The sequence below is a fragment of the Uloborus diversus genome, chromosome 1 (assembly GCF_026930045.1).
Source record: "Uloborus diversus isolate 005 chromosome 1, Udiv.v.3.1, whole genome shotgun sequence".
Classification (NCBI taxonomy): Eukaryota; Metazoa; Arthropoda; class Arachnida; order Araneae; family Uloboridae; genus Uloborus; species Uloborus diversus.
Window position 1 is genome coordinate 111042807 of NC_072731.1, and position 121781 is coordinate 111164587.

The 121781-nt window shown below is 34.8% G+C and overlaps 2 protein-coding genes across 2 annotated transcripts in view; both read right to left on the reverse strand.

Annotated features, from left to right (window-relative positions):
• Window positions 1–11490, reverse strand: part of LOC129232077 (catalase-like) — a 66731-nt gene extending 55241 nt beyond the window's left edge. The window contains exons 1-4 of the mRNA XM_054866343.1: window positions 11377–11490; window positions 9207–9244; window positions 6450–6583; window positions 5143–5294 (exon numbers count right to left, since the gene is read on the reverse strand). Coding sequence (XP_054722318.1) covers window positions 5143–5294; window positions 6450–6583; window positions 9207–9244; window positions 11377–11458 — 406 coding nt within the window. The 5' untranslated portion in view covers window positions 11459–11490. The remainder of the gene's footprint in view (window positions 1–5142; window positions 5295–6449; window positions 6584–9206; window positions 9245–11376) is intronic.
• An 18821-nt stretch (window positions 11491–30311) lies between these two features.
• Window positions 30312–114248, reverse strand: LOC129231363 (catalase-like). The gene is made up of 12 exons (XM_054865662.1): window positions 114097–114248; window positions 112300–112337; window positions 107116–107249; window positions 94149–94300; window positions 90821–91002; window positions 76676–76858; window positions 73938–74129; window positions 73267–73419; window positions 54974–55112; window positions 48163–48308; window positions 37195–37353; window positions 30312–30509 (listed from the first exon to the last, which is right to left on the reverse strand). Exons 1-12 carry the CDS (start codon window positions 114140–114142, stop codon window positions 30501–30503), a joined length of 1533 nt encoding a protein of 510 aa, XP_054721637.1. The 5' UTR covers window positions 114143–114248; the 3' UTR covers window positions 30312–30500.
• Between the last annotated feature and the right edge of the window lie 7533 nt (window positions 114249–121781).

The window sequence follows — 121781 nt, forward strand, 5'->3', positions numbered from 1 at the left end:
TTGTACTTTCTCTGCTATTAATGGGAAAAACACTGATCAAAAATTACACGCAATCCTTACTGTTGTAGATTTTATAAGTAAACAATATTTAAAAATTATAATTTAACGGTAGCATTCAAATTAAGTAGAACCATGAGTAGCATCAATGGACCCCTTGGGCTTCGTAGGTTGTAGTTCAAGAAACGATGTACAGCATCATTTCTTATATCTACGGCTTTCTCTTCAAACATGCTTTAACGCTCATCGCTAAGCGGCATTAACGGGCATCGTTCAGGATACGTTTTGTGTTGATTGTATTTGAAATAGCTCCTGGTGGTTATATGCTGATAACCGTTTTCATTTGGTTTGAACCAAGGTTCACAAACTTAACGATTAAAGTTAATCTTTGAAGAAACTTCATCTAGGGCAGTTTTTTACGAACTTTTCATTTAGACTAAATTCATAACTATACAAAAATTCGTTCGTGCAGAAACGAACAATTTTATGACTTAAAATATGAAATTAGACCTCTTTGGGACCTCTTTAAAATTCCAAAAACCCGCCTATATGAATTCCTGAGCAACAATTTACCTTTGTGCCAAATTTGGAAGAAATCTGACGAAAACTGTGGACTTGTATGAGGAACATACACACATACCCACACACCCAGAAACATACATCCATTTATATATATATAGATTTTGAGATCTACAACTTTGGTCTGAGGTACTTTTCGATAAAGCTTACCGTTTTTGAGAAAAATCCAAAAAAACTAAAATTTTGACCTTTTACCCCGAATAACTTTTTTAGCGCACATGGGATCGACGGGGACTTTTGGCACTTTATTTGTAATGCTTAGCCCAAGGTCTCTACAAAAATTTAGCTTTTCCGGAATTTTTGTTATTTCCATTGTCTAAATTGACCGGACTATGGTATTTACTGTAAAATAATGGGTTCGTTTCCAAAATTTTAAAAGTTTCTAAAAGAGCATGCTCAATAACATAGGATCTGACAATTTTTTAAATAATTTGTTTAAATTTAATATTTTTTAAAAATTAGTTTACTCGGTGCGCTTTCATTGTTTACGCTTCTGCCGATGACATCACAAATGATGAAATGCTATTCACTGTTGTCATTCAGCAAAATATTTAATTCGCATCTTTACTCACGTGTATTGGCAACGATATGGTTAAGTATTGGCAACGTAAGCGTGGAGCACAAAATATTTAATTCGCTACTTTTGACTGAGGGAAACGACACCATTATTGTTTATATGATTTGTTTTTATTTTCACTCTGAAGTTTTAATTAATGTATTCAGTTTTTTGCGGAGAATTCGAGTCCTTTATGTTTCTACTTAAAGATACGCGCAAACGATTTTTTTCGACAATGAAAATTATTTCTTTAGTTGACATTTTATTGTTTTTATTAATTTTTGAAATTACATTAATTCCTTTTTAAAATTATTTTTTGGCAACAAAGAAAAAATAAACGATTTTCTTAATTTTTTTTTTTTTTTTGATATGATGCATTTATTTTGTTGAGTTTGATAGTTTAATTTTTTTTTTCTTTTTGAAAGCGGCTCTTAATGGAACAAAATGTACTTGCTGCTTTGTTTAAAAATTGCTGCTACTTTATTTGTTCGTTTATTTATTTTTTACCCATCTAATTCTTTACATGAGCGAGACATATGTTTTTTCCAGAAATCGGCTTAAAATATTTAAAAAAATATGTAGTATAAATAATTTGCGATTTTAGCTAATTTTGAGGATTTTGATCAGATACTAGAAAGTCGATATTAGTATACGGGAAAGTAGGCTCGTTTACTCGTTTAGTTCTGGACGCACACTTCTTGTTATACTTTACCTCTGTTCTCTAACTTATCTAAACTTTACTTTTTAAGGCAAAGTTCATACGCTGGGTGAAAGATTAAGTCATCTTTCGTTATGGAAGAAGCAGTTTTCCTAGTGTCAATTTTTATGCATAAAGTGGTGGGCTGACGGCCTTTGTTCGATTTTGGAATTAGGTTCAAATATATATATATATATATATATATATATATATATATATATATATATATATATATATATATATATATATATATATATATATATATATATATATATATATATATATATATATATATATATATATATATATATATATATATATATATATATATTAGGGTGATCCTTATTTTTGAAGTTGCAGATATTTTACGTGACGCCCCCTCAATTTGTTCCATTGTACAAATATATGATCCTTGCAAAATTTAAAGTCAATCCATTAACACGTGCCCCTAGGGCCCCCTTCTTTAAGTTTCGAAGAAAAAATTGCGGATTTTCTCATTTTTATATAAAAATATTCTAACATTTTATATTTAAAGTAATTTTGAACCTCAATAGGTGCTGCTACTTCCAGACTGACCCTTCTCTCACTTTCATTCTGTAAAATTTAACATGTTACAGAGAATAAAATGCACACCTATGGCTTGGGTCAAGCGTACCGCTATTCTGCGCTTGTTCCAACCAAGCGGCAGGGGAACGTTTCTTCCCATCAAGATGGACACAAGGGATTCTATAGGCCAATAATGAATGACCTAGACCATTAATGAATGATCTCTGACAACAACAAATTGCCTCCTCCAGGCTTTGGGGGTATTGATTTACAAAATTCCCTGTGTATAATAATAGGTGTGGCAAATAGAGTCACAAGGTTTCAATGCTATAAATATAAGTAATTGCAATTATATTTTAATTCGCTGTTCTTTAGTTATAAACATACCTAAATGCTTATGCAATTTTTGGTTTTTAAAATATAAATTTTGAAAAATCCTGGATTACTCCTAACATAAAAATATACTGTATTAGCCATAGCTAAAATATAAATAAGAAATTTTTTTTCCAGATTTGAACAATGTAGAAATCTATACTTTAAATTTAATTTTCTTCTATTTCAGTACATAGTCCTTTATTATCATCAAATTCTTGCGATTCACAAGATTTAGAAACCGAAATTTTTTATCTATACTAACCTGTTGAACCTCTTTTCCATATCTGGTCTACCACGATGCAGAAAAGTTTGACAACTATTGATATCTGCTCGCCTTTCATCACTGTTTGACAAATGCATTATTAGGGACAAAGATGTTGTTCATTTATTTACATCCTATGTAGATGTAAATTTAAATCCAAATGACCTAGTGATCAATCGTGCATTCTTTAAGAGAGCAAAGGAAAATCTTCGAGAGGTAAAATTAAGTTTCATGAATTTAAATTTAGATTTTGTAGTTATTTACTTTAATACAAAGCTACATCCAGATGTAACTGGAAAAAGAACGCCGACAGGATTACCGCGATAGCTTCAGATCCTAATATTGAACAGCTACTCGGAATTCCTAAGATATTTCTTCAGTTGTATATGATAGCTCTTTATTGCTAACTGTTCTAGTTGTAGTGTTTGATACAACGACTTGCAATACCAACCGTATAAATTGTGCATGCAATTTTTTAGAGCAAAAACTGAACGGTGATATATTACTTTGGATTGCCATCATCATGCACTTGAAATCGTAGTGCAGAGTGTGTCCTTAAAGAAGTTCTTGCCTTTCTTAGTTCTAGATCGAATATTCAATTATTTAAGCACTTCAAAATTTTGTGGAAAGATCTTCATCATTCAGAACTTATAACATTTCAATCAAGTACACGTATCACTTAAATTCTAATAGACGAAGTTGATGACATATTATTGTTCGTAAAAAGCGGAATTGAGAAAGATTACAGAGAATTCTCATAACTTGTAATAATATTTCCTGATGAATTTTCTCCTGCAGGGATATGTTTTCGGCAACCTGGAGCTTAACCCTGAGCCACATGGGTGGCAAAAGGAATTTTTGTTTGAAAATTTTTATACTCAGGAAACAATTTAAATTGACCTTACATGAAAAGAAAGCCCTTCAATGCTGTTTTACAATTAAATGTTGTATGAAGATTGTTTCTCTCAGCAACCCAATCGAGGCTCCTTTGAATAATATAATGTCTGAAAAACTAGCAGCGTACAAAATGGCGACTAACATGCAGCAGAAGCAGTGATTGGAAAATTCATAAATCACTTTTAGTATTTAGGGGAACAACTAGTAGCTTTGTCCGTATTGGATGAAGGAATTAACTTTGAAGGTAGGAAAAGACTAGTCCAAAAAATTCTTGTGATACGGAAGACGTGTCTGATGACTGATTAATAAATTTCAGACAACAGTAGATGATTTGTAATCCTTTCTTAGTAAAGATCTTCCTCTTAATAGAATCAATTACGAGTCAATAAAACTATTTGATAAATTATGAATATTAAAAATTTTCTTCTTATTTGATCCTCATTCACGGCAAAATGAAGTAAGCTATTTAAAGGGAACAGAGATTGTTAAAATACTGAAAATTGTGAATGATACAACTGAAAGAGGAGCACAATTAATCGAAGAATTTCACAACTAATTTACCAAATATGAGTCACAAAGCAATTTATTTTACAGACCGTCCAAGACTATTGGAAAAAAAATACACGCTATTAAGAAAAGCGTACGATTAAGGAAAGCTTCTAAAGCATTATTTCATTCTTATTTAACGTAAAATCTTTAGATTTAAAATTAGTAATTAAAAAGATTAATTTTAGTGCTACCTCACTGTAAAAATATTTTGCAAACCTAGGAGAAACGATGTACTGGGTCTGAAGTAAAAACTAGAAGATTTGTGAGAAAATTATCAAAAGTGTTAAAGTTCAACGGCCTTAGGGGCACGTGTTATTATTGACCGGTCGAGTTAAAATTTTGCACTCGTTACTTTTTATTATAATGTCACAAAACTAGGGGGCGTCACTTGTTGAATTCCGAAAAAAAAAATTTCCCATATAAGTAAGGACCACCCTAATATATATGGTCCAGGTTGCCCGGATGACTAAGAAATGGCGTCAAGTTCCTTCAGAGCAACAATTTTTCAAATGCCATGTTACACTAAGTTATACTCTAGACTCTAAAAGATAATTTGTCTGGTGCCTAGTTTCTGGCTCCTAAGACATTTTTTACAATTTTTATTGGTCGTTTTCATCTCTCTGTGTGTGTGTGTTTGCGTGTTTATGGTAAGATAACGTCAGACTATATCAGTTTACAACTTACATGTTTTAGAAAATCGAACAGCTACTGGCGTTTTCTTTCCAATTCTGTCAAAAACATTCGCTTTCGTATAACGTGTGATATCATCCATGACTTCGAAATAACCAAAAGCTGTGTTTCCTTTAGTGTGGACGACCCGTTCCAATGTTTTTCTCCTATTTTTGTGAGAGAAAAAAGGTACAATTCGTTTATATACCCCATGTAATGGGGGCTTATATTCTATCTATCGCCAACATGAAACATGAATGAATAAAGGGTTCGCTACAATCTATAAAAAAACTAGTTATGTAAGTTTGAACTTTTAATTGTCTGAAGCATCAATGTTGTGCGAAAAGAATAATCAGCGCCACCTACCAATATCAAAGGTACTTTCAAGCGCAAAAAGATAGAATTTGGTGTTGATTTTACGTGTTGATTAATTTAGTATCACAGGGAACATAATCGAATTGTACCAAATTTTGTTAAGACATCAAAATAATTAAAATCAAAAATTTTTATTAATTAAGACAATAACATTTTGTAAGTGAAAGGAGAAACTAAGCAAAAAAAAAGTATTTAAGACGATTTGAATGAATCGTGTACATAGTGTTTAAACCGAAAGGATAAGGATAGACTTCCTGGAGTTATGTAAAAATGAATTGAAGCACAAGTAAAAAATGATAATGCTGGTTTCCATCGAGAGAAACAGAGTAGAATCTTCTATCACCGCTTTTTTGCCACCTGAAAACCTGAAAATTACTACATAATGTATTCGTTGGCAATCGAAAGATTTATTGGCGTGAAATGCATATGTAAATGTAAAGCAAAAGGATTAAGTGGACATTTTCAAGTTTTTTGAGTAACACGTTAAAGTCCTAGGTTGGCTTTCAGTTAAAAGTTTTTTTTTAAAATCATGCTGTACAGCAACACCTACCAAAGCTACTAGTACCATCTCTTTCCCCAAAACACAGGAGAGGTTCACCTACCATTTGTACTGGTTATCTCAAAGCTTTTGATTTTGGCACTTACATCCCTTTGCTTCGCACTTCCTCATTTATCGAGTAAACCAGCTAACAGTATTTTAGTGAAAGATGACATTAATCAAAGGCAAAAATAAATTTGTGCATCAATTTTCTAAACTTAATTTTTGAGTTTTGTAAGGTGCAAAATTTTTATTGGTGGAGAACTGCCCATAAAGTGCTTTAATTAGTACTGACTAAAACTTTTGTTATTCTTCGTCGATGCACATTTTCTATTTCGATGATTTCTTGAAAATTATCACTGATCTTATGCGACCACGTAAACTAATGTGATTCAAGCGAAATATTTACCTGTTGAACTGAGCAGCTGAATCAATGTACTGCAGGTCCTCCAACAACATTGGTCCCCTTGGGCCTGCTGTTAAAGCATTCCAGAGGTCGCCAATGGGCTTGCCTGATGTAGTTCGCCAGATGTCCTCTGTTATCTGGGGGAGACCGGGGTTAGTTGTTACAATTTTTTTCAATACTTTTTTTACGCTAAACTATTTCAATTATTTACAAGCGTGAAACTTTAAAATGCATCTAGACTGTTTAACATTCATAATATATTTTTTGAAAAATGATTAGAAGCCACTACTCCAAAATATTTCAAGTTTTTTGAATAGATGTAGATTGTAACAACTTACCCCACCACGGGGCATATTGTTACAGTACATGGGGTTAGTTGTTACATGAGATATATTTTGGTAATGAAACGAATTTTACACATTTTCTGGATTATTCTGTTAAATTTTAAAAATTCTTAACTATGTTAAAAATCAAAAACTGTTTGGCGTTACATATTTATTTCATAAATGACTTTTTCTTATAAACTATCATCATCATTATCATTGTCCGAATTAAAATTTTACAAGCACATAATTTATCAAACTTAGCACATCGGTCATGTGCCCATTTGTCACAAAAACGACATTGAAGCCCTTTAGTTGTTTTTTTTTTTTTTTTTTTTTTGGATTCTGAGCTCGGTTTAGAGCACTCTATACAGAACCAGTCTTCATCATCTTCATCCGAAGGATGCACTGTTTGGACACATCTTTTTGCATTTTTTTTCCTTTGTGTCTGTTGATTTCTTCTCTGTTAGACACAATTTCCTTTTCACAGATTTTGGTATCCCAGCTTCGGTTTGCAAACCATTTTTTACTGGTGTATCTGTTGAAGTGACGCTGACCTAAGGTTTCCACTTACGAACCGTCTTCACTTCTGCACTGCCCGCAGCGTTGGAGAAAGACCTATATACATTCGAATAATTCATTATTTATTACTATTATCATTGTTGTAATTATTATTATTATTTATTCAACCATACATATGAACAATAAATTAAATCATAGAATGAAAGAGATCAGAATTATTGTTATTATTATTATTATTATTATTATTATTATTACTATCGTCGTCCATATACAGTATTTTATATGAATTAAATCATGCAACAAAACAGGTCAGAAATACTACTTACCACCACTAGCACTTTACATCTTACTGCAGAATCTCTCTAGTGTCATGTAATTCATCGGCGTGCTTTCGTAATGAACTACCTGCAATTACTTCTTTAGTCACATCCAGGTATGTTTCTTTAGATGATTTGCCCCTGTCTGTCTTGTTTTTATAGTCCCCGACCATATCACATTTAAAAAGAAAACATAACGTATAAAGTAGCATTTAAAAAGTTAACAACTAACCCCAAAAAAATTGTAACAACTTGTCCCATACGACGCCATTTTAGCTCATGGCACATATTACTGGTATTGTATCTTTGTACAAAACTTTTAAATATGTTAGCACTTACATAAAAATGTAGGCTTTCACGTGGTATAGAAGTAAGATCGTTATCTGCAATGGCTTCGTCACAAATAGAAAAATATCAGCGGAAAGAAAAACTACTTCCAGACTCAAAAAACCGTTTTTCTTGAGCACTATCCGTGCTACTGACTGCAAGCACTCCAGTGATTGTCAGGGAATGCAGATGGGTGAGTGCTATCATTTACTGCAGGGAAAGTCAGTTTCTCCTAGCGGTTAATTTTAAATTCGAATGTAACAACTAACCCCGGTCTCCCCTACCTAATATAGTAATGATACGATTAAAAAAATGTTAAATGCGTGACACCTGGCACGCTTCGCCCTTCCACATCATTGCTTTAATTTTAAAAGTGATCTTTAGGATTCAACTTATAGTTACCAGCAGTGTTGTAGTTGCGGGGAACGTAAGGGGAAGGGGAGAAGGAATACCTACCCCGATTTTTTTTCCCCCGAGCAAACTTGGATAGCTTATTACTATCCTCACTTGACCAAATTTGATGATACCCTGATTTTTCAGATTACCATGACAACTGTTGTTTTTAACATTTCTTTAGAGGGAAATTTATGTCGTCATAGTTACAAATCGTCTGTGGTTATTCATGTTCTTTTCAGGGCTTAGCTCAAGCAGACTTCACATTAAAAAAAGTCGTTTTGTGTAAAATTACGTTTTTCAGAAGAAAAACAACTGAAAGGATGAACTCAAACAGCAAAACTTTGTTTGAAAACAAAATTTCCAAATTAATAATTTCCATCATTTAAGATTGATAAGAAATAAAAATACATGTAATGTTACACGCTGTAAATAATCTTTATGATAAGTGTACTGGTGGCAATCGGCCATAAAATCTTTATCTTTATTACCGCATCCTAATCAGTATTTCTTTTTTTATGGACATGCCTCGTATTAACTATTCTAGAAAATCACCAGTCATGATATGACGGGCGCAAATTTCTTGGCCATTTTCATTCCATTCCATCTGTAGAAACCAGAAACCCATCAATTAGGGTCCTATCACAATTCTTGATTACGAAAAACATAATCTGAATGCAAAACGTCGAAATTCAAACGACTTTTTTTTTTTTTAGTTTTGTAAAAATAGGGCAAATATAATATAGATCGGTTTTAAACCATTTTTTCTGTTAATAAGTTCCCCCAAACGCCAAGGTGAGTCATTCTTCCCCAAATATTTTATTACAATTACTGTTTTAGTTGCCCGTGATTAAGAAAATAAAAAGAAGTCTACTCACCAATAAGTCCTTAGCACTTGCATTGAGGCAAACGGATCCTGAAAACAAACGAGTAATTGCTTTTTTTTAGTTAAAGTTTCAACGTAGTAACTTTGAATCTCTCCCCCCGAGAAAAAAAACAACCTTTTTTGTGGAGAGGGACGAACGCTGCTGTCATGAAGCAATACAGCGATTAAAATTCCACAAATTAAACGAAATTATTTCACAGTCAAATAAGAGTTGTGAATTCCTCCGTTATGATGAAATATTATTTGCCGATGACACAAATTAATTTGAGTAGGTTAAGGAAAATAACATAATCAGTGGTAAAATTCATTTTGCTTGTTCTCTTACTTGTTGTATAGTTGTTTTTGTTTGTTAGCTGTGAAAAATATTTTTCAATGAATCTGGTGGAAATACTATTATAACGAAGAAACATACAAATTAATTAGCATGCATGTGTTTCAGTGTTACAGGAAACTCCTTCTCCAGGAGAAAAAAAAAAGTTAATTATAAATACCTAAATTATAAATACACTAGTAGTACCTGCACGGTTTTGCCCGTAATAGAAAAATTAAAAGGTCTTTTGGTTCGCCTGTATATTTACAAATAATGTATGGTGAATTTTCTCGCCAATTGGATTGTCCAAAGGTTACGGTTCCACGTTATGATAATTTCGTAATTTACTCGTCCATTTTATGATAATTTTGTTCTTAAAATTGGAATAGAAAAAGAACCACATCGAAATTTCAAAAAATCGCTTCGAGGTGCACACAGGTACAAACTAACTTTGTGCCAAATTTCATGAAAATCGGCCGAACGGTCTAGGCGCTATGCGCGTCACAGAGATCCTGACAGACAGAGGGACATTCAGCTTTATTATTAGTAAAGATTTCTGTTGTTGCGGCAGCCGTTGTGTCGGACTATTTCTTGAGTACGCGCATCAAACGCTCAATAATCAAAATCTATTCGATGGAAAATTGCGTGACGAACGCGCAAACTTCTTGGCTGGGGGGCAAAGTTACTCATTGACTAGAAAATGTTGTGTTTGTTTACAAGTTGGCCATGTTCATTTATAAGGTTTATTGCACCACTTTTTATATTTTTTATTTAGACTCTCGAAAAAAGCTGAAGCAGAACCATACAAATTCACCGAATTTTTCCCCAATAATAAAGTACACAAATCAACAAAATGCTTTTTTCCTCCTGTTATGCACCAAATTCTTCAGTTTTTAGCCATGAATTTATGAAAATGAAATGATTGTTTAGACTACCTTACTTTTGTAAGTATGGGATGGGGCTCGGAAAATAACCTTGTAGTAGTTTTAGGGTTTCCGTTACATTGAGAAAGTTTAATTATGGAAATACAGTGAAAGAAATGGCAAAAATGAAATTTCTGTCCAAAGGCCGGCGGACCGGCCCTGACCCGCAAAAAAAAAAAAAAAAAAAAATCAACGGTTTTCAGATATTTTTTCTTGTTCACGTTAAAAAATGTTCCTGACTCAAAAAAAGAAAAAAAAATCATAATAAAAATAACATTCTATGTGACATCTTTTCCGTCAAGTTTGTTATTAATTTTTGTATTTTTCTGTGATTTTTCAGCAATGTTTGTTGCTTCTGTATAATTATTACAATACTTACTTATCTTATCCTTTACATTTCAATATTGTTTATAATAGTTCTTTAACACCGAGTAAAGGTTTATTAATTCATTTGTTGATATTATTATGTTTCGTAAAAAAGGAAAAGAAACCGAGTCGCTCGCAAATGTTTTTCACAAGTATATAACGGTCCTCGATTTGACAATTTTTTCTTGCAAAAAAAAAAAAAAAAAAAGGAAGGAAGAAAAAAGCAAGGGAAACTCTCATCCGTTCGTAAACAAAATTCGCATGTTGTAAAGAGTCCGCAAATGTAAGAGGTTTTTTTTTTTGCTAAAATGAAAAGAAAAGAAAAAGGAAGACGAAAAAAGAAGGGAAAAAACATCGCATGTCCACGAAAATTCTTAAAAGCTCTTGCCGGTCTGTAGGAGATTGAGAAACGTTGCTCCAATTTTTTTAAGGATAGAATGAGGCCATTGAGGTCCCCGAAAACAACCGTATGGTTTTAAGTTTTCCGTCAGATTGAGAAAGTTTGAATGGAACTTAATTGTGCTAACTTTTGGGAGTCAAAGTATTGTTAAGGAATGTCTTACCTTCTGTATTTATAGAGCTGACAAACAAAATCATAGCAGATAGTGTTAAATATGATATCATTGCAGAGCAATGCGAGATCATCCCTGCAGATGTAAAACGATTTGAGAGATAATTTTGTTGAACGGAAGGTCACTGGGACTGTGGAGAAACAGCTGCTGTGCAAATGATAAAATCCCCGAAGTGTAATGTTTAAACAACTCAGGCGTTAAATCGAGTCCGTGTTTTAAATAGCACTTTCAAGTGAAATTTAAAACCAGCTATGCAATCGTTTTTGCTTAATAAGCATCGAAATGGCATGGAACAGTTTGTACGTTAGGCTGGGAAGAAAACGATTTCAGAACTAAAAATTGCTTTCATATAACGTTCATTTAATACTTGATGATTAAATATCATCCGAAACTCTGAAAGGCTTTGATTTAAGTAGAAATTTTTGCAGTTAAAGATCGTTTGATCGTGTGGAACATTGTCATTGGATGGCAAAAATTCTTTCAATTAGTAACTCGTATTGTTTTCAAAATAAAATAATATTTAGTGGAATTTCAGATGTACAATTTTTTATACGACTCTTCCATGATAAGTAAATATTCAGCACTTTCTTTTATTTTAGCTATTTAGCAATTTGTCTGCTTTCCCCTTGTTATCTTTCCATGTACTAAGATGATGTTGAATGTTTACGTCTAAGAGCTGATAATTGTATTGTAAGTTAAGTAATATTCCTCGTCAGAAAACCCCTTGAATTGTGCAATACGGAAGAAAAATAAAGAGGTAGCAATTTAAAGAGCACGATATGAAACATTTTTTGACAATTAAATTATTTACCCTAGTCTTCCCTTATCAAAGCATAAAATCTTTGAGTCTGCATAGTTAAGTCTGCCTTACACATCTTGAGAAGAGTTCTTCAAATTAAAACTTAATGATAAGTGGAAGGTACCACGCGACTTCACCGTCTGCATGTGGCAGGACATCCATCTGCGAAGCGTGAAAAAGATGTCTTCTGGCAGAAAATACCTAAATTTGTCGACTTTTCTTAAAACTTGTGGCAGACTTACAGAATTCATATTTCGGTAACGGAGAGATGATGGTAAATAATTTATGCGTCCAAAACGCATTTTATTTCGTTCGTTCAATTGCTGCTTATTTAGATTTTTTTTTTTTCAATATTGTACTATCGCAGCTTTCTAGTTAGATGAAGGAAAAAGTTTGCACAAAAATTGAGATGCTTCCTTCTTGCCAGGGCTGTGGAGACGAAATCGGACTGGTTCTGGGGTAAAGGAGCCGGTGTCCGTCATTTTCCCCTTAATAAGTCCGTAATAGTTTATGGGCCGAGCGCAAATATCGTTCAAGCTCGTTTACCAATCTTAGGGACTACGTGAACTTGCTTGAAATCTATTATGAATGATGAACTCAATAGAAAAATACAGTGTTCTTACGCTGGAACTGTCTCATTAAGTTTTAATTAGTAATTGAAATAGGAACTATGTTCCGTGAACTGTTAACACTTACACAAAAAAATTGTCTCTAAATGGCACTATTAAACAATATATTTATAATCTAAAAATTTAATAAACAGTTTTTCAACCGAAATTTTACTGTTTTACTCAATTTTTCGTTGCAAAATCTATTAATACGTTTTAAATTACTTACTTTTGTTTAGTAATTTTGTAACTAAAAGGAAATCAAAAATTGTATCAATTCGCAGCTCTGAATGATATTAATCTCAAGATTTCGTTTATTACACTAGAGCCAGAGCACATAGGCATTGTTAAGTATAAAATATTAGAAGGCTCTTTACTTCACAAAAAAGATATTAATGAATCATCAAATAGCAATAATTGACATTCAAAATCTTAAGAACATAAACAACTTTAACAGATGCCAATTCGCAACTCCAGAGCTCGAATACACTACCTTGCGATGATTTACAATACTACCGAAAAAGGTAAAATATTCAATTCCACGTGTTTTCTTTGGGGTAAATTACAGGCTTCAGACAGTTTATGGTGTAATGCAATTTCAGAAGAATAGAGAAAAAAAAAAGCTTTCCACAAACACGATGAAAAATTACTGTAATTCATTAAGCGTCAAAGCAAGTTATAAGTTACGGCATTTGTTTGTTTTACCTTTTTCATTCGCCATTAGACAGTGACTGCAGCGCACCCTATAGTTCATTGGAGTTGCAGATACATGTTTAAAAAATATTATAAAATTAAACATTAGCAGACGATAAATTAATTCGCAACTCCAACAAACTATAGGGGGCACTGCATGCACGGTCTAATGGCGGATGGAAAAGGTAAAACAAACGCACGCCGTAGCGTAGAAAATGCTAATAAGGCTAGTACTTTTTGTTTGTATGCATGAATTTTTTGTTTTGTTCTTCTTAAATTAATTTTTAAAGTCTTGTGGATATTCTGCTCTACGTAGAAAGAATTGAGAATTCAAGAAGCATTACTAAATGGAAGAAATTAATGCGAATTTCGTAATTTGTAGTTGTAAGTAGCCATTTCCACGATGTTGAATTCGATACTTATCAATTCTTGATGGAACTACATTTTCATTGTGACCATATTAAGAACACTATAAATATTTCATGTAACAAAACCTATGTTTACCAATGTTATCAAAAGAGGAAGATGATACTTCTTGGTCTTATTTGGCTAGTGCTAATTGTTTTACATTTGTAGCTGAGTTATTTCTCAAATTGCCGAATCGGTTAATTTTATTTTTTTCTTTTTCGTATGTTTCTAATTTCTGAATTAGGATCTAATTCTGTCATGCATCATTAATAAAATTCTCACGGATACATTGTGGTAGTTTTCTTTTTAATTGGTCTTCCATTATTTACAAATCGAATGGGGTTGTTTCCTTCAGTCAAAAGTAATACTTTTTGTCACTGAAATTGATAGAATAAGCAAAAAAAAAAAAAAAAACATAGACCCAGAAAATATTTTCATTTCCCCAACAGTTATTTTTAAATTAGTTTTTTAAAACGTCCGATTTTTCAAACAAGGTGTGGTCTTGATGACGTCACAAATGATGCTCTTTGGCGCATCTTTCTATCGCGTTGCACGTTATGATAATCAAGAAGCGAATTAAAATTGCGTTCTACGCTTGCTATCAACCATATCGTTGCCGATACACGTGAGTAAAGATGTGAATTAAATATTTTATTCTGTGAATGGCAACACTGAATGGCATTTCATCATTTGTGAAGTCATCGGCAGAATGTTTAAACGAAATACTTTAAATGTTGCAGTAAAATAAGGTTAGTTAAATTATTTATTTTGAAACTAGACGGAGATGTAAGTCCTAATTTTTCGTCTAATATTATCAAATCCTTCTTTTGAGCTTAAGATTTAAAAAAAAAAAAAAAAAAAAAAAAAAACATATATTCTTACAAATTTAGACAAAACAATAAAAACCTTTTACCTAATATAACTTTATACGCTTTCAAAAAAAAAAAAAAAAAACTTCAAATAGACGAGCATATTTGTTCATAATTTCATGCAAATGCGAAGTTTGTTAATCCAGAATTTACTTGTGTTTACGCTTTCGCCATTTACTACAACCAACTCACTTTTTAGAGGGAAATAATGAAAACTAACATTATTTTGAGAAGCTCGAAAATACCATTAAGAGACGAAACAATTTCAGTTGAAGAAAGCAATCTAAGACACATCGAATGCGTTAATTAGTACTCATAACAAACTGCCTATGTTTACCAATAGACACACGTGAAACGCAATGTTTTACCTTTTTCTTTAATTTTATAAATCACCGCAAGGTAGCGTATTCAAGCGCTTCAGTTGCGAATAATTAAAAAGTATATTTCACTAAGATATTAAATGTTTTATCTTTTCCTTTTTTAATAATATTGCTTTTCGATTATAGACGATATTTTGAGTTCATTTTTAGCCTACTTTCTCGTCAAAGTAAAAGAAAACAAATAAGGACACGAAAGGTGGTTTAATGGGCTAAGGTTAATGTATCGTAAAAATATTGCTTATTACAAAAGAAGTAAAAAAAAAATAGGTAAAATAATTAAAATAAATATCAAGTTCGAAAGTAGGGTTTTGAGATGGGGAAAATGTGTGTCTGTCGATCGACCTATGTGATACCCCTCCCACACCCTCCCCCGAAAAAAAGAAAATTTTTGAACAAATTTGTTTCAATTCAAACAAACTGTTTTTTTTTTTTTTCTTTTTGAAATGACACCTCATTCTGGTATTTCATTTTTTGATTTGAATAATTTTTCGTTCAACTTTGAATAGATCAAAACATTTAATATTAACGCGTGCAGGAAAAATTTAAGGCAAATATAAAATGCGAACTTAAAGGCGGATTTGTTTAAGAAAAACTTTGTTGGAAAAAAAATCTTGATGAACATTTTTACAAAAGATTTTTTTTAAATTAGCCATTTTAAGGGCATTTTTTCGTTAGTTTATTGTTTTTAACATTAACGACAACGCGAAAAGTTATTTTATGTCACCAAAAATTCAAAAAATGAAGTAGATCCTTAATACATTTTCTGTTTTTGGTGACAAGAAATATAAAAGAAAGTTATAAATACAGAAATACCATATCTCGTTGACTTGACATTGAAGAAAGTCAGAGGTAAATATGACTGAATCAAAATGAAATGAACTTAAAGCGCAAATGTTTTTACCAGGGCTTCGAAGCTGGAGGGAGAAAGAACCAATTCCAGATTCTGACTCCTACCATATACCCTCGTTTGTGCACTAACTATCAAGCAAATTAGCTATCCATAGGCGTCGGAAGCGGGGGAGCTGGGGGAGCTTGAGCTCCCTCTATAATATTTCAGACTGGCTCAGCTCCCCCGGAAAAATTCTAACCGTATTCGGAACTCCAGCGCTCGAATACGCTACCTTGCGGTGATTTACAAAACTGCAAATGAAGCGTTCCACGTGTGTCTGTTGACGTAAACACAGGCAGTTTGTTCTGAGTATTTATTAACGCAATCGATGTGTCTTAGTTTGCTTTCAGCTACAGAAATTAATTCGACCCTTAGTAGTATTCTCGAGCTCCTCAAAATAATGTAAGTTTTCATTATTTCCTTAATAATAGGTGAAAGCGAAAATACTGGATTAACAAACTTGGATAACGTTATACAAGGTAAAAAATTTTATTGTTTTGTATGAATTCGTAAGAATATGGGTTTTTTTTAAATCTTAAATTAATTAAACTTACCATATTTTACAGCAGCATTTAGTTGGAATGGACAGTATGCAAAATATTTTCTTGAATATATTATCGTAGAACAAAATGAATAACCGAGAAAGAATTTACTTTATTCCTTTTATTCTCAGCTGAAAGGTATCGCCAAATTTGTTTAGGGTTATATAGTTTTGGTATTGTGCGAGCAAAGTAGCCTTGGCGAGATTTCGCGTTTTTAGTTAAACCATTTTTAATTTTTATCATGAGTGGAATAAAATGGTAGTAAGATTACAGAATTCGATAAGTGAAAGGAAATAATGGTCAATCAACTGAAAAGAAAACTACAACCATATATCCGTGAGAATTTTGTTGATGATTTGCATAACATGACACAATTAAATCGTAACTCAGAAATTAGAAAAATCGAAACAGAAAATTTTTAAATTAACCGATTCGGGAATTCAAGAGAAATAACTCAGCTACAAATGGAAAACAAGTGCTAGCCAAAGCAAAGCAAAGAAGTATCATCTTCTTTTTGTAATAATTTGTAATGTCATATTAAATTTTCTAGCATTAATTGTTATTCTTGTCAGGCCACAATTATTATTTAGTTTTATCAAGAATTGATAAATATCGAATTCAACATCGTGAAAATGGCTGCTTAGAACTATGAACTACGTACTTTGCATTAATGTTTGACGTTTAGTAATGCTTCTTGAATTCTCATTTCTTTCTACGTGGGCCAGAATATCCACAAGACTTTGAAAATTAATTTAAAAAGAATAAAGCGAAAAAATCATACGTACGAACAAAAATCACAACACTTTTAGCATTTTCTTCGTTACCATGTGCGATTGTTTTAGTTTTCAATTCCGCCATTAGACAGTGACTTCAGTGCCCCCTATAGTTCGTTGGAGTTGCGAATAGCTTTTTTCAGACATTGTCTACCTCAAACCTGATTTCAAAAATGAGTTCTACCTTTTTTTAGGAATTTCCACATAATAACCAACAAAGAAAAGCGAGAGATGGAGTGGTCAGTACGGTCAGTACATTTGGGTTTCCCTCTTTTCAAACCTCTCGATTCCCGAAAGAAAAGTATTAAAGACAAGTTATCTACATAGGGGTGTTTTCCGCCCTCTCCACTTTGAGCTCGTCTTTCGCAAGTGTATTATACATTACACTGTAGCTCAGTTTATGTTCTTAGTTTTGCATGCCATTTGTATCTCACACTTTCACTAAAAAGAGATAATCGTGAGCCAGTTTTGTATTTAAATATGAAGGTGCTCCAGACACGTATCAAAAAGAAGGTTTCTAAGGTAAACAACTTACTCAGTTTTAGCTTTACAGAGACTTATCTCATTTTAAATAATCTGACCTTCCGGACGCTATCTAAAGAATCTCCGGCGAATCCTTTTAAATTCGTTGATTAAAACAAACTTGCAAAATATGAAACGAAAGTTAAATTAAAATACTGAGTGGTCATATAATATTTTTGTTTATTGCAATTATCAAAAAAAAGAAAAGAAAGAAAGAAAAAAAAAACAATGCTGAGGAAGAAAAGTCTTTTATTTTTTTCATTTCTTCGTAAAAAGTTCAGCCCCGACCAAAGAAAAATCTTTGGTCGAGGGGGGGGGGATTATGATCTTATGTTTCGGGTGTTAAATTACACGTTTCGATCAAAACATACGATCAGATTGCGAAAATATCATTATTCAATGGTCTATCGAAACCAAAAGTGATCTTCTGTCATGTGACATAGACTAAAAGCCTGATATACATATTCTTCGAACAAATTTTTAAAATTCTATAAAAATTATATTTATTATTTTTGATTAAAAATATTGTCAGGAGAAACAACCTAAATCAGCAACATACCCAGAAATTACTCTTGCGGATACATATCATTGCTGTGATAAAACACACACACACACACACACACACACACACACACACACACACACACACACACACACACACACACACACCTACACACACAATTTCCAGAACTATCCCACGGTAGAAACTAAAAAAAAAACCTTTTTATCCATTATTTTGTTATATTTAAACCGTGAGGGATTGATTTTTTCATGAAGTTAAAAATTTGCAAAGATAAATATAATTTTAAGAATTCTAAGGTACTACGACACAGAAACAAAAATTCTCACTAATCAAAATCGGTGAAATCTCCATTAGAATATTTATGAAAAAAAAAAAAAAAAAAAAACTTTAATAATTGTAAACACTGTTACGATGCGGTGCGAGTATATTGAAAACAATTTTTTTTTTAAACATTTAGACTTTATGAAGTTACATTTCTTCTTCTTTTTTTGTGTTCTCAAAATTAAGCGGTTTTTTTTTTTTGTCACAGATATGTTTTCAGGCTAAAAAATGCATGTGGAAGAGAGCACTCGAGCACCCCTCAAACTGTTTGAGGTTCTGGGAAACTTTTTCATATCCATTTTCACGATTAAAAATGTTCCTTTTCACTTATTATTCTTAGAAAAAAGCACCAACAATATTTCATAGTTTCTCTGAAGCACTTTTACTAACATTTATCTGAACTATACAACGAACGTTTTGTTTAAACACATTTCAGGCGCACTGTTTCTCTTCTCCTCTGTTTCTAGTTCTCATAAAAGAAAGTCTTCTAAATGCCACGCTGCAAAAGCCCTCCCCTACCTCCTAAATTATTAAGAAGCGTTGCAATGTTCGTTTTTAGAGAGCGATTTCCTGAAAATTCCCGGAAGAGAACCCATGACTGAACACCTTGCCCTCCACAACATGGTAGATTATATAATATTCCGTTCAATTTCAAAACATTGCTATGCCTCTAACATTAACAAATATGATCTATCTCGAATAATTTTCGGAGAGCGACACCCGAAACTCCTCTCTGATATCAAAAAAGAAGGATGAAAATTCAGTTTTTAAAACTACAATTTCTAAAACTTTAAGGAGAAGGAATCTTTTCCAATAACCTCATTGAGGAACGCTCTCTAAGACTTCAGTTTCTAAAAAATTCCAGAGAGCCCTAGAACCTCCCCCTTTCCCTGACATCATTCAAGACTGTCTTCAATTGCGTTTTTAGAACTTCAATTTTGAAATATTGGGAAAGAGATGTAAATCGATCGAGGACAATCCCTGAGTCATATCATTTTTCCTAACGTGATAAATATGGTCTGAATTCGCGTTTTAAAGACATAAATTCGAAAATTTTCCAGGGAGGGCATTCCAACTTTTTCTCTCCTTAGCACTACCAAAGACCGTCTAAAACTACGTTTTTAGAACTAAGATTTCAGAAATTTTCTGGGGCTAAAGCCCCAGGACCCCCCTATTGATATGTGCTCATCTTCGAGAACGGACCGACCGCCTTCCAAAAAAACCTGAAGTTTTATCACCTCATTATCTCCATATACTATTGAGGCGGTGAGAAGCAAGAGGATGTAAATAGCAAAATTAAAAATTTGGAGATAACCAGTACAAATAGTAGATGAACCTTTCCTCTGTCTTGGGGTGAGAGATAAAAACTAGTAGCGCTGGTTGGTGCTGCTGTACAGCATGATTTAGAAAAAATATTAATGAAGACTTACCTGAGACGTTATCTTTAAACGCGTTTTACTCAAAACTTGAAGATGTCCACTAACATCCCTTTTTGTTTCTCACTGCCTCAATTTATATATTAGATATGATTGAAAACATAACTGGGAAAAAGGGAGGAAGACGAAAGGATCGATAATCATTTCAAATAAGAAAAATTTTTCAAGTGATCCCCTCCCCCCCCCCGACCTTTCCCGCCAAAAAAAAAAAAAATCTGGTGGCGCTACTGCTACTGTGCCTTGAATCCCTATCATAAGCCCCAGCTCCCCCTACGTTTATATACTTCCTACGCCTCTGTAGCTATCATTGGTGATGTTTGAATAATTTACTCCAGTGGTGAATAACCTTTTTTTTTACCTGAGGGCCACAACTCACATCAATAGAAATCTCGAGGGCCAGAACAAACATCAAATTTATTTATATGATTTAAGTTTTTCTAGATAGCACTGGAAAACAAGGGAAACGAAAGAAAATTACAAACCAAAATTGCCGTCATTACTACATGCTTATTTTATTGCATCTGTATTTCAGAAATCAATTTAAGACTACTTAACTTCAAAATTCATAACACCGAAAGAAGATTACTAGAAGTTTTGGAAGATTTTAGAATATATTTTTCGTTTTTTAACACTGAATACAACGACGGGGCACATGGGCAGCTTGAAGGTGCAGATTTGATCCGCGAGCTGTAGGTTGAGCACCACTGATTAATTCAATGCTCCCAGTTCATCAGAACATTGGATATATTATAAATGCGGGCAGTATGGAAATACAATGGAGCGCTACCCCCATTGCATCAGATAATGTTCAGAAACTAGTCTCCTGTGCATGCCCGAAAACTCGGTGTTCTTCGAAGAGATGTAGTACATGTAAGACGTAAAGCTGTTCATGCACATAATTTTCCTCCTTGACTGATAAATTCTCATTAGGAAAATAACTCTATACGCAAAAACAGACATAGATGAATTCAGTGATTCTGATGATGAGATACTTCAGAATGAAGAGCTTGCTTCTTGAAAAATACTTTTTGATGTACATGCATAATGTTTTTAACGTACATGCATAATAGTACCTGGACGACCGAGCCTCGCTCGGCTTTAAAAAAATCATTTTTTGTCAACTCGTGTTTTTCTAACGTTCGATACTATTTCAAATATACTTGAAAAGCATCACGTTAACGAAATATTAAGGTTCTCGATGTTTCCGAGAAATGAGAGATATATATGTAAACACTTCATCAGCATTATAATCATGTCAGCTGTAAGAAGCCTACTACTGAATATTGACCTCCTCTCCCCCACAGTCATACACCTAGGGAAGCTCTGAGCTGGTTGCGCATAATATTGCCAAAAAAGTAGTTTCTAAGACAAACATGGCGACAATAAATATGAAAAAAAAAAAAAAAAGATTGAAAATGCGCCGCTTCCTTCTTATAACACTAAAGTACCAAACAAAGAAAATTCTGAATGCAATTAAATCAACATTTTGCTTTAAACTATCTGTTTGGGGAGTCTGTGGTAGTAAGAGACAAAAAGGATAATAAGAGACAGAAATAAAATAAAATAAAATAAAATGTATACTAACATTCCAAAAAACTTGAAACAACCATCTCATATAACTGCATTAAATAGACTCCTCTTGATTTTTTACCCGATTATTTAACTTAAATATTTTGGTTTTAAAAAAATGTTCAAAATTTTGAATAAATTCTTGTCTATAATAACTCTATGTGCGGTAATAAGAGACTAAGGTTGTCACTCTTCAAATATAGCAAAGTAAAATCCTGTGGAGTAATGAGAGACATCTGCAAGCAATTCTAAATCCGCCAATGTTTTTAAATTTTTGATATTTTCGTCCGTTAAAAAAATATTTTTTTCTCAAAAATTAATGTTTACAAATGTTTCTGTGAAATTCATTTCTTATAGTTCTAGGTCCTAAATAACATAATATTAGACTTAATGATAGTTCTAATTAATGAACATAACCTTATGGATCGATCAAAAACATCAATCTAGTTTAAAGTGACCAGAAAATATTTTAAAACTTCTTTAAAGTATAGTCGAAAATATGTAAAAAATGTATCTTTAAAGTATGTGTTATTAGAGGTTTTTGCTAGTCCCTAAGTATAAATGAACTTGGGCTATTTATTATCTAATGAAGTAGTAGTGATTTATTAGTAACTTACAGACATTCTACGCATAAAACCATACATTTATAACATTTAAATATGGTCTACTCTGATGAGTATAGCTGATTTTAGATTTCGGATATGTTGAAAAAAAAAAAAAAAACTATTCTATGAGCTTGCGAAACTTAGACTAACCATCAAACTCATCGTATTTTACCTAAAACAAATAAATTTGTTAGTATGGGGTAATAAGAGACACCTGTCTCTTATTACCCCATACTAACCCCTATACCCCATACTACAAAAAATAAAAATGGGGTAATAAGAGACTAGCCCACAACCTGTAAATAAAGAAGACTCAAGATTTCAAAAAATGGTCCTGGTCAGAAGTTTACACATTAATAACTCCCAAACACTTCACCTACAAAATATCGCGAACTTTTAAGGTAAGATCAACGAGAAGGTTTTTTTACTTGCATGAAAAAAAAAAAACCAAAACATGTTATAAACTTTTAAATAAGTGTATTTTAGTAAAGTATACATATGTTTCTTTATATTACATATTTTTAAAGTTGTCTAAGAATATTTTCTTTTTGTGATTTTTTGACTGCGTCTCTTATTACCAGTGTCTCCCCTACATTTTGTTTCCACTGTACAATTTTTCTGTCATTAATTAAAAGACTTTGAACTTGGAACCAATTTTACTGTGGGTAGAGGTTTTTAACCCAAAACTTCCTTCCATACTATGTCGCGATTCACGATTTTATCCCAATCGAGATTTTCATTTGGAATAAGTACTTTTAGTGTAGTTGGTCACTTTACTCCAGAAAATGCTACATACAGCACGCTATCCATAAAAACTGATGGTCCACAAGCCACTCCAGCAAATTATAACAACAAAATATAAACAGTCTCTAGACATATATTTTTTCGAAATAAAATTTAGATGCGTGATTTAAAAAACATATAAAACTATTTGAAGTGTAAAAAATAAAATAAAATAAAATAAGACGGTCAAGCAATAGTTCTGCTTTAAAAAAAAAGAAAAACAGCCTTACATCGACTTACGTAGTGCTTTTGAATTTGTTTTTAGCCAAGTGTGATTGAAACGAGCCAAAGTGGTTAATATCAGCTAAGTCTGACAACCCTAAGCAAGTTTAAAATTTTAAAGCGAGAAGAGACAAATTTTCATTGTTATGGTTGCAAATCGTCTGCCTTATGTGTCATTTCACAATTTTTTTCAAAGCTTAACTCAATTAGACAGTTTTTACAGAAGAAACACTGATGTAGATGAACTTAGAATGCTAAACTACAATTAAATCCAAAATTTCATCCAAATCGTTAGAGCCGTTTTTGAGATACGAAGTATAAATATATATACATACCCACAAGAATTTCTCGTTTAAAGATCTAGATGGACGACCGAGCCTCGCTCGGCTTTAAAAGTTTTTTTTCTTTTTTTGTCAACTCGTGTTTTTCTAAGGTTCGATACTTTTTCAAATATGCTTGAAAAGCATCACGTTAACGATATATTAAGGTTCTCACCAGTCGTTGGATATGCTTCCGAGAAACGAGTGAAACGAGAGATATACATGTAATCATTTCATCAGCATTATAATCATTTCAGCTATAAGAAGTCTACTATTGAATATAGGCCTCCTCTCCCCCACAGTCATCCACATAGGGAAGATCCGAGCTGGTTTCGTATACATATTTAACGCACGGTGTTGCCAAAACTAAGACCAAACATTGCAATAATAAATATGAAAAAATTGCTAGAATTGAAAATGTGCCGCGACCATCTTATAACACTAAAATACCAAACAAAGATTCTGAATGCAATTAAATCAACATTTTGCTTTAAACTATCTGTTACATTTTTGTTTCCGCTATACAATTTTAATGTCATTAATTAAAGGATTTTAAACTTGGTGCCAATTGTACTATGGTGAAATCGGTTTTAACCCAATACTTCTTTCCATACTATGTTGCGATTCACGATTTTATCCCAATCGAGATTTTCACTTGGACTAAGTACTTTTAGTGTAGTTGGTCACTTTACGCCAGAAAATGTTACATACAGCATGCTATCCATAAAAACTGATGATCCACAAACCACACCAACAAATTATAACAACAGTCTTAACAAAATATAAACAGTTTCAAGACATTTGTTTTTTCGAAATAAAATTTAGATGCGTGATTTAAAAAACATATAAAATTATTTGTAATGTTAAAAAGAAGATAAATAAATAAAATAAAATAAGACGGTCAAGCAATAGTTTTGCTTTAAAAAAAAACTTTACATCAACTTACATAATGCTTTTGAATTTGTTTTTAGCCAAGTGCGATTAAAATTAGCCTAAGTGGCTAATATCAGTCAAACTTGGCAACCCTAAGCAAGTCAAAAATTTTAAAGCGAGAAGGGACAAATCATTGAGAAGGAATAGATGGAGAGAGTGCAACCCTACTATCCCGATACGGCAACAGTACCATGTGACTTGTGGAGCAATTTCGAGTTGACCGTAACCGTTGAAGAAGTTTTCATTAGCTGAAGCCATGCATGATAACAACCTTTAACTGTAGAAGGGAAAAATTAGATTTATAGTAATAGTGCAGTATTCTATTATTATAAACCGTGAGGAAAAAGTCACACCAGGAGGTCCAGTAACTTTTCCCTAGCATGTACGAATGTTTTTTTACTTCTAAATAAAGAAAAAATAACATTTATACGCATTCAACGAGTACATATTCCGCAGCTGCCTATAATTTTGAAATTTTTGTGCTTATTTTACCTATAAAAGTTATAAAACATTGTATATCTTGAGGGCAAATAACATTTTAGTTCCATAAAAACACTTTATACTTAATTAGTAATTATTTTAACGACTCTTAAGCATTTTGTGTACATTTGCTTTGTTGGCGAGTATCTTCTCGCCAAGCTCCTGTGAACAGCAGCTGCGCAAGAATAAAGATTTGCTATTTTTATGCTTTAATTTAGATACTAGTGTGCCTGCGTATGAAATCATTTAAAAACATTGATTACAATACATATGAATCCATAAATTTTCAGTCAAAAACAGAACACTTGAAACTATTTGTACATATCTGTCATTTTAGGGACTAAACATCAAAATACATGAAAAATGCAATTACATTATATTTTAAAATCCGGAAAGAAGTGGGGAGAGGGAATTTGAATTATAGTCCTGTATTTGTATCCATTATTTATTTATTTATTTATTATTATGCGGTAAAGGAGTTGGAGCCAGAGTTGCTCTGATTTGTAGCCCCGGCTTCATAATAGGCGCCTTTGCGTTATCTGAAAAATATTTAATGCCAAAAGAGCGATTGCGCGCCAAAACGCGACAACTTCCTAGCCAAAAAAGTCACCTGACCTGGGAAATACTGGATCCCAAGCTTATTTCACTGAGACATTTGTTATGACTCCCTCCATTAGTATTCCTTCTCAATGGGACAAATGTTCATTGTTATGGTTGCAAATCGTCTGCCCTATGTGTCAATTTACAATTTTTTTCAGGGCTGAACTCAATTAGACTTTATATTAAAAAACTCGTTTTTGTAAAAAATCGCGTTTTTACAGAAAAAACGCTGATGTAAATGAACTTAGAATGCTAAACTACAATTAAATCCAAAATTTCATCCAAATCGTTAGAGCCGTTTCCGAGATACGAAACGCACAGGGTGCGGAGAAAGTTCCCACAATTTTGTTTAAAACGTTTTTTTGGCGTTAAAATCGTATGTTGGCAATTTATTTGGCACATATTGTTTATTAGCATTAAAAGTATTTGAGGTTTAATCATTTGTTCTTTGTTAGTTCATTGAGTTCTTGAGGTATGAATCGTGAAAATGTGCGTGTTACTGTCGTTGAATTACACAAGAAGGGAATGAAAACAGCCGATATTATTCGAACGACTGGATTCAAGAGTAAAACAGTCTATGACACTGTGAAACGCTACAAGGAGACTGGAGGGACTGCCGGCCGTCCACGGAGTGGTCGTCCAACCACTGCAACGACTCCAGCGAATGTGCAGAAGATCCGCTGTCGCATTCGTCGCAATCCAGAGCGCTCAATGCGAAAGATGGCCAAATAACTGGAGATCAACGAAAAAAGCGTCCGATCCATCGTGAAAAACAAGTTGGGACTTCGTTCTTACAAGCAATTGCCTCCACTTCCTCAATGACACAATGAAGCAGAAAAGATTGATAAAAGCTCGACGGATGCTTCGCTTGACCGCTGGTGCTCGCTTTTCGAAGGTTCTCTTTACCGATGAGAAGATCTTCACCATCGAGACCACACATAACCGTCAAAATCATCACAACTGCTTAAAAAAGGTCAGAAGAAGACCGCTGCTGCAGAAATCATCGGACACAGTCACTTTCCAGGCTTCGTAATGGTCTGGGCAGCATTTGTGCCACTGGGAAGACGCCGCTTGTTTTCATTGATAGAAATGTCAAAATTAATGCTGCGAGCTATCAGCAGCGGGTTCTATGCGATGTACTAAGGCCATGGGCAACAGAACACTTCGGCCAAGATGGATTCACATTCCAACAAGACTGGGCTCCTGCGCATTCGGCCCGATCGACGATTGCCATCTGCGAAGATCTGTTCCCAGGTTTTTGGGGCAAGGATGTTTGGCCCCCTAACTCGCCGTCCTCAATCCGATGGATTACTCGGTGTGGGCAATCTTGGAGGAAAAAATCTTGGAAAAAAGGTTCGCCACGGTCGACATGCTCAAAACGACTCTGAGGTGTGTCTGTAATGAGATAAAGGTGGATACGTGCGCGAGCATCGTCGGCAATTTCAGACTGAGGCTCCGTAAATGTATTGAAGCCTAAGGAGCCAATTTTGAACAATTGTTATAATTTTTTTGTTTAATGTTATTATTATTGTTTCAATAAAGAGTTTTTATTGCTTTAACCTATTCGCAACTCCAACGAACTATAGGGGGCACTGAAGTCACTGTCCCCCTAATGGTGGACTTGAAAACTAAAACAAACGCACATGGTAACGAAGAAAATGCTAAAAGTGTTGTGATTTTTGTTCGTACGTATCATTTTTTCGCTTTATTCTTTTTAAATTAATTTTCAAAGTCTTGTGGATATTCTGGCCCACGTAGAAAGAAATGAGAATTCAAGAAGCATTACTAAACGTCAAAGATTAATGCAAACTACGTAGTCCGTAGTTCTAAGCAGCTATTTCCACGATGTTGAATTCGATATTTATCAATTCTTGATAAAACTAAATAATAATTGTGGCCTGACAAGAATAAAAATTAATGCTAGAAAATTCAATATGACATTAGAAATTGTTATCGAAAGAAGATGATACTTTTTTGCCTTGCTTGGTTAGCGCTTATTGTTTTCCATTTGTAGCCGAGTTATTTCTCTCGAATTCCCGAATCGGTTCATTTAAAAATTTTCTGTTTCGATTTTTCTAATTTCTGAACTACGATTTAATTGTGTCATGTTATGCAAATCATCAACAAAATTCTCACGGATATTGTGGTAGTTTTCTTTTCAGTTGATTGACCATTATTTCCTTTCACTTATCGAATTCTGTGATCTTACTACCATTTTATTCCACTCATGATAAAAATTAAAAATGGTTTAACTAAAAACGCGAAATCTCGCCAAGGCTACTTTGCTCGCACTATACTAAAATTATAAACCTAAACAAATTTGACGAAACCTTTCAGCTGAGAATAAAAGGAATAAAGTAAATTCTTTCTCGATTATTCATTTTGTTCTACGATAATATATTCAAGAAAATATTTTGCATACTGTCCATTCTAACTAAATGCTGCTGTAAAATATGGTAAGTTTAATTAATTTAAGATTAAAAAAACTCCCATATTCTTACTAATTCATACAAAACGATAAAATTTTTTACCTTGTATAACGTTATCCAAGTTTGTTAATCCAGAATTTTCGCTTTCACCTATTATTAAGGAAATAATGAAAACTAACATTATTTTGAGGAGCTCGAGAATACTACTAAGGGACGAATTAATTTCTGTAGCTGAAAGCAAACTAAGACACATCGATTGCGTTAATAAATACTCAGAACAAACTGCCTGTGTTTACGTCAACAGACACACATGGAACGCAACGTGGCTAAGTTTTAGTTTCATTTGCAGTTTTGTAAATCACCGCAAGGTAGCGTATTCGAGCGCTGGAGTTCCGAATTGATTTGTTGAATTATGTGTTAGTTACAGCTTATTGAAATATCTAATAAAATTGTGGGATCTTTCTCCGCACCCTGTATACATACCCACAAGAATTGCTCGTTTAACGATATAAGATTTTAAATGTACATGCATAATATATTTTATATATTTAAAATTTGTCCGCTTGTCAGTTTCATTCCTTTTCATGTATCTTTAATGACCTGTAAAAAATTATGAGACACTATATTTTTGTGAACATTAAGTTTTTTTCATCTGTAGACACTAGGATTCAGAAGAATCTCAATTTTTGTAGTCCCCGAAGTTGACAAACGAAATCATGTTTTTAAGCATCTTTTATCCCTTCGTCCCACAGCCTATAAACCTTCAATTGGAAATTTATAGTTGATCACTGTCATTGTTGAACAAATTTTTATTAAAATGTTCTTCAACCTTTTAAAGCAATATAAGTATTGTTTCCGTTTTTGTAAACAAGTCTTTTTAAAAGGATTTTCAATTTTATCTTTTGATTCTGCTTTTGCGACTAGCCAATCTAAGTAGTTAGTGATTATCTCTCCTGTTCCGCGTTTTTACATGTTGGGGATAGTACCTTGGGACAAGGCTAATTTCTAAGAATCTATTTTTAGCAGCCATGTTTTTGTAATCTCTAATAGTAACCTTCACCACTAAATGGTGTCAGCATCAAATGAGTAAAATTAGCGGTTTTGCGAGAGAAAGAACATTTCATGACTCCAAAGTAAATATTTTCTTCATTTTTATTTGATTTTCTGTCTTTGCATTTATAAATTTAATCAACTGAATTTTATTTTGTTATGAAAAAGAAGTACTTTAAATGTTTTGCTTATGAGAAAATAATGATAGTGCATCCTGATTGACCATCGTTTTGGTTTTTCTTAAACCACGTGGGGATTTTACCTTGGGATAGCCAAACATTTTGTATCCTAGGACACTTTCCAAGGTACAACATATGCATGGTTCTTAATAATTAAGATATGTTTAGGAACACGAAACAATGTTCTAATGTTATGCAGTCTTTTAAGCACATTCAATGTTATATAATATTTCATAATTCGTTATTCATTATTCATGATTTAATTCATTACCATGATTTTTTTTTTTTTTTTTTGGTGCAAAATTGGTTTAAGTGTATGGCTGTTTATAAAATCATGAAGACTTTCCCATATTACAACAGGATGTGTCCCAAGGTACAATAGGACGTTGTTCGTTGGGACAGCTTGGAACTCTTACTTTAAATGACTGGCAATATTTTATTTTCAAACTCTCTGAATTTTTAAAAATATATTACATAGAAATATGTTGGGGTATTTTGATGTGATTCTTAGATTTTGAATTTGATTCAAATAATTGACGTTAAAAATTAAAATATGAAAAGTGCTCCAAGGTACAACACTCTCTCCTAATCTAGAAAAAGAATTCGTATTTAAATTTCATCTTACACCCACGACATGCATCTTAATATAAGGTCAACCCTTAGATTAACCAGGGTTTTTTTTTTTTTAATTTTAACTTTACATCAATTCTTGTTTTCATAAATAGTTTCGTAGTAGTCTAAGAGTAGTAAGTTCAATCACCGAGGGGTTTTGTTAAACATGTTTCAAACTGTTATTTAAACTTCAAAATACTGTTTAGTTTTCTTCAAATTCACCAAATATGATTCTTATTTTCCGCTTCAGATACGTAAGAATGCTACTTTTTCAATCTATTTAATTGAAAAAGAAAAAAAGAAAGGTGATTGTTTCAAACTAACTACACTGGAGAACCCTCCACTTTAGATATAATTTTAAAAGAAAACGAAGAAACAACGTACAAAATACAATTTTATTGCTTAAAAATAAAACAATATGGTAATAAATGACACTTCGATAATGAGAACATGAAAATACTTCACGAAGAATGTTTTTCCTTAAAAAAAAAAAAAAATGTGATTCTGATGAATGATCAATATTCTTCAACAGTAGGTAATTTGAAGATTTTTTTTCTTGTGACGTGTCTTCTACATCTCCTGAAAAAAAATGAGGCAGTGAGAAGCAAGGGATGGTAAGTGGGCTTTTTAAAGGTTTTGAAAAAGACGCGAGCAAAGTTCAAGCCCTAGGTAGGCTTTCGTTGAAACCTTTTCTAAATAGACTGCATAGCAACACCTACCAGGACTACTATAACCATATCTTTCCCCAAAATGTCTGATAGTTTCTTCTGAAATTCGTACTAGTTGTTTGCATTTTTAAAATTTTTGACACTCCTTTGCGTCTAGATGCTTCAAATGTCAATAAATGTTTTCACTGAAAAATACGCACACTGTGACAGTGGTCTTTAAACTGAGAAAAATGCAGTTAAGGCTATTTTTACGAACAAGTACTTGTGCTCTGTATATCTTTCGGTGAAGCAATGTAAATTTTCCTTCTATTAACCAAGAGGAATAAAATCTTTCTCTCTCCCTCTGTTTTTACAGCACCGACTAGGTCAAAGAAGCTCTTTCTTAAAAAATAAACAGAAGGGGGCTATTTTCGATAAGCTACTTCTAACAGCAAAAAAAGTTGTACTTTGCATTCCTAAATGTAGGGGAACAATAATAGTGAACATGAAATGCTTTTAAATCACGCACGACGGGTTGGTATTTGAAAAAGGTCAACTTTTAAAATATTTTATTAAGATACAAATATTTTACAGTTTTTGTTCTAATAACATTTAGCTGCTTCCTTTTATCACTATTTTGCCTTATATCTTAAAATATTTATTTTCTTTTGCAATATTTAGGTTTGCATATATTTTTTATGAAATTGACCAAAATTTGACTTGTTTAGTCTCTTTTTAAGGACCATTTTTCGTATTACTTTCTCTGTCATAATCCCTGCACTTTGCTTCCGATTTTAAATTGTTGCAAAAACAATGCAAAGTAAAAGTATTTACTTCCACTTTTACATTGTTGCCGAAAACGGTGAAAAATAAAAGTAATTATAAAGCTAATTTTGTAAATGATTTCGTGGCTTAACCGAAGTTTCGTTGATTTTGGGCGTTCGGTCGCGAAAGCGCGCAAGCTTATTTGTGTCGCGGCTCATTGATAGATGGCATTTATGCACTACTTCGTACATTAAGATAAGCTTTCTACGAGAATATACAGGTTAACATGATGACATAAAATATTAAACAAGCATTTAATATAGATACACTGGTAGACAATTGCTACGGACGGATCACAAAGGGCTATGTAGCGCGTAAAAAATAAGTGTGATTTGGATACCAAGTAAAATAAATTAATGCCAGAATGCTGGAACTTTACAATGACGATAATTAATGGGGTCGTTGCCAAAATTTTAAAATTGTTTTTCTGAAAGAGCATGCTTAAAAACATAGGATCAGACCATTTTTTAAATAATTTATTTAAGTTTAATGTTAAAAAATTACTTAAATCTCTGCGCTTTCATTGTTTACACTTCTGTCGTGTGACATCACAAATGATGAAATACCATTCAGTGTTTCCATTCAAAGAACAAAATATTTAATTCGCATCTTTACTCGCGTGTATTGGCAACGATATGGTTGATATCAAGCGTAGAGCGCAATTTTAATTCGCTGCTTGATTATCATAACGTGGAACCGTGGTAGAAAGATGCGCCAAAATGCATCATTTGTGACGTCATAAAGACCACGCCTTGTTTGAAAAATCGGACATTTTACAAAATTAATTAAAAAATAACTGTTGGAAAAATGAAAGAATTTTCTGGGTCCATGTTTTTTTCTTTGCTTATTCTATTCATTTCAATGACTAAAAGTAGTACTTTTGACTGAAGGAAACCACCCCATTGTGCTTTGAAACCAAGAAGGCTTTAAAAAGTGTTTAAAGGACAAAACGGTCGTATCTTACAGAATACCTAAAAGTGAAAAAGTGTAATTACCGTCCTCCGGCATTCCGGCCCAAGATGTCAGTTTGGGATATGGCCACCATGGATGCCATGCAAGTTTCCCCACGTCGTGTCATGCTTTACACAACATTACCCTGCAGCTGTTGAGGTAATTTATCGCATTCCTCTGTCAGTCATGGATGAAGGTGTCAGTGTTTTTTGGAGGGTATTATCGACCAGCAAGATTCTTCCCCAAAGTACTCCAAACCTTTTCAATAGGATTCAGATCTGGAGAACGTGCTGGCCATCCCATAAGTTGAATATCCTCGCTCTCTAGACCCTCCTGGACAGTGACTGTTCTATGAAATGTTGCATTGTCATCCATGAAAACCAATTTATCACCCACAGCACCACGGAACATGTGAATATGAGGCAGCAGAATAATATTAATGCATAGCTGGTCAGCCATAGTCTCTTTTAGAAGCTCAGGAGCAACGTACGGCCATTGCTCATGATCCTAGCCACACCATGACATAACTTGTAGGATACTAATCATTTTCTTTTGTGTTTGCCGGGTTGTATGTTGTACCACTCTCATGCCAGGTTAACTGTCGTCCGCTATCAGGCAACAGACTGAACCTGCTTTCATCTGAGAGTGGTACGCAAGCCCAGTCGACTTCCCTCGCATTGCGATGCTGACGACACCATTATAAACGGGCAAAACACTGACTTCGAGACAAAGGGATGCACAAAACAAGTCAACGGGAGTATAGTTCCACAACATGCAAACGTTTAGCTACAGTTTTTCAGGATATTTTCTTGTCAGTAGCAGCAAGAAACTGGTTTGCTACCCCAGAAGCTGTGCTGCACCGGTTTCTTTTTGTTGCTAGCACTATGTACCTATCTTCTGCTGACGTCGCAATGCATACACGACGTTCCCTGTAAGGTTTGCAACATATTCCATTTGTTCGAAATGTATTCCAAACCTTTAACACAACACTGTGGCTGACTTCGAACTCCCTGGCAACATCTGATATTTTCTGTCCTTTTTCAATTTTGTCAGTAGTACCGCTACCCATAAAAGAATTAAGTGGTGTCGGCAATACATATCGAAAATTCCAAGTTCGTTAATTGATTCTTCTCAGTCAAACTCTGCCTTTGAACGAAAACGGTCTTACGAGTCAAATACTTTTTATTGCTTAACAGAGCTATCACGTGACGTCGTGAAACCAAAATTTGCATACGCACAATACGCCTTACTGTATCCCGAACTTAGGCTAATTTACATGCTTCCTTGCCTTCCTTTTTGCGGTTGCAAACGCTGATAATGCAATCCGTCCTTAGCAGTTGTATACCAGTGTATTTTTACTGTATTTTATAAATGTCTCAGTTTCTGAATTGCTGTCTGAATCAGAGGCGTAGAGTGAAAAAAAAGGGGGGGGGGAGGCACCAGGGCTTTTGCCAAAAAAAAGTGTTAAAAATAACAATAATAATTAAAAAAAAAACAGAAAGAAAACTTACGTAATCCTTACAAAATGGAATAGAAATAATAAGTGAACAAATAGAATAGTTAGGTTTCAAAAAGGTTTCTTTTTTTTTCGGTGAAATTTTAAAAGCAATTGCAATCTTTGAATATTATTTAGGAACATCCAAGGTTCTGCATTATGATTTACCTAACCGAGCGCCGCTAATACGAATGTTGCGAACATTTTTTTTAACCAAGCTTCAGTCAGATAAAAAAAATAATTGGTGACAAAACATAACTTCATAAGGGGCACTGACATAATGACATTTCTATCTTTTTTTTTCTTCTGCCTTTTTTTTAATAAAAATATTGTGGAAATCAACAGGTTTAAAATTATTGCTAGTCGGCGAAAATGCTTCATCAGGTGTACTATTACTCGAGCGTTAAGGTAATATAAAATTTCAAATGAAGAAATTTGTTTAGATGAAAAACGTAGTAATTTTTTGCAGCTTAAAACAGTTTAAATTTAAATTAATATTTATTCGCATTTGTTTTTAAAACTCTCCAACCCTCCCAAACTATATGAATTCCACCAAATGAATTTCCGTGTGGTTTTTCGGGTAAAAAAAGGTGTACAGTCTTTAATTTTAGCACACATTGGCAATCCTAGTATGGTAGTTGATGTGTATGTAAGAAACGTCATGACCATCCCCCCCTTCCCCCTTGAAAGACAAATTCCAGATAAACTGCTACACACAAATATGATTATTTTGCTATTTGTGAAATTATTATTTTTTACCCCTGTTCTTTGTTAGGCTTCAGCGATTAATCTTAGTTGAACCGAATTAGGTAAAGACCCGACTTATATCATGGAACAGTATAAAGAACATATGCATATTGGTTTTAAGGACCATCCAAAATTAAAATATTGAAGATTGTACATGGATAATGAACGAATTACTGATACCGAACTAATTTTGGTATTTTCTGTGCTGTTCACATAAGGAAAATATTTATTTATTATTTTGTTCTACCATTAGTGCTACGGAATTACCAAAAGAAAGCATTTCAAGTAAGTGGAACCGTCGGAGACCGCAACGCATTCCTGCTTCGCAAGATGCTATTTAAAAAAACGCTGAACAGTAGCATTTCGATTTCGTTCGGTTTTCTTGCCAAACATGCTCTACGCTTGACGCAAATCTGCATTAATGGCCAACGTTGAGAATACCTTTAGTGTTGATTGCATTTAAAATATCCCTTGGTGGTTATAAGTAGCTAATAATTTTCATTTGCTTCGAAACACTATACTTCGAACCAAGGTTCACAAATTTAACGATTACAGTTAATCTTTAAAGAAACTTCATTTGGAAAAGTTTTTTACAGGCTTTTCATTCAGACCGAATTCATAACTATACGAAAATTCGTCCGAATAGAAAAGATCGATTTTATGGTTAAAAACATAAACTTAAGTAAATAGTATAAAGAACATTTATGTATTGCACATTGGTTTTTATAAGGCTCATAGAACATTAAATTAAATTTCTGTTGTAAGGATGAAATACATGTGGTTTTACTAAAAGTTAAGTATTCTAATGATGAAACAGTCGAAGATTGTAAGTCAATATTGAATGCAATATTAATATCTTACTCATCTTTGTATTTTCTCTGCTATTAACGTGGATAACACTGATCAAAAATTACACGCAACCCTTACTGTTGCAGATTTTTAAATTAATAAAATTTTAAATTATAATTTAACGGGAACACTCAAATTAAGTAACCATGTGTAGCATCAATGGATCCCTGGGACTTCGTCAGTCGCAGTTTAAGAAACGATCAACTGCATCATTTCTTATATCTACTACTCTCTTACCTAACATACTTTTCGTCTGTCGTTAATAGACATTAACGGCCGTTGTTTGTGATACTTTTTGTGTTGATTGTATTTAAAATATTTCCTGGTGGTTATAAGTTGCAAACTATTTTTATTAGCTTTCAATCAAAGTTTCTAAATTTTACGATTATAGTTAATTTTTGAAGAAACTTCACCTAGGGCAGTTTTTACGGGCTTTTCATTTAGACTAAATTCATAACTATACAAAAATTCGTTCGTGCAGAATCGAGCAATTTTAAGACTCAAAATATGAATTTAGATTTTAAAATTAGGAAAACCCGCCTATATGAATTCCTGAGCAATAATTTACCTTTGTGCCAAATTTCGAAAAAACCCGACGAAACTGTGGATTTGTATAAGAAACATACCCCCCCCCCCCCCACAAACATCCATCTATTTATATATATATATATATATATATATATATATATATATATATATATATATATATATATATATATATATATATATATATATAGTATCTCGTACGCGACAAGGGCCTTATGTCGGATGCACTTGTCTGTGTTTACGCAATTATTGACCATGTTAATAGGATTTTAATTTAAATTCAATTCATTAATCCCTCACTAATCCAAACCCCATTAAACTGGATTTTGATTCATTCGGATAGCCATTTAAATGTACACTACGTAAATAAAATGCAATTTAGCGTAATAATGAATCTATGTAGGCCTTTTTTTTTTTTGCATTTTTTAAATTTTTTCTTCGGGTTTATGTTTTATTCTCTTGAATTCAAAACACGATTATTACTGCGTACATTAGTTTGTTTATGTACATTGGCTCAGGTTTTCAGTTTTTTTTTTAAACCGTACTTTTATTAATTCGTTCAGTCTGTATCCTCTATTTGTAGAGAATAATGAGGTTCTACTGTATTTCTGATGTCGTGCTGGCAAAACCTTTTTTTCGGGATGTTTGCTTTCTCGCTTTTACAGTTTCTAATAATGGCCGACACGCTTCAGCGTTTCAATTTCTAGTTTTAGTAACTGTTATGAACTAGAAAAAAAAAAAGGACACAGGTCTTTGTTGACGAAAGTTGTATGACGATTCGTTAGCAAAGATGAACTATGGTAGAAACAAAATTAGTTGAAAAAAAAAAAAAAAGCGTGAAAAATTCCAAACGGTATTATAGACTTAAAGGTATGACGTACTGAGTTTTGTCAATGTTGAAAAACTAATCTATACCGTAAATGCTACAGCTGCCAACACTAAAATGTTAGGTTTTACGTGTATTTTAAAGAAATGTTTACCATAATTCATGAAGCACATTTACCTTACACATTTACATTCGTAATATTACTAAATCATATTCAGTATATTCAGTCAATGGTATTTATATACAATCACCAATTTATCACATTTACCGTAACATATATAATCTCGACTATTAGAGCAAATGAACGAACCATGGGGAACCTTCGGGTCGACAAAGGTCTATTTCGAAGACCACTACAAGAAAAAATCATATGTTTACCATTCTGCTGTTCTCGAGAGCTTCCTCTATTCGTTCCCCGAATTCCGAGTCTATTATCTTAAAGTGCTCCACAACTCGTCCTTGGATGCATGTTGAAGTTCTCCGCAGACTCCCCAGCATATTCTGTAGCAAACGATCTCTTTGACTGGAGTCTAACCGCTGAAACAATAGAACAGGCAAGCGATTAAAATCCTTCTTCTTTTAATGCGCTTTTTTTTTCTCTGTATATTTAAAAAAAAAAAAATCACGAAAAGTAAAAGATTTGGTCCTTAGATTTACGAGTGGGGGGGGAGGGGGGGGGGGAGGTGAATCTTGTGTATTATGTATTTCTTCTTAAGTAACTTACTCATCATGAGTATCATAACTTTGGAAAGTGGTACCTGAATGAGGTGGTGCCATGAGCTGTCGATGTCTACTTTTGGATTGCACCACGGTTTCAATCGATCTTATTACGTTTTAGGGGAGACTGGGGATACTTGATCCCCACTTTAGTTTTCAATTTTTTTCTCTGCTGCAAATTATCAGTGTTTTCTTTTCTTTATTTCTTTTTTGAGCAATCACGATTGCTTATTGCTTTCATTTCACCGTCCTTGATGTTGTGGTTCCTTTTTCAGCTTGGACCAGGCACACCAGCACCACCGGCCTCTGCAGGCGCGGCTCCGAGCACTGCCTCCTGGAATCCGTTTCTCCTGGTCAATGGCGTCCATGTCCTACACACACGCGCGCACGCACACATATACACATACACACAGCCCCGCACACACACACACAACTATACACACGTAACTGCCCAGGAGGAGGGGTAGGCTTGGAGGGACAGGAGCTGTTTCTAGGAACAATAGCCCCCAATGAGTAGGGCCCTGTCGCAACTCATGATTGCGAAAAATATAATTTGAATTCAAAATTTCAAAATTCAAGTGAATTATTTTTCTTTTTTAAGTACGTGAACAAAGGTAATTTTTTCTTCTATCTAATAGCATTTTTTCAGTTGAAGTTAAACACATAGTTTTGGAAAAATAGTTTTTTTAAATAAATTTCATAAAGGAATCATGTATCCCCGCATCAAGGGATACATGATCCGTTCATGGGGGATACTTGATCTCACGAGAAAATAGATAGACCTTTCATTAGACCAGCAATTTATTTATGGATTTTAGTTTTCTTTGTAACGTTTGTAAAAAATAACACTATTTCTAATTTTCTTTATTACGTTATAATAATTTGAACACAAAATAACGTTGTTTTAAATTCCACTCGGACATTTGTAAAAAAAAAAAATGTAGGATGGACCAAGGCACGTTTACGCTGATTTTTTTTCAATGAATTTCCTAAGTTTTATGTTTTAACTTAGGAAATTTTCGACATTTCAATTTGATGAAGCAGTCAATGGAATCAAAATTGGAATATTCAGTTGTTGCTCAGTTTGTGTTTTTAACCGTTGAAAAAAATTATTTTCGAGTCCAAGTTGGTTGCGTGAACTTGCCCCGGTTACGCACCCGTTTACGCATACTTATTTTGACCCTTAATGCGGTTCTGTTAGTGTTTTGAACATAATGTCTTACCATCGTTAAAACTAAGCAAATTTATCCATATATATTATTTCGGTACAGATGTGATATACCCCCCCCCCCCTCATTTGGCGACATTCGATTTTTTTGCACAAAATTAAAATATTTTTCTCGCCAATGAGGCGATAATCTTTTATGCATGGCATCCCTGGCCAAACTAACCTGTGTTTAGCAACCCGAAGGCAATCTTACAGATCTGTTCAAACTTGTTTACTTGGGTTTGTTTGGGTTTCACGCAGGAGAGATACGTGGTGTTGTTTCGTGCAATATACCTTACAGGAATGCTTATTTTGTGTTAGTTTAAATTCAGTAGTTGTGTTTTGAAGTAAAAACATTAGAAAATGCCAGTTTCTTCAAACTTGAAGGTTAATTAAAAGTTAACTCCAACGTGGTGTGTATCTGTAACGTGCCATTGTCAGATGATGTATTGTTTTAGACTGAGTGTGAATATTTATACCATATAAAAAGGTAAGTTTTTTATTTTAGAATTCAAAAAAAACCTCTCACTTCCAAAATTCTTTGTTTTTACAAATCCTTGAGGGGTTCTTGTAGTTTTTAACTTTATTTTTACTGTATGTAAATTAATTTTACAGAAATAGTACGGTTATTTTGTTCTAAAAGTTAATTCTTATCGATGCCACGAATTATTTAGACATTCTATTAACGTGCCTCCTTTAGGTACTGAATTTTATGTTAACAATTGAAAGTTCTTTCGGTTGTACTCTTAAAAATGCTGAATTTTATTAATAAATCTGCACAATAATGGTGCATATTTTACACTTAAAACTGTGTCATTATTGTACACTGAACGGAAGGAGCCACCCTTGGGTGTCTCCATGAAAATATACATAACTGTGACCATACTCCGACTGTAATGTATATTAACAGTCAGAGGGATAACGGACCGAGCGGAGCGAGGTCCTGGCGAGCCAGAGGTCTCATAGTACTTTCGTAATGAGACCGAGGCTACTGTGAGACCGAGGGCTCGTATCCCGGAGAAATGATGAAAAAAAAATTAATGCATTAATTTCGACTTGTAATTAATACAATAATTTATTTCATTGTATTTTAATATGTTTACGAAAAACCCCGGCCCTGTACATTTTTGAAGCATATATTCGTGATGTTTTTTGTTGTGCTTTTATGTTGTTTTTATATATATTGTGTTCTGAAGTGCTTTGATCATGTTTTTTTATCTGATTTTTTCCTGTTGGCGCTAAAAAAGCATCGCTAAGAAAGATGTATGACATATGTCGTCATACATCGTTTTCTTGGCGACGCTTTCTTGGCGCCAACAGGAAAAAGTCGCCAAGGGTGGGGTATATCACATCAGTTCTATTATTTCTGTAGCCTGTTTTTGGTTTCTACGCGAGATTTTCCTCAATTCTTGATCGATTTCTTTGATTTACACCTTATTTTAAAGCTTATCGTGCAAGCTACTGACGAAAAATAAACCCACGGTCTAAAAAATGTTTTTTTCTGTCAAAAAAACTTGTTCTAAGGATCCAGAATGAGGTTTTCGGTTAAATTTATAACTTTAACTTGCACCGTAATCGGCAGAGCTGAATAGCTTGATCGGCAGAGCGTTCGACTGGTAATCAGGAGAATGCGTGTTCGGGCCCACGGTCGGAAAATCTGCATCAAAAAAAAAGAGAAATAACACGCATTACATGACCACTTAATAACAATGAATAACAAATATGAGGGAATAGAAGAGATGGAAACGCTCCCTGCTGTTATGGAAACTTGATGCAACATGGAGCTAAATTGATCCATAAGTGGTAAGGCTTTTTTTTTTGGTTTTTAAAGTTTTGGCTCCGGTAAGAAAATTAAAGCATAATGTAAGCGAAAATATAAGTATCAGGTTTAAGATTTCAGACTACAATGGAATTGTTTTTTGGGCAGAAAAAAAATAATAAATCGTGTATTGAAATATAGATTCTTCTTATGAGTTTTTGACTCTTTGTACAAATAAAAAAATTACTACTTCAATTTAAAATATATAAAATATATATATTTTCTTCTTTTTGCAAAAAACGAATAGCCTATTACATTTTTACTACATTCGGAAAGCTACGCTTAAAAAAGAACTTTGTTCAAATTATTTTAATCGTGCTGTTAAGTGATGAACACCTGCTGCCATCTAAGCCATAACGGTTCAAGCAGCCTGCGATTACAAATTGTAAAAATTTTCAAAAATTAAAACACTTCTCTTCAATATCTTATCTTATTATCTTATATATTATTTCAGTGGATTATTTTTCTGTCAGTATGCGAGATCTTTCTTATCTCTTGAAGAAATTCCCTCATTTAAAAACTTATATGCCGGCTAATAATAGCCGAAAAATAGACTTACGGTCTAAAAATCAAGTTTTCGGAAATGCCCCTTGCTGTTGCAAAACCTTGATGCAGCCTGTAGTTCTTATTCCATTTTATTTTAAAGCAAAGTTCGAATACAATTTTCCAATTGTTTGCGTCGCTTTTGGCAAGGAAAAAAAAAATAAAATCAACCTGTGTGTGTGTGTGTGTGTTTTAAATAAAGTTTAAAAGCACTGGACTTATTTGTTCTGTTAAATTGATAAGTTTTTTCGGTAGAGCGTTCAGCTATAAACTATCTGAACTTCGGGCAAGCTCGGGCTGTCCGATATAATAGCAAATTTACATTAATAGTACGCATTACATGTACTCATAAAATACAACAGATAACACACATAATAAAATAAATGCAGTGGGAATGCTACTTGGTGTTTTGACTCCTTTATGCAGGCTACAGTTATCATTCAGATAAGTTCACTGTTAATCATAGGGGGTTCTTCCTCTTTTTTAAAGCTTTGACTTCGTCCAGACCACTAAGCATAATGTAAGCATAAAAAAAGTATTAGATTTACCTCAAGGGAATCCTTTTTGTGCAGAAAAACATTTTCATTGTATGCTGAAATGTAGATTTTTCTAATAGCAGTGTTTGAACTTTTGTACAAATGAAAAAAATACTACGCCAAATGTAAACTACGAGTTTCACCCAGTAAACATTTAATTATTTATTCGAATACGATATAAAACATTAAAATTATTATCAACTTCATTAGTAAGAAATCATTTTCTACTCCTCTGCTTTCGGCTGAAAAAAAAAATACATTTTGTCTACGTTCGAAAAATTACCCTTAAAAAACGGACTCGGTTCAACTGGTTTTAGTTTTGAATTTTAAGTGTTCGATTAAAATCGAAACATGTGTGGGCATTTAAGCCGGAGCGGTTAAAGCAGCCTGCTATGGGAAATAGTTCAATATTCAAAAATAAAAACAGTTATTTTCAATCTGATATATTACTTCTCCAGAATGTTTGTTTCAATCGCTATGTGAGATTTTCCTCATTCTTTAATCAAATTCCATGCTTTACGAATAATTCTAAATCGTATCATTCTGGCTAATGACAAAACATAGACGCATGATCTTATTATTTTTTTTCGGCAAAAAGCTTTTTTGCTGCTTTTTACTACGCATTCCTTCAATGAATACTTTTCGGAAAGGAAGGCGCAATTGCAAGGTTTGTTGGAGTGTCGTGCTGTTAAACAGAATGGCGCCAGTTCGAATGCGTGCCAATAAATAACTTTTTAATGTTTTTTTTTCCCCGCCAGATGCTCACATGGGCAGGACTGTATTTGCCACAACCAGTTTTTTCACATGCACAATTACTGCTTTTTCACGAGTCACTCAGCCACACTTTTAATGATATTTATGTTTGCATTGAAAATACGTACAACCAAAAAGTGAGCGATGATCAAATTATCACAACGTTGTATTCAACGAGGTTTTGTTACTGATGTCTTCAAATAACATGCCTTCTCTTGTACGCTTACTTTTTTCCGTTTACTTTTTTCGATTCTTCTTCATCATATTCTTTCTTTGAAATTTTTAAAGAGCGAAATGCCTTATGAAACGATTCGAAGCACAGTGCGTAGTTCCGCACGGGTCGACTAGTTACAAACTGAATAGTGTATAAAGTAAAAGCTGAACGGGCATGAAGACAGCGCCACAATGTTGTAAGATATAAGGTACGAATTTGTAACTCAATTAAAAACTAAATGGTTATTTCCGAAACTAAATAGCCTGAAAATACTAAAAAGTTTTGAGACAGTTCGGAGCAAAGAAAGCGTCAAGGCACGTTTAGAAGTAAGACACAGTGAGAGCGTCCGTAAAGGGGCTCAGACGTCAACGCATGAACTTGCCCCGTCGCAAAGTTTGGCTAAAGTTTAGCAAAGTTAGGTTAAAGTTAGTCGCAAAGTTTGGTCGTTAATATTTAACGTTTAAAAAAATTTAATAACATTTCAGTTCATACAAATACAATTCTCAAAAAAGGATAAAATTATGCTAATTTTTATACGTTTGTTCTTTTCTAACTAAGTATTATTTATTCACAATAAGCTACAAAATGTTCAACTCAAAACTTACTCGACTCTGTAAAAAATATATTATTCTTTCTGCATGCTATACCGAAGCTCGACTGATGCTCAAAAACTTGTGAAACTATTTGCTAGGGAGCAGTATCAATCTGTTATGACTGTTGGCTCTCTAGGTGATAATTCGTTTTGAAAAAAGGACACTTCGTATACATGCCCCGGTCAAACCTAAACAACTTTAAAGAACTTATAATGCTTTTGATCGGTTACTTGGTCTCCAATATAGTTGGAAACAATATATTTTGTAAATAAAACTAACATTTTTTTTAAAGTAGCGTAATGAAGCTAAAATTACAACAAATAAAACAAGAAGTTCTGTCTAGAACTAGACGAGCCTACTTTCCCGTATACCCATACTACTTTCTAGTACCTGATCAATGTTCTCAAAATAGCTAACATCGCAAATTGTTTCAAACATATTTTTCCAATATTTTAAGCTACTTTCTAGGAATAAAATATTCCTCACTCATCTAAAAAAATTAGATGCGTAAAAAAAAGAAAAAAAAACAAAACGAACAAATAAAATAGCAGCAACTTTTAAACAAAGCAGCTAATACACTTTTTTTCATTTAAAAAAAAATTCTTCAACAGCTTTCAAAACGAAAAAAAAATAATAAAAATTAATAAGCTCATTAAAATAAATACATCCTATCAAAAAAAAAAAAAAAAAATCGTTTCTTTTCCCCTGTTGCCAAAAATAATTTTTTAAATGAATTAATGCACTTATCAAGATAAATAAAAACAATAAAATGTCAACGTAAAGAAATACTTTTCATTGTCAAAAAAAAAAAAATCGTCTGCGCGTATCTTTTGTAGAAACATAAATGACTTCGAGTTTATTCACCGAAAACTGAATACCTAAATAAAAACTTTAGCGTTGAAATAAAAACAAATCACATCAACAATAATTATTTCACAGTTAAAACCATAGCGTCGGAGTCGGAGTCAATCTAATTTTGGGATGAAGGAGTCGGAGTCGAATATCCAAGAATCGGAGTCAGTCATTTGTCCGTGTATAAATTTTTGCCAAAGCTAGGAAGTCATAGTCGAAGTCGGGGAGTCGGAGTCCGATTAATTGTCGGGCACAGGAGTCGGATTCGGATTCAGGTGCCCCTAAATTATCGGAGTCGGAGCCTGGAGTTCGGCGTCAAGAGCTATTTCCAACAAAATTTGTTTGAAGCAAATCCGCCTTCAAGTACGGAATCTACATTGACTTTCAGTTTCCCCGTAGGCGCTAATGTTAAGGGATTTGAACTGTTCAAAATTGAACAGAAAATTGTTCAAATCAAAAAGATATTTTATATACAAGTTTTTCATCAAAAGCTTTTTCCTACAAAGTTTGTTTGAAGCAAATTCGCCTCACAGTTCGGAATTGCCTTGAATTTCCCCGTAGGAGCTAATGTTAAGTTTTTTTGAACTGTTCAAAATTGAACAAAAAATGGTTCAAATCAAAAAGTGAAATATGGGAATGAGGTGTCCTTGCCGAGATCTTTCGAACAAAAAAAAGTTTGTTCGAATCGGACTATTCATTCAAAAGTTATTAGGGGGGGACAGACAGACAGACCGACAGACAGACCGACAGACAGACAGACCGACAGACAGACAGACCGACAGACAGACAGACCGACAGACATTTTTCCCCATCTCAATACCCTACTTTCCAATTTTTAATTTTTCGATATTTATTTAATTATTTTTTTTATTTTTGACTTTTTTTTGTTTTTCGGGATATTTTTAAGATGCATTAAGCCTTCTTTCATGCTTTTTTCTTCTTTTTCTGACTTTTACTGGGAAAGTAGGCTAAAAAAAAATTGGATGACAAGCACAAAAATCAACTCATTTGCATCTTGTCTTGCAGTAATAAAATTAAGAGTTTTATCAATTGAATTAATTTTTTGAAAAATGGGGAAGAAAAATGTAAGTATCAGTGTACTTATAAAAAACAAAAGAAAGCCTAGCATATAGTTCCCAAGCCTGAAAAGTCAGGTGCAAACAATTCGTTTGTTGTAGTTCTTTAAGTTCCGCTCAACCCAACTGGATGTGTGCAGCTTAATACATTTTGTCAATTTTTCAAGGGAAATAGATTGATTAAGCATATTATCTTTTCGATTTAGAACACTTATTTCAAACTCTAAAAATCCAACTTTGCATTTTATCCGCTAATGGGTCTACATTATGGGCAACTCACTTTTTTATTGTAAATCTAACTATAGAAAAATATTTTGTTTTTCGTTCAAACAAGGATTTGACATCTATTTCAAATTGTTCAAGCTCATTTGGCTGATCAGGACATAATTCATCAGTAGAGTTAATTTATGTTTAGATGTTTCAGGTGTTATTTGGGTTACAAGTGCGAATTGATATTTTAATTGTTTAGCATATTTACTGAACTGATTGTTTAAATCTATCACTCATACTATGATAAATTTAACTATTTTAACACGGTTTTGAATGTTTAAAAATAATGTCAACTGAGTAAACAACAGTTACATTGTTTTTATTGTGTTTATATTCGCATATGGATACTTGATCCCTGGGATCATGTATCCCTCTAAACGAAGGGATCAAGTATCCCTAATATGCGATTTTTACAAACAAGCTTGTTCTATTATTAACTATCAGTGGCAATTTACTAAAAATACACAGTCCAGTCACATTAATGTGACCATCTGTCAAAAGCCAGAATAACCACCTTTCGCAGAGCGGACTGCTGCGAGACGTGCAGGAAGAGAGTCACTTAGGTCCCTGAAGGTGTTCTCTGGGATGTTGACTCTAATGCCATGGCCAGCTGCGCCAGATTACGCGGTTGAGGATCCATGGCGCGAACAACTCGATCGAGATGGTCCCACAGATGCTCGATTGGGTTTAAGTCAAGTGAGTTTGCTGGCCAGGAGAGGACGGTAAACTCATCCTGGTTCTCTTCGAACCACGCACGTACACTGGCAGCTGTATGGCACCTCGCAATGACCTGCTGGAAGATGTTATCATCCCGAGGAAAAACAATGCGCATGTAGCGGTAGACATGGTCCGCAAGGACAGATGCGTACTTGTATTGATCCATCGTGCCTTCCACAATGATCAGTGAACCCAGAGAATGCCAGGAAAACATTCCCTAGACCATAATGCTCCCGCCTCCAGGTTGGACCGTTCCGGCAATGGTTGCAGGGTGGTTCCTTTCAGAGGTTTCACGCCTTATACGCCAACGTCCATCAGTCCGATGGAGCATAAAACGCATTTCATCTGAAAACTCTACCTGTCGATACTCAGTGGACGTCCAGCTGCTGTACTGGCGTGCAAATTCTAGCCTTCGTCGTCGATGAACAGCAGTCAGCATAGGTGCACGAACCAGGCGTCTGCTTCGGAGGCCCAGACGCAGCAATGTTCACTGAATAGTAGTTTGGGAGACACTTTTGGTAGCCCCTTGGTTCATTTTGGGGGTCAGTTGCTCAACGGTAGCCCGTCTATCTGCCCGAACGCATTTCCGCAACCGTCGTTCGCCTCTGTCATCTATGGCCCGTGGTGCACCACATTTGCCACGTCGCTGATTTTGGACAGTCCCATTCTGCCATGCACGGTACACTTTTACCACGGCGGTACGCGAACAGTTCACAAACTCAGCCGTTTTGGAAATGCTTCCACCCTTGACCCGAAAGCCAATGATCATGCCCTTTTGGACGTCGGATAAATCGCTTCGTTTCTGCATTACGCCAACGATTGAAATGTTTTCCAAAGCCCTCACATACCCTTTATATACGCTCAACTGCACTGTGCTGCCACCTGCCTTCTGTGATTGGTTATTTAACTCTGACGTGGAAAGTACGTGGTGGTCACATTAATGTGACTGGACTGTGTATCTCTCAATCATTAAAGACTGTCTATATTTTAACATGACAGTTCGTTTTTTTTTTAAATTTTTTTTATTTTATTTTATTTTTTTTAAGTTGTATAAAACGGATAATGTAAACTTCAGAATGCTTTCCTAAAAAAAGTTTCCCTTGCCACAGTTAGGCAATTATTTCTTGAGCTAAAAAAAAAATGGCTGAAAAAAACAAAGTGTTGCCAATTTTTTTGTACGAGTATAATTTTAACATAAGTGTCAGGTCTCAAATCTCTACTAATGATTTTGGTATATTTTTGACTGTGGGAGCATGTATCCCCAGGGATCAAGTATCCCCAGTCTCCCCTACCGTTAGTAGCCAATGAGGATTACTTCTCTACAATGACTTTTGAGGACGTTTGTCATGAATTTTACTTGATCTCCCCCCCCCTCTCCCTTTTCTTATACTATTGTGTTTGTGTAAATACAGTGTAGAACCTGGTGGGTTGGCTTTGAAATTTTCAAAAAAGATCAGTTTTAAGAAGATTTTTTTTTTGATTTAATATTTAAACATGTTTTACTATAGTTAAATATTGAATTAGTCCTATTTTTAATACCTTTTGGTAGAATTGGTGCAGCCCTCTCCCACTTCAAAAAAGTGTTGCCCGAATGCCCGTGCCTTACTTATCCATGCTTTAATCTGGCCGTGAGAAGACTAGAATTAGTCTAGACCTTTTTGGTTTCGTTATAAGCCTCACGTATTGAAGTGTATTTTTCTGTTTGTGGCTAGTTGGAATATTTGTGACAAGATTTGGCATGAAACGTTCGCTACATACATGTGGTAATTGCCACGAGATTATTTTCTTGTTTGTCGAAAATTCGAACTATACTCATTTGAAAGGATACACTCATTACAAAATACAGATATAAAAATCTGAGTAAAAAATTGAATCCTACGATTAATGACCAACAAACTCCACTACGTCAACCATAGAAAACATTTGCAGTTGTATGGAATTGTTTCTGTGTGTCTGTTTATAACACGTAGAACAGAGCATATTTGTGTCAAATTAGGAGTTATAGGATTTTAATTTGCTATGGATGAACGTCATAGAATTTGTACTCACATTGTAGAACATTCTAGGTTGAGAGTAGTTATCCTCCTCGGAAGAGTCATGGCGAGCGGCAATACCGCAGGCTTCGAAAGGACTGTCCTTGGCAAACGGATCTTGAACTGGTTTTTTGTAACTGTTCGGGTAGTAACTTGGGAAGGCTAAGAACAGGGAAGAGAAAGTATCAGGACAAAGATCATGGGGCAGAAGTTAACGGCTTACGATATACTTATTCGGTTTTGGATGACGGAGTTGCATATTATCCTATGGCAATAAGATTGTAAATGAGAAAGTATTTCAATAGTAATAGTCCGTTATAAAACATAACTAATAAGTCAATTTAAATAAAAAATTTTATTCACTTTTGCGACAGAAAATAGTATATTGTTGAGAATAATTTTTAAAGATATTAAGTAATTCTTACTATAGGAGAAATGGCAATGAAGTAAATCTGTGCTGTGTTGAAAAATGAGTAGCAGAACCGAAGAAAATAAAGATACTCGTAATGGCTTTAAACCCCCTCACGGTTGTTGGCATTAGTCTTCGGACGAACCTACTTGAAAACAGATTAAAAGCGAGGTATTGAAGATGTAAGTCAACCATTTGTCGGAACAAGTTTCCTTCTTGATACAACGTTGTTTGTGAGATAAGATAAAGTGAAGCTTCTTTCCTCTTTAATTTGACTTGTTGGCCCTCGAGTGGAGGTCAAAGTTTAAGGTCGAGAGAAAAAGAGCTAAATATACGATTGCTTTGCTTCAAAAGCAATGAGTAAACCAAGCCAATTTTTTAAAAGAAGGATACTACTTAATACTAGGTACATTCTAGTATAAATATTTTGGTGATTCACTCATGGCTTTGAGGGCAAAGGTCAATTGAAAAAGCATTTTTTAAAACTTTTTTGCCTTGTTTGGGCTCCGAAATCTGCTAGAGCCGTGAGTAACCCTCGGAAATAAGTATATAACTAATTTCTCACCACAACATAGTACTAAGAAAAATATAAATTAGCTTTCGTTTCTCTTGGCTTTAGTAGTTAAACGGCCTCAAAGTTTATATTTTTTTAAAAATGGCCAAGTTCAGAGGTCAATAACTTTGTTCGTGACGGGTCAATAACTTTAGGACACAGCTGTAGTTATAGTCCGAGTGGTGTAGTTTAAGGTCCTGGTTAGAAACCCATGGCAACTAATAATTTTTTTTTAATTACGCGATCTCAAAGTTGATAATTTGAAACAAAAAAAAAATCACAGTTTTAGGTCAATTTCTCTAAAACGCCTGAGTCAATAACTTTGAGCAAGAGCTGTAATTATGCTCCACGTGGTGTTGTTTTAGACTCATGTCGTTAAACCATGAGATCTAATCATCTTACTTAATTAAACGGTCTCAAAAATGATTATTTCGGTATAAAAGAAAGTTTTTTCACACGTTTATACGCGTGCTACTCAAAATCTTATGAGCTCAAACTCACATAAATACTAAGACGAATCAACAGCCAAATGTACTTTAACTTCTCAAGATTCCAAGCTTCCAGTGTAATAAAACTTTCGGTAACCTTGACCGCAACATGGCAATACTTCTCACAAAACTGACCCGCCAGCTTAGAGCACGATATTTTGGAGATCCTAGATCCTCAGGATTCGGATCTCGGAAGATGAAAATTTGCATAGGTTAGCTTCAAAAACATCCCGAAACCTCAATGAAATTTCATCCCATTCGGGGATCATCGAGCAGGGACAATTTGAAAAAATTAAGTCAGTTGACGTGGAATAACTTTGATAAAACATTGTGACAATTCACTTGCATCTTTTGTTATTTTTGACTTTCTAATAATCGTAAATTAATGCTATATTTTTGGAAGATTATTACAATGGGATTGTTTCCTTCAGTCAAAAGTCGCTGAAATTAATAGGATAAGCAAAAAAAAATAACATGGACCCAGAAAATACTTTCATTTTTTCAACAGTTATTTTTTAATTAATTTTTTTAAATGCCCGATTTTTCAAACAAGACGTGGTCTAGATGACGTCACAAATGATGCTTTTTGGCGCATCTTTGTACCGCTTTTCCACGTTATGATAATCAAGAAGCGAATTAAAATTGCGCTCTACGCTTGCTATCAACCATATTGTTGCCAATACACGTGAGTAAAGATGCGAATTAAATATATTGCTCTATGAATGGCAACACAGAATGGCATTTCATCATTTGTGATGTCATCGGCAAGAAATGTAAACAATGAAAGATCTTCGATATAAGTAATTTTTTAAAAAGATTAAACTTAAACAAATTATTTAAAAACTGGTTAGATCCCATGTTTTTAAGCATGTTCTTTCAGAAAAAAATACTTTTAAAATATTGGAAACGACCCCATTGGGTAAGAGATTGAGTTCATAATTACAGTAGAATTTGCATATACACTACTTAGTAATAAACTTTTACACACAAACTATTTTCTTTACTAATAATGAAGCTCAAAGTCTCTCTGTCAGGGTGTCTGGATGTCTGTGATGCGCATAGCGCCTAGACCGTTCGGCGGATTTTCACGAAATTTGACACAAAGTTAGTTTGTAGAATGGAGATGTGCACCTCAAAGCGATTTTTCGAAAATTCGCTTTTGTTCCTTTTCTATTTCAATTTTTAAAACATTTTCCAGAGCAAACTTATCATAAGATGGACGAGTAAATTACGGAATTATCATGACGTGGAATGGGAGAGCGAATGAACATAGCCAATTGGCGAGAAATTCATCATCCATTATTTGTAAACATACAGGCGAACCAATTAACCCTTTAATTTTCTGCTACGGGCAAAGCCGTGCGGGTACCACTAGTATTAAATAAGGCTCAAAAGTAAAAATATAACGTAAAAAAAGAGGGAAAGAAAAAAATACAGGTTTGCTAGACAATAACAAAAGATGCGGGTAAAATGTGCATAATGTTTATATCAGAGTGATTCCACGTCAACTGATCGGATTTTCCAAACTGTCCCCACTCGATCATCCCCGCATGGGATGAAATTTTATAGAGGCGTAGAGATGTCTTTGAAACTAACCTGATGCTAATTTTCAGCTTCCGAGATCTGAAGCCTGAGACTCTCAGGATCTCCAAAATATAGTGCTCCAAATGGCGGATCAGCTTTGTGGAAAGAATTGCCATGTTGTGGTCAAAGTTACAGAAAATGTCATAATACTGGAAGCATGAAATTTTATGAGCTTAAAGTATATTTGATTGTGGATTCATTCTAGTATTTATGTGAGTTTGAGCTCATAAGATTTTTAGTAGCACGCATATAAATATTGTGAAAAAACGCTCTTTTATACTGAAATCATCATTTTTGAGACCGTTTAATTAAGTAAGATGATTAGATCTCTTTGTTTCCTGACATGAGTCTAAACCTACATTACATTAGAACATAATTACAGCTCTTGCTCAAAGTTATTGTCTCAGGCGTTTTAGAGTAATTGAACTAAAACTTTGATTCTTTTTGTTTTAAATTATCAACTTTGAGACCACGTAATTAAAAAATTTGATTAGTTGCCATGAGTTTCTAGCCGGAACCACAAACTACACCACTCGCACTACAACTACATTTGTGTCCCAAAGTTGTTGACCCGTCGCGAACAAAGTTATTGACCCCTTACTGGTAACTTACTGCAAATACCATGCCTCGCCTTCAGTCTTCGAGTTGAACCAAACCACTGCTTCGGTCACTCGTCTGGTCAGTGCTATTTCTGTATTAGCTACAGTTTGTTTCGTACTCTTGGCTTCTTTAAGAGGTTTTCCTCCTTTAGTTTAGTGGCTTCCTATGCAGGGCTGGTGAGTGCTAATTAGAGTGCCTTGAGAACAGAGTGGCGACAACAGCGGTGTTTTTCCCCGCGGACAAGCTCGGCTGCAACTTTCGTCCAGATGCGCCGAGAGAAAATTTTGACCGTTTGGCTGAAATAAGTCGATTTGCCACCAAGTGTAAATCGTTATCGCGGTTTTGGCAGAAGACATGACTTCAGTTTCTGAAGCATTTCGCATAGGCTACTGAGTTTCTCTCCATTCTTTCTTTTCACTTATCCGCCAAAAACAAATACATACATAAGATTTCTAAGAAAAATGAATTGAAAATGATAAGCGACTTCACCATTTTCTTTATATAATATGTGTGCGTGAATGAAAACAAAGTAAATGACAAATTTTAATTTTCACAAGAGAAAGGAATGAGAGAAGAGCATTACTTTAGAATGAGTTTTCTTGAAAAAAACAAAAATTCTGTGATAATTGTTTTTCAACGAGAGAAATTTCGCAAAATAAATAATGAACTTCCATTGCTCATTGTAACGTGCAATAAAAAAAAAAGAGTTCCTCTTGAAGCAAATTAAGATACATAATTTTTATGTAGCTGGGCAGTTGAGGGCAAGTCACCCGATGAAAAATCGATACTTTTGCGTCATCTTTCTCAACATTTTAAACTCTATTCAGAAGCATAAGAAGAATTATATGTGAAGATTTCAATGAACAAATTTTCATTCTATAAGCTCATAAATGGCAATCCAATCGAGTAATAAAAATCATCAGAAAAGAAAAATTTCTAGCTCGTCTCTTGGCTTTGTTTTTGTGACTAAATTCCATTTACCTCCCAGGTACAGACATATGCATATGAATAAGTTTAATTATTTTCTGCTATATCCAACTTTACGAAAACAAAAATTGAAAAGACCAAAACAAACTATTAGCTATAGATAACTGAAATGCACTGCGCTAAAAAGCTTGAATTGAGAATTCTTGATAAAATAATTCAATGATAGTTTCTTACTGCATAAATGCGGACAAATTCTTAACAAAATAAACAATTCACTTCGAATGGTTATCACAACGTATATTAAAAAAGAAAAAAACTTATCATCGAAGAAACTAGAAAAAGAAAAATTAAAAAGTATATCGTTAGCTGAATGCTACAACAAGGTAACTGCAAATTTGTATGGAATTGAATGTTTTACGAAATGGTGGTTTAATGATATTTTAATATCGTGAAAAGATACTAATTTCTTGAGTTTTCTTCGAAACAGTATAAAAAATACTGAGTTGAATTTACATACTTATAGCATTTTTCCACATTATGTATGTGAATGATTTAAATTAATTTTAAACGTATTTAATTTTGAACATTCACGTTGTGAGTTATTGGTAATGAGTTTCACATTTTTTCCCCTTTTTATAGTTTCTGCGTCTAAACAATAAAAATGTGCTCCACTATCAATTTTCTTCATAATGAATCATAAATAATAAGCAGCTTCATATAATAACTAATATAATGTTTCTTTTTTTACAAACAAAATGCATTTTATTTTTATTCCAAGATAATTATTTCATTTGAGTAAAAATATTACACGCTGAAACCCATTTATAAGAAAAACTAACTTCTAAAACCGGAAAATCAAACGCTCCGGGAAACGGAGAATGGTTGCCGTAACGTTAGTGAAGCCAAAAAGCCCGCCAACACTATCCGAATCCAAAATCTCAAGATCAATGCTCTATAATTAAATCAATTTGTCGCTTAGAGTTGCAAAAATGATAATTAGTGATAGCCTATACATTTATGTACTTGAGACATAAGGTGAAATATCAGTACAAAACTGATTATTCACAATAAAAGCGTTTTTCTGAGATCCATCCAATTTTCCTATGTTAAGTCTACGAGACTTTCGTCAAGATGCCCTCCGGCGGATAGAGGCGCTCTCCGCTTCTCAATGGAGGATGTGCTTGTCGTCACTCTGATTATTAAAGGCACTCTAGTGCTAATAAGCAGGAAACTGCAGTCCTCGGCTGGAATGACTGATCTGGTCTGTGTATTTCATGTATTTCTGCTCTGGCTATAGGGCGGTAACTTACTGTTACTGAAAATACCATGCTTTGCCTTCAATCTTCGAGTTGAACCGAACCATTGCTTCGGTCACTCGTCTGGTCAGTGCTAATTCTGTATTAGCTACCAGTTTGTTTGACACTCTTGGCTTCCTTAAGAGGTTTTCCACCTCCAGCTCAGTCGCTTCCGATGCAGGGCTGGTGAGAGCTAATAAGCATGAAACTGCAGTCCTCGGCTGGAATGACTGAGCTGGCAGTGTATTTCATGTATTTCTGCCTTAGCCCTGGCTTTAGGGCGGTAACTTACTGAAAATAATATACTTAGCTCTTTTTTTTTCACGATCTTAAACTTTGACCCCTACTCAAGGACCAAAAAAATCAGTTTTTTAAAAAAAGAAACTTTACTTTTTCTAATCATAGTACCACTAACACATCCTGAAAGTTTTACGAAAATTGAAGATATCAACTATCAAAAGTGTCCACTTAAAAAAAAAAAAAATGACTCTTAAGAATGAATTTCTTATATTTTCAAGTTTGAGGTTTGTTAATGCCACGCCAGATTGCAGTTCTTGGCGCATTTGCGCTCATATTTGACTGCTGCATTAAAGGATAAGGCCGGAAAAATACGTACCGATTCTTATATCATTTCGATCTTTGATCAGAACAATCTTGATCATATTAAATTATTCCCCCACCCTTCCCCGACACACATATACAGGAAAATTATCCTAGCACCGTTAAAACTGATAAGCAGGATTTGTTTTTTTTTTAATCTTTAATCTCTACTGGACCTTGCACCCCTTAGTTTATTCAAACTGAAATGTTTCCTTTATAAATGGATTTCTTCTTATAAGCTAGATACTAATAATCAATGTTAGTATCGATACTAATAAGGTAAAAAAGGGTGTATTTTTTAAATTTTTACGCACCCTAATATTTGAGAGAGATTCTTGTCAATTCATTAGCTGGAAGTCTGTTGATCTTACCTTGACTCCTGGTTACGGTCATGAAGCCATTTCTCTGATAATTGTTGGGTGGTGACCGGAAGGGATAGTTAACCGGGAGCTGGTTGTGGTTGGCGCCAAGTCGATATCTCTGAGAGTCTCTGTAGCTGAAAAGCCTCCCCTGAAATTCAAATTTTTTGAATGTATTTTAAATAATCAGAACTGAATTCTAGGCACTTACTTGCCTTTTGTGGAACCTCTGTGGAAGAAAATTTTGAAATGGGGATCATTGCTCGTCAAACCGACGAAGTGAAATAATCGGTCGTACCGTAATATTTCAAGTGTTTTTCATCATTTTTTACGAACAAATAGCTGAGAATGGCACTAAAAATAACATTTTTTTTTTGAGAAAAATCAATTATTAATTCTCTCTCAATAAATAATAATTCAAATATTTGAATACATTTAAAAGGTCATATCTTATAATTAACAAGTAACATCTGCATCGTATCTTCATTTCTTTGAGGACCAAACGTTTTATTGTAGAGTACGCAAATTTGCGATGTTTAAAAAAAAAAAAAAAAGAACATAAGTTACTTACCTAGTGTTTTTCTGTTATTAATATATTCTGACATTTTAGTGACATGAAAAACAATGTAATTTATAAATTATTTGCATTCGGTAATTTATGACATAAATTTTAAATCTATATCCCATGGTCCTGTAATGGTTAATCGCTTGAAAAAAATGTTTTTAGTAAATTGAAATTAAAAAAATAATAATAAAATATATTTTGCAAATCTTTTACCTCAAAATAAATTTTGCCGTAAATTTAAAGCCCTATTGATTTAACAAAAACAAAAGCTTTTGAGAATTGTTGAAACTGAATGTCGAGGAATAAAAGTTGATTTGTACCAATCGTGGCTAAAAATTTGCTCAGTTTGGAAAAGAATTGTGCAGTAGCCCACTAGCCTGTACGACTCAGGAAAATAATAACTCTCCTTTTGATTGAAAAGGTAACAAATAAAAATATAATAATAATAATAATAATAATAATAATAATAATAATAATAATAATAATAATAATAATAATAATAAGACAAATAATAATTAAAAACTTGCTGTGTTTGGAAAAGAATTGTGCAGTATCCTGATAGCCTCTACGACTCGGGAAAAAAAACTCAACTTGATTAAAAAGATAAAAAATAATAATAACAATAACAATAATAATAATAACAACAAAATTAATAATCATTATACAGCCATGGAAAAAATTATAAGTACACGTTAAAAAATGAGTGTTATGTATGAAAGTAATCATCAACGACAAACAAAATCAAACATAATTTACGACTTGTAAATAGGAAACATTAGAAACCTGTTAGTATGAAATTAAATTACAATATAATGATTAAATCACAAATTAGCACAAATGTATGAGGTGAAACATGAAAAAAATTATAAGGACATTAACAAATATGTCCTGAAAAAAATTAGTCCCGAAAATCATTTTTATTTTTCAATTACCCTCATCAATCGTCCAGTCATTGACTCAGAAAGTTCAGTTCAAGTTTATTTAAAAATGTTTTTATACGCCAATTCAATGGATGACGTCCGTTCGTCTTAATTTGCGTAGTGTGTCCCATCGTTAGACATTTTTTTAGTTAAAATACCCCTGAGATTCTCTATAGGGTTTAGATGAAGACTCTAGTGGGTCAGTAAAGAATTTTCCCTGAATTAGCCTCAAACCATGAATGTGATCCAAAAGACACATGGCAACTTGCATTGTCTTGTTGGATCAAATAATCACCACCTGTGATAAGGGGTGCTTCAGGTAATAAATTTTCAGCTAGTATATCAACATATGATTCTGAATTCAAGGCATCTCCAACAGACACAATTGGGGGCCTCCATTAGCTACAAAACCTGCTCACACTCATCACAAAACCGCCTCTGAATTGTCGTTTGAAAAAAAAAAGGGTTTTGTTTTGCAAATCATGCCAGAATAGCCAGTAATCATCTGGTGTGTCCAAATAAAAGTTATTTTCATCAGAAAATACAACATATTTCCATCGAGACAAAAAAAGAAAAAAAAAACGCGTTTCTTAACGAATTCCAATCAAAGCTTCTTTTAAAGCTTTGTAAATGGTGAATGTGACCGTAGTTTAGCATATATAACATTGGAATTCTTTTGCAAAACGTTACGCACTGTTCAGCTAGTGCGAGGTACATTCATTTATATTTTAATTTCAGTAGAACTTAGTAGTTTTTTAAGCAAGCTCGATGAACAATTGCTAGTTTCTTACCATTAGTAAGAGTGAGAAGCTTACCTGTACGCTTTTAGTTGCCATACTCTTTTGGATTCTTCAAAAAAATTAGCAACTACTGTTTAGAGCAGGCGCTGGAGGTACTTGAATATACAAAATATTAGGAACGCATTCTGTCAATGGATTCTAGTTGCGGAAAGCTCATACTCGTATGTTAACAATATGAATCTTTCCAGGCTCATTTTTGGTCTCCCTTTTGTTTTTAATCCCCTCCTCTTATGGTTTAAGAAAGTCGATGGAGTACATACTAACAAGTCAATTTGTTGGTCACTTCTGCCGTAATTTATAGTTCATTCTAATGGCGGAAGTAATCGTGGTTTGTTTTTTATGAAATAAATAAAATAATAGTGTAATTTTTCGGAAAACTAACTAATTAAAATTAAAACATGAAAAAAAAAAAAAAAAAAACGAGTTGAAATAGAATATGTGCAAGCAAGACAAGCAATTGCTGATTTTTATTTAGACAATTATTATTGATACATTTACACAACGATATCTGATGTATGAAAAATATATCTTGCCAATCGCTGCGGGGGTCACATTTGGCCCATTTCCCTCCCCTCTACGCGGTAATGATATTACCCACTGATAATCATAGCGCGCTGCATAGTTCTTTTTTTTTTTGCTTTAATTGCGCATCCACGTAGCGTTAAAAATTCTTTTTTTTTTTCGTATGATCTTAATATAACTGAGATTTTATTACTTTTGAGCATTAATTCAAAGCATGTTTTGCTAAGAAACGAAAGAAATGTCGTTAGAAATAGTAAATTTGAAAAGATATGTCCATATATCAATCTCATAGCAAAAGATATCCAACATAAAAGTCAAGAATTCCAATTATTGATATTGAGAATTAGAACATTTCATCTGCAAAACTTTTTCTTACGACGCTTAGGAAAATATATACACTGGTGTCCAAAAGTTAAGCATAATTCATAAAATGCGAGAAAAATCTGTAAATTTTCGTAAAATTATATTAAGTTACTCGTGGAGATTCATTGGTTGAAGAAGAAACAATATGTTTATGCAAAATAGTACAGTCGATGGTGTCATGCGTGAATTAGGTGCGCGTTTCGGAATGTGGATAAAACAGCTCGCACGCTTTAGAGAGTTCACGCGCGTTTTATGCAATTGCTGTACCAAGAAACATTGCATCTGGTGAAACAGAACTAATAATGGCACAAAGACGCCAATTGGACATGTTTGCGAAAGGAAGAATCGTTGGAATGCTAGAATCTGGACGATCACAAACTGAAGTGTCTCGTATTCTTAATGTGCCTCAATGTGTAATCTCGAGACTGTGGCAGAGGTTTTCAAATACAGGAGATGTTACACGCCGACCAGTACCAGGTCGACCATATCGACCGCCGCACCCAGCCGTGCGGGGGGCCCGCTACGCGGACCCCCCGGGCGGTGGAACCTAAGGCCTACGGCTAAGAGGTGGGGTGTGTGCGGAGAAAAGTACCAGGTCGACCAAGAGTCACAACCGCAAGCCAAGATAGTTTTCTGGCAATTTCTGCACGACGTCTTAGGGACAGCTGTGCCAGAGAACTTGCTTCGGCGCTCAGTGCTGTCACAGGAATAAAAATTTCGAGGCAAACTGTTTACAGGAGACTCAATCATGTCGGTCTGTATGCCAGAAGACCAGCAGTTTGCATTCCTCTCACATCAGCGCATAAACGCGCTCGTTTAAACTGGAGCTTGCAACATCGGCATTGGAGTCTGGAACAGTGGGCTAATGTGATGCTCAGTGATGAGTCCCACTTTACTCTACAGTGTGATTCTCATCAGGTAACAATCTGGAGAGAAAAGGGGACTTGTTTCCAACCGCAAAACGTAAGAGAAAGACATCGCTTTGCGTCAGCAGGAGTAATGGTGTGGGCGGGCATTATGTTGGATGGCTGCACCGACCTCCATATTTTTGAAACAGGCTCAGTCACTGGTCAAAGATACAGAGACGAGGTTCTTGAGCCTTATGTTCGCTTGTTTTGAGGTGCTGTTGGTCCTCAGTTCATATTCATGGACGATAACGCGCCATGTCGCCGAACAGCTGTGGTCGATGACTTCCTCGAATCAGAAAATATCCAGCGAATGACGTGACCTGAGAGCTCCTCTGATCTGAACCCTATCGAGCATGTCTGGGATATGCTTGGGAGACAACTTACAGCTCGTTTGCCCCCGCCGAGCTCCGCTCCGGAGCTAAAAAGAGCTCTCCAGTATGCTTGGAACTGTTCTGTCACCACCTCATAGAAAGTATGAGTAATCGTTGTGCAGCGTGCCTGGCAGTCAGAGGTGGCCATACACACTATTGAACTTCAGCATCATCTTTGAAAGAAAAATTTTTTGTGCAAAGAGTAAACTCCTCATATGCATAATTTTCATTTTAACTATTTTTTTTGGGATGATAAAAGTAAATATTACCGTTTTTTGAGTAGTTTCCTTATTTTGTAACCGTGTTGCACTCGCATATCACGTTTCCCCCTATTTCGATGTATATTTCTCACATTACTCACATAAATAACAATTATGCTTAACTTTTGGACACCAGTGTAGAAGGAAGTGGACTTGATAGCATTTTTATCGAAGCCAATGTTTACGGTGCTAATACTTTAGCGTCAATCCTTAAAGGCAGACAACATAACAGAGGAGTTAGAGCACATAAACTTATGCATTCAAAGCATTCAGAAGCATGCAGTTTTGAGAATTTATTGATTACATAAATATATCTGAACATGAAGCTTCCAACGATGATGTACAGTTGTTAAATATTTGTCTTTAAGAAATAAGAGAAGTAGCAGCAGAGAAGGATCACTCCTTTGGTTTGAGAAAATGTTTGGAAGGTTTGAGCAGTAAATACTATCAACATAAATCTACGAGGCGTGTTTCTAAAGTAAAGTCCGCTTTGAAATAAAAAAAGAAGTACAGGTAGAGTAAAGAAATTTATTGCACAAAAATCTACAACCCTTACGCTACTTTTCGAAATGGCTTCCGAGATTTTCCAAGCATTTGTCATAGTGTGGTACATGTTTTTGTATACCTATTCGTACAAAGTTGCCGCATGTGTAGTCAACCATGAGGACTCTTACAGGGTTTTGTCTGGGACATTTTTGAACATCCTCTGGTCTGCCCTCACCTCGCTCACAGCAACTTTCATTTGTTTCGGCATCTAAAGTCTTTCCTTGGTAGTCTGTAGCACAATGAGCTCAGAGAACATGTTACCCCATGGTTGACTACACATGCGGCAACTTTCTACAAATAGGTATACAAAAATCTGTACCACGCTATGACAAATGTTTGGAAAATCAAGAGAGTAATGTCGAAATATAGCGTAAGGGTGGTAGAGTTTTGTGCAATAAATTTCCTTGCTCTATCTGTACTCTTTTTTTTATTTAAAAGCGGACCTTTCTTTAAAAACGTCCCTCGTATGATTGTTTTTTTTTTTTTCAAAGTTGTCTAAATTTTTTAATTATATGAGCACTGAAAATGAACTATTCAAATATTTAAACAAATACTGTGAAATGGTAGAAGTTCTTTTGAATTCCATTATGGCTGATCGTAACAATAATTATGAATTACATTTACTTACTACTCGACAAATGTTACCTATTTTTTTTTCCTATGAACCACACTAATTATATTCGTGGAGTGACGCTTTATTTACAAGAAAATTTCCTCCAGAGGTCGTGATATGAAAAGAAGAATGCATTCCGTTAAACGTACTGCAGGAACATTCAATGCAATAGATTGTGACTTAGCATTAGAGCAATCTGAATTTCAATCTTCTGCTGTGACAGGAGCCTTAATTGGTATCACTAAAAATGAAGAAGCAATTCAGAGGTGTATCCATACAAAAATAGTGTTCACTCAACTCTGTCTTCATATCTTGGACTACAGTCTGACACCACAGGGACATTAATAGTCATAATGAATACACGCAATCAAGAATTAATACGGAGAAAAAAGACATTCAAAGCATCATAAAGTATTTTAAAACTTGTAATCCTTTCAACACTGGAAAATGTGAGCTTCTCAATATTTTCAGAGCTGTACTTGCTGAAGAATCTGCTCTGCAATGCTTACTTAATGCTAAAGAAAAAGGAGAGGCTCTATTGAATACATACGAAAAAAAAAACGATTTTTTATGAAAACTAAGATATTGTCGGTTTCCATAAAGAAAACGAAATTTCACAACTTTGAAAAGACTCTTACCAAAACAAAAATATGTTAAGCAAGCAACTGCAGGACGTAACAGATATAAAACTTTTCCGAAAATCATTCATGGTAGCATCTCAACATGGTTTAATACAAAAATATTAGCATCGTATTACAGCTTGTTAGGTTTATGTACACTAATGCTCCAAAACGTGCACAAATAAAAAAAAAGACTGCGAACTGCACATTTTTGGACAATTCGATGATGCGACAAAATGTTTCAAACTACGAGGTATTTTATTTTATGAAGTATTTGAATTACAATCAAATCATTTAGAAGCTCATTCTAGAATGTTTTGCTACATATTTCATGCAGTAAGAAGTCAATAGCTTATGTTATTATCATCAGTGTTGATATTAATGCATTCATTTTGGCAATTTACTACTGGAAACAACTAGCGAATATTGGTTGTTTGGGTCTGTGATTCGACGGTTCTCATACAAAGAAGTATCTACTAGGGTGCCATTTAGCTGCTGAATCTCTAGGAGAAAACATGTGCAATATTTTGCCAGCATTACATGTTATGGTTGCGGTACTACCAGTAGATTTGGTAATAAAATTCAATGTTTAAAATCTGCAACTGAGCCCTTTGTACAGGCATCTCTTACATTTTACTCTTTGGGAAATCCTAATACAAATACTGAGCAATTAAAACAGAAATAACTTGCACATATCTTTTTTCAAGGAAAAAACTAACAGCTTATGAACTCCGATATCAACTGATTTCCCAAAATATAGGTTTTTGCTTTAATTTAATAAAAGTGATATTCACGTCAGATGCTTTGAATTCGCATTTGTTAAGAGCTACAGTACAAACATTTATTTGGAAAAATGCTCATCAAACACAGTTTCAACCTATTAATTTCTGTTTATTGAGTTATAAAAGTGAATAGAGACTTACGTCCAAAGCCAAAGTATAGACAATAATTGAGGCATATTTTTAGTAAATTGCTACTGATAGTTAATAATAGAACAAGTATATTTGTAAAAATTGCATATTAGGAATACTTGATTCCTTCGTTTAGAGGGATACATGATCCCAGGGATCAAGTATCCTAATGACAATATAAACACAATGAAAACAATATAAATGTTGTTTACTTAGTTGACATTAACTTAAAACATTCAAAACCATGCTACCCATAATAAAATTTATCATAGTTTGAGTGATAGATTTAAACAAGCACTACTGTAAATATGCTAAACAATTGAAATATCAGTTCGCACTTGCAGCCCACATAACACCTCAATAATGTCTAAACATAAACTAACTCTACTGATAAATTATGTTCTGATCAGCCAAATGAGCTTGAACAAGTTGAAATAGAAATAAAATCTTTGTTTGAAAGAAAAAATAAATGATTTTTCTATAGTTAGATTTACAACAAAAAAGTGAGTAGCCCATTATATTGACCCATTAGCGGATAGAATGCAAAGTTGGATTTCTAGAGTTTGAAATACGTTTTCTAAAGCGAAAAAGTAATAGGTTTGTTGAAAGGTTGTGCAAAGCAGAGATTCAGACAGCTGAACATAAACAAATACGTTTAATACGAAACATGGGGACACACATACAGCAAAACATAGAGAAAGTAGTGAAGATGCCCTGATAAACAGACTGCGGCTCTTTAAATAGAATAGAGGGCAGATTTTCAGCATCCAATGATGTTTCTTAAATAGCAATAAGCTTTCTCCAAAGTCCGATGGTGGATTAAAGAAGAGATTTTGCGAACTCCGTGGAAAGCTGCAAATGTCTCTTCCAATAAGATGTAAGCACAGTTCTTTCTTTTAAACCAATGGAGAAAGCGATTACATTCAACACCCGCCCTTAATCGCTTATTACTAAACAACACAATGACATAAGTTCATGCAATTTAAATTTTGGAAGAGCCTTTGTAAACATATCAGCAATTTGTTTATCAGTAGAAACATATTCAATATATATATTTTCAACATTTAAAATATTTCTAATAAACTTTAACTTAACATCAATATGTTTCAATCTACCAGAACTATTTTCATTAGTTATACATTTGATTGCAGACTGATTATCTTCATATATGACAATGTTATTTACAGTAAGAAATTCACATGCAATATTTTTATAATACACTAGATCTATTAAAGACTTACCAACTGCAAGTACCTCAGCTTCAGTAGAAGAAACAGCTATTGAACTTTGTTTCTTCACGCTCCATAAAATTGGACACTTTTTATAAAAAATAACGTAACCTGAAACTGATTTGCGATCACGCGGATCTGATGCCCAATCTGAATCAACATACATAGATAAATCAACATTAGAGTCACAACACTTACTATACACAATTTTATATTCCGATGTACCTTTTAAATATCGCAGAATTCTTTTAAGTCCATTCCAAGCCGATTCTGTTGGATTCTCTTGCAATTGACTGAGACAGTTCACAGCGAACAGTATATCGGGTCGTGTTGTCATCGCAAGATACAATAAAGATCCAACTAGTTCACGGTAAGGTCCTTTGAAGATAGTTCCTTCCTCAAAGTCAGCTGGAGTTGACTTTGCTTCTAAAGGTGTTGCACTCGGCTTGCACTCACTCATGTTAAATCTCTTCAATATTTTAAGAATATACTCCTTTTGATCTAGCACTAATTTAGTAGAAGTAAATTCCATACGAATTCCTAAAAACTCAGAAGCTGGTTCGAGTTTGGACATCTGAAATTCATTTTGAAGAAGTTTAATCACAATCATTATTTCCGAATCATCTGATCCAGCAATAAGAATATCATCAACATATAAACAAATTATTATTTTTCTTCCATTCACAATTCTGATAAAAATACGCGGTTCCGAGTTTAACTGCTTAAAATTAATTTTCAACATAAATTGCGAAAATCTGAAGAACCATTGTCTAGGAGCTTGTTTTAATCCGTATAAACTTTTATTTAATTTGCATACTCTGCCAGATGAATCGTTGAATCCTTGCGGTTGTTCCATAAAAACAATTTCTTGCAACTCACCATTCAGAAAAGCTGTTTTCACATCCATCACATAAGCCTTTAAATCCTCTTGAAGAATCGAAACAAGAACTAATCGTAAACAAGGCATCCCAATGACTGGCGAATAAGTTTCTACGTATTCCTTCTGCTGGTCTCCTCTGGCGCAAAGTCTGGCTTTGAGAGTTCCATCTCTTTTCTTCCTAAACACCCACTTACACTTTATGGGGTTCGCGTTATCAGGGAGATCTACCAGTTCCCAAGTTTTGTTTATCTGGATAGAGCGCAATTCTTCCCCCATCGCGACTTTCCACTGGGCTTGTTGTTCTTCCGGTAGTTTTGAGATGTCATAAAAGGTCAACGTCTCTTCTGACGTGTACATTGCTTCAAATCGCTCTGGCATTTTACTTTTTCTTCCTGATCGTCGGGGTGTATCTGCCGGAACTTCTTGCTCTACATTGGTTTCGTTTTTTCCTAATTCTTTATTTACTTCGGTGCTGTGTTTTTCCTCGTCTTTTTCTTCTCCTTTCGGGAGCCCGTCTGCTGAATTACTTCTATCTTGCACATATACTTTATTTTCATTGAAGCGAACATTACGTGACACAGTAACTCTGTGCGTATCAGGATCCATTAATCGATATCCCATGCTAGAATATCCAATAAAGATCATTCGTTTAGATTTCGGATCTAATTTTTGTCTGCGAGTATCAGGAATTTTGGCATAAGCATCACAACCAAATAATTTAATTTGATTTAAATCCGGTTTCTGGGAATATTTTAGTTCAAAGGGTGACATATCATTTATGCTTGAACTAGGGATTCTGTTATGAATATATACTGCAACTTGAATAGCATATCCCCAACAGTTCTTAGGTAAATTTGCATCATATAAAAGTGCACGGGCTTTATCAAAAAGTGATCTGTTCATCCGCTCTGAAATTCCGTTCAATTCGTGAGTATAAGGGGGGCAGGGATCTATCGTAACTCCAAGTTTATTTGCTATCACTTTAAGTTCACCTGAAACATATTCCTGGGCATTATCACAACGAATTTTTCGAACGCTTTCATTCAATTTGAGAAACTTTTTGATTTCCACGGGAACATCACTTTTCTTTTTAAGAAGACGAACTTCACAAAAACGAGAATAATCATCAACTAATGTTAACACATACCTTTCACCCGCTTGAGTTGGTGGGTTGACCGGACCGCATAGGTCAGAATGGATTGTCATCATGGGAGCTTTTTCTCTTCTTCGGTTTCCTATTCCTATAGGGTTCGCGAACTGCTTCGCTAACACACAGTTTTCACAAAATTTGTCACTTGTTGGTAATCCTAGTTTGCTCAGAACATGGTTTCCGGAGTGTCCTAACCTGCGATGCCACAGTTCACCTCCATCTTTTTCTGCAACAAAGGAATTTGAAATGAAGGGAACAAAATCACTTGCATATTGACCTTTTGAATTCAGCTTGCACAAAACGAAATTTGTACTTCCCTTTTCAATAACTGCTTCGTCATTTTTGAAGCTCACAGTGTATCCAGCTTTTTGTATCTGTTTCATTGAAATGAGATTTCCATTTAGTTCTGGAACATATAACACATCTTTGAGTAGGATCTCTTGCACACCGTCACCTAATACACCGCGAATAGTTCCTATTCCTTTTACTTCCAGTTCACTGGCTTTTGCAGCGCATGACACAGTTCCTGAGGATGGTTTTAACTCCTCAAACCATTCCCGATGTGCACACATATGAGCTGTAGATCCGCTATCTACTATAAATGACCGATGTTCTACTTCGCCAACAACGAAAGTCACTGCAACTGCTCCATCCTTTGATGATGTATTTTTTTCTGTCTGGACTGTGCAATTCCTCTTAAAATGTCCTTTTCTTCCGCACTGGTAGCAAATTATGTTACTTCTACAAAATTTCGCAATGTGCCCTGTTTTGCGACACTTGTTACACACTACCCGATAATTTGTAGAAAAGGCTGCACCATTTGATGACTCTGTTTTCCAAGATTTGGGCTCCGAGACTCGACGATCTCTCATTAGCGCTTCAGCATCCAGAAGACGACCGCATACAAACTCTAAAGTCAAGTTCTCCGAAGGCTGATTTTCTATTGCAGATTTCGATGCGTCATACTCTGCTGGAAGAGACATCAAAAGATAGACAATACTGTCCATGTCACTCACTTTCACGCCACACGATTTTAGTTGGGTAACGAGCCTGTTCACTTCATCAATATGCTCCTGCATGGATGAGTCCTTTTTCATTTTCAAAGTTGAAAGTCTCTTTCTAACCAATATCTGACTGACCGCTCCTTCTCGAACATAGATCGATTTTAATTTTGCAATTACTTCAGCACAAGTCTTTTCTTCCGAAAGCGAAACCAAAACTTTATCACTAAGAAATGATAACATCAAGGCATATGCCTTCTTACTCGCTATAAGTTCATTAGCTTTCGAAGAATCCGCTTCACGTTCCAAAAACATCTCTAAATTCTTTGCTGCGAAAACCGCTTCCATTCTCCTGCTCCACAGAGAGAAATTCCTTCCGTCAAAAGGCTCAACGGAATATTTTATCTCGTCCCCCATGTTACTCCGCTACTGCAGTGATTTAGTAGCTGGGAAAAACTTAGAACTAACCACGCTCTGCTGTTGAAAGGTTGTGCAAAGCAGAGATTCAGACAGCTGAACATAAACAAATACGTTTAATACGAAACATGGGGACACACATACAGCAAAACATAGAGAAAGTAGTGAAGATGCCCTGATAAACAGACTGCGGCTCTTTAAATAGAATAGAGGGCAGATTTTCAGCATCCAATGATGTTTCTTAAATAGCAATAAGCTTTCTCCAAAGTCCGATGGTGGATTAAAGAAGAGATTTTGCGAACTCCGTGGAAAGCTGCAAATGTCTCTTCCAATAAGATGTAAGCACAGTTCTTTCTTTTAAACCAATGGAGAAAGCGATTACATTCAACAAGGTTCAATCAATCTATTGTGCGTTCATGTGGAGAAGAGACTTCGGAACGCCTTCCCGAAAGCAAAGCTAAGTTTAGCGCGGGGGTGATCGCTACCGCTTTCAATTGAGACAACCCTAAATTTGGCGGGCATTTAAATTTGTAAAAATGTCTTTGTGTTCTTTCCTTTCGTTTCTAGCTTCGCGTAATTGTCGTCTACGGGGAATCTATACTTTTTAAACTGAAAATTTCAGAACAAAAATATTGTATTTACAAAAAAAAAAGTAAGGTATTTTGTTTTCCGAATGAAACATTTCTATTAAGGATAGGCTTTCTGAATTTTGAACGATATCCTTTTAAATACTAACGTCCTATATTCGAAATTGCAAGTGCGCTGATGAAAAAAAAGGGGGGGGGGACAGGAAAACTTCATTGCCACACAGACTGTGGCATTGAAATGCCTAAGGGTTGCGTTCGTTTTGAAGACTTAATATCTCTCTCCATCTCCCTCTCCCTTTTCTTGAGGGGGGGTGGGGTGACTCAGTAGCTCTTACGGGTTGGGTCTTTTTGATGCACCTGTATGGATTGTTCAAAATTTCAGATCATATAGAGTGGATATACAGTCAGTAGATCTACAGTAGCAGTTATTTTTGAAAAATGATGAAAACATTATTCGAACAAAAGTTGCCCCCCCTCCCCCCCCCCCCAAAAAAAAAAACTTGATTGAACCAAAGGCGGGGACTGAATGAGAAAACAATAAAAAATCAATCTGAAATATTTAAAGCAATTGACTATTAAAATCAAGGCTTAAGTATTGCATGAATATTAATGTTTAGAAATATGTAATAATTTGCGATGCGTTATAAAAAGTGTCTTTGGTTTGAATACTGTTTTAAAATTATAGGTTCATCGGTTGGGTCCGGCTTAAGAGATGACGACTACCCCCAGGGCGAGTATTTTCAAGGCGGGGGAGGGAGGTAACCAACTTCGTTTCTGGGGGGGGGGGTGGCAGAAACGAAGTTAGTTATAACACTTCAGTACACAGTAACCTAACGTAAACACGGATTGTCCATAAAGGACGTTACACTTCACCTTAGCCTCTCCCCTCGTCACATCTCACGCAATGTTCGATGAACATATTGCTATAACGAACGCTTTTATTTGGACCAAAATATGTGAAGTCATATTTCTTATAATCCCCTCCTTCCCCCTTGAGACTAACTGTCCGAAGTTCACGAACCCCGAACCCTCTCTCCCTACCCCTTTCAAGCGTGACATCATTTGTGAACGACTCCTTAGGTTTGCTCTAAGTCACCAAAATCGCAGTAACAATTGTTTTAAGGAAAAAGACCGGCTCCCCCCCTCCTTCCTGGATAGCTCTAGTCACAATTTGTTTATGATCATGTATGTTTTTAATAAAGAATCATATCGCATTCCGGCAAGGAAAGTGACACAATTCAAAATCTGGGAAAACCGTACCAGCTATTGATTTAAAATCTAAATTTAGTGCTTTTTCTCGACACAAAAACCGCAAAGTTAGCTCACCTAAATGGTGCGGGGGGGGGGGGGGGGCGTAGAAACGATTTCATCAATAATGACACATCATTAAAATTTCATAATTTGGAAGAATATTTTTCGAGCTTAAAGTATGCATTATGTATCTATACTTCAAAAACTAATTAATAAACATCACATAATTAGTTGACTGCGCATATTGTAATGTTTGAGACTAAATCACTTAAAATTACTATTGCGTCAAACCTTAATTTTCTCCATTGCTGTTTTTTTTTTTTTTTTTTCTTGTGGTTGAGTCAGTTTCCTTGCCAGTGTGGGATATGTTGAACAACTGAATAGATTGACTATAGCAACGTTTCTTGATAAAAATAACGCATTTTACATTCAGAGCCAAGGACGGATCCAGAAACTATTCAAGGAGGGGGCGATTGATTTCACACCCTTACCCTTTTATAAATTCGCAAACCTCCGACCCCCCCCTTTCCAAACACCATGAAAGATCGTCTCATTTCAGTTATTTTGGGAAGGGGAGGGACTTCCTTTTCTACAAAATTGCGGAGGAGTGTACCAAACCCCATCCCTTACCTTAACGCCATCAAAGGTGTCCCATTAAAGTTCCTCTTTTTTTTTGGGGGGGGGGGGACTTCAATTTTTCAAACTTTCCTGAGAAGAGCCCTTGAACCCTACAACCCTATTTAATATCATCTAAAATCTTCTAAAATTGAGTTTTTGGAACTTTGAAATACTTCCTATACAAAGTTCAGATCTCTATCAGTAATGTGTTAAGAATAAGATATGTGCTACACTTTCATTTTCCAGACAGCAAGAGCTTCGTCAAACTATTGAAGATAGGCTAAAACAATTTTCAACTTCAGTATCAAAGACATGCCGTGGAAGAGTTCTGCCTCTCGACTCAAGGAAGGGGCGGTCGCCCCATCGCCCCTCCCTTGTGTCCGTCCTTGTTCGGATCTGTATTAGAATACGGGCAACAAACTTTTGCCTATTTTATGATCCCCACACGTAACGCTGTTCCGTAAAAGTACTGGAAGAACTGAATTACTTTTAGAGTAATCGAAAAAACTTGAATAAAAAAAGCATGTATATTTTTTCGTATTTACAAAAATAAATAGGTTAAAACAGTAACATAAAACGTTGTTTCAGGCACTTATTCAATTATTCTGTAGATAACCATATTGGCATGTGAAAAGCTTTAATTTTTGTTTTGTTCCTTTTTTCATTTCTGAAGAATAAAAGCCATATTGGGGAAAAAAAAAAGTACTAAAGTATTGAAAAGTGTCACACAGAGTGCAACTTACCTACCGAGGCTTCCAAAATTGTTCGTAGGCTTTAAATGTGTATGGTTAAAAATGAAGTGCCTAGGAATCGAAATAGTAGTTCAATACTTTTTCATACTGTCTCTACATGATTACATCAATTCAACATTTTTTTTTTACAAAATATTGACTGTTTGAAATGGGCCAAAAATGAGGTGACAGAGAAATATTTTCAGAAAAATTTGAAATTAAGGTTATCGTCTGTCGTTTTCTTTCTTTCTTTTTTTTTTTTGTTATTTTTTCAATGCGGTGATAGTTAAAAAATCTTTTGGCATTAATTTTTGCTTGTTCACTTTACAAATCTACGTATTATTTTAAAAATGACTCGTATTCGCAAAGTAACAACAAACACAATTCGAAAACGCATTTATTCTTCATTATATTCGAAGTAAAACAGTTCGAAATATTGCAAAAGTAGTTCATTTATCCCTAAGCACTGTGTAATATTTAATAAACGCTTTAAAGAAGAAAATCGGATCGAAAATAAGGTGAGAAATGGTTGACCAGCAAAGTTAACAATATGCGATTAGAGATTTATAATTAGAATACCTATGAAAAACCCACGTTTGAGAGCTGTGAAAGTTTCAGCAGAATAGAAGGAAAAATTTTCCTTCCAATTTCACCTGCGTTCACCGTGTTTTCAGAAAATGTTTACTTAGCGTGAAAGACAGAAAGTTTAGGATTTCCTTCGCAAAATCAATGATAAATTAACCCAAAACGTATAGAAATACACTGCAAATCTTAAAATACTTTAAAGTCGAACAATTGTCTTAGTAGCACACCTTTTTTTTTTTCGGGAAAGAAGGTGGGAGGTAATTTCTTAGAAAATTATAGAGCACTCGTCTTCTTACAGCGCGATAACGATGGCCAATTGCAACCTTTCTCAGTGTTGGTCTGAAGCCTCATCCCCAAATGACGGATATAGAATCTTCCGATACCACGTGTTGGGGGCGTGGCGAAGTCTCAACTAGTGAAAAACGGACAATAGTTTTCCTGAAAAATCGACAAAATGTGTTAAGCTGCACACATCCAGTTGGGTTGAGCGGAACTTTAAGAACTAGAACAAACGAATTGTTTGCATTTGACTTTTCAAGTTTTGAAAACATATGAGCTAGGCTTTATTTTTTATGAGTACACTAATACTTACATTTTTCCCTCTTTTTAAAAATTAATTCAAATGACGAAACTCTACATTTATTATTGCAGGACAAGAAGCAAATAAGATGATTTTCGTGCTTGTCATCGTATTATTTTTTATTTGTTGAAATTTTAGCTTCATTAAGCTACTTTAAAAAAATTATTAGTTTTATTTATAAAATATAGTTTTTTTTTTTCACTTATTGTATTGTATGATAAGTAACTGATCAAAAGCATCACAAGTTCATGAAAGTTGTGTACATTTTTTTCGCAAATGTCTAGCTAAATTTGAATTTATGTTATTTTGTATTCACATTAATATAATTTAATAAAGACAATTAGAAATTGTGGGGTTTTTTTTAGAAACATTACGTAGAATACTAAAATTCATAAATAAATTGCCAATCTAATGAAAAGTCTATGTGTTTTCTCAGTGGGATCAAGTATCCCCCATGAAGGGATCATGTATCCCTTGATGTGTGGGATACATGCTCCCTTTATGAAATTTTTGAAAAAAGATATTTTACCAAAACTATCTGTTGCATTTCAACTAAAAAAATACTGTCAGATAGAGGAAAAAATTACCTTTGTTCACGTACTTTTTTTTTAAACTGATAATTTGCAGCAGAGAAAAAAGTTGAAAACTAAAGTGGGGATCAAGTATCCCCAGTCTCCCTTACATGGACGCTAGAGTGTAATGTAGTCTTGTATAACTAAAATACTCATAAATCGTATTGCAGCAGCGTAAAATTTGAAAACTTGATCTCTTAAAATTTTTAGGCGCGGGAACATAGGGTTTCTGTTTTAACCTGCAAGACTTTTATTTTCGCAACCGTTAGTCCTAGATACATGCTTCCAATAGCAAAAATATTCAAAATCATATGCAAAGTTAAGATGTTGAAAGTTTAAAGCAAAAATAAAAATAAGTCAAAAAATTTAAAAAAAAAAATCAACTTATTATACGGATCCCAGGTCCTCCAACTAATATTTAGAGAAATAATCTCTATTGAAAAATAACTCCAACACAAAAAGTTCGAAATTTGTATGACCAATAATCACCGAGGTATGAAACACAGCGTTTTGTGACTTGCACCACTTTTCACTCTCCGTCAATAATATCTTTTGGGGGGAAAATATAGCAGTTAACAAGTGTTGAAAATTATGTATGCATAGAGTGGTTTTTCAAATTGTTCGAGGTTTTGTAGTGGGTTTTTGCGTATCTCGGCATAACATTTGCATTCATTTTTGAATAGCAATGAAAAATATAAATACCTTGTTTTTCTTACTTTGACGACCTGTCATTCTTCTGAAAGGGCGATAAGTTCCAACCTCATCTTCAGTATGGTCCCTTAAAACTTTGAACTGGAATATCTTATTGAGTTTTTGTCGCACAAATGTCAAGCTTTTGGTGTCAGTAATAGTTTTCAATAGAGATTATTTCTCCAACTATTAGTTAGGGGACCTAGGGCCCGTATAAAAAGTTAAATTTTGTATTTTTTGACTCATTTTTATTTTTGCTTCAAACTTTCAATATCTTAACTCTGCATCTGATTTTGAACATTTTTGAAAGTGGAACATTTAGGAACATTTAGGAATAGAGGTTGCGAAAATAAAGGTCTTGCAGGTTAAAACGGAACACCCGTATAACTACTGAGATAAGCCAAGCTGAAACCAGGTGGATTCTGCTAAAGCCAGTGTCAATCATTTGGGAAAAAGGACTCAACCAAGTGAATGCTTCATGGGGTTAAGAGATTTATTTTTGCCGGTAAACGGACTGAGGCTGTCTTCAGTTTTCCTTAATTTATATGATAGAACAATATGAATGGCTCTCAGAACTTCGCTGACTTGCTGATTTGAACCAAGAGGAAAACCCACCTGCAGGATTTTGTCCGGACTTGCTTCAATTCCTGGAACTAAGTTCGCCGGGCATAGTGCCAGTTGTTCCACCTGAGAGAAATGGTCTGTCGGGTTTCTGTTTAAGACCAACTTCCCGACGCGAATAAATGGGAATGCATCCTCTGGCCATTCCTGAAACATCAATTAAGTTAATTTAGAAACGAAGATATTTGTATCAAAAATCAAACATTTGCAACCCCTCACATATGAAAGAAAATGAACAGCATGTTTTAAATTTTTTAATCATAAACACACCACTTGAAGTTTTTTCTATTTTTGTGTTCATTGTATGAATAAGGTGTCTCGAAGTTTAGCCTCTTATACAGTCAATTTCAACTGTAAATTGCAGCCTAAAGTATAGATTGATTTTCTCAGCATTTGCTGCATTTACGTTTTTTCCCCCAGGGCTTAAAATTTTACTACTTGAATTGGAAGTTCTTTTTTACAGTTGCTTTAGGTGAAGTTAAAGCGCAATAATGTCAAATAGTTTTTAAATCATATTTCCTACTTAAGTAAAAATACGATATTTATAGTATTTTCCCCATGATTTTAACAAGAAACAAACTTTAAGAGCATGTTTTAAAATGTCACATATTTAAGCGTAAAAAGGGAAGTTTCTTGAGCCTCTTTCATTATTTAATGCAGTGTACCCTTGTCGAATCGAATGGGTTGAAGGACACACGTCTGGCTTCTTCAGTCGTCATGACTTGTATGTAGAAAGTCCAGGACGGGAAGTTCTTTTGCTCTATTGCCTGGAAGAGGTCCCTCCCGTGTGCATCCGGATCCATTCCAGCTAATTCCTGTGCTTCCTCCGCGGTCAGATTTCGAATTCCTTGGTCAGTCTAAAATAAATGAATGAATAAATATGTACATATACATACATGAAATAACGTACTGCGTGTCCCCGTTTTCCCTGCAAGACCTCTATTTCCGCAACCGTTAGTCCTAGATGCATACTTTCAATTGCAAAAATGGTAAGAATAAGATGAGTAGTAAAGGAAGCGAAAAAGAAATTTTGTGAAAAAATACGAAATCTAACTTTTTATACAAACTAACTTACATTTAAGAAATCAAAAGCACGAAAAAACAATTCGAACACAAAAATTTTCAACATCTGTACAACCAAATCCACCAAGATATTAAACGCAGCGTTTTGTGACTTACACCACTTCACACTCGCAATCAATAACACCTTTTGAGTGAAATGTAGCGGCAAACAACGGTTAAAAATTAGAGTGCATATAGTGTGTTTTTTCAAATTGCAAGAGTTTTTGTAGTGCGTATCCTAGCATAATATTTGCATTTATTTTTTTTATCAGTAATGAAAAGTACAATTACATGCATGTATATTTACTCCAACAACCTGTCATTCTTCTGATTGGGGGATAAGTTCCTATCTCATCTTCTGCACTATCCATTAAAATTTCGAACTCCAATATCTTTTTGAGTTTTTGTCACAAATGTTTCAAACTTTTTGTGTTAGGATAATTTTTCAATGTAGATTATTGCCCTAAATATAAATTAGGGGACCTAGGGTTCTCTTAAAAAGCTACAAGTCGTATTTTTTCACTAATTTTCTATTTCCTTCACACTTTCAATATCTCAACTCTGTGCCGTATTTTGATCTGTTTCGCAATTGGAAGGATGCATCTAAGCGTAACCATCTAAGACTAACAATTGCTAAAACAGAGGTCTTGCAAATTAAAAGGGGATACTCTGTACATATTTATTAGCCGCCTTCGGGTCCCGGCTCGAAGATTTTAGCTGCGGCACATAAATTGAATTTCATATCAATTGAAGCATGATAACTATGAACTTTCTCATTCCAACATACAAACATACAATGTTTTCTCCTTTGCTGTAAATTCTACAAGAATAAAATTATTTGGCTGAATCATTTTGTTATCTCTAGCTGGAACTAAATGAGTTTGGTCTCGATCTGAACTGTAGAAATATCCTTTTGATGACTATCTGATGACAACTATCAAAACTATCTGATGATATCATAGTTTTACCTTTTCGACAACATCTTGCATTGGTTTGATTCCTTAATTTTACATTTGGATGCTTATTGGATGTGATTTATGCATATATAAATGTTTCACTCACTGGTTAATTCCTACCATACTAAGCCTACTATGCATATATGATAAGAATGTAATTGCTAGCTGACTTGTATGATAGTGACCTCTACAGAAACCTGCAGATTATAGTACACTGGTGGACAAAATTAAGAGATGGAAGGTATTTTCCTAAATATCTCGAGAAACACTGGACAAAAATAAATGAAATTTGGTATGAATATAACTTGTTCTATGACAATAATGTGTGCAAAGAAAAAATTCAAATGTCATTCATTGGCAAGAGTTATTGCCAACAGTCTAGTGTGGACTGAACTTCATTATGAAAGTGAGACTTGTATCGTGTGTGGCCACCTTTAGCATGAGGTGCGGTCACCTCTGACGGATTCTCTCCATAACTTGCATATTCAACCGAATACAGTGTTATTCATTGTTAAAAATTTTCTTTTTTTTGCCTTCTAGAGTGCTTTGCACCACTAACAGTGTGTTTGGAACCAGGGTTATTGCTTACCAATACCCGAGCAACCATCTTAGTGCATTGCATCCACCGCATTCACCGGATATGAGCCCGTGTGACTTCTATATTTGAGGGTCACATGAAAGACTTAGTGAACAAGAACAACCGACTGGCCTTATTAGCCTCAAAAAATCCATAACGAACTCATTTAGAAGTGTTAAAAGAGAAACACTTGAACGAGTTACTAATGACTTCGTAACTAGGTTGCGCCACTGCATCGCCTCTGAAGGTTCTCATTTTGAAAACATACCTTTTTTAGTTTTCTTTTAGATGTTTATTTCAATGAAAAAAGTTTTAAAGTTCTATCAGTAACGATTCTTGCATTATTTCACTTTAAAGATAATTTTATTAGGTATTTTAAAAGCCGTCCTGTACAGGCTATGGTCTTTTGCTTGCATTAGTAAAATTCTTGTTAAATTTAACATTCTCGCGTCCTCGTAACTCACCACGAAACTTTCTCCATCTTCCACAGCTGCTATTTCGCTGTGGCCCTCGTTGTGTCATTCTTCACTTATTCCTCCTGTTCAAAATATGTTTTATTCGCTTTTTTAGTTATTGTTTTTATCTTAAAGAATTTTTATCAAACCTGCTTCCCCCTAGTGAGAAGGTAATTAGGTGTTGTTCACAGGAGCGATAATGCTAGCCACTTTAAGCTCATAATAAAAGTGTTAGTTTTTCACAAACTACCAGTACAAGAGATAACAAAGTAATTTATTTCTATCCGAAAGCATCTATGCCAACAGTTACATAAAAATGATGTAAGTAAAAATTAGTTGTTGAACCAACTTACCAAGTAGGAAAATCTGCAGTAAACTGGTGTTCCTGTAGCGTTCACCAATTTAAATGTGTTTATTCCAAAACCGTGCATATGCCTGTAGCTTTGTGGTATTCCTCTATCACTGAACAAAAACACCACAGTCCCCAAATTTTCTGGCCGCAGTGATACGAAGTCCCAAAATGATTCTGTCAATGACTATAATAAAAAGAGATTTATGTTACACAAGCTGGCTAAAAAAAGTAGAGTATATAGAATTGGATAGAAGCTAAGAAACTGCTTCTTCTGTACTTCAAAAGTACAGGACTACAATTATTGAGCTAAATTTAAAAAAAGAAGAAAAAAAAACTCAGATCTCACTTTTGGACCATAAGCAATATTTTAATCAAAATTAGGTGGTAAAATTCAAGGCAAGCTTGATTTTTATTCGTTTTTTTATTTATTTGTGAAAATATTGAAACAAAGTAGGTTTTCTGAGCGCATACCGTCTTCAACGTTAAAAGGCAACACGCCGAATGCGTCTCAAAGTAAGTTTGTGACCTAGGACAAGCTGAAGAGTTATAAATACTAATTTTAAAAAAAACTTTGCTAAATGACAGTATGTCAAAAGCTTTAAAAAATTATGTCATCAACCCCCCTCTATTATCCAAAGTGATCCAGATTTCTAAAAAAATGAGATTTATGCAGGATGACGACGAATCATTGACCCATTGGACTGATGCAACATTTGAATGAGTAGAAAAATACTTCGGAGAGTCCATGTGCGCTACGGAGGACACCGGAGACTAATGAAATGGAAATTGATTGGACTTCCTAAGCTCCTGATCGCAATTCTTGTACCTCCTTTTTTGTAAGACGTATCAAAAATAAAGTTTGTGAAAAGCACCCCAAAACAATATCTAAGCTCAAAACAAGCCATCTTCATTGTTAAGGAATACGGGTCAAGATGATGTGACCTTACAGTTTTTTTTTTTATTATTATTATTTTTATCACGAGTGTAAAAAAAATCTCCACTGATACTCTGCTATCTGAAATTTTGTAGCTGAATCTTATAAAGATATGTGATTTTAAAAAAAATATTTTAAAATTTCACGACATAGCGAGTCATTTTTGGAAAATAATTATTCGTCATCTTGCCTCTTGTTCAATTCACTTACAAAAGTTTGTTTACTTGGGAGAGCACTTTCTATTCAATTCGAAGAAACGACCGTTCACTGTGCTTTTCTTTAAAATGTATCATGTTACTTGAATTATTGCTTTAAGAATAAAAAACTTCACTATTTTTACCTTTTATCTCTTCTCAATTAGTCCATCATATTATACAAAAAAAGGGGGGGGGGGCTAAAATCGCAAAGCACGATGTAGTTCTGTGTTTTTAAAATGTTGTTTGAGTCAGTTAGGGTAGTGTAAATCTAAGTTTGCAGTTTTCAAAAACCTGTGCTCGCTGCGTAATTAGCGAAAAAATGCGAAATTTTCGGATTTTTTTTAGTTTTTCCTTTATAACTCCTGAACTATCCAACTTTTGATACTAAATGTGAATACCTGTTGTAAAGCACATTCAATTTTGAACACTTTAAGCTCAAGTGGCGTTCTGTACGACCAATAGTTTGGGAAATATCGTGCTTCGAAAATTCGCCATTTTTGGTGAAAAATAAAAAAATAAGCTTCGATCACATTCCACACCAAATATGGACATGAATCCCCACTCTAATTTAAAAAACTGGACTTACTGTTAAAGTACATTTAATAGACTTTCATTTAAGACAAAAACGAAGTTTGTAGATTCAATAGTTCTTTTACAATCGCAAAACAAACAAATAATCGGAAAATTTAATTTTTGAAGAAATGAAACAAAATACTTTTCAAGACAATATGGAAGATCCTATTCTAAAACAAATGGGCAAAGAATGATATAATAAGACTCTAATGTGTGTTTATATAAGTATGTGCTGGCAAAACACGGCGGTAATAGAAAACTTAAATAGGTCAATAATTGACAGCCCTATGCAAGTAACGCAAGCATTCCTTCCCCTACGTATATATGCCTTTAACATCGATGAATTTTTGGCCGTATTTCGTTTTTGAACTGGAAAGTTAGCTGCGTACCTAGTTTTATTTTGAATGGACAATAATTTTGGTATCAGACGAATTTGTAATGAGATTTAATTATCCTAAGACGGACGAGCAGAGAAACAAAGAATAAATGAAACTGAAAGTTCACTCATTCTTTTTGCAAAAGCAAATGAAATTGTCTAGGTTCATCATATCAAACGTAAAGCTTCAGAGGGAAACCTAGAATGAAAAATGTACCCCCTGTACACTTTGAGTGTAATATTTTCAAATGTTTATACTTATTGAAAAATCATTCAAGCATAAAGTATGGAAAATAGGAATGCACCTAGAATCATTAACCAAAATGCTTCCACTTTTTCACTTAGCAGATCTCGATTTCTACGCAAAAAATCCTCACCTTTATTTACAAGAGATGTGAGAAACGAAATGAATTCAAAGGATTTTTATGTACACTGGAAGAAACTTCACGGATTTGCCAATAAATATATTTTCGCCTAGTTTGTGAGCATACTTGTGTAATGAATGAACTGGTTCTACTGAAACTAAAGAAGAACCTGAAAGAACTAATTCATAGTTGTAACATATTAAACAATTCAGCAGTACTTTTTTGGTGAGTTTAATGAATTATGTTCATGTTAAACTTTATTGGAGAACTGGAATGACTCAGGGACATTTTTACCGTCTTCGGATACATCAGAACGACATGATTATATTTGACTTCTCAACATCAGAGTGCTCCTGAGGAAACGCTTTTCCAAATCGTGTAATAAACGACATCGCAATGACGAGTTGCTCCCTAGGTTTGGATTTGAGGGCATTGAAGATCAAAAGAACTAGAGAAACTGATTTAAACATTATCCGAACTGCCATCGAAAAAAATACATCTCAACAGATCGTAATCGATGATGAAGAGGATGTGGTTGGTAGGTTGATTTGATTTTTATGGCGCAAGAGCCTTTGAGGGCTATGCTGCGCCAGAGGATGTGGATCTACTATTTTTCTTTTTCTTTTTTTGCTATTTTTGTCTCAAACATTCAAAATATTTCCTTCCAGAAAAGTGCCTAAGTCGAGTTAATTTGTATTCAGTTTCATACTTTGTTTTTTTCAACCGAAGAAAAATGGAATTACTCTTAGATTTGTAATTTTTCTTCACGCAGTTAGTGGATGTGATACTACATTTTCCCATGTCCGGCTAAGAAAGAAAAAACCCTGATATTTTGAAACAGTATTCAGTTCCACCTGTTCCTCAAAGCAGCATGTAATGCAACTGTGAAAAGTGTTTTTTAGTTTTCAATCTAAAGAGTAGCTTCATTCTATTCGTATCGCAGGTACCGACAAGTAAACAAACAAGTAAACACAATAGTAAAGGATGCCTCAGAGTCATTTTGGTCGAAGACCAACATAAATTTTGAGATTGGTTCGTCACCAATCACTACATTAAACGATCCAACCTCACCGGTCCTTTTCAGATTTTTCTCATTTCAATGCAAGAATGCTGTTGTTGCAGAACTGATCTTAGTTACTCAGCTTTCTGCAATCTGCCATTTCAAAAGACTGCCCACAACATCTTTGCCATTCTAATCGACAAAAATGAAAAAAAGAAAATAATTATATGAAAAAAAAATCGACCCATCCTTCTTTTTTTCACTTCCGGAGTACGATAGTACCCATGAAAGACACCTTACAATCAAGACATTAAGTGCACTTAATTTTTAAGACACGTTTTTAATGAAAAAAAATAACATGTAAATAATTTCACCCTTTTGAAATCATTCTGTTTTTTTCTTTTGTTCATATCTCTCTTATTCTAATGGGAAGTACTTTGCGCTGAAAATCTTTTATTCAAAAATATTATCTATTCAAAATCAAACTCAGTAGATATTTTTCTAGTCGAAAAATGAAATACGGCCGAAAATTCATCAATGTGAAAGGCATAGGTAAGTAGGGAAAAGAATGTTTGCGTTACCTGCATAGGACTGTCAACTACTGGCCTATTTAATTCTTTTATAACCGTACTGTTTTGCCAACACACATAACTTATATAAACACACATTAGAGTCTTATTATATCATTCTCTGCCCCCCTTTTTTAGAATAGGATCTTCCATATTGTCTTGAAAAGTGTTTTGTCACATTGCTTCAAAAATCGAATTTTCCGATTATTTGTTTGTTTTACGATTTCAAAAGAACTATTAAATCTACTGACTTTGTTCATGTCTTAAATGAAAGCCAATTAAATTTACCGTAGGAGAGTATCCAGTTGTTTTCAATTAGAGTGGGGATTCATCTCTATATTTGGCGTGGAATGTGATCGAAGCATAATTTTTTTTATTTTTCACCAAAACTGCCCAATTTTCGAAGTACGATATATCCTAAACTATTGGTCGTACAGAACCCCACTTGAGCTTAAATTGTTCAAAATTCAATGTGCTTTAAAAACGGGTATTCACATTTAGCACCAAAAGTTGGATAGTTTAGGAGTTATAAAGGAAAAACTAAAAAAAAAAAAAAAAAAAAAGACCGTAAATTTCGCAGTTTTTCTTGAATTACGCAGCGCGCACAGGTTTTTGAAAACTGCAAACTTAGATTTACACTTCCTTAACTGACCTAAACAACATATTAAAAAACCAGAACTACTTTAATGTCTAATAGAACTGGACTAAATGGTAGGGTCTTTCGCACTTCTTTTTCTTAATAGAGCTATAATCTATTGTTCAAAAAAACATTTGATCTTCTTCATCTTGCCAAGCATCGTTATATTGTCACGAATGTGAATAAGAACGTTTCTCAAATGTTATTACGAACACACAGACTAGTCATAAGATGCGTCAAATGAAGTAATGCGCATTGAGAAGCAAAAAAGGGTGGAGAAATTAAGCTTCAAATCTTGAAGCAAGGATCTCTCTTCACGTGATACATTTAAAAGTAAAGTACAGTAAAATCTGTCTACAACAATATTGTTGGGACCTAAAAAAGTATTGTTGTAGACAGATTATCGTTATAGACAGTTTGATTATTTATGATGATATTTTGCGGGGATCAAGTAAAATATCGTTATAGACAGGTTTATTGCTATAGATAGTATTATTATACACAGGTTTCACTATATTGGAAAAAAATCAGGTCTCTTCCACTCGTTTTACGTAAAACGTGCCTCCCATTCATCGTAGTTGAACCTTGTGACTTGCGATTTTTGTCTCAGCATTTCCCAAGCCAATGATTGTGCTTGCTCCCTCCAGTTACTAATTCCTGATCTAAGGTAATGTGGTGATCGTTTACATAATTTCACCAAATGAACCTGTTTGCGTATGGTGGACACTTGTACCAATTTGCCATTCACTGCCTTGTAAAAACCACCAAGTTACAATTTGCGTAGCAATATCGCCGTTTTTCGCAGAACCTGTCATCAGCCTAGTAGGCAGAATTACTGCAGTAGAGTATAGAGACATTTTACCTGATCAAGTGCCATTCTATGGTGCACATAACAGCATCAGAAAATGCTACCTTCCACTGTGATAATTATCTAGTCCTTTCAACTGAATTCGTTCAGGAATGACTTGAGGAACATGAAAATAAATTTGCACACTTCTCCTGGTCGTCTCAATATCTGAACATAAAGAATGTTTATCTGGTTCACTTTAGAAAACATTATGCGCAACCGTTCTTCACCTGAATTACCTCTTACTGAACGTTTTTGATATATTCATGAAGAATACTCATCTTATTCCTCTAAATATCACACATGATGTTCAACTCTATTTTCAGATGTATTTAGGTCAAAAATTGAGACCCTGTACCTTTTTAATAAAGCTTTTGGTAGAATTCATGTCAATTCAACAAGGGGCGTAACTTGATGGTCTCGGATATTTTTGAATTTAACATGTGTTAAAATTTATAAATATTACGAAATACTTTTTTTTTTTGTTGAGAAATCAAGATAGCTAATTGTTTTCATTTAACCATCTTTAATGTCCGTGCTTTTTTCAAACTCCACCGTCCTCTGCAGACGCGACTCCTCCCGGTAGCCGCTGCTCCTGGTCGGTAGCGTCCATTTCCTAGACACACGCATGCTCATACACATACATCCCCCCCACACACACGCCTTTACACACATACACACATGCCAACTTGCATAAACACAGGTCTACGCACACACACACACAACTATACACACGTAGCCGCTCAAGGGGAGGGGCAGGCTCTGTGGGACAGGAGCCGTTTCTAGAAACAATATCTCGAATGGGTAGGATCCTGTCGCAACTCGTGATTGCGAAAAACATCATTTGAATTCAAAATTTTCAAATTAATTTTTTTTTACCCGAAAAGATTCTTGGGCCGAGATAAAGGCCGCCAAAGATGGCGGTCCTGTCATGATTTCTCACTTGGGATTTTCGTCAAAATCTTTAAAGTACATTATCTCAGAAACGGTGCAACATATTTTGTTGCGGTTTGTTTTACTTAAAAGAAAATTTTTCTTGTTTAAAAAAATATGCAACATTTTGAAATGTGTGCTTTAGTTTTTCTCCACAGTATTTTGAAGGGAAAAAAAAGAAGTTTAAAATAATTTTTCTGATTTTTCTCGAAAATACCAATTTTAAAAGCTTTTTTTTTTTTTTTTACAGTATATTGGTACACTGAGCACTGCGTTACCTGAAAAGGAGAGCTGCCACTTTTTCATTTAAGAGATTTCAGAGACATTTGAAAAAAATGGGGGGCTTTAAAAAACTAACTTAATAACTGAAAATTCTTTTTTTTTTTTTTTTTCGCAGCAAGTGGCCAGAAAACACTTTTAACAGGATATTGAATTTAGTGAGAACCGGATGGCATATTGCGTTTGACGATTTTTTCGGCGCTACGCTGGAAGGTTGTGTGGGGAAATGTAGCGAAGCAAATCGGATAAAGACTGCGTTCTTGCTTTCATAAAAACTAAAACTCCTGGATTAAGTGGAGACTCAAAATGAAAATTGCGCTGTAAAACTTAATTAAAAATGTTTTCTAACCATTTTTTTGGGTTTTTTTTTTTTTTTTTTTTTGAATTTTCAGGTCTGCCATTACGTAAAGAGTTCCCTAAAAAACCCCATTTTTTCAATTACCTGTAAAATCTCTTAAACGAAAAAGTGGAAGCTCTCCTTTTCAGGGAACGTAGTACTTAGTGTAGTCGGTGGAGTTTGTGCAAAAACATTTTACTTCCGGATACCAGTATGAAATTTTGTACAGCACTTATATTCATATAAGGGAGCAAAAAACGCCGGGAGGCAATTGATTGGAGGTCAAAAACCTCCCAGTGGTGACGTCATCAAAATGGCCGCCATGTATCGGTTAGTACGTTGGTTTAACTGCTTAGAACTACATAATAGGTCCTAATTTTGTAAAATTCAAATACACTATCCGAAAGTCGTTTAAAAAAGCTCTTTTAGTCTTCTCTAAAAGTGCTTATAGTTTTATTTTCAACTAGCAGTAGACGACGAAGCGCTGAATAAGTAGGAAATGCTTACTGTCTTCATTGATGCTTTCGGGTACTTTAGTATACGTGAAATAAACCGCCTTGAATACGTGAAATACCATCTTCGTACTTTAGTATAGTAGGAAAAAACTTTGTCAACATCTCTAAACGCCATCCGCATTTTCCATGCAGTACCTAGTTTTACCAATGCTGGCGAAACTAGACAGCGGATCAACTCATGTAAAGGCATGGAAAAAAAGACAGAAGATCTGGTACACCTTGTGGAACTTTATGGTGCAAAACGTGGATGGAAAGATACCGCAGATATTCTCCACTTCCATGCTCCACCCATAGCTCTTGCAGTTTCGGAACTCGGAATATAGCAATCACTACATCATCCCTGTCAACAGTTTTCACGGTGATCTTAGCATGACCCGAGTATTCTATTGCATGCTACATATAAAGAATAGCATCGCATCGGCTTCTTCGTGGGATACAGGAGACATGGTTTCAAAATTGTTCTTGACTGAAGCAATTACAGTGTCTTTGTAGGTTAATACAACCTGCTTCCCATCTGGTAGATCCATCTTCACGAGATTTTCTGCCAAAAATTCGAAAAGCTCCTCTTTATTTTTATCTTTCGCAAGAAATTTAGCAAATGACTTTGGTGTCAAAACATTGGATTTAATACTTGTTCTTGGTCCAGATCTTCTCGATTGTCTCGTGTCGCTTTTCAAACTTCCTTTTGAATACCGGTCAAAAACTAAATTTACCCTATGAACGCTTTTTAGTCTCATTAATATGTACGGCTTCACAATCTGATCGCAGTATTTTTGGACAATTCGAGTAGACTGAGGAAAAAGCATGTGAATCATTGCAGCCTAATCAATGAACAATTTGGTTCCGGAATAGCCGTCAAAACCAGTCCAGTAGATTGGACGATACAAGAAACTACTTCGGACTTTTTTTCTTGGTTTCCTAAATTTGCCAAGGTTGGATATAGAAGGTGGACACGAGCTGGTTTCATGGGAAAAAATTCTTTTACATCCATATGAGTTGCTTGGCCAGCAATATATAGCTTAGTAAAACGAGTGCTGCCCTCCTCAAATCAACTATGTTTTGTTTGTCTTTGGACTGAACAGAAAAATTTTCTGCTCTTTAAGAGGAGATTAATTCTTTTAATAACATCATGTATGGATAATTTTCTTAACACTAAGCGATCTTCTACAACTGTCTTGAATTGGCTTGCGCTGACATCACAGAAATGGCACTTTCTTCAGAGAATAATGTTGTTGCTGTTTACTGCAGTTAAATCATCATCTTCGAAAGGATTTCCGTGTTCTTCAATTGTTTCAACTAGGCTGGAAACATGAATTTCATATCGAATACAAAAGCTTCTAGTATCTTCATGTATCTAGTATCTAGCTTTTCAGTAGTGACAAGCAGACTTCAGGTTCTGATTTTCTTCAAACACCCCAATCATGCGCACAACTTCCGGTCCAGCAACGATCCATTGTATTAATGAAGCCTCACATGACTTAAACGGGATAGATTAGTTGATGATTTTTTAAATTAATTTGTTGGTTTGCTCATGCAAATGATCGTGTGCCGTCCTGGAAAATTTCTTCTCAGTTTTGGAGCCAGATATATTTTCCTTATGTCTGTAAATGTTTCGTCTATATTCTTTTCGATTTTACGCTTTCTCTAACAGAACTTGGAGAGTGATCACTGCAAAATCGTGAGCGCATTGACTTCTCTTCACATGTGAAACTTTCAGTGTTCCTTCTGCTCTTCCCGATGTTGTTACATGAGTTTCCACTAGGAGTTCAGTTCATCCACTTCCTTCAAGCCACGTACCTATCGCAGATGAAACAGCCATTTCTGCAGTGGTGGACAAAATTATAGACTCATTTTTTTCTTCTTTTGTTTCAATTATAACATGACTCAGTTTAAATTATTTTCATTGAAGTGAATATGAATAGTTGAAGAAATAGTTCTAAAATTAGTGCATCTTTTCAATTAAATTAAAAAAATTCATGAAATTAGAAAATTTGCAAATTTAATATTTTATCATTACGTGAAACCTGGACAAAAGTATAAACTCAAAGGTACAAAATCCAGGATTACGAGAAAGTTTCGTTCGAAAATGTTAATTTAACGCCATAGAATGAATAAATGTTGCCATCAGTGATTGCTAAAAGTTTTGATTTTGGAAATTAATGAGAAACATATAAATGCACCGCTAGACAAAATTATAAACTCATTCTTTTTTTCCATTTTTTCAATTATAATTTAACTCAGTTATTTTTTTTTTTTTTTTTTTTTGTTCCAGTTAAGATAAATAACTACTGACTTAATAGTCCTAAACTCAGTATAATTCATAAACTTTATAAAATAAATAATTTAATTCAAACAATTCTCAACTTTAATATCTTCATAACACATAAAGCCTGGACAAAAGTATTAACTCAAAAGTAAGAAACTCTGAAGTTTGGTAGAATTTTATTCAAATACTAAATAATTTAATATCCACAAATGAACCAATGCTGAATTGCAAAATTACAAACTTACGATACTGCGTAAGCACAATTATAAGCTGACAAAATAAAAAAAATTTTTGAGTTTAATTAAGTTACATTTGCAATTACTTTAGCAATACAAATCAGAGATTTAGGAAAATGTAATTTTGCTATTAACATGGACAAATTGAAAAATAAAAAATAAATTATCAATGTTTAAAATGTTTTAAAAATTAACACTGCATTAAATCTAGCCATCAGTGTAAACTATTAACTTTTAAAAACGATATGGGCCACCATTTTTCTGAATTACCTCGAATATAGGCATAGATTTCACAAGAGTTTCCAACAGCTGCAGTGGCATATGGTTCCATACTGAAAGTATTGCCCTTTTTAATTACTCTGTGGCTTGGTACTGGCGCCCATCATGATAAACTTTGCGAACCATGGTCCCTTAAAGATTTTGAATCGGAATAAGATCCGGACTACGACCTGGCCATTTGATAACTGATACCCCAGCGCTTGAACCATTCTTTTGTACATTTCGCTGTGTGTACACTCGCGTTATCTTGCTGAAATAACCAGTTACCTACAAGAATCAGATGAGCGAAAAGTAAGAGGTGATCTTCCAATATTAACTGGTAATCTTCAGCGTTCTGTCTTCTATTGAAAAACGCCAATCTTGCTCTACCATGCTGAGAGAAACCAGCCCAAACCATTACAGAACCTCCACCAAAGTTTCGGCTAAATATATGTTGTTCTTTTTTTCTAATGTCATGCCAATAGTATCTTAAGCCATCTGGATCATCCAAAATGAATTTTTTTCATCGGAGCAAACAACTGAATTCCACATTTTTTTTTCCAAGACATATGTCTCTGTGCAAATTGAAATCTTTCAGTAATATGCCGAACCTCCAGTTTTGGTTGTGTTTTATTTTTCTCCACTTCATATTCTGAGCTTGTTGTAGAACTCTTCGAACTGTCCTAGAGCTCACCTTGAGTGTTAAACTCTTCAGAATTTTGCTGGAAGAAGCTCCAGTGTTTGATGCTGTGCGTAAAATATATCTTCAATCTCTCTCAGTTTCGAATGCCTCCCCGTCCTTTGTCTTTTTACATAACTTGGGGGATCCTTCAGTACATTTTTTACTGCCCCTTGGGAGCATTTAACTACATAGGCAATTTGGCGCTGGGTTTTACCAGCATCTCTGCAGGCCACAATTTTTCCTACTTGTTGCTCTGTAAGTTTTAAACCTTGAGGCATTTCAAAACTCTAAAAATAAAATTCTGCCAAACTTCTGAGTTTCTTACTTTTGAGTTGATACTTTTGTTCAGGTTTCATGTATTTTTCGCAACTCCAGAGCTCGAATAACGCTAATTTGTGGTGATTAACAATACTAAAGAAAAAGGTAAAGCATTCCGTTCCACGTGTTTTCTTTGGAGAAAATGACAGGCTTCAGAGAGTTCATGGTGTAATGTAATTTCAGAGGAATCAAAAAGAAAATTTCCCACAAGCACGATGAAATATTACTCATTCAGTAAGCTTCAAAGCAAGTTATAAGTTACGGCATCTGTTTGTTTTACCTTTTTCATCCGCCATTAGACAGTGGCTGCAGCGCCCCTATAGTTTATTGGAGTTGCGAATTAAGATATTAAAGTTGAGAATTTTTTTTAATTAAATTATTTATTTTATGAAGTTTATGAGTTTTACTGAATTTCGGACTATTTAGTCAGTTAAATTATGATTGAAAAAATGGAAAAAAAAATTGAGTTTATAATATTTTGTCCAGCGGTGCATTTATATGTTTCTCATTAATTTCCAAAAACAAAACTTTTAGCAATCACTGATGGCAACATTTATTCATTCTATTGCGTTAAATTAACATTTTCGAACGAAACTTTCTAGTGATCCTGGATTTTTAACCTTTGAGTTTATACTTTTGTCCAGGTTTCACGTAATGATAAAATATTAAATTTGCAAATTCATGAATTTTTTAATTTAATTGAAAAGATGTACTAATTTTAAAACTATTTCTTCAACTATTCATATTCACTTCAATGAAAATAATTTAAACTGAGTCATGTTACAATTGAAACAAAAGAAGAAAAAAATGAGTCTATAATTTTGTCCACCACTGTATGTCGAGACCACCTAACATGACCAACTTTTTATTTTCGCCGTACTCATTCGTCATATATCACTCAATAGATTTTAGCAGGGCGCGTAGATGGGACCTAGATTACAAACACTTAATTCATTAAATATTTTACTTTTTCAAAAGCACATTAAAGAAATGATTGCAAGCTATGTTAGTATTTTGAGGTCACATGGAACAAATGAAGGAGAAAATTTTGTTCTAAAAATATTGTGAGTTTTTAATACGTTTTGCTTATTGAAAATGACGTAAAGGAATGAATACAAGCTATGCATGATAATTTTAATGCTAGGTGGAACAAACAATCGAAGTTATCGATTTCAAACCGTAATAGAATTATATGACTCACCTTTATTTGACATTATTTGCTACAGCATTAACCAGTCAAATATTCAGTTATGAAAATTATATCTGAATAATAAACATATCACTATGGTATTAATTATTTCTGAAAACAGTAGAACTGGAAAGAAACGAGCTAGGCGAACCGCAATCCAAAGTTACAGCTTGTTGGCGGGGGAAAAAATCGAGAAGTCGTTCTGATTCTTGCTGCTAGACGGCAGTCGTTCGAAATTGCAAGAGAAGTGAATTATTATGGGACAATACATATGTGTATTTTATCCGGTAAGGAATTTTTAATTAAAAGTTTCACTGCGGGTTAGATGCGGTGGAACAGTCGGAATAGTTCATTGAGAATCCCCCCCCCCGCTCCCGCTCCATGTAGTTACGTTATTGCTGCAGTGAAATTTTTAAAACTATTTACTAAGGGGGGGGGGAACAAATGCATATTTTTCTAGTTTATTTTACAGCTTTTATTTAGTGCACCTATTTTTTACGGAAGAATGATTTCTAATGGCGTTTTGAGCGGTTAAACGAAACTTTTCACCTTTTCACGATAGCCATTTTGATGACCGAAATTTTAATAACTCTAAAACTACTTTTCTTCGGAGGAAAAATCAGTCTCTGTTAAATAGCTCTTTTAAAGCTCTTTCAGATGATACACATTAATACTACACTATAAAGATCTGTAATGTAGTTCTAAGCAGTTAAACGTACGTACTTACCTTTCCAGGCAGCCATTTTGATGACGTTAATTGTAATAACTCTTAAACCATTTGTGATAGGAAAAAAATTCAATCACTATTGCTCTTTTAAAGCGCTTTTAAATGATATACTTTAATACCACAATATTAAGATCCATAATAGAGTTCTAAGCCGTTAAACGAACGTACTTTTCTTAAAAAGGCGGCCATTTTGATGACGTTATCACAGGGGGTTCATGACCTCTGATCAAATGCCTCTCGGCGGATTTTTGTTCTTAGATATGTACATAGGCATTGTGCAAAATTTCAGACTGGTATCTGGAAGTGAAATGTTTGGGTATTTTTATCACAAACTCCGCGGACTAGTGGTTCTAATAAACTGAACAAAAATGAACATTTTAAAAATTGGCATTTTTAAAAAAAATAAAAAAATAAAAAAAACTTTCTTTTTCAAAAGACTGCAGAAAAAAATCTAAAGCACATATTTTAAAATGTTGCATATTTTTTTAAACAAGAAAAAATACCCTTTCAAATAAAACAAACCGCAACAAAATATGTTTTACCGTTTCTGAGATAATGTACTTTAGAGGTTTTGATGAAAATCCCAAGTGTGAAATCATGACAGGACCACCATCTATGGCGGCATGAATCTCGGCCCAGGAATATTTTTGGGGCAAAAGAAAAACAAAACAAAACAAAAAACGTATTTCTTAAATTGTTATAAATTTTAACATTTGTTAAATGTTTATCTTTAATTCAAAAAAAAAAAATCCTAGACCACCAAGTTACGCCCCTTGTTGAACTGAAATGGACTCCACCTTTTGTATTTTGTGGTGCTACCATTATTTTGATTATTGTCACAAATAAAGGTACCTTTCCCAGATTTCACAAACACATATAAAAAAAAATTATGGTAGAACTTTCCTTACCCTTAAATTTGATACTGAATTGACTGTTGTGACTTTAATCAAACTGGGAAACAACATCGGATCCCGAATCGGGAACACTGGAATGTTGTTTCCGACCAGGTCCCAGTTGCCTTCTTCTGTGTAGAATTTGATGGCCATTCCCCGCAAGGTTCGTAATGAATCAGGAGAGCCTACTTCGCCATCTGTGGAAAGCAATTATTATGTTAATAGAATGGGTGCTTGTGTACAAACGCAACCATGTTGGTGAAGTGTTATTGTGCTGGTAGAATACATCCTAAATGAAACACAATTTTGTATTTCTTGAACCAAACTTTTAATACATTCACTTTTACATGTATTGCAATTAACAACACTTTGCCAAGTTGGTAAAGGTTGCTGTAATACACAAGTACCATCAATACTTTTGTGTGAGTTGCATACCTTTAGCACTGCAACACACAAACACGCACACGAAAAAATAATAATAATTACAAGTGCAGAAATATTTATTAGCTTTTACCACACTTGAAACTATCTCTGTTAATTATAACAGTAAAGTTTTACTTTCACTCGAAGAATGTAGTTCAAATATCAACAGGTTGTGGGGAACCCCCAGAAATTGATCTGTTCCATGAAGTTTGAGACGGGCCTATCTGTTCTCAAGATTTTGAGATGCCATTCAGCAGTTTCGTTGCTTTTGTTTAGAGCCCAGTTTGCAAAGCCCTCTCGCTTAGCTAAGCCATTTGAGCCAGACGTTATGCATTGATTACTTGTGCGTACATAATTTTAAAGCAACACGAAGTGTGCGACACATCCATGTTTTCAATTAAATATACAAGTTGGGACAGTCGAGGCTCGTTCAACCACTGAACACGCTGGACCGGTCTCGATCATTTTAACACTATTAATATTTTTCATTATAATTTATGACTAACAGACAGCCTTTAATGTTCCAATGAATACCTGTTATGAAATCACATGGTACAGTTATATTGAACACTTTTATTTTAAAAACAAATTTTCTTGTTGTTTTGGAAGAGTTTGAGTAAGTATGTAGTGGTCTCGTCAGATTTTTTTAATTTCAAGGAAAATGACGGAATGACTGGAGCGGAGCAGCAATACTGCCTCACATTTTGCCAGAAAGTGGGCAACAGCCAGATGGATATTATTCAGAAGGTTTACATTACTTTTCACCGACTTTTAAAATACCCCCCCCCCTTTTAAATATATCAAAAGATAAAGTTGAAAATGAAAAACGGCGGGGGGGGGAGGAAATTTCAAGTTGACTAAAAGTAGAGTACTCTATTCCAAAGATGCAGACGTCTTTCGGTGACGATTTTCCAAAATCTACCACACGCTTGATTTATTGTGTTTCTAGCAAAAATCCCAGACTGATGTCGCTCAAGAGGTCCCTAATTCGCATGATATGGCCCCTGCTACTTCTGGCTGTTCTCCAAACTCAAAAATTGATTGAAAGGTACAAAATTTCAGACATAAGAGGAAATATCGCTGCACGACAGCCAAGCTAAACTGCTTTCTGAAACAGGCTTTATCGGAATGTAACCAACAATGACAGCACTGTTGAGAGAAGTGTGGTGAGTCCTAAGAGGATTACTCTAAAGGGTATTAGTTTTCTAACACTCCAGGTTTTACAGCTTTTTTCCTTTGGCTAAAGTCGGATACTTTTCTGACAGACCTTCCACATATACCGTAAACTGGGGCTATTTGGACCCAAAATTTCCTATTTTTTGCGAGTTTTACACTGATCGTTTGGTTAAACTCATAATGTGCACTGATTACCTTGTTTTTACCACTTTTCAGACGTTATGCTACCACCTTAAGCCTTTTTTAAACAACAATTTTAACTCTTTATATATTTTTTTTCTATTTTTAAAAATTGGTTTCAAGTAGCCCCGCGTTAGGGCTACTTGGTCCCACTCAGCAAATCCATTAGAAAAAGCTGTAAAACAGATGGTGGTATCAAGAAGGACCAATGATTTTGAAAGAAAACTCAAAACACACATTATAGTGAGCAAACTATTTATATAAATTTCAAATTATTTACATAAATAAATATAAAATCAACACATCCATAAAAACATATTTTTAGGCAAACATAATTTCTTAAATAGAAATATAATCTAACTGCAGCTAAAACCAATTGAAATGCTCGATATTTAAACATTAGAAAGAATGAAAACTCCTCTCTTTAATGGCTTGAGTGAATTTCTTTTCTCTGATATTTAATACCTGCTTTTCCTCGCTACAAATACTACAGGATGCCCAGGCTTGTTTTGTGAGCGATCTTTTAGTTTCTTTTTTCAAGTTGATATACTTAGGCTAAAATGGACTGCTACCACTTTCTAAGATATTTCTCCGGAATTAATTGAATCTGGACACAATTGTAATTTTTCCTCTTAATAATCCGCATATTTCCTACTTCAAAGGGTTCTCTTTTAATTTCGGACCCTTTTTATCCACAAATCTTCAAATAAACGGGTATAAATAGTAACTAAACTCTTTATTTTAAAAGATTACAAACCTTACTTAACATAACTTAGTGATGAAATGTGGTCTGGAGCTGCTTAACGCTGGGTTCAAGTAGCCCATTTTATGGCAACCAGTGCACTTTTACTGACTTATATTAGTTACTGTGTTAATTATATGGCTATAACCTTAAAACACTGGTTTTTATTTGAGAAATGGAATGAAAACAGAAAACTATCTTCACCTTGATGACATCAGATGTTTCCATGAACTTACATGTGAAAGTTTGAGACACTTAAAACAACTGTTTAGATAACTTGCAATCATAACTTCAATCAGAAAAAGGCAGGAATAGTAGAAACTTAGTCTCATGCTCTAGTCTCTGCCTAGTACTGCTACCTGTTATAGAGAAGGATTTTTAAGTCTATACATTGAGTTTTATAGGACCAGGACGGATTTTAAACACTTTTTTCTCATGGGTTCAAGTAGCCCCTGGAGGCTCAAGTAGCCCCAGTTTACGGTACTGTAAATTAAACTAATTTAGCTTGCTGCTTAACGAAATTTTTATTTGCGACCGTAATACTTTTTATATTGTATGTTAGCCATAAACTAAAAGTTATTTTTCTCTGCAAAGTAGTCTGTCTTTTCTGTAAGACTTTTGATCAATTTTCGCCACGTTCTAGCTATAGTTACATATAGAACATCATAATAACTTCAAGGGCACTTATGACTCCCTCCCTCTTCGTTTTGATTTTTCTGCTCGTTCTTTGGTTGATGATCTTAAGATCCTGATTGAAAACCAGAACCAAGAACCAGAACCAGGCTTAGTTGTTCCAGGAAAACAAATAATATGGGAACTTACTTGTTGTGGAGAACCTGACAGCAATTGGAGTTCTTTTCCCGATTCTGTTGAAAAGTTTCGCTTTGGTGTAGTGAGTGACGTCATCGGTGACTATGAAGTAACCAAAGGCTCCGTTTCCTTTGCCATGAACCACTCTATCCGGGATTCTTTCCCTGTGAAATTATACCGTGAGAATGAGTCTTGACGATACAGTCCTGCTATACGTTCCATGTGTTTGCTGGAAACTATTTTCCTAGTTTTCGCCTACGCGAATATTGACTATAGAATCGATAGTACATGAGATGACATTCACGGCACAACATAAGCATTTGAATCTTAAACCGACAGCTGTATTAGTGTTACGAGAATACCAACAGTGCCACCTATCAGAAATACAGTCTGCCCACGATTGCTATGGAATGGGCAAACGTTCAGTTAGGACGAGAGAAAGCGTGTGGTTCACTCATTTTAATGTAACTAATTAATTTAGACACTTATACTTATCTACAAAAGTTTTCATCTCTGAAAACTAATAAATGCGTTCATTTTCGCCTGTAAACCGGATATCTGCTTTTCCATCTCATCAGTGGTCAGACGCATTGGACACTACGGTAAAAACACGTACCCTTGTGTCCAAAACTGTCCAAAAGTGTCCGAAACTACATTTGTAGAGAATGTAGTAGAATTGTATTTTGTGAGAAAATATGAAAAACAGAACAAAATGCGTCAAAGTTATATTTTATATTGAATATTTATTCAAAGAAGGGAACAATCAAGTATAAATATACACTGGTTGACAGTTGCTAAGGACGAATGGCAACAGCAGCGTTAGCAACCTCAAAATGCAAGGCAAGGAAATATGGAAATAAGCATACGTTCGGGACACAGTAAGACGTGTTGTGAGTATGCAAATTTTAGATTCACGATGTTGCTGGTCACGTGATAGCGCTGATAAGCGATATAAAAGATTTGGCGAGTGATGAACATTGTTGTTCAAAGGCAAAGTTTGACGGGAAAGAATTCATTGACGAACTTGCATCATTCGGTGTGTCTTCCCGACATCCCTTAGATGATTTTATGGGTGGCCGTGTGGTTGGCAACATCGAAGAAAGGCAGAAAATTTTAGTTGTTGTCAGGGAATTTGACGTCAGCCACAGGGTTCTAGAGTTTGAAAACCATTTCAAACAATGGAATTTGTAGAAAATGTCACGGGAGAGGTCGTGTACTCATTACAACGTCAGCAGAAGACTGGTACTAAGTGCTAGTAAGGAAAAGGAACCAGTGCAGCACAGTTACTGAGGTAGCAAAGCAGTTTCCTGCTGCTACTAGCAAGCAAATATCCCGAAAAACTGAAGCCAGACGTTTGCATTCAGTAAGACTATACGCCCGTCAGCTTGTTTTGTACATCCCACTATCTACAAGTCAGTGTTTTGCTCCTTTGTAATGACGTCTTCAGCATCGCAATTGGAGAGAAGTCGACTGGGCTTGTATACTATTCTCAGATGAAAGCAGGTTCAATCTGTCGTCTAACTGGGGACCACAATTAACCCGGCATGAGGGTAGTACAGCATACAAGCCAGCAAACATAAAAAAGGACTAGTATCCTACAAGTTGTGTCATGGTTTGAGTAGGATTATGATCAATAGCCGTGCGTCGCACAGTGTGGCATAGTGGGCAAAAATCCACCGAACTCGCGGGTTTTGAGCTAGGATCTTCTATTATGGCTCAAAATGCGGCAAAATTCTTCGACTATTTCGTAGTGGTGCTACAATTTTGAATTTCTTAACCCCCTAAGCCCCGCAGAGCTCAGAATGGACCCAAGTCGCGATTTTGAAAACTAAAAAGTATGACCATATTTTTTTCCTGATATGTGGCTCAATGCTTAGTAAAACTCGAGGAATCGGATGATAATACCCAACTTTTGATCGCTGCCGGGTGTTTAGAAATGCTTTTTTCCACCGTATAAATCATTAAAAACATTATTTTTCAGGTTTTTCCGTTGAAAAAATGGGTTTTAACAGTCTTCACACATGTCCCGCGCAAGAACAAATATATTTTAATTCCAATCTACAAGTTTTCAATCATTTTCCAAAGTTCAAAAGGCAAAAACCTCCCTAAAACACCGAAAAATTGCCCTAAGTCCGAATTTTAGCTCGAGATCCTACCATTGTCCACGGGAATGAATCCGTGCAACAGCGGCAAACAGCTTATTTTATATGTATACATTTATATGTATACATTTTGAGAATAAATCGTCTGCGTTCGAATAAAGACCTTTACATTTAAAATTTCCGAATGATTTTGATGTTTTTAAGAAAATTTAATATATTAAAGTAACATTTGAGCAAATGTGTAGACGCAAAATTAGTATGTTTGTCTGTTTCCTCGGAATAATCGTAATATTTGAATTGTAACTCTATGTTCATTCTTTTACGTAAGTGTTCTTACTTAAAATGTAAAAACACATGTTAAAATTTTAATGTGTTTTAAACTAAACAATTAATGCTCAGATGAACCCTTTTAGCCCAGTTTTGTTCCTAACAACATCATTTATAGGTTATAATACAGCTAAATTTAAGGTAGGGATGAAAGGATTAATGAACTTATATGATTTTACTTCACTCTATTTAATTTAAAAAACAAATATTCACAAATATATATCCATTAGCTTTCACTTTCTGTTTGAAAAACAGTAAAGACATGTTATTTTAACTTTATTATAAAGTTTTATTGAATTTATATTAAAATTTATGTTGTTTTGTTGGTCTTACACACAGAAACTAATTTAAAAAAAATGTAATTTACATAATTTGTTTAAATACTTATTTATGTAACAGAGGACAAAGTTTTCTATTTTGTATACTTATGTAAAAGAGTGAACATACCTGTTACAATTCGAATATTACGATTAATCCAAGGAAATAGACAAACATACTAATATTGCGTCTACACATTTGCTCAACTGTTACTTTAATACATTAAATTTTCTTAAAAACATCAAAAGCATTCGGAAATTTTAAATGTAAAGGTCTTTATTCGAACGCAGACGATTTATTCTCAAAATGTATACATATAAATGTATACATATAAAATAAGCTGTTTGCCGCTATTGCACAGATGTATTTCCATGGACAATGGTAGAATCTCGAGCTGAAATTCGGACTTTGAGCAATTTTTCGGTGTTTTAGGGAGGTTTTTGCCTTTTGAACTTTGGAAAATGATTGAAAACTTGTAGGTTAGAATTAAAATATATATTTATTCTTGCGCGGGAAATGTGTGAAGACCGTTAAAACCCATTTTTTCAACGGAAAAACCTGAAAAATAATGTTTTTAATGACTTATACGGTGGAAAAAAGCATTTCTAAACACCCGGCAGCGATCAAAAGTTGTGTTTTATCATCCAATTCCTCGATTTATACTAAGCATTGAGCCACATATCAGGGAAAAAATATGGTCATACTTTTTAGTTTTCAAAATCGCGACTTGGGTCCATTCTGAGCTCTGCGGGGCTTAGGGGGTTAAGAAATTCAAAATTGTAGCACCACTACGAAATAGTCGAAGAATTTTGCCGCATTTTGAGCCATAATAGAAGATCCTAGCTCAAAACCCGCGAGTTCGGTGGATTTTTGCCCACTATGCCACACTGTGCGTCGCTCATGTGCTTCCAAACAAGACTATGACGGTTCGCTATACATAAATGTTGTTCTGCCGCCTCATGTTTACGTGTTCCGTGGTGCTGTGACCGATAAATTCGTTTTCATGGATGGCAACGCAATATTTCATCTAACAATCTCTTTCCCGGAGTGCATAGCTCACTCAAAATATTCAACCCATCGGATGGCCAGCACGTCCTATAGATCTGAATCATATTGGAGATGTTTGTGATGCTTTGGGGAGCAGTCTTGCTGGTCGACAACGCCCTCCAATAAGCATTTACACCCTTATCCATGACTGACAGAAGAAGGAGATAAATTACTACAACAGCTGCTGGATAATGTTGTGTAAAGCATCACCTGGCTTGAAGATGCTTGCATCGCTCTCCATGGTAGCCATATCCAATATTGACATCTTACGCCGGAACGAATGGGAGCAGTAATTACATTTTTTCACTTTTACGTAGACAGCCCAAAGTTACCGTTTTGTCCTCTGAACACTTTTCAACGCCTTTTGGATTTCAGAGCACAATAAATTATCGTTATTTCATTTTCATTCTAAGTTTTTCGACATTTATGCGTGCGTGCAAAAAAAAAAAAGTTCAAAATATAGTGCAACAATGACTTTACTGCAATGATGATAATTTTTTGTAGTTACTGAACGTATTCTATTAAAAATATGAACTAAAAAAAAGTTAGACAAGTTTTAAAACATAAGTGTATATGTTTAATCATCCATTTATTGTTCTTTAATCTGTGATTTAAAAAATCTGTGATTTATTAAATGTTTGTGGAAGTTTTTATGTAATCAAGTTGTTGGCAATTTTTTTGCGTAAAATATTTTTTAAATGAACATTTCAGGGGAAAATATTATCAAATACCTCATTAATTAAACCTTATTAATATTTATATTTATGCGTTACGAATATTGCAATAAATAGGATTTTTTTGGATTACATCCCCTTAGCTTTAGCATACTTTTGGGCAGTTTAAGACACTTTCAGACAGTTTTACACAGTTTTTGACGTCCAAAACCAGTTTCGGATAGTCCAACATCCAACCCTAACTACGCTTGAATAAACAATTTGGCGTCTGTTTATTCAAGAATGATGGTAAATTCGGTATCATGGGTCATATAGCAGAACCGTATTCTCTCGACAAGATCAAAGAAGTCATGTATTTTGTAATGAAATTTCCTACTGTGATATGTCAATTGAGAATAGATAAAACGTAGAGAGAGAGAGAGAGAGAGAGAGAGAGAAGCCTTTTTCACACACACACACATACATAAAGTACTGGAAGGTTCACGCAAAACGTGTGTTCTGTCGTCGTAGTTGAGCAATGTGACCGCATCGGTGCTTTAGGTTTTCCTAACCAAATGATCAGAAAGTACCATACCTAGCAACATTTGTTTCTCGGCTGAAATCCATCTGAATTTTGGCATCAATGTTAAGAAAACTTTAAGATTATGTAACTAATCAGTATATTGTTACAAATTCTGTAAATAGTAATTGTTGTAGTAACGTAACCTGTAAATAGTTTCCCGTAATGAATATACAACCCCTTAACATATGGCTAAAGTATACAACCCCCTATTCTTTTTTTTCTTATTTTATTCACTGATTTTATCAATGAAAGTGTAGTTGTAGAACGTTGTAGCATTTTCTGGAATCTTTGAGAGATTTCTTTTTGTTGTGTATATAAGCCGTTAGCGATGGATAAAAAGTTTAGTTTCGATTGAGAATTGGTACTGAGAGTGTGTATTAGCTCTGTTTATAGCGAGGCATTTCGCTGTGTTGTTTTCGTATTTGGAAGTAAATACGAGTGTAATCGTTGAGTTTACGGTGTTGAGTGATATTTGCTTAATTGCTGGTGATTATTTTAGCAGTTGTAAACGATTTCTCCTGTACATAGTGTAAATAAAGCTCCTGTGTTTTTTATCAAGAACTGTGTCTTCATTTCAAGAAAGTGGAAGTCGCACCGAATCCGTTACAATTCGGCGCCCAACGTGGGACTTCTTCTGGACTTTCTTGGAGTAAGTGTGACTTTGGACATTTTTTCATAAAGACTGTTTGAATTTATAGACTTTGTTTTTATGGTGAGTACTCGCGCAATGGATGACCAATTAAAACAACTTCTGGAAGCAATTAATGCTGTGAAAAGTGACTTGACTGGAAGTTTGGCGGCTAATCAAGAAAAATTAAAAAATGATATGGCGGCTAATCAAGAACAATTAAAAAATTATATGGCGGCTAATCAAGAACAATTAAAAAATAATATGGCGGCTAATCAAGAACAATTGAAAAATGAATTGGCGGCTAATCAAGAACAATGGAAAAGGGATTTAATGGTGCTGAAAAATGATTTAGCTTCTAACCAAGAGGAAATTAAAAACGACCTTACTTCGGTAAAGACTGTGATGGAAAATAAATTTAATGAGATAGAGCATCGAGTTAATGCTTTTGATGAAAAATTTGAAACAGTAGAAAACCGTATCGCAACAGTTGAGAATTATGTGGATGAGAAAATTAAAAACATGGAAAGGAGATTGGCGACCGCGGAAAGCAGCTCTGTACAGTTTGGCGCTCCCACATCGGTTGCTCGACCGTCCGTTAAACTTGCCACATTTGATGGGAAAACTTCGTGGCAGGTTTATACAAAACTCAATTCATGATAGTGGCGGAAGCGAACGGATGGGACTCTGCTACCAAGCCCTGTCATCTTGCAGCATCCCTGAGAGGTGACGCAGCGGACATTCTCCAGACCCTTCCGGACAGCCAGCGCCTGGATTTCGCCGCCCTCACATCTGCGTTGGAGCTTCGCTTCGGTGAGAAGTGCCAGAAAGATTTCAGCCGACTCCAGTTGAAGTCCCGTTTCCAGAAAACCGGGGAAACCCTGCAAGAGCTAGCGGCGGACGTCGAGAGACTGTCTCATCTTGCTTTTTGCGACTGTCCTGCGGATGTTCGAGACAACCTGGCACTCAACTACTACATCTACGGGGTTCGAGATCCGGAAATCCAGAAAGCTTTACAGATGGCGAATGTCAAAGATCTGAGTTCTGCTGTTGTGTATGCGATGAAGTTGGAGGCTGCACAGCAAGCAACCCGTGTGAATCGCCATCCCATCCGAACTCTAGAAGCTGATGAGTCTGATTCCAGGTCATCCCATCTCGCTGAACTTGAGAGACAGCTCGGTGACTTGGCAAGACATCTGAACAGCATAACAGCCCAAAAGAAACAAGAGCAGAAGTGCTGGAAATGCGGTAGTGAAGGGCACCTGCGAAGGAGTTGTCCTGCTCGCCAAGCTACGCGAGGGAAAGAAATCACCTCCACCAGAGCTCTGCAGATTTCCTCTACTAGTAGTGGCAGTGATGGACTTTTCATTTACGCCCATGTAAATGGGAATTCTTGCAAACTGATTGTCGACACTGGAGCATATGTGACAATCGTTAGGACAGACGTGGCTCGTGAATTTGGATTGAAACTGTTGTGGACATCGCCACGCGTAAGTCTCCAGACTGACAGGCGACAAAATCGAGATTGAGGGTAAAGTGGGCTTGGAAATAGTGTTTGGGAATGCCACCTACCATCATACGGCTTTCATTGCGGATATCACGGACTCCTTCATTCTCGGATTGGACTTTTTAAAGAGATACGACTTCACCCTTGACTTCAAGACTAATGAACTGCACTCGATGAGAGAAGACATAGCCATCTTCAACGTTGAAAATGATGTAAAATCCGCTCATCAAATAATAGCCCAAACAGATTTATCGATTCCCTCAAGGTCTGAATCATTAATACCTGGCTCCATTAAAGAAAGCAATAGTTTACGATTTGGACTCATTGAATACCCTAACCTAAGCAATAGCCTAAAAGGAGTGCTGGTAGCATCTACGCTTGTGGACCTTTCTAAGGATGTAATTCCTGTGAGAGTCGCCAACGTGAGTGAAAGGCCAAGAAATATCCGGAAAGGTGAAGTGTTAGCAACTTGTACTCCAGTAAACTGCATCATTAGAAGAATCAATTTCCCCGAGACTGTGTCTTCTGAGTCCTTGACTTCGAAGTTAATTGGGAGTGCGCCATTATCGAAAGATCAAAGAACTGCTGCGGAACAGTTGGTGGACGATTTCAAGCATCTGTTTTCATCTACATCGGAGGATGTTGGCCGTACGAATTTAACGCAGCACAGGATTTACACTGGAGAACACCCCCCTATTAAACAGCATCCAAGACGACTACCGTTCGCCCAGAAGGAAGAGGTTGAGACCCTCCTGAAAGAGATGCAGGAGAATGATGTCATCGAACCCTCGTCCAGTCCTTGGGCCTCTCCCATCGTCTTGGTCCGAAAGAAAGATGGCTCCACCAGATTTTGTGTCGATTACTGACGGCTGAATGAAATCACCAAGAAAGACAGTTACCCTCTTCCACGGATAGACGACACCTTGGACACTCTTTCCGGACACAAGTGGTTTTCGACCCTGGACTTGAAGAGCGGCTACTGGCAGGTTGAGATACACCCTAATGACCGAGAGAAGACAGCGTTTACAACTGGACAAGGCTTATGGCAGTTTAAAGTGATGCCCTTCGGCCTCTGCAATGCACCAGCTACGTTCGAGCGTCTTATGGAGATAGTGTTAAGAGGACTTTGCTACGAATCCTGTCTGGTCTACTTAGACGATATCATCATCGTGGGACGCAGTTTCGAAGAACATCTGGCAAATCTTAGGAAGGTGCTGCAAAAGCTTAAGAAAGCCAATCTGAAGTTAAGCCCGTCGAAATGTAATTTGTTCCGCCGGGAAGTGAACTACCTTGGTCACATCATCTCTTCTGAAGGTGTACAAACCGATCCAGAAAAGGTATCTGCAGTCAAGAGTTGGAGTCGTCCCGAAAACATCCATCAGCTGCGAAGTTTCTTGGGGCTATGCACGTACTACAGGAAGTTTGTGAAGGGTTTTTCCAACATTGCACGACCTTTGCATAAGCTGACGGAGAGCAAGCAAAAGTTTGAATGGTCCAAAGAATGCGAGGATGCATTTCTACGACTGAAGGAGGCTTTAACATCAACGCCTATCCTCGCCTATCCTCAGCCTGAAAAATCCTTCATCCTGGACACTGATGCGAGCCAAGAGGGCATCGGAGCTGTTCTATCCCAAGAAATTGACGGCAATGAACATGTCATCGCTTACTGGGCAAATGCTTATCAAAGTCGGAGCGAAATTACTGCGTCACCAGAAAGGAGTTACTGGCTATAGTGAAAAGCTGTAGAACACTTCCATCATTACCTCTACGGTCGAAAGTTTCTGCTTCGGACAGATCATGCGTCGTTAACTTGACTTTTGAACTTCAGGAATCCAGAAGGCCAGATAGCCAGGTGGATACAGCGGCTCCAGGAATATGACATGGAGATTAAGCACCGAAAAGGGTTGTCTCACGGTAATGCAGACGCTTTATCAAGGAGACCCTGTCCTGAGAACTGCAATTATTGTTCCCGAATCGAGAGACAGTATGGAAAGACTATTCCTACTGCCTATCAGGTGACAGTGACTCCAACATCTTCAGAACCTGATCCATGGAGTGACGACCAAGTTCGAAAAGATCAACTTGAAGACCCCGACATAAAACCAATTTTGGGGCTCATGGAGAGTGACAGTCAGCGACCTAGCTGGCAGGACGTTTCCATCTTTAGTCCTGCAACAAAAAGATACTGGGCTTTATGGAATTCACTCCATTTACGAAACGGCGTACTGTACCGAAAATGGGAATCTGATGACGGCAAAACGTCTAGGTGGCAGTTACTACTTCCCCGATCAAGGATTTCAGATGTTCTGAAAGAAATACATAGTAGTGCGACTGGAGGACATTTTGGTGTGTTGAAAACCCTCAATAAAGTTCGGGAGCGCTTCTTCTGGAGTAAGGCGAAGGATGACGTGGAGAAGTGGTGCCATTCTTGTGACGCCTGTGCTGCTCGTAAAGGACCGAAGAAGAGAAGCAGAGGGAAGCTACATCTGTACAACGTTGGAGCTCCTTTCGAACGAATTGGGATCGACATCCTGGGTCCTCTACCAAAAACTGCTGATGGGAACAAATACATTTTTGTTTCCATCGACTACTTCACCAAATGGCTGGAAGCATATCCCATTCCAGATCAAGAGGCTACCACCGTAGCAGAGACTCTAGTCCAACATTGGATCTCGAGATATGGAACACCTTTGCAGATTCATTCCGATCAAGGGAGGAATTTCATCTCTGCTGTGTTTAAGGGCCTATGTCAAATTTTCGGAATCGAGAAAACTAGGACAACACCACTACACCCACAATCGGACGGCATGGTGGAGAGATTTAACCGCACAATCCTGAATAATCTCTCGCTTATTGTATCCAGAAATCAACAGGATTGGGACAAGAAGCTACCTTTGTTCCTGCTGGCCTACCGCAGTGCTGTCCACGAGACTACCGGATATGCCCTATCTCAGATGCTCTTCGGACGAGAGCTTCGGCTACCTTGTGATCTCGTCTTCGGTCGTCCTCCGGATGCGCCTGCATCGCCTGAGAAATACATCCAGAATCTCCAGGCCCGGTTGGAAGACGTTCATAACTTTGCACGGGAGCGAATCAACATCGCGGCAGAGAAGATGAAGACCCGATACGACACAAGGTCTACTGGACATGAATTCAACGAAGGCGACAAGGTTTGGTTATGGAATCCCATCCGACAGAAAGGTCTGTCACCCAAATTGCAGTCGCATTGGGATGGACCCTACAAAGTCCTTAACCGACTGAATGACGTCGTAGTGAGGATCCAAAAATCACCTAATGCAAAACCTAGGGTTGTACATTATGATCGGTTAGCCCCATACTATGGCCATAGTTCATGAGTATTACGTAAACAACCATGGTTAATAACATAAAAGTTGTAGATAATTTTTTTTTTTGCTTTTAATGTTTAGTAATATTTCTTGTTATTATTGTGTTTCCTATGCATTATTGGTTATTATTTAATGTGTGTATTTGTGAACTTGTGATAGAAGTTTGCACCCTTTCTGGGGATTGTACTGCCCGGGACGTGCAGTCCTTGGGAAGGGGGCAATGTTACAAATTCTGTAAATAGTAATTATTGTAGTAACGTAACCTGTAAATATTTTCCCGTATATGGCTAAAGTATAAAACCCCCTATTCTTTTTTTTTCTTATTTCATTCACTGATTTTATCAATGAAAGTGTAGTTGTAGAACGTTGTAGCATTTTCTGGAATCTTTGAGAGATTTCTTTTCGTTGTGTATATAAGCCGTTAGCGATGGATAAAAAGTTTAGTTTCGATTGAGAATTGGTACTGAGAGTGTGTATTAGCTCTGTTTATAGCGAGGCATTTCGCTGTGTTGTTTTCGTATTTGGAAGTAAATACGAATGTAATCGTTGAGTTTACGGTATTGAGTGATATTTGCTTAATTGCTGGTGATTATTTTAGCAGTTGTTAACGATTTCTCCTGTACATAGTGTAAATAAAGCTCCTGTGTTTTTTATCAAGAACTGTGTCTTCATTTCAAGAAAGTGGAAGTCGCACCGAATCCGTTACAATATTATTAAAGGAAAAGATGATGGAATTTAGAGATGAAACAAATTTTATTTTCGTCCGGATAAATTACAACAGGGTAGTTCTGGACACAAAAGATCAGTGCAGTGGAAGATCTTTATCTTTGATATAAAGAACAAATTAGGCAATATATGAAGTATTAAAAGTTTTCGTACAAAAGATCGGACTGCTAATCGGTCGAAGTAGGTTTCTCTCACTTATCAGCTGGATTACAGTTACGTGGTGGATTGGCGACTTTGACTATAAACAATAGAGTTGCGTGTTTATTTGTTTACATTTTAAAGCTGCTGTTAATGTAATTTATTGTATTTTTGTTTATTTGGCGAAATATTTCAAATTGCAAAGAATTGCTTTTGTTTTTAAAGAGTATTTAGTCATTTTAGTTGAAGAATGTGTTTCTTTTACATCGGGAGGGAGGAAGGTGGGGAGGGATGAGTGACTTTTGCTTATTCAGAGAACTGTTTTTACCATTATCATTTTTTTTAAACGATATCGTTTCGATTGTTTTGTTATTTTTCATATGAGGGATGTTGCAGCGGGATTTCCCGTTTGTTCTAGATGAGTAGTTAGTTTTTTACACTTAATATTTAAGGATGCTTTTTATCCCTTGAGTATGACTGAAGGAACAAACCATCAAGTACGGGAGCAAAAATAGTTAATAAAAAAAACTGCTCAGTGGGCATTAGATAAATCAAGTTGTAATAAATATTCGCACTCTGACACCAAGCAGCTTAAAACATTTTCTTTTTACTTATTTTTTTCAATAAAACGGTTCAAACACTTGATAGTTTATTGTAATTTTTTAACTTTTCAATTTACAAAGTTTGAGCAGAACAATGTCTGTCGGGTCCTCTAGTTAATATATAAAGATGAGTACGAACGAGTTTTAAAAATCGTATACATTATAAATTAAAGTTTTTAATATTTAGGTATTTATCGCAGAAATAACAGAGCTTTTATATATGGTAACTAAAAAAAGATATAAAAGTTTGAGATTCGACGTTTTCTAAGGAAAAAGCAGCATCAATTGTAGTTTCATATTTGATTGTACGTTCTTTTGTAAATTTATCTGAAAGTAATTGTTGTAGTCGCTCTGATTTTGCATCACTAAAGTAAATTTTTCTCGTAACTTTTCACTATACTTTTTAAATCTTTCAGCATTCATCGTCTTAGGTTTTCTGCTATCAATTTTTATTTATTTCAAACGCTCTTGGTATTTTCTCTTACGTTATGCTTTTATTTTGATTTATTCACATTCAGGTAAAATTTAAATTTTTAATTAAAGCATATTCGTGAAATATTTCTGTACAAGCTAAAATATAATACATGTGCAAGTTTTCAAGTAGATAGAACACCTAGAAGTATTTTAAAATTCAATAAATACGAAAATTAAAATCAACTGTTTGAGTTAAACTAAAATTTTGTTATTCCGGAACGGTAAGTCTTATCGAGTTGAAACTTATTTTATTCGATTAAACGCACTAAAACATATTAAATGCACCGATTTTTAGAATTGAACTCGCTCTACCAATGGAAAGATTTTTTTTTTTTCCGAGAAGAAAAAAAAAGACTACTTTTTTAGAATTAGCCATACACAGCCATTTGTAAGAAAAGTACAATTATTATCACAGAAACTAACATCAGTTTTATTTCCTTAGGATATACCAGTCCGAACTAATTGTCAAGTGTAGGCGACTCGAGAAACAATAAAATAAAATAAAAGTTTAGTACTTCCGAACTAACCGGTCAAAGTGTGCCATTTCTTCCAGGTACCTGCTGTCTTGCATCAATATCGGTCCTCTAGGCCCGGCCGTAAGCGAATTGAGGTGATCATCGATAGGTGTCCCGATCTCGGATTTCAGCACGCCGTAGGGAGCCTATCGAGAAAAATGAAGCATATAAGCCTTTGAACAAAGTCCTGATAGACTTAGCAGAGGGTTGCTTCGTAACTACCAAAATGAAACGAGATTTTCTTTTATAGTCCCGGTGCAATCCGTGACATCCCGAATATTAGGGGAGTTAATGCTTTTTATCGCGTTTTTTTTGGGGGGGGGGAGGAGAAATTTTTTGCGTATAATTGAGCCAATAACAACCGGTTATCGCCGATAAAAAATAGGGTGCAAAGTGAAATGAGACGACCTGTCAGTTAACAACGAAGAAAGTAGCAGGTCTTTCCGTAGTTTTTCTCGCGATTCCAAAAGACTAGATAATATGATCTATACTGGTACTCTGCTTCCTGTGTAATGACAGACAAACTCTCTGTGCTGGTTTCGCACCGACGGTGACGGCAACATTATTTTTATCGCATTTCCCGTCATTGGCCTACATTTAAAACTAGAGATACATTAATTTATTTAATACACTGAGAGAGAGAGATCTTGACCTTATTACATGAATTGTATTAGCGCCTCAGACGTGATGTGTTAGTCTCTGCACAGGACCACAAAGTGCTAAAATTTGAAAAGTAAATTATGATAAAACTTAAATTCTTCTAATTGTAACTCCAAACAAAATGGGTCCCAGGGATGAAATTCATGAATAATTACAATGTGTGCTGCTTCTGAAGGAATTTATTGTTACTTTTATTTTTGCTCACAGACGTGACCTTAGTCAAGGTGTAAACATTTATTTTGAAATCACCTTAGTTTATAGTAAAAGATTTTGTGTTGAGTATTTTGAGTTACTTGCAATCAAAAATTCTATTTATTGAACTCATGTAATGCTTTTTCTAATAATTATAAGCCTGAAAATTTGGATTATTGTCAGTCCACAGATGAGATGACTTTTTCACCATCTGTGGACACGTTTTTGATATTTTTTTTTAAAACTCTGTTTAGAATTTCTACGTTTTTTTTTTTTTTTTCATTTTTCTAATTATTTATAATTCATTCATTTCAATTTTTAAAACAACAGTTTTTTTACAAATATCATATGACACAATTTACTGCTTTTTCTGCAAATGACTCGCTGTTTCTTTATACTACCGCTTTTTGTATTAGATTTTTGACCTTCTCTTTCAATTTCCCATATACACTGGTGCACAAAATTAAGAGATGTAAGGTATTTTCGCGCATTTCTCGGAAAATATCTCATAAAACCTGGATAGTTGGTTGCCATATAATGGTACTATGGTGCTGATGTTGCTGAGATGAGTTTACGTATTCTTGTGTGAGTTGCTAAAGCAGCCAGAGGTATAAAAGTCTAGAGCCGGCTGCTCAGCTCATTCCACTCTATAACAGAGTAGCTAGTTGTATTGTGTTTCTTGAACAATCTTGCCGTTTTTTGTTGATTTTTAGGTGAAATGAGTGAACATCGTCGTTTAGACCAGGGCTTCGCAACCGGTGTGCCGTGGCACACTGGTGCGCCGCGACAAGGAACCCGGTGTGCCGCGGTATTTTCGTAGTTATATAAAAAGAAAGAGCCTTGACGTATTTCATTTTAAAGTTACACGACCGAATAGCGTTTGTATCGTTCTGTAACTTCTCAATTCACCCCTTCGATCATGTGCAATAAGGCATACCCGACAAGGAGAGAGGCGGGGTTTACTGCCCCACCTCTTTTAAACTTCTTGTGACACTATAGCTTTCAGTTTTTGAAAACGGATTTAAATTTCCACGAAATCAACAAATTATACAGAATTTTTCTAAGTCTTTCGCAAACGGGAGTATCGTTCCCTCCCACAGCTTTAGCTTTCGTTTTCCTCTTTTCGAGGTTCGATACTAATTTCGTTTTATCGTAATTTCTCAAAGCTCGGTTCTGAGACTTAGTAAAATAGAAATTAAAACCATACACTGTTTCCTCCGTCGTGAAGATCAGCTGAAGTCAGCTTTGGCCGAAGTCGTGACAATCGTGAATTTCATAAAATCGACGCCCCGTAATTCTCGCCTTTTCTCCATACTTTGTGAAGAAATGGGGACAGATCAACATCTTCATGTAGAGATTCGCTGGCTTCAAGTGGTGAGGTACTATCAAGAACTTTTGAATTGAGGGGAGAGGTACGACAGTTTTTGATTTTAAAAAACGAAATGCAGTACGCCAGTTTGTTACAAGACAAATATTGGTTGGCAAAACTAGCGCACATGGCTGGCATTTTTGAAAACCTTATCAAATTGAACCTGAAAATGCTAGGACAAGGAGAAAATTGGGGTTACATGTATGGACAAGCCAAACGGGTTCAAATCAAAAATTCAGCTGTGAAGAGAAGAAGTAGTTCGTGGCTCATTGGACATGATCAAACGGACCGTCAACATGGTGTGTGAAGAAAATGGCATGGGAAAAAAGCTGCTGAATATGGTGGCAGATCATTTAGTCATACTTCAGAACAAGTTTAAGTACTATTTCAAGAATAGTAACATGGAACAGTATGACTGGATTCGCGATCCATTCTCTTCATCTGCGGATGTATCAGTTAAAATCTTTTCTCTGAAGGCGCGAGAAGAATTTATGGACCTCAAGAGCGACCGTACTCTTATTAAACTTAAGTTGAGCGAAGTGCCCCTGGACGAATTTTGGTTGCTGGTTAAAAATGAGTATCCCACGATCTCTTGTCTTGCTACTGATGTGCTGCTACCATTTTCAACTACATATATTTGCAAACTCGGCTATTCAGCCTTCGCACTTATAAAAAGAAAAAAAAACAGTTAGAGATCATCTCTAAAGAGCCTGGATCAAGAACTTCGTGTAGCTCTTTCCAGCAGAGAGTCGAACATCAAACGTCAAAAATTAGTGTCCAACGGAAGTTAGGTGATTGATTTTAATTTCTTTCTTGCTTCTTTCATAAAACATTATTTGATAAATCGTTTAACTGCAGTTTGCACTTTAACGATATGTTTGATAGAAATGCTTTGAAACATATGAAGCATAATTTTCTGTAAATAGCTATAGTTTTGTTGTTCATTATCAACCGCAATATTCAAAATATATCTACTTTCTAAATAAATTGAAATACACTACGATAGCTATAATTGTTTCATTTATGTGAAAAAGGTCCCCCCTCCCGTCTTTTTACCAGTGAATGATAAAACATTTTTATATTACCATTGCGAAATTAAGTTCAGTGTGCCCCGTTGATCTAGGAATTTCTTAAGTGTGCCGCAAAGTAAAAAAGGTTGAGAAGCACTGGTTTAGACGAAGGTATGAGGTGGATAATTACGGGTAGACTTGAGGCAGGAGAGTCCCAAGCTCAGGTTGCTAGAATAATAGGTGTAACTCCAGGTGTTGTATCGAATTTGTGGAGTCAGTTTAAAAACAGTGGGACAGTGTCCACAGAAGACCAGGACAAGGTCGTCCGACAGCAACAACGTCCATTGAAGACCAGTATTTGTTACTTGCAGCCAAGAACCAGAGGACGTCTACAGCGACACAACTGTCTAGGGACCTCGCTGCTAGCACAGGAACATTAGTTCCAAGGAAGACAGTTGCCAGGAGGCTCGGTGAAAGAGGGTTGTATTCCAGGAAGCTCGCCATTTGCATCCCACTCCCTCCCTTCCACAAAAGTGAGTGTGTACAATCGTGCAGACAGCACCAAAACTGGAAGCAGTTCAAATGGCCTAATGTTTTTTTCACAGACGATTCTAAATTCAGTCCTGATTCTCGGTGGATATTCATATGGAGGGAACCTGGAACCCGATACCATCCCAGTAACATCATGGAAAAGTACCATTATGCTGATGGAGGAGTGATGGTTTGGGCAGGGATCATACAAGATATGCGCAGACCACTCTATGTGTTTGACACTGGTTGTGAGTGTCGAGAGGTACAGGGAGGAGATATTACAACCCTATGTGCGTCTGTTCAGGAGTGCTGTTGGCCCTGAATTCGTTTCATGGACGACAATACTAGACCACATAGAGCAGTCCTAGTTGAGGAGTATCTGGAAAGCGAAGATATTCATCGAATGGATTGGCCAGCCAGATCTCCTGACCTTAACTCCATTGAACACGCTCGGGATGCTCTTGGGAGGGCTATTGCGATACGCCAGCCCCCACCCAGAACCATTCCGGAGTTAAAAACTGCTCTGGTGGAAGAGTGGGAGGGTTTTCCACAAGCACTTCTTAACTCTCTTATTAACAGCATGTATACTCGTTGTGCATGCTGTCTATCTGTCAGAGGTAACCACACACCATATTAAAGGTGGCCTTACACCATACAAGCCTCACTTTCATCACCCTCTTTCATCATGAATTTCAGTCCACATTGGACTGTTGGCAATAACTCTTGCCAATGAATGACATTTGAGTTTTTGCTTTGCACACATTATTGTGATGCAATAAGTTATATTCATACCAAGTTTCATTTATTTTTGTTCAGTATTTCTCGAGATATGTAGGAAAATGTCTCCCATCTCTTAATTTTGTCCACCAGTGTAGTTAAGAGCAAATAACTTCATTTTCCTTATTTACTGGGATTAAGTTTATCCTTAGAACTTAATTTTATCGCAACAACATCAGCATTGCGTAAAACATTTGCGTGAAAAAAATTATTTGCACTTTTTTGACATTGTTGGCATGTGACGCAGTTTTTTTGCTCTTCGCTATATACGAATAGATGCTTGTTTACCATTCCGTCTATCTCAAGGAATTATATTTTTTACATTTTTTAACTTAAGCATATGAATAGATGAAACTTGAAATAAATTTTAAACATTTTTTTTTTATTATTATTGATGGAAAAATCTTGTAACAGCGCCTATTTTAAGCCACGGGATTATCATTTTCCCAATTTATATTTTAAGTGCAAAATTTTTTAAAAGCACGTGATAGCTCTAATATTTCCTAAACTTTCTGGTAACTTTCCGGTTGTGGAATATCTATTCCACTAACAGACAATAGATATTCAGTGTTATTCTGCTTTTTGAGGCATTAGTTGTATCTGAATCACTGAATACCTTTTTCCATATTCCGCCTTGCATTAAGCAAAATAGCTTACCATCCTTTCTTTGAGACTTCCATTTGGACAAACCTCCCCTGAAAACAGAAAAATACTTTTCACTTTAGACAAATCGTGCGCATATATAATTAAAAATAAATTTTTATATATTCAAAAAAAAAATCCTGTAGTAGAAATCAACGAACTTTTTAATACATAAATAGAAAAAAAAAATTTCGTTCGGTTCCAATTGTTCCACACCAATGACATTGATAGTTGATGAAATTTAGTACTTTGAGCACATTCAAAATATATTACTTTAAATAAATTTCATATTCAGAGAAGAATTATTTATTTTGTTTTGCCATTCTAGTGCAATTGTGACGTTTTTCATCTCTCGTACGACAAAAATGTTCTTCCGTAATATATCAAAAACAGATTTATTAGTTGAAAGTAATTCATTATTAAACTGAGCAATTGAATTTCAAAATTTTGTTCATCAAAACCGATTAATTTCATACATTTGAAATGAAAGCACACAGTATTTACAGTGATATCCTCCATTTAAGAATGATGATGTACCGTAAACGCGAGCTACTTTGGCCGAGATTTTGGAACTTTTCTCATTCTTTTCTCAATAATTTTGTAGCTAATTCATATTTCCAAGCTGTGGAAACTTGCTTTACACATTTAGAAATCTCTTAATTTAATTTTTGACTTGTGATCAGTTTATTTTCAAGTATTTTTACCATCTATTATTATTTTTTATTTGGGCCAATGTTACCCTTGCGTTTGGGTTACTTTGGCCCAATGTGATTTTCCCTATTTAAAATCATTGTAGAACTAACGAAAGCCAAAGATAAACATGTGTTCACCAGAAAAACTATTTATTTGAAAGAAAAATATGTTTTACAAGAAGTTTGAGTCACAATTATTTGTTTTAAGGAAAATTATTATTATTATTATTTTAAACGTGTGTGCACACCTAGTTATTGTCTAAAAATTACCGACGGAGAACAGTCATCTTTTCATATGTTTTAAGGTTAAATAATTTTATTAGGATAATACCATTCGTAAAACAAAGGATCCTAAATTTTCGGTCACTTCCAAAACTTTTTGGTGCGTTCCATGCTCTCAACATTCGCTCCTTCTTCTCTCGCATAAATAGCTGCTATCTTTTTGGAAACCTGAGCTCATTCCATTCTACAGTAATAAAATTTCGTACACTTTTAAACAAATTTAACAATGTTTTTAAGAAGTAGATGCAACTGAATAAACCTTTTTCTAAACCTCCTCCTGCAACTTTTAATACCTCTTCATTTTCCACAATGAAAGTCATGTCACTGAGCCCTGATAAATTGAGTCTGCAATCTCTGTCTCTATCCGTTTCCGATAATTCCAAGTTTTTTCTTGTGTTTTTCCTGTTTAGAATCTTTGTTTTAGCTATTCTTTCCTTTTGCAAATTTCTCTGGCGGATGTTTTCAAGCTTTTATGCTGGATCAAAGTAGGTCGTAATTTTTAGGTTAAGAGATATGTTGTCATTGTCAAATTCAAAAAGAAAACTTAAACAGAAATAGGAAGTACAACTATGCTACGGCATAGGGCTGCTGAGAGCCAAGGTGGATCCCTTGTCAGTTTGTCCGCCGTGCGCCCTCCCCATTAAACTAGTTAAAGTTATAGAACTCCGATCAAGAGCAGGGCCCCTTCAACGGCCGGGCCTCTGGTTTCTGACTAGGCCTTTCGTTGCCCCTGAGTATGGAATCTAAAACGCGCTTCTTCAAGTATCTCGAAACCTCAGTCCTGCAGATACTGCGCTTTACTTTCCCACGGTAATATAAACATGTAAAAGTCTCTTACCTTTGATGACTTGTATTGTTAGCAAAATAAAAATGAGCATCTTCATTGAATAGAATTGAGCCTCATGCAAATTGGAAGGAATATTAAACACCTCCAGTTTTCAAACGCACTATTCAATTCTCTTTCATCGCGTGAAAAATGACTTCGAGATTTTATGGCCGGTTTATTTTAAATTCATTTCCCAATTAAGGCTGCAGCTGTCGAAGTACATACTGTTTAAATGACAGTAATTAAACGTTTTCACTCCTGGTTGATGAGTCCAAATTTAATGGTTTATGACCGTCAAGGTTGTATTAATATTTCTTCTCGCACAGAACTGTCTTATCATTTTATTCTGAACGTATAGAGAAGATAGCTTTTATTTCGTGGAGATATTTGACTTTAAATTGATTTTAACGTTTTAAGTTGTGCTGAACAAGTTTATATTTATGGATATGGTTATGTTTCTGGAAAGGTGACACCGTTTTTGAAATAAGAACCATGTAGTCATTCAGGGAAATTTGGTCAAAACATCTGTATTTCAAACCGCATACTCATATTGAGCAATCACAAATTGCCTTTTATCCCCACTTGACAAAAGTTGATGTTGCTCTGATTTTTCAGATTGCCATGACGATGAAAATAAGCTAACTCGTCGTTTTAATATTTATTAGGAAGACAAACTTTCGTCACCATGGCTTTTATATTGTTTGCGTTAATTCAAGGATCAACAAGTAGATTTCACATTTAGCAAGAAGTTCCTTCCAAAACTAAACGAGCCTACTTTCTCGTACATCAATATCGACTTTCTAGTATCGGATCAATATTCTCAAAATTAGCTAAAATTGCAAATTATTTCAAACGTAATTTTTTAACATTTTATTCTGGTTTCTAGAAATAAAATGTGCCTCTCTAATCTAAAAAAAGAGATGCATAAAAAATAAATAAACAAACATAGTAGTAGCACCTTATAAACAAGGAAGCTAATATATTATTTTCCATTAACAATTTTTTTTTAATCGCTTTCAAAAAGAATTAAAAATAATAAGCTCATCAAAATAAATACACTATATTAAAAAAATCGTTTGTTTTTCCACTGTTGCCAAAAAATAATTAAAAAAAAATACATGTTTTTTCAAAATCAACTAAACAACAATAAAATGTCAACTTAAAGAAATCAACTTGACGTTAAATCCCGGTTATCACAAATTTGCCATTTCAACTGCGCTTGCGCACGGACTTAGCTTTTTGGGCTTTCTGTTTTAAGATTTCGTGTTGCTTGTTTATATTTAAGCTGAGCGAGAGTCCCACCAAATTAATGAATGTGATTAGAATATTTTCACAGCGACTTCGTGATATATTATATGAAACTGCGGATATGAATAATTGATAATCTTAAGAGAAAAATGACACTTTAATATTTATTAGTTTGGAAATATTTATTTAACAGAAGTGTAAAACACATTGTGTACTTCAAAAATGATTGGAATATTAGTACAGAAATCCGTCTTTTGCGGATATTTTACGTTAGGCGTAAACAACTTAGTATTATACATTTTTATTTAGGTTGAGGGTTCGGCTTTGTATTAGAAGTGATGCTGAAATTCTAGTACGCTCTTCTGAGGTTAAAAATTTGGTCCTGAAAAAGGACAGACGATTCAAAAACCGAATCCATTAATAATTAAAACGCAAAATTCAATCTTTACCGAAGCCTAAAAACTAAATCAGAAAAAACTTTGTGATTTCTAATTTTTATCTCTTGCCATCTCATATTTATTACCAAATTTAAAATGTTTGTAATTAATTTAGAAAGAGTTTTGAAATCAGCTAAGTCCGCGCGCAAGCGCAGTTGAAATGGCAAATTTGTGATAAGCGGGATTTAACGTCGAGTAAGAAATCATGTTCATTATCAAAAAAAAAATCGTCCGTGCTTAATTTTTATTTAAAAACATAAAGAACTCTGAATTTCTCCGTGAAAATCTGAATACATAAATTAAAACTTTAGAGTGTGAAAATGAAAACAAATCACATCAACAATTATTTTACAGTAAAGACCATGACTGCGGAGTCGGAGTCAATCTCATTTTGGTGTGAAGGAGTAAGAATCGGGATTCTAAGATTTTTAATTCAAAAACTCAGAGTCAGACTCGGTCACTTTCTCTCAAAGTCCACAACTCTTGGAAGTGGCCTTATTTTGAGATAAAAGAGTCGGAATCGAAGACTTTAAAACTCCAACTGTCAGAGTCGGTCATTTTCCCTCCGTGTCTAAATTTTTACCGAAATTGCGGAGTCAGAGTCAGAGTATGAATTTCGGAGTCTGACTAATTTTAGGGTACAGGAGTCGGAGTCGGAGTCGACGACCCTTAAATTCTAGCAATCAAGAATCGGGAGTTGGTCGTCAAGAGGTATTTGCAACAAAATTTGTTTGAAGAAAATCCGCCTTTAAGTTCGGGATCTATATTGAGTTTTAGTTTCCTCGTAGGTGCTAATGTTAAGAGATTTGAACTTTTCAAAATTGAACGAAAACTTTTTCAAATCAGAAAGATAGTTTCTACACAAGTTCCTCGTCAGATTTTTCTAACAAAGATTGTTAGAAGCAAATTTGACTCTATAAGTTTTGGATTTATATTTGTCTTGAATTTCTCTGTAGGTGATAATGTTAAGTTTTTTTGAACTGTTCAAAATCGAGCGAAAAGTTGTTTAAATCAAAAAGTGGGATATGGGAATGAGATGTCCTCGCCCAGACCTTTCGAACAAAAAAAAAAAAAGTTGGTTCGAATTGGAGTACCCACTCAAAGTTTATGGAAGGGGGGGGAGGGTATAGGACAGACATACATAGTTTCCCCATCTCAATACCTTACTTTCCAGTTTTAAATTTTTCGATTATTTATTTAATTATATATATATATATATATTTTTTTTTTTTTTTTTTTTTTTTTTTTTTTTTTTTTTTTTTTTTTTTTTTTTTTTTTTTTTTTAGCGATATTCTTAGATGCATTTTAAGCCTTCTATCATGCTTTTTGAGCAATCACGATTGCTTATTGTTCTCATTTGACCGTTTTTTGGTGTCCGTGCCTTTTTCAACTTGGACCAGAAGCCTATGCAGCAGCACCGCATTTTTTTTTAATGCATTTTTTTTTTTTTTAAATTTTTATTGGGAAGGTAGGTTAAAAAGGGTTGTAAAATTGCGCTTTTTTACGAAAAACATCAGCATAGAGGAACTTAAAAAGAAAAACTTCATCTAAATATAAAATTTCCAGATTACTAATACCCATCAGTTAAGGTTGATAAGAATTAAAAATGCACAACCGTATACGCTGTAAATAATCTTCATGATAAGTGTACTGGTGGATATCGGCGATAAAATCTTCATTTTTATTACCGCATTCTAACAAGACCGTCGCTAGGGGAGGCCTGCTGGCTCTGACTAGGGGGACTGAGAGGGAAGAAGTTCAGAATTCCTTGACTACGCGAAGTAGAATCCGAGATGTTTTTGCATTTGAAACTTCGTGCTACTCTTTAAACATTTCGAAATGCACTTCATGTTATTAATTTTAGAAAATAAACAAAGCAATTTTTCATCTCATCATTTCAAATTTTAATGAAAGGAAAAAAGTTTTATTCTCATTTTTTTTCTTTTTTTTTTCTAAGTTTATTTCTTCCCACTAGTTTATTATTACAATTCTTTCTTTTAATTTGAAAAAAAAAAAAAAAAACTCTGTAGGGGCAAGTGGTTTTACCTCTGACATATGTGTATCTTAGACCTAGGCTGATTATAGCTCTGCTTATTAAAATATTTGAATAGCAACATGTGTAGTTAAAGTATTTGCCACTAGACGTCTCATTGCATACCTTTATGTTTTGTTGAAAGCTCATCTGATTGAAGTAATATTAAAAAATGAAATATACCATTTAAAAGTAAGTTTTTCCAGATATTTTTATGTATTTTTTTTTTATTATGAAACAAATATTGTTTATTCTGAAATGAAGGTCATGCATTATACAGTCATGTTCTAGCTATAACACCATGTGCTTGAAACAAAGTTAGGCCTAACTGTAACATAATGGTCAGATATTTTGTTTTTTATAACCAAGTAGTGTACCTAGAACCCAATACAAGTGGTGTACCTTGGACTGGTCGAAGGTACACACTTCTGCCACTTGTAAAATTTCATGTTCTCCAGCTCGCTGGAATAGTTGGACGAGCATTCCCACTGGCCTTCACATTATCAAATATAATCAATGGCTTTAAGATCTCTCTGGCTTACATATACTAAATGAAAATATATCTCAAGATTTTGATTTCCTCCTATCAAATGTCACTGATCTCTCAATGCAAAAGTAACAAGAAAATAACACACAAAATGATTTTACTGGTGTGTCAACATCTGAAGCTAGTATCTCTTTGCCAAGTCCTGTCACTCCTGAAGAAATAAGGTCATATCCAAAGGCATTACCAGAAAACAATTTCATAGGGGGAGATATCTTGTATTTTGTCCGACACACCCGAGAAAGAGCGTCTTGAAATAGAAAAGGTAAAATGGCAATGAAAAAAAAATAGCAAACTAAGACAGAAAAACCCCCTACCAAGCCAGCTAAAAGAAAACTTTATTATTCCTCAGAGTCTGAACTTGAGAACATTGAAGATTTATATGAGGATACCGATATTTCAGATCATCATTTTAATGAACTAGAAGATCCAGATTACGTCAATATTCAGATTGGTGTTTTTGTATTGATGAAATTCGCTGGCAAGAAAACTATCTAATATTTTCTTGCAGAGATTATTTCTATTGATGGTGATGGGTATGAAGTGTAATATCTGAAAAAAGATCCAAACTGTCAGAATCTCATCAGAGAGGATCCTACCCTTTATGAAGTTGACAAAAAGGATATCATATTCAAGCTACCACACCCAATACTAACTTGTGGATCTGAAAGGCATCTAGAGAAGTTAGCATTTGGAACTGACTTATCTGATTACAATCTTAGTTAGAAATAGTGTAGCTTAAAAAAATAATCTTTAGTATGGTTTTCAAAAGCTACAGCGTCTTGTCATTTTATTAAAAAAGTGAAACGTAATAAGATAATAAGATCTTAATTTTTATTTATCTTTGAAACAAATAAAAAATGTATTTCTAAAATTATGTGTGGTTTACTGATTGATAAATAGTGATGTTCTTACTGAAAATCATGTTTTCTTTACTTGTTAATCATTGGTCCAAGGTACACCATTCCAAGACCCAAGGTACCCCACCGGTGGTGTACCTCGGTACTAATTGCATTCTTGTTTTTTTTTTTAATGTAATTGAAATAAGTTAAATAAATTTTGAAAATAATTATATGTTGTGTAAAAAATCATAAAATTTTAACTAAAGGTATTTGGATTTGGATTCGGCAAATAATTTTGAAATTAAAAATTGAAAAGTGAAAATAGGTCCAAGGTACCCCATCTTCCCCTACTCAAAAAATAGCTTTTTTTTCTTCCTTCTTATGCTCAAAATAAATTTCATGATGCTGGATTTAGGCATTTAGTTGCAAACTTAATGTAAACAGCTATTTTTCCTTTTTCTATTTTTCTTAACAAATGTTTAGTGGGAGAGTAAATTCTGGAAAAGATTTCATGAAATGCATGCAAAACTATGTATAACTCTTAAAAGCATTTAATAATTAAGAAGATCGAAAACAGAACGTTTGAAACCAATTATGGAAAATAATGTTTTAAACTGGAATTCTTGATTTGCGAAAACTTGAATCTGTCAGAAGCAAATTCACTTTTCCCCAAAATCCTGTGTATTTACTCTCAGCTTATAGGGGTTGTGAATGTCTGACTGAAATTGCAAGGCTAAAAGAGATCTAACAGTTATTCAAAAGAAGTCTTAGGAAATGAATTTCTATCACGGCTACAACAGATCCAACAGCTGCATAGATCTTCTGTCATATCCAAATTTTACATATTTAGCGGCTTAATTCATTTTTTTCCCCGGGTAGAACTTTTTTTCTAAGGCAGGCAAACACCCTAAATATTTTTTTCTTCAATATTCATTGCACCTTTCTAAAACTTTATACGATTATTAAATATGACATAAATAACACATTTTGACTACTTATTTGTTGAAAAAATTATTTTCTATAGGCTTTTTAATAAAAAAAAACCCCATATGTTTAGAAAAAACTACCATTTCCTTAGCACTTCCAGGACATGTACTTTTTCATAATTGTTAAAACTTTTTGTGTCGATCTCTTTATTAGTTACCAGGGAGTGATATAATCCTCCAATTTAGAAATAATTAACTATAAACAAATTTTATGGGTAAATGTTTGAAAATTTCACCCGAAAAAGGTGCTTTTTGCCCTCCAAGTTTAATTGATCATTATTTCAAAACCACATAATGCAAGTACATTAACTTTTTGAGGATTATATCACAGTAATATGTTCAATTACCAGTTTTGCTTTCAAATCTTTTGAGTGAATACTTTTTTTGCTAGAGCTGTTGGCGTGAATGAAAATTTTGAAAACGTGGTTATGAGAAAATGAAGTAAGAAAAGGTAAATTTCAGTAATAAGCAGTGTGCATTTGAGTTTAGTAACTTTCTTCTAGTTTTCTCACTAATTCACCGATTTAAAAAACAATTGCTGATTTAGAAAAAAAACACTGAGACTATCAAAACTTCTCAAAATCTCAAAATCGATTTTTTTTCCTCGAAAATTAGGGTGTTCGCCTACCTTTGCAACTATTAAGTCTTATTTAATGAAATGCTGAATTAAAAATCCAACATTAAATTTCAATTTTCAGTAATATTGATTTTGGCAACGTTTGATGATTTGCTAAGTGCATTGTTTTGACCAGTTTGACGAAAAATGTAGAAAATGAGCCGTGACATACCTCTAACAGAAACGTAATATTCTTTTCTGCTCTTTTGTAAGCTTTTGTGGTTTATAAAAGAGTACAAATTCTTTTCCGCTGAAACGTATCCCTTTACCTTAATACAATAAATCATAACTTCGAAAAGATTAATGCAATACAATACATTAAGAATTTGGGTTTTAAAAGTTTTTAAAAATAGCTTATTAAGATTAAGATTACATTTACTTGAGATCACTGCAGTATACTTTCTTTCTTCATACTACTGCGACAAAAATTTAAGTTGCCTATTTGTATAGGGGGAAAGGAAACTTTTAAGTTCTCTCTTTGAGGTAAAGATTTAAAAACAAATAACATTGCAACATAGAAAAGTTTCTTGCATACTAAAATTTTATCACTTCTCAATGCTTGAGGCAAACTTAACCTGGCATTGTCGTAATGCTGTGATTAGGATCAGCGTAGCCTTCACAATGCTGCCTGGTTAGATTGGCTCAAGCGGACAATTGAGCACTAATAATAAGCTAGACAGTTAGGCACTTGTGAATTGCTATTGAGTAAAATAATAAAGTTTCCAAATAAAGCTCATCTCTCTGTTTGTTTTACACTGAGTAGCCATAGCCAAAATTGTTACTCTTTTGTCATCACCCAGGAGGTACGTGGAAGTTGAGGATAGTGTGTGACGTTACCACCCCAGGTAATTATGTTTTGATTTATAGGTTATGTTTTGCCATAAATCCCGTAAAGAGGCTGTGGTGAACTTTAGATTAAGACCTGTTCATGATTGCACAGCAAAACATCTCAATATCATAAACATCATTCCATCTAGTATACGCCACATAGT

Bases quoted from the DNA above. Each gene is read 5' to 3' on its own strand.
- LOC129231363 (XM_054865662.1), bottom strand. From the start codon at position 114,142: ATGAAGATGCTCATTTTTATTTTGCTAACAATACAAGTCATCAAAG. The intron at 91,003-94,148 runs GTAAGTTCCCAT...TGCTTTCCACAG, and splicing joins TGTCAGGTTCTCCACAACAA to ATGGCGAAGTAGGCTCTCCT. The intron at 48,309-54,973 runs GTAAGATCAACA...CCCTGTTCTTAG, and splicing joins GACCGTAACCAGGAGTCAAG to CCTTCCCAAGTTACTACCCG.